Source organism: Dama dama, chromosome 5 (assembly GCF_033118175.1).
Source record: "Dama dama isolate Ldn47 chromosome 5, ASM3311817v1, whole genome shotgun sequence".
NCBI classification, from domain to species: Eukaryota; Metazoa; Chordata; class Mammalia; order Artiodactyla; family Cervidae; genus Dama; species Dama dama.
In genome coordinates, this window is record NC_083685.1 from 93,628,479 (window position 1) to 93,741,800 (window position 113,322).

The window sequence follows — 113,322 nt, forward strand, 5'->3', positions numbered from 1 at the left end:
GAAGTACTGCTTCTAAATATTTCTTCTATGTCCAGCTTGTGAGTTTCACCTCCTTTAATAGTCTGTAATTTGTTTCTGTGGCCTCCCAATGTTCATGACACATGAGGGTGTCATGATGCTGAGATGAAGAATGACTGGTTTAGTCGGACTTGCCCTCACTGACATGTTTATGCTTTGGGGAAATGCAGGTTACACAAATTATTTAGCCAAAATGAGTCTTGGCCAGTTGGGTCATGGTTTTCTTTCAAATGGGACACATATGCCTGACAGACACTGATACACGTAACCTGTATGCCTGAAAGCTACCCTCTCACAAATTGCTAATTGCTTTCTATCAAGTACACACATACAGCAATGTACGTTTGCCCATAAACAGAGGACAGTTTCATCCTCAACATAATGTTTTAACATTTGTGCCCATTGTAAACAGATTTATGTTCTGGAGCTACTTTTAGAAGACATTTTGTCCTCTCTCCAACAGTAATATTTTTAGAGTGCTTCTTCCAGTCCACTTCTTTGCAGAATTGTTTAAACTAACACTAATTTTACTGCAGCAACCGAAACAAATGTTTCCATTTTGAAAATGTCTGCTGGGAAAAGTAAAGATTTGCAATTCAAATGAATGGGGAGATTGTTAGATTATGGTAAGTAAAATGGATGTTTACACTTACTTTTTTTCAAGAAACATCATCCAAAATATTCATTATTAAATGTTTCCTGAATGGATGTAGTAGGTTCTGTAGAAGTCTTTCTTATGAATTATGATTAATAGCATAGATGGCCTAATTCTTCATTCTCAACAGACAAGTGTCTATTAAGATGAATCTATCACTTTAGAAACTGAAAAGAAAGTGCACAGAACCAGAACACATCACTCCATATTAAGTTAAGCACACAACACAGTTTTCTTTTCAGAAAAATTGTAATCCAGGGACAGTTTTTACGCATTCCTCCCAAGTGAGACTATTGTGTGTTGAAGGATTGCTATAGAACTAAAACATGATCTCAATTTAATTCATAATTATGTAATATACATTTTAAAGCATTCTGATTACTTGAGTCTATGAGCTCAAGGTATTGGGGTTAGTGCTACCTATTTGTATTAAATCAGTGTTTATAAATGTGATTCTGATTTCTGGGCAATTCTGTTGGCTCTTAGAACATTCATTTAAGAAATAAAGAGCTGATATACTCAGGTGATTAAATTTTAATACTGTGATGTCAGGCAATAATACACACTTTAAAAGGTAAAAAATGAACTAAAGATGGATTCTTAGAACAAAGGATGTTAATCTATTTCAAGTTTATTGACTGTTACTGGATGTGGCACAGACCAAACTCTTGTGCCTCATTTTGTTGTTCTTGCCCAACCAGAGAATCCCAGAACTGTAAACCCAGAAAAGACATTCCAGAGACCATTTGATTTCCTTCCCTGCCTTCAGGAAGGGGAGAACCCAAATCCTCCAGGCAATTCATTCATAGTCCTCTTGAACATCTGCAGAGTTAAAGACTTAAAACCTTCTTAAAAGGAAACTTATTTTGCTATCAACTAAAAGTAATTGTTACATGAGTTGCCTGTGACTCCCTACTAAAGCCATATACTATATACATGCAGCATTTCCTAATTCTCACAAAAGCCTTATAATTTATATGTCTATTTTACAGAGAAACTGGGGCTAGAGAGAATCATTTAACCAAGGCCACACTTCCTTTATATGGCTGATCCAGGATACACATTCAGGTTCTGTCATTAACCCAGTAGTTTCTCAAAGGTAATGTATTTACCTAAAAAGGAAAACAATAAAATCAATAAACACAAGCCTAAACCTATATTTCAGGAAAAGAATTTCCTTGGACAATATAAATTAGTGATGAGATGATCACACTAGGTAACTCTTAATAAAAGAATATTCCACATAGGATAATCTAGAACCTCAAAACTGGCCTCTTTTAAATCAAATGTCTGTGTGGAACACATTTGACTACAAATCTCCAAGATTTTATCTGCCATCTATTTCAACCACCCAAATAGCAAACACACACACACACACACACACACACACGTGAGCGCGCGCGCTCAAGCCTTGTAGGGATAAAGTTCCAGGTCTTTCTTTGGGTATCAGTTTCGAGACTTCCAGAGTCGCAGATGTGTGTATGCCTGCGTGTGACTAAGGAAAAGAATAGCTGAATCACATCTGAAAGCGAATTTTCTCAAATTAAAAAATCTCTAACAACCAGGCATTCATATCCAGCAGGCTTGTAAACCTCAACAGCTCTTCTCCCCAAACTAACCCAATCTACTCCCCCTCCCTCTCCCCGGTCCATGAGAAATAAACCCGAAGGCGGAAGGTAGAAGGGGCGACATTCTGGCCCGGGCTCTGCTTTCTGAAGCCCATCGGGGCCCGCAATCCACGGTGCCAGATGGTCCCTGCTGTTGGCCAGGGAAAACGGAGAGATCTCCGTTCGAGAGCAAGAGCAGGGCGTGGAGGTGAAGACAGACGGAGTTCGCCAGGGGCCGCAGCAGTCAGACGAGGGTCTAGGAAAAGGTTACTGGGAACCTTTGCCCAGGTTGCAAAGGCGTGCTGAGCGAAAATAAGCACCTCTCGTGCACACTTGCCCGCCCGCCTGCCTCTCCGACCTCTCTACACCGCCGAGCCGCATCGGCCCGCCAGCCTGCTAAGCGGACGGAAGGCAGCGCGGCTCAGGGCCGGGCCCTAGCCCGCGCATGCGCTGCAGCTCTCCTCCGCTCCCGGCCCCCCTCCCCTCCCTCTTCCCCGCGGGTCTGGGGCGGCGGCGGCGGCGGCGGCGGCGCGGTGACGTCAGGGCGTTGGGGCAGCTCCTGTGACAGACGGAGCTGGAGCGGCGGGGCGGCGGCGGAGTCCAGCGGCCGAGATAGCGAGTGAGCGAGCGAACGAGCAGCGACCCCGGGGTCCAGGGAGCGAGAAGAAGAAGGAGGGGAGCGCTCGGGCGCGAGCTTAGAGCCACCGCGAGCGCCGGGCTTGGGCTCGAGCCCCGGAACGGCTGAGGAGCCCGCCCGCTCCCCTCCCCTCCCCCTCCCCGGGACCGGGCCCAGCGCGCCATCCTCCCCCTCCCTCCTTCCCTCCCTCCCTCCTTCCTCCCTTCCCTCTCCCTCTCCCCCTCCCCCGCCGGTGGATGGGAGTGAAGGACGGAAGAGGCCCTGCGGAGGCGGCGGTGCAGCGCTCCGGTAAGACGGGCGAGGGTCTGCGCCCTCCCTTATGTCTTCTCCACCGCGCTCGGGCGGCTGCGGGCCGGGCCCGGCGGCCTGACGATGTGGCTGCGCCGGTCCCCTCCCTCCCATTCTCCCCTCCCCCTGCCGCCGCCGCCTCCTCCTTCTTCTTCTCTCCTCGCTCTCAAAATGGCGGCCGCGACGGCCGTTGAGTGAGAGACACGGGAGGAGGGGGGGACAGACCGGGTAGGGCGCTGCCCTCGCTCCCCTCCTCCCTGGCCCGCGTTCTGGGGGTGCCGGGGCCGCCGCGGCTCCACCCGCGGCCTTCCCCGGGAAGGGATCGCCTTCCTCCCTTGGTGACTTAGCAAGAAAAGTATTCTTGGGTAGGAAGGGCGTGGAGAGCAGGTCGCTCTCAGATCTTGGGGAAAGGGTTCGGCTCTCCTCTCCCTGTCCGCGGAAGACAAGCTCCGCAGTCCCCACCCCACTCCGCGGCAGACGCTCAGGGACCGGGCTCAAGCCGCCTCGGCACTGTCCACCGGCCTGCAGGCGTTCCGTCCCCCACCTGTCCTTAGGATGGAGTTGACCTGAGAAGGATGGTCCAGCCTTTCCCTGGCCCCCCTGTGCGGTGGTTCAGCCCCTGCACCCACTGAGGAGGAGCGGCCTGACCCCACCGAACCATCCGCAGCATCCACCCACCAAATCCGGCAGGGTTTTCTTTTCTGCCGTCGGCTCCTTCAACGGGAGCTGCCTCTTGACGTTGTAACACTGAGCCTTCGAGGCCCTCAGCCATTCTTCGAATCTCCCCACTCGTATAGGAAACGCAGTGCCTGCCTTAACCTCCCAGGTGAGAAAATGCCTTTGAGGTGGTGGGCAAATTTTAACAGTACGTCTCTAAACAGAAGAGTCGAGAGGAGGAGGAGGTTTTTCAGTATCTGAGACAAGAGAGAAAGGTGGCTTGGCTTTATTTGTTGTTCTGCCTTTCTTTCGTGACTTAGCAAGAAACTCCTTGGGAGGAAGACAGGAGATTTTCTTTTGGGGTTGCCGTTTGGGTCCAATCTATATCAGTCTTTTGGTTAAGAAATTGTGCTTTGGAAGCGAAGAACCAGATTTGTGGTCTCCGTTCTCAATGGGCGATGTCATGCCAAGGTCCCCCCCTCCCCCTTTCCTTAAGAGGCAATCGGGAGAGAAGAAAGATATTACTGTTATTCCGACCTCTACTTTAACACACAATCCTTGAGATTTATAAGGTTTTAAAGGCTAAACAAAACAATTGTGCCGTTTTTGGTAATTGTATTTTTGTTGGGGGGTGGGTTGTTTTGTGTGAATTTCATTTTGAGCCTAGGGCGGAGGAGACGGGGCTTGGGCCTTTCATACCAGTAATGTCATCTCTCCCCTTTTGCCACGGTAGTGTTTGCTTGAATTTTTTCTTTTTTTTAATTCCTTTTTTGCTGCAGCAGAGCTTGATTGCTGCGGGGTTCAGTCTTTTAATCAGGAAAATGTCCTGGTTGGGTAGGTCGATAGTGATATAATGTTGAATATATTAAAAGCTTTCACTTAAAGAATTCTGATTTGGATCTAAGGCATTAGCTACATTTTAATCTCTCCTGGGTATCTTTCAGGACACAGTTTTGCAAAATAATTGGCAGTTGCAAATTGCAGTTTTTATTAAAGCATAAGAGTGATCTCTGTTTAGGGTGATTTATTCTTTCATGTTCTATTATAAATGATCATTGTTTGGATTGTTCACAAGGGGAGGATCTATCTTCTAAAACAAAGCTGTTATTTTTATAAATCAGAATGAAACCTAATTTTTCACAAAATATTTCTGTTTATCTTGATTTTGATGGAGCTAGCCCTATTTCCGTGCCTCTCCCACCTCTTTTTTTTAAAATGGGCTAATATTTGTGGATGCTGTGAACAGCCATTGAGCTGAGGAGACTGGGTGGAGTAAGAGAGCAGAAGCTGTGAAATGCTAGATTGCCTTTTCATAGCATTTTTCTCTTGCTTATGTTTTGTAAGGTTATTTGATGCTAATTGGTGCTACAATAAAGGCATTTCTCAGTAGTAAATCTTAAAATTTCATGTTTTTAGTTTCTACCTTTTTTTGCAAGGTGGAGTAAAAAGCTGTGTCCCTGCTCTAAAGCAAATACTTATTGTCTGTATAGTACCTGTATACATACATACACATTCATATACATATATACACACTTCTGAATTTTTTTTATTGTTTTAGTTAAGTTAAATGTAAATTAATGAATGCCAGAAATATTTGGGAAAAAATAGTAGAAATATTGCGAAAATCTAATGAGAACATTACAGATGTTTTCTTTAACTTTAGTTTACATTGAAACAGTAAAATCTGTGATTTTTAAAGAATGAACATCAAAAGTGAGTAAGAGAGGATAAGGTAATTTGTGTTAAATGCTCTTTATATAGACCCTTTCTCTTGTGTTGTCCTTTGGAAGAGATCTTTTAGTAAGGTACTGCCCTAAGAGAGGGTAGGTCAGTATAATGTCTCGTATCAAGCATTAGTGTGAATAGATGTTCTCAGAAGGATGTCAAATTGATGTTGTAAATGTGGTTTTGATGGGCCTTATGACTATTTGTCAGTGTATGATACATTTTTATATTTTTGTTATTTTTAACGTAATTAAAAAGTAGAAGGATTCATGTGGCGAGGAATGAGGTTAGTGTTATGTGTCTAACATATCCTAACCCTTCGTGTTTGTAGCTATAAGAGTGTACTAAGAGCCGAGATTTTTCAGTAGATTACTAGTTGATTAGGAGTTTAAAATAATTTGACTTAAGTATGAGAGCTTTTACTTCTAAATGTGTATCTGGATATGTTTCTGATACATGTGGCAGAATCTTTGGCTTAATTTGGAGATCAATTTTTAAAATTCTTAATAATCCTATACTTATGAAACTTTTAATGAGATTGGGATGGATTAATTTTTTAGTAGAATTACTTGGTATCTTCCAGATACAGTTACCCTGGTATATAAAAAATTTAGAGATGTCTCTGGAAGGGAGAAATCAGTATAATAATTTTTGGTTTTCCAGCTAGAACAGCCATGTTTCATTGTTTATATTTTTTCAGTGTAAATGTTTCTCCCTCTTATGCAATAAATGATACCGTATATATGACTTTATCTTGCAGCTCATATTTTCAGTGTCCAAGAAAAAAGAGGATCTTTTTGTTTACCTGTGATTCATATTATTCACAATTTGTCTTATTAAGTAAGCCATAGAAACTATGGAAGTTATCATCATTAGGATGGAGATATCTTAAAAAACAAACCCAATCGGGATGGGGAATACGTGTAAATCCATGGCTGATTTATATCAATGTATGACAAAACCCACTGAAATGTTGTGAAGTAATTAGCCTCCAACTAATAAAAAAAAAAACAAAAACAAACCCAAAGTAAAATCTTAGGACAATTGGAATTAATTTTCCAATTCTCCCATTGAGTTCTAAAGCAGTGAGTCATACACTCTTCTGCCAAAGGGACTTGAGGCTCCGGTTAGTTTTAAACCACGCCTGTCATGTCTGCTGTGGTCCTAAAAGAGATTTCTTTATTTGCCTGTAACTTTCTGTTGTGAAAATATTTCTTTATGACTGGTAATCTGTTTTCCAACACTTTGGAAAGAGAGATAGTTTAATTTACAGTAGAAATTCTTTGCCACTTTCATTGTACAACTTTTTTTTTTATAACTTAAAAAGTTGCTTTATTAAACTATACAAAAACAAACAAAAAACTGATGGTATATGACTTCTGAAAAGAAAAAGCAAACCTGTTCTCCTGGTCCTTAGCTGTAGAGTGAATCTTAGTTGCTAAAGGCCAGATGTTTTGAGAAATGTGTGTTTCATGAAGAAAGATGCTGTATTATATAAGCCTACTACTAGGTCAGTTCAGTGAAGTCTTTTTGAGTTGTTTTAGCTTTGTTGCTGGTTTGACATGGCACTTTGACTAGTCATTTAAAGTGGAACCTTAGTTTAATTTTGCTATGTGCATAATTTTTAACCTTGTCATGGCAGTTTCAAATTTTAATTGTTATTTGTGAAATGCTTTATAGTCTTTGGATGCAGATACTATAAGGACTTGTTATTTTGATCTGTTGTTTTCTCTTTAAAAGATGGTGGCTTGTAGTTGAGACTTACCTAGTTAGATTGATCTGTGCATTTGTCAAAGATACTTCTGGAAAAGTATCCTCTGAAGTTATTGTCATCTAACGTAAACATTTTCCTAGAAGTTTGTAAACATATTGAACATGGCATTTCAGTTCTGTCAGGTACTTTTTGTGAAAGAATGGTATTTTTATGGATAAGAGAAACTAAAATTTAGAGAATTTCTTTTCCCAAGGTCACATGTTGGGTTAGTAGCTAGAATGAGGTAAATACTGTAGTCAGTGAACCACTTGGATAGTGCCTTGCATAATCATTCTTTTTTCTTTTGACAAAATGGACTCTTTTCATAACATTTTATGTTTGCTGATTTCTTTTCTAAAATGATGAGAACTGGTAGTATTTATTGCCTGCATCATTTAAATTGGCATTTATTCACATGATCTTACATTGCTATTCTGCTTGTATAAGGCATTTGAATAGGAACTTCCAGAAAATGTCTAATTCTGCTTTATCATAGTACATTTATAAGTAAATAAATGCTGCATACATACAAATAATATTAATAAGTTAATATTAAATCAATATTTAAGTACATATAAGTGGTATTAATAAGTAAATAAATACTTTTTAAATTTGATTGAGTATGAGGTTCTGTGAAAGGAAATGTGCTATCCTGTAGTTCTTTGTCTTGGCTAACTTCCAGGGATCTCTCTGGAATTAAGGTGAATAAAGGAAAAGTGTTCATATTTCCTTTAGAGAGATTTTATGTTGTCCCAGGAACAAGGTAGCACTTCCGACAGAGTTGTTTCAGGGCCACAGAACACTCACCTGTAAGAAGTGAACTTACCCAACTAGACAAATTGCATTTGCATTTCAGTTATCTGTTCCTTGAGCTCTTATGTGCTGACCAGAATTACTGACAGTTAACTGAGGCTGATAAGAATTTTCTGAGAGACTCTTTTGATAACTGTGAAATTAAGAATCTGGGGAATTTTTAAGAAATTTAGTTGAAAGCTTATATTTTTAAGGATTTGCATGTTGTAGATTTAATTCACTTTTAATCTATGACAAAGATACAAGGATATGTTTATGAAATTAGTATTTTGTGTGCGTAAGGCATCTATTTTATCTCTTCATCTTTCCTTCCATGTTTGTTTATCAAAAATGTGCTGACTGCAGAAGAAAGCAAGGTCAAGATTAAGAGTCAGTTGTATTGGGAACTCCCTGATGGTCCAGTGTTTAGGCCTCTGGGCTTTCACTACTGAGGGCCTGGGTTGGGGAGCATTGGGGAGCCCACAAGCTGTGCACTGTGGCCAAAGGAAAAGTTAATTATATTGATTATTATTTACTATTATTTTTGTTATTTTGTTTTTAAAGGGTGGGGAAAAGCTATACATTTATCATTAGCAGAAAAAATTAAACAAAGCTGTTGACTAAAACCGAAATGAGTATTTTAGATTCTAATACTAACTCCATCATTTTTTACCAGCTATGAAAGTGTGTGAGTTGCTTAGTCATTTCTGACTCTTCGTGACCGCCATGGACTGTAGCTTGCCAGGCTTCTCTGTTCGTTGGGATTTCCCAGGCAGGAATGCTGGAGTGGGTTGCCATTCCCTTCTCCAGGGGATCTTCCTGACCCAGGGATTGAACCCAGGTCTCCTGCAGTACAGGCTTTACTGTCTGAACCACTAGGGAAGTCTCTGTGAGCCTTGAGCAATAAGCCTGTTTTTTACCACTAAGTGGATAATGTTGACAGCATCTAACGCATAGGTTGGTTGCTATTATTGGATAAAAGGCCTGTAAACCCTTCAGTAGATATTTTTTATTGTTAGAGACTTTTTTTTAAGCAAGAGAATTAACATACTGTTTACTCATAAAAGTAAGCAATAATATAGCTCTTATAGTTTTAAGTATATTTCTTAAGAATTTTCAAAATTTCTTAGTAGGCAAGAAGTGCTGTGTAAATCAATGCCAAATGGACTGATTCCGTTTTTTAATATAAAATTATATTGCTTGCAAGCATTTTATTTTAACTGCAAAGTTTATTTATATCTTTATTTTAACAAAGCTTTTGTACTTTTTTTTTTTTTTAAGTAACGTGCTTATTTTATTATTTCGGGCTGTACTGGGTCTTTGTTGGCTTAGTTGCCCTGAGGTATGTGGAATGTTAACTCCCCAACCAGGGATTGAACTCCTGTCCCTTGCATTGGAAGGTGAATTCTTTAGCACTGGGCCACCAGGGAAGTCCCTTGTTTGTACTTTTAAATATTAAATAACCCCATATTTTTCCTGTTTTCTTTTTAGAATACCTTTTTGTTTTGGGATTATTTTAGATGCGTAGACAGGTTGTAACGATAGTGCAGAGTTTTTGTATATACCCTGCCCCTAATTTTCTCCATTGTTAACATCTTATATTTCTGTGGTACAGTTGTCAGTCTTGGTATTTCCTATTAGCTAAACTCCAGACGTGATTTGAATTTCGCTGGTTTTCCCTTAATGGCCTCTTTCTGTTTTAGATTTAATCCAGGGTACCACCTTGTATGTGGTTGTCTTGTATCCCCTGTCTCCTCTGGTCTGTGACAGTTTCTCAGTCTTCCCTTGTTTTTCATGACCTTTACTGTCTTGAGGTCCTGGTCAGGTGTTCTGTAAAATGTCTCCCAAACTGGGTTTGTCTGATGCTTTTTCATGATTAGATGGGTTGTGGATTTTCGGGAAAAAAATACAACAGAGGTGAAGTGCGCTTCTCATCACATCATGTCAGAGGCTGCGTGATGCCCACAAAACATCACTGGTGATGCTAACCTTCATCACTTGGTTAATGTAGTGTTTATCAATTCTTTTAAAGTTATTATTTTTCCTTTACCTTTTGGAAATGAGTCCAGTTACATTCCCTGGTGGGGGGAGTATCAGTTTACATATGTCATTTGGAATTCTGCAGTAAGGCAGATTTGCCTCCTCTTCCCCATTTATTAAAACAATTTACATCCATCAAAATTTTGTTTGGGATTTTAAATATTAATTTAAGTAATCCTCGTTTTATTCACATATTGTTTAAAACATTTTGACAGTGGTTTGAAGAATAAAGATCAGAGAAAGCCTTTGAAGGAGCTACATTTAAGTGAATTATATATCCCTGTAGAAATTACTCTGAGAGTAAAGTTCAGTGTTGGGATTTTAGAGAAGAGCTCCACATTTTGGGACTTGTTTGGAGGGACACTGCTGTGATCTGAGAAGCAAAGCAAATAGGGCATCTTATTCATCGGTGCTGTGCTAGAATTTGAATCCTCCTTGTTCTTCCCTTTCCCTCAGTAAACTTGTAAATATTTGAAGCAGAAAACAAAATATTTTTGACTGACTGGACTCTTTAAAAACAGAGCTGAGATCTATGTCCTGAAGGAGATTTATTTTATATTAAGGAGAATTTATAATCCCTGGGTCGGGAAGATCCCCTAGAGAAGGAAATGGCAACCCACTCCAGTATTCTTGCCTGGAGAATCCCATGGAGGGGGTTGCAAAGAGTTGGACACGACTGAGCTACTTCACTTTCACTATATTTGAGTGCAAGATAATTCTTGAGCGTTGCAGTTATTACAGTTCTTGGCAGTTTTTTTTTTTTTCTTTTCTTTTTATTTTATTTTTAAAATGTTTATTTATTTGGCTGTGCCAGGTCCCAGTTGTGGCATGTGAACTCTTGGTTGCAGCATGTGGGGTCTAGTTCCCTGCCCAGGGTTTGAACTCAGACCCCCTGCATTGGGAGCTCAGAATCTTAACCACTGGGCCACCAGGGAAGCCCCTAAAATTTATTTTTAATTGAAGGATATTTACAATATCGTGTTGGTTTCTGGCATGGGTCAGTCATAGGTATACATATGTCCCTTCCCTCTCTTGCCTCCCTCCCACCACATCCCACCTGGCAGTTGTTGTTATATCTTGCCCTTCCACTGTATTACTTGTACAAAGAATATCATTGGGTTTCTACTTTTAAAACCCTTATTCAATATCATTACTTATTTTTGTTTCTCTTCTAAATTTTCATCAATTTTTCTGTCCAGCAAGCATTTATTTAGATATATTCCAGGCATTGGTGATGCAAACATGATTGTCAGCCCTTGCCCTCAATGATCTTAGAACTTAGAAACATATATTTAATGTGCAAAGGTAGAATAATAATGCTAAAATCAAAATATATACTTGGTGAGATGTTTTCAAGGAGGTCTTCACAAAGATGCTGGTTAAACATTTTTGAAGAAGTCTTGTCACGTTGTTTGGGGGATTAATTTGTACCCAGTCTCATAAGCACCCCTTAGTGGTGAGGAAGTTCCACGTAGCTGTAGTTCAGTGTGGCTGGGGTGATGGCGGGTCTGGAGGAGTGAGAACGGTGCCCGGATCTCACCTGTGAAGCCGGCTGTGGACCCATTTCCATTTGTGGGCTCAGTCTCCTCTTAGGTCTCGTCTTGGACTCACGCAATACAAATTCCGTGGGTGCGGGGGAGCACCGGGGATACCTGCATTTTCAGTGAGCTTCCTAGTTGATTGTTTTTGAGAAGAACTGTTTTTGTCCTTGAGGTGGCAGAGGGTGATTTTAAGTTGTCATAAGTGACGTCATTTAGATTTCCCTTTTAAAAAGGCAGCTGTCAGCATTGTGGAAGATGCAGCTATGGAGTGGATGGAGGCAGATAGACCTGTGATAACTATTTAAGAGACAGTGAAGTTTTAAAGAATGGATTCGAGAGAGATTGAGTGTGTATAAATTAGTAACCGATTTGATATGGGAAGTGAGACAAACAAGGAATGAGGAAGGTGAAGAATTGAGATTTGTTTGTTTTGGTTTGCGCTGTTGAGCAAATATGGTGGTTTGGAAGGAATGAGAAAGAGTTGAAGGAGAACCAAGGTTGGGGGGAAGTTTTTTTGGTTGTTGTTGTTTTGTGTATGTTTTAACAGTGTAACCATTACATGTATTGGAGACTTGAGTTCTAAAATACTTGGTATTTTTTTGTTTTATATGTCTATCAGTATGATTAATAGTAGAATTTTTAAATTTATGCTTACTAACCTTATGAGGTATTAAAAATTCATTCTTTCATCAGAATGTATTCACTGCACTCTTATGAGAACTGTGCTGAAGTGCTGGAAAGTACTCCAGACAGGGGACAAGCAATAGTAAAATAATAAAGGTGTCAGAGTGAGGAGAGCGAAGGTGTGCGTTACAAGGTGCTCAGTGTTAAGAGTTTGCGCAAAGTGGGACTTGATTAGAAGTAAGACTTGAAATGTGGGAAGGGACCAGATACTGGTCAAAGACCTTATACACTGTGTTAAGCATGTGGACTTCGGGAAATAGGTGCAGCATAATGCAGTGATTAAAGGCCCTAACTGTGGAGACCAGATGCTTGTGTTCAGCTCTGCTGCTTACATAGCTCTGTTGCATTACACACACACATAGAGTATAAAAGCTCCTTATTTAAAATTTCATGGGTAGTTATGAGGAGTAAATGAACACTTCTAAAACACTTAAAGCAGTGACTAGCATACAGTAAGTGCTATTTAAATATTTGCTAAGTAAAAACTAGTGTGCCAATGAACAATTGTTTTTAAGTAAGTGATATGGTCAGATTGTATTTTAAATATATGATTCTAGGGCTGAGTATAAGATAAATGTTAATAGGCCAAGACTAGATTTAGAAAGACCTGTTGAAATTAAATTAGGCCAGTCCAAGGACTTCCCTGGTGATCCAGTGGCTAAAACTCTGCACTCCCAGTGCAGGGGTCCGGGTTTGATCCCTGGTTAGGGAACTAGATCCCACATCCCACAAGTAAGAGTTGTGCAGCTATTAATCAAAGATCCGGTATGCTGCAACTAAGATCCAGTGTAGCCAAACAAGCAACTATTTTAAAATAAATGAATAGTCCAGTCCAGATGAGAGCTGATGGTGTGAACTGTGGTGGTGCTATTAAGGACAGACAGAAAAATTGAACAAACATTGAAGTGTTAAACTTGGCATATACAGGTAATCGAATATAGAAAAGAGAAAATCAAGGCTGACCCCCCCCCCCCAACACACACACACAATATTCATTAAAGTACTTTGGGTCTTAGATGTCCTCTATGCTAGTGATATTTGAGGCTTTGGTGTATATTAGGGTGCTTCCATAAAAATGAGAATTAATGACCTGAGATAGTTTTTAATTTCTCTAGATGTATAGGCCTTTGCTGTTTTTCTCAGTAGATGGAGGGAAATATCTCTTTAAAGATCCACTACTATGTGTAAAACTCTCATTTAACCCAAGTCCAAAGAGCCAGAAAGCTTAAATAATGATTTTATTATGTTGTTTTTATGTTATAACTTTATATTAAAATTTGTGATTATAAAAAGATAGCACCATAGTAGTGCTGTAAAAATTTAAAGTGGCTGCTGAATCATTAAAGAAGTTAAAATTTGTTAATTCTATTATAGCTATAATTTTTCATTGTTTATTCATGTATGTGAAGTTGCTCAGTTGTGTCCGACTCTTTGCGACCTCATGGACTGTAGCCCACCAGGCTCCTCCATCCATGGGATTTTCCAGGCAAGAATACTGGAGTGGGTTGCCATTTCCTTCTCCAGGAGATCTTCCCAACCCAGGGATCGAACCTGGGTCTCCCGCATTGTAGACAGACGCTTTACCATCTGAGCCACCAGGGAAGTCTTGGATCGGTACAATATTTCATCACGTATTCATTCCTTTGATAAATCTTCCTCTTCCCTACTTTTAGATTTGTCAAATTCTAAGAATATTTTTTCATGCCATTCAGTTTTACAAAAATAGGAAAACTTGATTGAAATTAGATTGTTCTCTAGAGTCTTAATGAAATAATTAAATGGGTAGGAAATTCAGTATCCTTCTGTAGCCTTTTAAATCTGGGTCCTGGGTCATAGTGGTGAACATCATGTATGATATGTGTCACACTGTTTCAGGGCTCATCAAATCTCCCTACTAAAGATGGTTGAGAAGGATATTTAAACCAAATCTTGAATGAGTAAAATTGGAGTGGACATGGGAGAAGGTCATTTTAGGTAAAGGGAAGAGCAACATACACAGGTACAGAAGCGTGAAAAACTATTATGTGAATGCTGGGAAGTAATTTGCAGAGGGAATTGTAGAGTACATGTGAGTATGAGACTGAAAAGGTACATATGAGCCAGATAGGTAGAATTTATAAATTCTGGGTTGTTCCGAATTCTAGGCGATTCGGAAGGCATAGTTTCAAGCAAGGTGAACGTTATAATCAGACGTAGAGTTAGGTAGTTTAGGTGGCAGTGAGGAATATAGATTGGAGTTTGAAGGTCACTTAAGAGGCTTTTTCAGGAAAGAATGATTAGCGCTTCAAACAGTGACAGTGGAGGTTGTTGACTGGAGAAAGGTTTAGGAGGAGAATTGTGAATGGGTGGTGTATGATGTGCTGCAGTGGCAAAGAAATCACCTGCCAGTGCTGGAGACGCGGGCTCTTTAGAAAGATGGTGACGATGACCCTATGTGCAAAACAGAAAAAGAGACACAGATGTACAGAACGGACTTTTGGACTCTGTGGGAGAAGGTGAGGGTGGGATGTTTCGAGAGAACAGCATCGAAACATGAATATTATCTAGGGTGAAACAGATCACCAGCACAGGTTGGATGCATGAGACAAGTGCTCGGGCCTGGTGCACTGGGAAGACCCAGAGGGATCGGGCAGAGAGAGAGGTGGGAGGGGGGATCGGGATGGGGAATACATGTAAATCCATGTCTGATTCATGTCAATGTATGACAAAAACCACTACAATATTGTGAAGTAATTAGCCTCCAACTAGTAAAAATAAATGGGGGGGGGGGGGGTAAAGAGAGATGCGGGCTCAATCCCTGAGTAGGGAGGATCACCTGGAGGAGGAAATGGCAACCCACTCAGGTATTCTTGCTTGGAGAATTCCATGGATGGAGGAGCCTGGAGGGCTACAGTCCATGGGGTTCAAAGAGTTGGACATGACTGAGCAACTGAGAACACACACAGTGTGTGATGAGGAGAGGGAGGTATCAGAAGACATCTCAGATTTGTGGCTTGGGTGTCTGGGTGAAATTGAGAAGCTGAGTGTCATTAGCCATCCATAGCAGAGAATAAAAGGAGGAATTATGTGGAATATTACATAAAGCGCCAGATTAATTTTCCTGAACCATAGTTCTCAAGTTGCTTTCTTGCGAAAAACCCATTGCCAGCTTTTTACTCTATTTATTTAGTCAGCTTTGTATATGAAAATGCAAAGGGTACCTTGCTAAAAACATTTTTTAATCCTAAATGGACACTCAGGGACTTTTCTTTTGTGTCCTAGCTCACTTTTTCATGTGATGTCTTAGCTCACATTTCAGCAGCTTCACCTGTTCTTATTGCCTGCCTTGTATCTTGTGATTCAGCCTTAAGATACTTTGTTTTCCTTATGGTATTTTCACTCTATCACTCCATCCATTCTCTTTTTCTCTGTGTATCTTCTGACATACATATCCTTCAAATCTGCATACCAGGTTCTTCTTTTCCAGGTAACCTTCTCTAATTTTTTTTTCACCTGAAAGAAATTTTCTTTGAATTCATAATTTTAAGGTATCTACAAGTATTTTTTCTTGTTATTGTTGTTCAGTCGCTAAGTTGTGTCTGACTCTTTGTGACCCCATGAACTGCAGCATGTCAGGCTTCCCTGTCCCACTGTCTCCCAGAGTTTGCTCACTCATGTCCATTGAATCAGTGATGCCATCCAGCCATCTCATCCTTTGTCACCCCCTTCTGTTTTTACCTTCAGTTTTCCCCAGCATCAGGATCTTTTCCAGAGAGTCGGCTTTTTGTATCCAATGCCAAAGTATTGAAGCTTCAGCTTCAGTCCTTCCAATGAATATTCAGTGTTGATTTCCTTTAGGATTGACTGGTTTGATCTCTTGCTGTCCAAGGGACTCTCAAGAGTCTTCTCCAACATCATAATTCAAAAGCATGAATTCTTTGACACTCAGCCTTCTTTAGTGTCAACAGCAGTACATGACTACTGGAAAAACCATAGCTTTGACTATACAGACCTTTGTTGGCAAAGTGATATCTCTGCTTTTTAATATGCTGTCTAGGTTGGTCATAGCTTTTCTTCCAAGGAGCAAGTGTCTTTTAATTTCATGGCTGCAAGTCACCGTCCACAGTGGTTTTGGAGCTCAAGAAAATAAAAGTCTGACACTCTTTCCACTTTTCCCCCATTTATCTTGAAGTGATGGGACTGGATGCCATGATCTTATTTTTTGAATGCTGAGTTTTAAGGCAACTTTTTCACTCTCCTCTTTCACTTTCACCGAGAAGGTCTTTAGTTCCTCTTCGCTTTCTGCCATTAAAGTGGTATCATCTGCATATCTGAGGTTGTTGATATTTCTCCACAGTCTTGATTCCAGCTTTTGAGTCGTGTCCAGCCTGGCATTTCACATGGTGTACTCTGTGTATGAGTTAAATAAGTAGGGTGACAATATACAGCCTTGACATATTCCTTTCCTAGTTTTGTTGTAGCTTATATAAAATTTTACCTGACATACCAAGTGAATACTTATTAAAGAACCTAGAACAGTACCTTGCACATAGTTCTCAGTAAGTGGTGCTTGATATTTGGTGATGTGAAGATGATTAAAACAAGTTGACGTAATAGCAATAGGGCTGTCTACTTTCTGCCTTCTTGTGGTGGCAAAACTGATTTGTTTTCTGTCCTTGACTGTAGAAAAGCAGTATCTCTTTTTACATTGATGATGTATGTAAGAATGTAAAAGGTACTATGCCATGTCATCTTCAAAGTGAAATTATAACTTTCTCTTTGTATGTCTTCACTATTCTAGAACTCTGTGGAGGGAAGCAAAATGGTAGACAAGCCCTTAACACCGATTAACTCCTTAAGCTTCACCACAGTTGTTTGATTTATGTGGACAAGCTTAGGAATTTTGAAAATTTGCCCTCAGGTCAGTTTGTAGTTGATATTTGAACCTCCACTATTGACTTCAAAATTCTACACAGTAGGACCTCAAGAAGTATAGGATTGATTCCTTCAGGGCTTTCATACCATTTATATATTCAGTTTGTTTTAAGAGGGCCCATCAGGGGATCTAGACGTCATTTCTTTTAAATTTTATTTTACATATTTACAGCTTATTTTTATTATGGAATATGTCAAATATGCAGGAGAAATACCTGCGATGATATAACAAAATATCCACATAACTACTGCCTGAATTAACAGATGTTAACATTTTGCTTTAAAGTTTTTTTTTTTTTTTTTTTTTTAAGAAATATGGCTTTATTACAGTTAGGGTTGATACCCACTTTCCAGTCCTACTCACCTTCCCTCTTTCTAATGATAAAGTTCTTCCTAAAGTTTGTATATATTCTTTTATTCTGTTTTTATACTTTTTCTATACATAAATGTATCCATAAACAATGTATGATCATGTTTAGAGTTTACATGAATGTTATACTGTATATTCCGCAACTTGTTTTTTTCACCTAAAAATGTTTTCTAGATAAATTGATACACGTAGATCTAGTTTACTGTGCTAAATAATTTCTTATGTATAATTGTCTCTAGTTTGTTATACCTATAGTACAGAAATAGGCCTTTAAATTGTTTTCAGATTTTCACTGTTACATACAATGTTGCAGTGAACATGAAAAAGGTGTCTGCAGATGATAAATTTTGTTTTTGTTTCACAGAGTTTTATCTTAAGGTTGATTAAGTATTTGTTCTTTAGTAAATTTTATGCATTGAATTGAATAAATAGAATGAATAATATTGTTGACATTGATTTTAGACCATAAATTCCTAAATTTTGTTGCATTTTCCTCAGTCTGTTCAGAAAACCTATGTTTAATTCAGTATTGGGCCAGGGGTTGCACACTGGTGGCCTTTATGATGAACTAAGTGTAAATGCATTTCTCTTGTCCTTGCATAGTTAAAAAAATTTTTTTTGAGTCATTATCTTAGAATTAGTTTTTTTGGATTATCCTGAAAAATTGGAAGCTTTGGCAACAGCGGGGCCCACATTTTCCTGTGGCAGCAGTTGGCCTAAGCTGAGTCACAGCGGCCCTCCTTTAGATGGGCATAAACTTTCCAGTGAAACAAGTTCCTACCACTCCGTTATTGTTTATTATTGCCCTTGTACTGTTTATAGTGAAGAAATACTTTCCTATTGATGTCTTTATAAAAAATGGGGGAAAGGTATAGCTAGAGAACTGCAGTAGTCAAGAAAAAGTACCTTATTCAGAGGCTGCAAAATGGATAGTCCAGGATTCAGATTAAAAATATGTTTTGTCTGCTCAGTGTTTTTGTTTTTAATTAGATTTACTTAAAAGAAAAAAAAAGTTCTATCACTGTTGCCTTACTTCTAGCTGATTCACACTTTTATCTGCCTAGTTAGTCTCTGTATTTGATTTGTAATCTATTTAAAGCAGTTTATGAAGATGCATAAACTACAAAATACCACAAATTAAAAACAAGAGAACAAAGAAACAAAGGGTAAGGATAAAACGGAATCAGAATCTAGGCCAAAAAGGTCTATCACAGTGGTCTTCCTGCAGGCAGAGAGCACAGATTTGACTGAACTTTCTATGAGGTGGCAGGAGGAAAAAAATACCAGTTAGGTTATTTTTCACAGTGTCCTTAAGATAAAAGTGAACCAGTTAGCTCAAAAAGGTCAGTAACACTTGGCACTCTCAGACTGTAATTTCTCATAGGGGTCCTCATAAAGGAGATTGTGTATAATTATCATTTCCATCATCAACATCTCTAAGGTAGATACATGTCTAGTAATTTAACAACACTCAATATGGGAAGACCAACCACGTCATATGAGAGTCAAATCTGAATGAGTGAGTAGATTGTTTGACCAATGGATATAGTTTCCCTCAATCCAGTTTTGATACATATTGAGATTAAGCTTCTTGGCAAGTACCTGAAGTGCGGGTGTTCATACATCAGGCACAAACCATTTATATGTAGGATTTAAGTAGTTTTGTGAAAACTTAGTTTTACCCAGATAAACTTTGTGGGAGTGCTTGATTCCTATCTGCTACATTCCTGCCTTGTTTGAAGGTGTAAGGAGCAGCACTCTTCCATAATATCCCGAACTGGTAAAGTCATTAAGAAATAGAGTTAAAGAAAAAGGGCGGTCAGTACACAGCTCTGTTTAATGTTGCTGCAAACCACTTGCTTCAGCAGACCATTCCTATGACAGTGGACTCCTGGTAAATACAAGGAGGTGTTGTTTTCATTTATGTCCGGTAATAGATGTGGCCTCAGCCTTTTAGCAGTATTGTATTTTTCAACTGCTTAAAATAGTTTTACATTTGGTTTTTTTTTCATATTATATTCAGCATATTATTTTCCCTTCTTCTAAAACCTGCCTCAGAAAACTGCCAGTTATTTCCATCTTTAGCCTTTCAGTTCACAAAGCTGACTTGGTTAGTCCTTGGCTCACATTATACTCCATCACCTCCTTCCCTGTCCCCAGTCTCCCATCTTACTCTAATTAGATTATACATTCTCCTAGGGATGGATTGCATTTTATTCACCTTTATTTATAGTAAAACTTCATATCACAGAGTTCAGCAGAATCGTCAGTGAATGATTGAAAGGCTATGTATATGTAGCTCACATCTTCAGCTATATTGTAAGTTTCTTAAGACAGGGACTATCTAAGTCACATGCAGCTTTTCATAGATGAGACACAGGTTACATGGGACACAGATATGTTTGATTTGTATACTTGGTACTTGGTAGATCCTCAGTTAAAAAAAAAAAAACAAACCAAAACTGAATAATTGACACTAAGAATATAGTTACTTCTCAGTGTTGCAGTGGAGGAAAGCATTGAATGTGGATAGTAGTAAACTAGAAATCAGTTCAGTTGAGATATAATGAAAGTTTTCCTATTGGATTGTGGGCAGTTGTATTTGGTGATAAAGATCCTCTAAAGGGGATCCACCTTTAGGACCGATATCATATCTTTGAGAAATCCATCTTTAAAACCAGGAGCAAGTTAGTAGACAAGGTCAAAAAGAAAAATCACACTTTGCATAATTCCCTTTTGACTATAAAGCTGTTTTTTCCCCCAAGTCATTGTTAGCTGCTTCCATCCTAGTCCAGGCCTCTCTTACCTTCTACTTGTAGCCTGCCCTTTCTCTTTTATGTCCTGTACGTTATCTCCAAAACAATCATCATGGAACGTCAATTTTAGAACATTGCTCTGTTTTTAAGAATTGCAGTGATTCCTGCATTGTTATAATTTCTTTGGACTGTCTGCATCAGTATTCAGTGTAATTTGTACTTTTTTTTAAAAAAGGCAACAACAAAAAAAAGGCAACAGAACAATACGTTTTCTGTTATTGTTTGTATGCTTAGAAGTATTAGTAAACTTTTTCCTCTGAGTTTTAAGGTAATGTGTTTAAGATTTGCTTGTGTGACTTTGGTTAAGTTTATCTAATTGCCACTGTCCTTTGCATTTTTAAGCAAAAACCAGAAGAGTAATCAATATGCACATTAGAAGATTAAGTGGTCTTTAATTTTTGAAGTTTTATTATAAAGTTGAGACAGGCAATTGATTTTCTACAGGTTTTTTAAATTGGTTTACTTTTATGACATTAGTGTTAAATCTTTTAAAAGAAAAAAATTACATCAAATCCAGCTCTAAGCAGCTGGATTTAAATGTATTTTATTGCCCATATTTCAGAATTTGAAAAAGAATGATGAGAATAAAGTAATACAGTACATCTTTTATTTCTGAGGACATGGTAAATTTTTAATCTCAGTTTTACTGTGATTCCTTTAGCAGACATAGAAATGCTTATCCGATCCTTACCGTGTGTGGATTACCATAATATTTGGTAGAGACATAATGAGGAATATGTCAGGTTTGCAGCTTTGGAGGAGTGTTGTTGAGGAGACAACATCAAGGCAGATAATTACTGTGTGCTGTGAGAAATGTTAAATATGTGTATGTACAAAGAACTATGAAATCTCAAAGAGGAGGGAGTTACTCTGGTTTTTGTTTTTTTTTTTTTTTTGTCAAAACTAAGCCCCTCAGCTAGTTACTGAGATCTTTGCTGTTGCTGCTATTGCTAAGTCACTTCAGTCGTGTCCGACTCTGTGCGACCCCATAGACGGCAGCCCACCAGGCTCCCCCGTCCCTGGGATTCTCCAGGCAAGAACACTGGGGTGGGTTGCCATTTCCTTCTCTAATGCATGAAAGTGAAAAGTGAAAGTGAAGTCTCTCAGTCGTGTCCGACTCTTTGTGACCCCATGGATTGCAGCCTGCTGGGCTCCTCCGTCCATGGCATTTTCCAGGCAAGAGTATTGGAGTGGGGTGCCATTGCCTTCTCCGGAGAGCTTTGCTAGTGGTGTTTAAATACCATTGATAAGTGTTAGATTGAGTCTGTGAAATTGCCATTATCAACAGTTTTATATGGTTTAACTCTAATATGTATGGCAATTAAAAAAAATAGTTAATACCTTTTGCTAATACTTCTTGACAGTGGCTATATAATATTTTATTAAAATAAAGCTTTTAAAAAAAATAAAGCTTTTGAACGTTGAAGAATACTGAAATGTGCGGTTTTTGGAAAACATTTTAAAGCTCACTTGGTTTCTTTTTTTTTTTTATCATATATGAAAGAATTTTATTGACTAAATTGCTTTGGAGTTATAAGTTATTGTATAATTGCTTATAACTGTGGAAATATACTTACTTGATTTGGAAAATTTTGCTTTCAAGGCTTGACTCCGTTCAAACACTAGAGAGGCAGATTCGGTTCAGTGTTTGCCCCTGAGGAGATCAGTCTGGTACTAGAGACGGCATGTATACAGTTACAGAGAATGTGGGAGGCAGCCCAGGGTAAAATCAGTGATTTTTCAAATTTTTCTTAACAGTGGAAACTTCTCCAAAAAAACTTGTGTGCAGAAATACAATAAGTGAACAGATTAAAAAATAGAATCCTGCCCTCTTGGCCTCCCCTCTCTGTCCTCATTCCTACTGTTCGAAACCTTTTGTGTGGAAGTAAAAAGCAAACCGGATTTGAATCCTGGCTGGGCCGCTGTTTAACATTTTGACCTTGAGTAGGTGCTCTAACCTTGGTGAACTTGTTTCCTCATCTGTTAAATAAGTGCATTAGTGGTTTTTTGTTTTTGTTTTTTTGCTGAGAGTTGTAAGAATTAAATATTTCAGGGAAAGAGCCTAGCCTATAAAGCCATTCTGTACATGATAGCTGTTAGGATTCTATGTACATGGCACGTGAGATTAAAGACTAGGCAGCAGGCTGCTCCACTGAGAATAGTCTGAACAAAGAAGGAGTCACAGAGGTGGTGATGGGTTGCCTTTGGGGTGAATCTTGAAGGGAAATGGAAAATTGCAAGACATATGGGTGAGGGGGCAGATACCCAGAATGAAATATTTCTATAATGAAGACTTGGGCATGAGGAATGCTGCCTGTTTATACCTCTCTGGAGATAAATGGCCTCACTTGAATTCTGCTTGACTTTTCCTTGCATTTTTTGACTCACACTTTAGTTTTAGGCAGGCTTAAGCCAGGGTGAGAGTCGCTGACTTTTCCTGGTTAATTAAATTGGCTACTTAAGTAAAGGAAAAAGTATGCTAAACCTGAATTTGTAAGCCATGTCTTGGTTATAATGTAATCATGCATTTATAGACAAGTTCTTCCTAACTGCAATTGCATTGTGTGCTGTGCTTAGTTGATTAGTCATGTCTGACTCTTTGTGACCCCCTGGACTGTAGCACCAGGCTCCTCTGTCCACAGGGATTCTCCAGGCAAGAATACTGGAGTGGGTTGCCATGCCCTCCTCCTGGGGATTTTCCCAACCCAGGGATCGAACCCAGGTCTTACTGCATTACAGGCAGATTCTTTACTGTCTGGCCTACCAGGGAAACCCACCAGGGAAGCAGTTGCGTTAGTGTATTGGAAATTAGAATCCTGTGTCCTCCTTTGACGTCTTAGTGTAGATCTTTGTAAATATTTACCTCAGTAGGTAGGTGAGGGTTTTTGTTTTTTGCTTGAGATTCAGATTAATAAGATTACTGCTGTGAATAAATTCAGGTGGATGTATTTGGACTGTTGAGGGAAAAAAAACTTAGAAAATTAGTTTCTAGGAAAAGCTGATAAACTCATAATTGGATACTTTTTCTGCCTCAACAGTGATTTTTCTTTTTTATAACTGTCAAATTTTAGGTAAAACATTTCAGTGTGAAAACAAATGAAAGGGTATTAAAGTAGAGGAGATACGGAAATATTTATTTTAGTCTCTTTATCTCTTCCTGTGTGTGTGTGTGTGTGTAAAATCATTTGTCTAGATAAGGGGGCTTGCAAACTGTGTCTGACAAGCTGGATCCTCCCTGCAGTTTTTAGTGGTTGGAAAGAGCAAAGTAATCTCTTGTAAAAATTTGTTTTGTAAACAGTTTTATACAATTCCACTTCTGAAATAATTTCCGATTTTAATTTTATAAATTAATAATTTAAGTTACATGAAATTGAAATTTCAGTGTCTATAAAGTTTTATTGATATGGAGACACAGATATTCCACATATTGTTTATTGTTTGCTTTCTTGCTGCAGAAACCATGAGGTCAGCAAAACTTAAAATATTTATCAATACTGTCTATCCATTTATAAAAAGTTTGCCGACCCCTGGTCTAGATACAGAAGAGAAGAGATAGGATGAGATAAAAGCAACAAAGTAATATAGTTACAAAAGAATGTATCTTTATTAGAGCATTCCAGGAAGACTAGGACTAAATAGAGTTGTGTAAGGAGCAAGCCAGCAGTATTTTCTTCTTGAAGGATTAAAAAAAAAAATCTTTAATAACAGCTTCACTATAATGAAAAATGCCTAGTTACTTCAAAGTGTTGTATTGACCTTTTTTTCCTGTTAGTATAAGATGTCTCCTCAAGATATATCTGAAGGGCTTTGTAAATATTTATTTGAATTTGGGTGACAGTTGTTGCAGTTACCTTTGAAACCTGAGTACTTTGGCCTCCTGATTTGATTTTTGCCCTTGGAACTCATCTGAGTTCTGACATTGAAGATTTCTTGATTTCCCCTTCTTTTATAATTTTGCCTTTGGCCATTTAGGACTGGTTACAGTCTGTAATGTTGAGTATATGGTCTATGTGCATCATAATCATCTGGAGAAGATTTTAAAATCGCTGTGGCACCTCAGAGTTGCTAGGATAAGGCCTGGCATGATTATCTTCAGGAAGTTTCTCAGGTGAGTCAAGTGTCGACTCGTGGTAAAATCCATAGTTACCCCACTTCTCCTTCAGCTACTTTAGTAAATCTAATTGGAAAAAAAGACAAAAACGTGGCATTCATTGTTTTGTGTCGCAGAGGTGTTTCTCAGCCTAAAGATTCATTACCTGAATTTATGTAAACTCATAGTAGAGGTCATCAGCATCAGTTTGGTGAAGTCATTTTTTATTTTGATATCATTCAGTATAATAATAGAATGCAAGTTGGAATTTTTGTTAGATAGCAGGTAGTATAATTCATATTGTTTATTTTTATGAGAGACATATTTGGCATCATAGACTCCCAGTGAACCTAGAAGTAATGGATTCATTGAAGTAGAACACAATTTATAGGAGACAGTATTTTTAGGAGGAATAGTTTATATTCCAGGACTGTTTTGTTTTGTCAGTGGTTCTGTCAGTTTGTGTGTCTGTAAAACAACCTTTTAAATAGATCTTTTCCCTGTTTTCATTTAAGTATATTTCGACATCAGAGTGAATTTAAAAGGAAAAAAATGACCTGCAATTTCTAAAAGCATGTTAAAACAGCAGATAGTTGTTTTTTTTCACGTTCTGTTTCGCTGTGTATAGACACAAACAGTTGTATCACACAGAAAACTGATTTGAGATAAAAAGCAGTAGGAAGGGATATACATACAGTCAAATCTAAGCAGGTCAGAATTCCACTTGGAACCCTCAGGTTTTCAAAATGGCTTCATGCCTTAAGTCAAAGAAGAGAACGATTTTAATCAACAAAGAAGCAATCTTTGAGCATCTGTCAACAGGTGATCACTGTGGGGACAAAGATTATATCTTGCATGTGTTCGGTGGGTGTGTAAGGATGAGAAGGCTGATCAGTGTCCGTAAAGGGAAAGCCAAGAATGATGAGGTAGACAGGCCAAGAAAAAAGAAACAAGGATAGGAAAGAGAAGAGCTGAAAAGTCAGCAGTAATGAGATGGTGCTTACAAGTTGCAGTGGCAGTGGATATCAGACCCCACTTGCAGTGGGGAGAGGGATGGTGAAACAGGATAGGAGAGTTCTCAGTTATCCGTTTTGCACCTCAGTAGCCTTTTGTTTGATGCTGAAGCTCCAATACTCTGGCTACCTGATGCGAAGAGCCAACTCATTGGAAAAGACTGATGCTGCAAAAGATTGAGGGCAGGAGGAGAAGAGGGCAACAGAGGGTGAGATGGTTGGATGGATGGCATCATCGACTCAATGGACCTAAGTTTGAGCAAATTCCGAGAGATAGTGAAAGACAGGGAAGCCTGGTATGCTACAGTCCATGGGGTTGCAAAGATTCGGACATGCTGAGTGACTGAACAGGTCTTTTGTTCAGGACATTTCTCTTGTCTATTTTAAGTAGGACTCGGTTTGTTATATTTGATAATCCTTAAGGGCATTGATTTACCTGGTGAGTATCCAGGGAGTAGAGTTTAAGCAGTTTGAGGGGTGAAGAGTATTCATTCCAATAGAGTTTAGTGATAGGCTAAGGCTATGATACTAATGTCTGCTATATTATTATAACAGAACTGAGGGCTTGGGGGCATATTATTAGGGTTCTCCAGCCAGACACCCAGTAGGATTTATGTGTATATTGAAAAGAAAAAGTGACTACAGTCAATCTCTGGGAGAGGGAGAGAACTGAGGGAGAGATTTTAAGGAATTGCTTGTGTGGTTGTGAAGGTTGGCAAGGCCAAATTGTAACTGGCTGGTGACCCAGGGAAGAGTTGATGTTGCAACTCCCAAGTCCAGAGGCAGTCTGCTGGCCTTGCACATCTTTCTTTTCAGGCCTTCAACAGATTGGATGAGGCTCACCCACATTGTGGAGGGTAATCTGCTCTACTCAGAGTCTGCTGATTGAAATGTTGATTTCCCTGGTGGTCCACTGGCTAAGGGTCTGTGCTTCCAACGCAGGGGGCCCAGGTTTGATCCCTGGTCAGGGAACTGGATCCCACAGGCTGCAGCTAAGAGTTTTTAGAAGAGAGAGAAAAAATACTATTTCTACTTTCCTCAGATTTATAATCTAAAGCAGTGGAGCATCTATTTGCAACACTTGCCTTTAATACTAAGAGTTACTAGACTTGATATTGGTACGAGTAATTCTCAGTGGAAAAGGTGGCATCTTAATCATTGGCCCAAAGCTAATTGAAAAAATGTAAAATATTTTGAATGTAAATTTTGGATGAGTGACTTAAATCTTGCAAAATGAGATATAGGAGTTAGCTGTAACTAATAGGAAAGTGAAGAAATGGTGTAGCTATTGGAAGAAGTTTACTTTTACAGAAAGTGAACTGTGCCTTTGCTTAGTCCATCCCTCAATGATGACCCACCCTGGTCCTTTTTTGCTTTAGTTTTTTCTTTTTTTTTTTTTAGTTTTTGTTATTGCTTGCCAACAGCAGGTCCCAGTGAATCATGGGCCTCCAAGCTGAAGGAGAATAAGAACAGGTGGACACTAAAGCCTAGGTATTTGATGAAGAACTTTCAGTGATCTAGTGTTTTCAAATTGTGGGGGGTGGGGAAAATCTAACTTCTTCATATTAATCACACAGCACAGGATACTGCAGGGACCATTAGTGTTTTAATTATTTTTGACATCTTTGTTTTATTAGAAAACAACCTCAAAACTCTAGAAGCTTATCTCTGTAAGTGGAGAAGTGAGGAAATCACAAAAATTGATTTAAGGAAATGAAGTTGCTCTTGAGGGTACTTTGTTGTCTGATGTAGTCTTACAGAATTAAACTGTAAATTTAAAAATTTAAATTTGACTGGGGTGTTTTTCAGAATAGGCAATGCATTAATTTCATAGGTAAGTATACTTTTTTAAATTATTTGACTGCATTGCAGTATAACATTAATGATGTAGTTTAAAACTGTTTTTACATAGAATAATAGTCAAAGTCAAATACTGAGAACTTAGAGAAACCAGTAGTAACCTCATGTTTGGTGCCATGATACCGAGCATTACTTGGTGGAAGTGATGGAGAATTTGCTGGCACACCCTATATGTCCACCACTATTTAAATGAATGAGTGATGGTCCTCCTTTTTACTTCTGTTCAGTGAGGACTTTGCAAATCAGAACATATATGTATATGTTCTGTTGGGTTAATTATGCAGAAATCAGGATGATTTTGATGATGTACACAATTTGGGGATGGTGAGGGGAGAAGAAGACAGAGAAAGTGAAAAAAATTTTTGTCCAAGGAGCCAGGACCTTGTTTTGGGAGATGACAAGTTTCATTTCTCATGAAGCATAATTTATTGGCAAACAGGAGATTTTTATTTAACTCTAGAAAGCTAATATGAAAAGGCATTCAGTAATCCTTGACAATAGCTTCTGTCTTTCCTCATTGCTGTATCTGGACTGTATTATTTGTATTAGGGTTAGGAGCTGTAACCTGCTGTTCAAGGAAGGTAGGTAATCTGCATTGTTGAGTGACAGTTTCGTGAGACCAGGAACCATTGGTAATCCCTTAGTGTAAAAGTCTTAGGTGAATTTCTTAAACTCTTCTACATCTAATATTAATAATAAGTAAACCTGACAGCATTCTTTATGTCAGTACGCCTCTACTGTTAACATGTAATTGGCTGTTTGTGTTTTCCCTCATGTACATCCTTTATATTCTATATTGTTTTCCCCTGTTTCATAAACTCCTACTTAGCAAGAAACAGTGTACAGAATAGGTTATTGATGAAATAGTATTTTATAAAAGTTTTGATGAGTGTGAAACCTATGTTATTAACACACTGAAACAAAATGAGAGGAACTTAAATTAGTAATTCAGTCACTAAGATTATTTTTTAATACTCTATTTATTTCCTGTTTTCTTTTTTTACTTTATCCCTTTTTCTTTCTGTGGTGAGGTACTTACCTAAGCCATAATAAACAATGTTGTCTAGGAGAGTTGCTTTGGTATATCAGAAAACTGTATGTTGTGTTAGAGTATAGAGTGCTTAAGAATTCTGCATTCCAAAAAACATACTGAAGAAGCCTCTGTTTCTAGTGCTCAGGCAGCACAGATCTGATCTCTAAGAGTGTCTGGATATTGACATGCATGCTAATAGATAAACCAAACTCTTCTTTGAAATATGTTTGTGATATATACAAGTAGCTTAGAGGGGATTGTTGGAGTACTGCCAAAATATATTTCAAAAATAATAAGTAAAAAAAAATGATGTCTTTTCACTCATTATGTTGACTTTGGAAGGATTTGTGAACCCCCTTAAAATCCATGTATGTATTAATAATATTTTATCTTCATATGTGCTTTTTTGAGGGAAGAGGTTTTGCCTCTTCATCACACTGTCAAACAAATTTAGTGACTCCCCAAAAGATTTAGGACTCCTTCCCAGGTTGTGTGAAAATACTGCCTAGTTTATTTGTACTGTTGGTTACAAATATAGATTGATCATAAATTGTTGTGATGAAAACATTATTAACCTATAGTAGTAAATAATAGCATATATTTTAATTAGCAAATTGAGACGTTTCAAATTTAATCATCCCACTCCCTGACATATCCCCTTTCAAGTGGTCTCCTGGGAAGGAGCAAACTCTGCTTTCTAGGTCCCTCTGCTCTGTTTGCCTTTTCAGTTTTCACTTTCTGCACAGTGGCGCTTAGGCTCTTTGATCCGTTGTTTCCAGTCTCCTCATTATGCATTCATCACACGTACCCTGTAAACCTTTAACCCAATCCTAGATCTCTAAATGTGTGACTTTTCTGTGTCTGTAGCCAGACAACTGCTAAAGAAAAGTCACATGTTTGTAAGATTGTCACCACCAAAATTTCCTGGTCTCCAATCTTAAAAATGTCCATCCTGTACTTCCTGTTGTGTTTTTTTTGCCCTCTTTCTTCATAGCAGCTGTTTCAAGCCTCTTAATGCCTTCTTCTTCACTCCCTCTACCCAGCAAGTGACCTCATTTCCTATTTTCTTGAAATAAAAAGATTTCATGTTTTTCTCCTTCATAATACAGTAGAAGAGGTAAGTCATCTTTGTATCTAGATCTCTCATTCCGTTTTCTTCCTCCTCCTCCCATTGAGTATTTCTCTATTCTGATTTTTTTTTAATATGGAAAACTTCAGACACATAAACGAAAGTAGAGAAAATTACCATTCATGTACCTATTACCCAGCTTCAACAGTTATCAACTCAAAGATAGTATTTTTTTCATATATATTCCTCCATCCACTCTTCCAAAATTTTTTGAAACAAATTCCAGACATATCATTCTACTGATAAACTTTTCATTGTATATTTTTAAATGACTTAAAAATAATCACAATACTGTTATCCCATGAAACACTCACAGTTATTCTTTAGTATCATTAGACATTCAGTCAGTGTTCACATATCCCCAAATGTTTAATTGGTTTGTTTTACAAAAATTGTTTATTTTATAATTAGAAGAACATTTAGATCTGAGTAAGGTCAGTGTATTCCAGTGGTTATGTCAGTTACCTCCTTTCATCTGTAGCTTTCCCTTTCCAGCTTACTCTCTGTCTCTCTCAGTTTCCTTGGAATTTATTTGAAGAAACTGGGTCATTTATTTTATAGGGTTTTTCAAAGTCGATTTTACTGGTTATATCCCTGTGGTGTTTTTAACATATTCTTCTGCCCTTTATTCTTCTTGGTAATTGATAGTTGGAGCCGGAGACTTGAACAGATTCAGATTTGATTTTGTGACAAGAATACCTTATAGGTGTGTGGTGTTATTCTGTCAGGGGATACATCGTGTCTGGTTGTTTCTTTGTTTGCCTTTGGTTAATTAGGTGGTGAAAATGGTGATACTAAAATTATTCATTCCTTTATTTCTCCTGTGTCTTTTTTTCCTTCCACCATTAACATTTAAGCATCTTGCTAGGTTGAGAAAAACAACGGTCCATAAAAACTGCTTTTCAATATTTCCATCTGTTTCTAAGATATTTTTGGTAACCATCTTTACTTCATCTTTGTGTACTCATCAGCCCGTTTGATTATGGGTTTTGCAGTGCTGAACCATGCTCTTAGCCATTTTACTGAAATCATTCTCAGCAGGGTTATCCGTGAGCTCTATAACGAGTGAAACAGACTCATTTCATACCTTATTTTGCTTGACAGTTGGGTAACTTTGGGTACTGTTGATTGTCTCTTCTTGAAATATTCCCATATTGACTTGTGATATGTTCCCTCTCCTTTTTACTTTTACCTCTTTAATTGCTTCCTATCAGCCTCTGTTGTAGACTCTAAGTGTTGGTGTTGCTCTGCCTGGCTCTAGTCTAATTATACCATCTCTAAGCAGGTAAGTAACAAATCTTTTATTCCCCCTTAGGTTGGTTCTTTTTAGAGCTGACATATCTAAAGATGGAATGATTCACACTTCTTCATCCCTTCACGTATAGTTGTACTTATTTCAGCTTGTTTCTAACCTAGAAGTTTTTTGAGTTGACTCTTTGACTGACCTTTTACTCTCACCCTTCTAGTTCTCTTTACTGCTGCTATTCTAGTGTAGATCTCCATCTTCATTGCTGCAAACATCTTACCTGGTTTCTTCCTTTCCCTTCTTCACTATAAAAACAAGAGTGATTTTTCTTTTAAAAAAAGGAGGGGCTCCCCATTATTCCTAGGATATATTGTAAAGACCAGAGCTTGTTTTCTGACCTAGCCTCTGCTTATTATCTTCAGCTTTATGTTGAATCATCATCATCTGCTATTTGGAAATACTTGTCACACATTTCACACAGTTTTAACTGCTTGGCTGACTCTTCAGAAGACTGTAACTTCTTCAGTGTAAAGACCAAGAAGTCTTTTCTTTTCCCTCATTAAACATGATGCCTGGTTCATTGTGTTTAGTGTATGTTGAATGGATAAATTTGTGCAGTACACTATTATATTCAATGATTTCTTTTTATCTTGTTTTTATCCTGATTAGGTCATGCTAGTATTCTTTTACTGTTGTAATTCTTGTACGTTAATTTGCTTTTTTTGTCTAGAGGTAGTCTCTCCATAGTTAAACTGAACCTTGTAACGTACATAATATTGTGGAGTTTAAAAAAAAATATTGTGGAGTTTTTTTCATTTTTGCTGCTTCTTTTTTACTGTGATTTATGTGATTAATGCTCTTGTCAGTGGGTTACTGTTGTCCCAGATAATAGAAATCTGTAGACAGTTCACATTGTCACCAATGTAAGATAATCCTATTGAACCTTCTTGTTGGAATATATGAGTTCCTAGGTCGTTTGGCTTGGTGTGACAATTAAGACTTAGAAAAGTGAGGCTAAAATTTAAGTGTTCAAACCTGTGTTGACCCATGCAGTTCAAACCAGTCTTGTTCAAGTGTCAACTATATTTCCCAATTACAGTGGAAATTCTGTCTAGCTATTTTTTTTTTTTCCAGGATATCACATACTTTTGTTTTCATATGCTTGTTCTAATGTTTTATGTTAGTAAGATTGATAGTAAATAGTTGGTGTGATAATGAGATCCTTCCATGTTTTTTTCCAGATTTACGTATTTTTAATTGAAGGGACGTTGTTTTGTCTAGCTATATTTATACAGTGTGTTAAGACAGACTGTACTTAGACTTTTAAAAAATAGAGGAGATTTCAAGAATAATTCTTCAAGAAATAATTCTCGATTTTTCTTTTACCTACATTTATTCTCATTGAACTGATCATGTGTTGCAGGTATAAAGGGCTCTGAAATATTAACGAGATTAGGGAATTGGGTTGTTTGATTACAAAGAAGTATGTACTCCATTCAGTTTAAATACATACTTCTTAAGCATTGAGCAATGCTAAATTATTTCTTGATTAAATGTATTGGTTAAGAGGGCATTAGATTAGCTAAATAGTTTATTTACATTATAAATAATATGAGCTATTGTAAGATTACTAGTTGCTAACATTCAATCTTGAATTTACTTTATGGTCAGAACCTTTGACTTGTGGGCAGTTTGTGCAATACTTATATTTGTTACTTTTTTCAGGTAATACTTTTTGTAAATTAGAAAATTTGTTTTTGTTCTTAAGGAAAAAGTGTTTTCTTCTCTAAAAGTTATATGTTAATATTTGAAATTCAATAAAATTGAATAGTGTTGTTTTGGCTCAGTTAACTGTTAAAGATCATTTAAAATGCATAAAATGACTGTTTTGGCATTGATTTTCACAGTAGGTTAAAAAACATCACCTGGTATTCATATTACCATCATGGTAAACCTCACCTTTGATAGTGCATACAGCATGTAATAATTTAAAAATAATTTAAATTCTAAGTGAAAGAAATAATCTTTCTCTCTTCTCTCCTTAGGTGGAATGAACCTTACTTGTTGAATATCTCCTGGTTACACGTTGGATTCACTTGTGAAAGAATCATTTTCCCCTGCTTGGAAGCCACTTAGTGGCTTATTTAATTATAAATCCAGGGATTGCAAAGCTTTTTGATTTTCCAGAGGAGGGACATACCACTATATCAAATAAGCTTGATATTACAGCCAAAATGGTGCTGTCCCAGAGACAACGAGATGAACTGTAAGTTTCTCTGTTTTGTGTTTTTTTTTTTTTTTTACTTAAATCCTCTCATAAAAGACAAAGTAGTAGATTAAAATACAGCTTTGAGAGATGTATTCTAAATTAAAACTGTTATGAGAGTTCAAATACTGGTTTGGGCTATTTGGTCTATTAGAACTGGGTCTTATTCTAACATAGTGTTATTTACCCTTTTGACATTATCATGTGTACTTTTGAAGCAGAGAAAACAAGTAAGTTATTTGCGATAAGTTTTATTCTAACCTTGTCTTAACTATCTTATGTTCAATAGGAAGGTAGGTGCTTCAAAGCACTTCAAATTTTTTTTTTGTCTGGAATCTATGTATTAGAAAAATGAAATCTTTTATGTTATTGTCACTGCTGATGCCTTTCCTTTTTGTCTTACTATGTTTTTCATCTTTTATCATCCAGTGGCTGTTGTATATGAACTTTATGAAGTGGCTAATACAGTTAATGCAAGAACATTAATGAAAACAGCATGAAATTATGTGACTACTATTTTATAGTGTCTTAAAGCATCCCATATTTTATAGCATTTTGTTTTTATAGATGAGGAGTATTGGGGGAACATTTTAACTTCATATTCTAGGTTTTTTGAGGATTTTCCTGTGAGTTTTAAAAAACTTCATTTGGAAATAATTTCAGATTTATAGAAAAGTTGTAGCATTAGTACAAAGAATACTTACTATATGTTTTATCCAAATTCGCCTGTTATTTTTTTTTACCATTTGCTCTATCATTTTCACCCTAGCCATGTGTAGTTTTTTAAAAACCATTTGAGAGTAAATTGCATGCAAGAAGGACCTTTGCCCCCAGATACTTCATTGTGCAGTTTCTAAGAATAACTATACTCTTCTATAAAACAGTTAGCAACTTCAGTAAAATTTAACACTGTCACTTTTTATTTAATGTACTTGAGTTTTGTTGCTTGGACCAGTAATATCATTTGTAGCGTTTTTTCCCCCTCTCTAATATACCATGAAGTCCAGGATTGGGTTTATTTAGTTGTCATGTCTCTTTAATCTCATTTAATCTGGAACATTTCCTCATTCTTTCTTTGTCTTTTATGGGATTAATATTTTTGAGTAGTCTTTAAAATTTTCCTTGTTGAATGAGAGATTCTTTAAATTCTGTAGTGCTTTACAGTTTTCAGATGTTTCACACATACAATTTCATATACTTCCATGATAACCCCTTTTGCCTCTCCCCACTGATGACCAACCACTGGCATATTCTCTGTGTGAGTGTACTTCCTTTTTTTTGTTTGTTTGTTTCATTCACTAGTTTGTTGTATTTTTTCAGATTCCACATATAAGTGATATCACACAGTATTTGACTGCGTAGTGCCCTCCAAGTCTGTCCATGTTGCTGCAAATGGCAAGGTTTTCCTTTTTTGGGCTGAGTATTATTCCATTGTATATATACCACATCATCTTTACCCATTCATCTGTTGGTGGACAGGTTGCTTCCATACCTTGGCAGTTGTCAGTAATGCTACTGTGAACATTGGAGTGCATATATCTTTTTGAGTTAGTGTTTTTGGAGTGGAATTGCTGGGTCATGTGATAGTTCTATTTTTAGTTTTTTGAGAAACCTCCATGCTATTTTCCACATTGGCTGTACCAATTTATATTCCCACCAACAGTGTTTGAGGGTTCCCTTTTCTCCATAACCTTGCCAGCATTTGTTATTTGTGAGTCTTCTAGTTTCTTTTTTTGACTGCATCCTATGGCATGTGGCATCTTAGTCCCCTGACCAGGGATCGACCCATGCCCCCTGTGTAGGGAGCATGGAGTCTCAACCGCTGGACCAACAGGGAAGTCTTTTTTTTTTTTTTTTTCCAAAATAGAGTGTTTCTCATTTTATGTTTCTTTCCTCATAATTAGATCCAGTCTATGCATTCTTGGACAGAATACTACATAAATAACTTTGTCCTCCTGTCAGAATATCATATCTAGGCGCATATAGAGCCCTCTGCCCCTCAGTGATGGTGTTAACTCTGCTCCCTCAGTCTCAGTGCCTGTTGTCTCCGTTGTATAGTTACTGTTGTTTCCTCGTCAGCAAATAAGTGCCGAGACTGTTTAAGATGATGCAGATATTCTTCTTCCTATCGCTCTTTCTCCCCTAGATTTAACATCCATTGATGATTCTTGCCTGAATGATTCTTTACTACAGTGGTTGTAAAGTGATTATTTTCTAACACTGCTACCTATTCTGTATTTATTAGTCAGTGCTCAGCATTTTACTGTAATCAGTGCACCTTCTTTTTCCTTCTTTTATGTATGTGTCTTTTCATTATTGGCATTAATTCACGGGTTCTTAAATTTCCAGTTGTTTATCTTTCATTACTATTGCACTATTTTGGTGCTTGAATTGTCACAGGTTTCCCGTAGGAGCCTCTTCAGTTTGCTCTTTTATGTGCCCCTATCGTTTTTTGTAAGCACTGCCTTACTTTCTAGGATAATAGGATGTTCCAGGCTTATTGTTTACCTCAACAATTTGTTTACCTTAACAAGGGTTTGCCTTAACCCTTGAATCAGCCATTGCTCCAAGAAGCCCTGGTTCTTCTTAGTGAAAGTCGCTCAGTCGTGTCCAAGTCTTTGTGACCCCATGGACTATATACAGCCATGGAATTCTGCAGGCCAGAATACTGGAGTGGGTAGCCTTTCCCTTCTGCAGGGGATCTTCCCAATCCAGGGATCGAACCCAGGTCTCCTGCATTGCAGGTAGATTCTTTACCAGCTGAGTGGTATTTGAGATCAAGATAATGGGCATTAAGTGTACTCATTACTAGGGATGTCTTTGCTTCAGGGCCCTTTAAGTAGACAGAACTAGGAAATACATATATGTATTAACACATATACAGACTCCCTAGCTCATATTTGTGCTAAGGTTTCTCAGTCTTTGCACAGTTGACATTTTGGGCTGAGTAATTCTTTGCTGTGGGGGCTGTCCTGTACATGTTTGGTTGTTTAGCAACATCCCTAGCTTTTGCCCACTAGATGCCACAACCAAAAATATTTCCAGACATTGCTGCTGTCCTCTGAAAGGACTGTAATGCTTCTAAAATAGTTTCAGAATTATTATTATGCTCATACCAGTGAAAAATCTCCTGGAAAGGGTCCAGAGTTTGAATGTAGTTCTTCCCCTCTCCGTTCTACTGAAGACTGAGAGTATATAATGAAATAGTGTGTAAGTTACGTAGATTCATTTTGTTTTGTGTTTTCTCTCCTTCTTCATTCATTTGAAATACAATTGGGTACATCTGTTCTGTTAATAGTTTTTCCTGTTTCTGTGTTTTACATTGCACCTGCTTCCCATCTTTATTATATGTGTTTTCTTATTTCTCCCTTCTTTCATAGTTAAAAGGTAGCATACTGTATGTTCTCTTTTGCATTTTACTTTTATCCACTTAACAGTGTTTCCTGGAACTCACTCATGTCAGTTCATAGAAATCCTCCTCTTCCCCCACCCCTCCAATAGCTGGATAGTACTCCACTGTTTATACACCAGTTTTTCAACCATTCTTCCATGTTTGAACATATAGGTAGTTTCCACTGTTTTGTAATTGCAAAGAATATTGTAATGAGTGACCTTGCATACATACTTTTATCTTACAGAAGGTATATCTGGTTTTTAATCATTCTTGTTTCTGTCTTTTCTTTAGATAGATTTTTATTTCTTTAGGTAGAAGATTCTTTTCTTCTAAATAACTTGTGAGAGCTGACTGCAAGTCTTGCTTATCACCCTCATAATCAGGATGACTATTTAAATTATGGCCAAGAATAGAGCTTTTAATTTGTCTAAAAATCAGTTGAGAAAGAAAGAATCTAATTTCAGGTGGCTAAGTTTTTACAGAATTTGAGATAAGAACTGACTTAAAAGTATTCATCAAGCAAAGCAGATTTGTCCCACAGATCTAAATATAAATTTAGGATATGGATTTAGTGTCCTCCAATTTTTAGGAAGGAAGTAAAATGAAGGGTTTTGCTTTTTTTCCTATTTTTGAAAATGATCTGAACACATATTTACTATGATAGCAAGAAGTAAATGTTTATGTGCCTCTTACAAGTAAGATAAATTTTGGCATCTCAGTTGGCCTTTGTAACATTTTAGCATTTCTAAAGGTTGGCTAGCAGTTAGACTATAAAATTCTTTTAGGTTTTTTTGGAATAGAAATGAAATTAATTTTTTTTATAAACTTGAAACATAATTTGTGATTCAACCTAGCAAATGTGTATTGTGTGTTCTTACTACTCTGGGGCATATAAACATGAGTAATAACATGAAACTATTTATGTGGATATGACAAGCATCTTTTAGATAAATCAAGGGTGGGAGAAATGAAAATGATCCAATTTTACAGCGAGTAACAGAGGTAGTTTTCTGACTTTAAATTCACTATTCATTAGACAAAATTCCATTACCAAAAGTAACATAGGTCAAAATGTAAACCTAAACCCCCAATTTCTCGGTCCCACTTTGGAGAAGTGGCCACCATAACCCCTATATAATTTTTTTAAGATATTTTCATATTTTTACAAAAAATGCATGAACATCTTTGTTCTCCTTAAGATTTATAAGATAGAATTATACTTTACAGCCTGTTTTTAGTATTTTTTGTCACCCTTCCTATGAGTTTGGAAATGTTTACTATCTGTTGCTGGTTCATCTAATAGCAACTTTTATACATCTTATACCTCTATTTCTTTATCAAATGTTATGCATTGATTCTCCCCCATGGAAAATGAAAGGAGTCTGTTATTTTTATGTTGTCCTGGTTGATGATATTTGTACTGTTTGATCTGATGTTCACTCCCTAATTCTTTCGTGCAACAACTTTCCTATTGTATTTTTTAACACCTATATTGAAGTATAGTTGATATATAAATAACTATACATGTTTAATATGTACAGTTTGATGAGTTTGGACCATTCTTATATTCTTATTTTGATTACTCTGTTGAGTTCAGTTCAGTCGCTTAGTCGTGTCTGACTCTTTGCAACCCTATGAACTGCAGCACGCCAGGCTTTCCTGTCCATCACCAACTCCTGGGGTCCACCCAAACCCATGTCCATTGAGTTCAGTGATACCATCTAACCATTTCATCCTCTGTCGTCCCCTTCTCTTCCTGCCCTCAATCTTTCCCAGCATCAGGGTCTTTTCCAGTGAGTCAGCTCTTCGCATCAGGTGGCCAAAGTATTGGAGTTTCAGCTTCAACGTCAGTCCTTCCAATGAACACCCAGGACTGATATCCTTTAGGATGAACTGGTCGGATCTCCTTGCAGTCCAAGGGACTCTCAAGAGTCTTCTCCAACACCACAGTTCAAAAGTATCAATTCTTCAGCGCTCAGCCTTCTTTATAGCCCAACTCTCACATCCATACATGACCCCTGGAAAAACCATAGCCTTGACTAGACGGACCTTTGTTGGCAAAGTAATGTCTCTGCCTTTTAATATGCTGTCTAGGTTGGTCATAACTTTCCTTCCAAGGAGTAAGCGTCTTTTAATTTCATGGCTGCAGTCACCATCTGCAGTGATTTTGGAGCCCATAAAGTCAGCCACTGTTTCCACTGTTTCCCCATCTATTTGCCATGAAGTGATGGGGGGGATGCCATGATCTTACTTTTCTGAATGTTGAGCTTTAAGCCAACTTTTTCACTCTCTTCTTTGACTTTCATCAAGAGCTGTTGAGTAGATTTTGTCATTATGTACCTTTTCAAGATGGACTTAGAGATGAACCTCTGTGGATCTTTGCATGCCAGATAATACTTTTTTTGCTCCCAAAATGAATAAGTAAAAAGTGAAGAATTTTTAGATTATACGTTTTCCCCACTCAGTTGAAAGTATTAAGGGAGAAAATTGCCATGTTTTAGATTGCAAAGAAAATCTTAAATTCCAAAAAAGCAGAAATCACATAGGCCTCATTTGCTGATCATAACACTGTAAAAATGCAGTCTATCCATCTGAGCATTTAAAATATATACTTCTAGATAACTGGAGTAAAGAGAGCAAAATGAACCTTAGGAAGTGAAGAAATCAATAATAGGGTACTCACATCAAAAACCCGTAGGATATATAGCCCACATAGCATACAGAAAATTAGATAGTCTTTAATGAATCTTTATAAAAAAGAGAAATGAACTTTCAAGAAAAAGAAAAATAAGCCTAAAGGAAGCAGAGAGAAAGAATTAATAAAAAAGCAGACATTAATGAAATAGAAGATGTAGCTTGGTAATTTGACAGGTAAAATTAAAAACTAGCTTTAAAAATAGACTAAAATGAAAGAGAAAAGACACAAATGAACAATAATGAAAAAGGCAACATAAAATGAAGTCAGGTGATTTTCAAAATTATGAGAATGTTCTATTAAGTTTGAAGATCTGAATGACCTGAGTGATTCTCTAGGAAAATATATGTGATCAGATTTGTTTAGGAGAAGTTAGAAAACTTGAATAGAATCTTGATTATAGAGGAAATGATAAAAATAGGTACAGACTTCAAGTCCAGGTGATTTTCAAGGCTAGACTTCCTGTCAAGTCTTTAAGGACCAGTAACTTCCCAGATTATGCAGTCTCTTCCAGAACATAGGAAAAGGTGGAAAACTTAGAAATTCATTTTAGTAGGGTGGAATAACCCTGACAGCAACAGCAAGCAAGAGGAAAATAATAAAGAACACTACATGCTAATTCTTACATAAACTCAGATATAAAGAAATATAACAACTGAAGCCGATAGTATATGAATAAAATTAATTATGGCCAAGTATGATTTATTGCAAGAATGTAAAGGTTTTTCAGTGTTTAGAAACCTGTTAGTATAATTAATAATATATGTTAATAAACAGGAGAAAAAATTGTGGTCAGTCCAGAGAATATAGAAATTGTATTCTTAATACTCAATCCTTATTGTTAGAAATTGCTTAGAAAATAAGAAATTGAATATTTATTTAATTTGATTAAGGCTTGTTGCCAGAAATCTACAGCAGACATTAGAAATATCAAGTGCATTTCTATTAACGTCTAGAGCAAGTTCAGAGTTCTTATGTTCCTGCTGCCTTTTAAATTTGTATTTGAGATTCTAGCCAATGCAGGGAGACAACAAAAAGTATTAGAACTATAGGAAAGGAAGGAGACCAAGTGTGTTTGTAGGTGATAGCATCTGCATAGGAAATCGAACAGAGTCAACAGTAGCTTAAAAATATATTTATGTGTGTCTCTACACATAAAGATGTCTATAAGATCTCTTGATAAGTCATATAACCTGGTTGCTAAATAGATGGTATAATACATTTCTGCTAAATACCCCCACACACAACTGTGCATTTCTTTTGTGCCTGTATCTAAGCGTGATTACTTCTGAAGAGAAGAATGAAATTGGGTAAATGTAGACTGAAGATGTGTGCCAGTATTGTTTCAGTATTTTGAAGACAAAATATATTTATTTTTTGTGTAAATAAAAAGTAAAAATTTAATGGATTTTCTTCTAAACAAAGTAACTATAGATGATTACTATTCTCTGACATTATAGGTTGCAATGGAGAAGTGTTAGGTCAGCCTATTTTCTTTTGCTTTTCTGCCTAGGTACCCATAGTATCTGTACACTTGTTCATGTTCCCCAAGCTAGATTTGGTTTGGTTTGGTTGGTTTGGCTGTGTGGCATTGTAGGATCCTAGTTCCCCTGATCATGGATTGAATTCCTGTCCCCTTGCAGTGGAAGCATGGAAGTCCTAACCACTGGACTGCCAGGGAAGTCCCTGGATGTTCTTTTTTTTTCTCTTAGTATATTTGGTTATTTTGTATTGTGTCTTTTGGATTCCTTTTATTTTCAGTTTTATGTTACCTTAGGTTTTTTGTTTTTTGTTTTTTTTTGAAAGTATAGAGTGTTCATCTATAATTTTCTGCTGCTTCCAGGGGTTATTCTTTCTCTGTATAGCATGCTTTCCTCTATTTTACTGGCTTTGCTACTTTTCCTCTTCTCTTAAGAAAATTTGCATGGGTCCTGTGTGGCATTTTTGGGTATAGTTCTGTTTTGTGGAAGGAGTTATCAAGCTGGAATAGCTTGAAATTAGCCTGCTCTTGGGGCATTTTACCTCTTCGTTTTCCAGGTCCTTCTTAGGTGAGCTAAATCTTCCTCAAGTCATCTCAGGCCTTTTTTGGATAATTTATTGTTTGTCTTTGTTGGCTAATTCTGGCTGGCACATGTAAAGCTAATTCCCTTAACCCTTCTCTTAAATCCCCCTTTACCTGTAGACAGTGTCACTGCCCTAAAACTCCCCTGTGATTGCTTGTCCATTGCTCTCTCCAAAGCTCCTGGAAAACACCCATCTTTTTTTTTTTTTTTAACCACCCATCTTTTTACTCTAGTTTTGCCATTTCTGAAAAGTTGAAATCACATGGTATGAGGCTTTCCAGAATGACTTTTTTCAGCATGCATTTTGATGTTCCTTCATGTCTTTTTGTTACTATATTTTTAAGCTGTGTTTTGCTTTAGAAAAGACTTCCCTGGTGGCTCAGACAGTAAAGCGTCTGTCTACAATGAGGGAGACCAGGGTTCAATCCCTAGGTCGGGAAGATCTGCAGAAGGAAATGGCAACCCACTCCAGTATTCTTGCCTGGAAAATCCCTTGGACAGTGGGATCTTTTAAGCTACTGTCCATGTGGTCGCAAAGAGTCGGATAAGACTGAGCAACTTCACTTTCACGTTTGCTTCAGAAAACTAAACCTCTTCAGTTATTTGAGGGATTCAGGTTTTTTCTTTGCATGTATTTTAACATTGTATATATTTAGTGTCTGTTAGAAAGTGACTCTGTCCTGGCCCTTAAAAAAAGAGTAAACATCTGTACTTCACTACAAACTAAAATTATATCTATACATAGGAGTACACTGCTACCTCTGTGAATTAGAATCTCTTCATACTTGGCAACAAAGGCAAAGTGTATGAATTGAGTGCTGGGACCTAAATGAGACTATAACTGTAGTTCATACCCTTTCAATTTCAAATTTTTTTTTTATGTTAAACTATATTTTCATTGACTATAAATATAAGTATATATTTAGACATACACTTAATATGTTGCGTTCATCTAGCTTGTTTTGAGGTTCTGCTGCCTTTATATTTCCTTGGGGTGATAGAATATGATCCCTTCTGAGTCTTCAAAGGAAGATTAAAGTATTCTCAGTTTGTGTTATATTTAATCTTTTTATTCTTTGAAAGCTTTTAATTGAACTATTTCATTCAGTAGAATGCATCATATTTTGATCATTCCAAAATAAAAGATAATTACAGTGCATGGGGTTGCAAAGAGTCAGACATGACCTAGAGACTAAGCACACATACTGTAGGAGGTACTGGTATTTTCTGTTGTTAATGTTAGACTTGTCCAAACAGTAATAGTAAATAAAACGTATTTCATTTGTGAAATTAAACCGAGATTATAAAATTGCTTAATGTTTCAACATACACATTTCAGCATTTATTGAGATGTAGGCATCTCTAAAGGTAATAAAGATGTGGTCATCAGTGTCAAAATTGTTGATTTTCTATCGAACTCATACAGAGCTGCAGAACTTTTATTGTGTCATGACATTTCGTTTCACTGAACTATTTGATTGTATTTTAGAAGATTGTATTGAAAGAGAAGTCATACTGAAAAGAGAGGAGGGCAGTGCCACAAATAAAGTTAGGGAAGTTGAGAAAAGTTGTATGCTGAGTGGCTCCTGTTTTTTTTTTTTGTGAAGTTGATGGTCAGCTGAAAGGTGGGATACAATTAAATATTTGAGAATACAGAAAGGAGACTATGGACAAGTGAATGATTCATCAGGCAGCACTGGAATGACAACCGTATATTATGACTTGACCCATACCAGTTTTTTTAGCCAGGTAATTCTAGGGATGTCTGTTGTGAATATGATCTGATTTTAAGTGATCTTTACTTTTATACTTTAGGGCTTACTTATGATGCTTTCTGTTTATTTAGTTGGTATCCCATCTAATCTTCCTATATGCTTCTGATAAGTAAGTCTTTTAAAAATGTCACTTAAAGTGCTTTTTCTTGCCTTGCATGTCCTTCATAATGTCTGTCCTATCTTTCAGCCTTTTCTGTCATACCTTAATCTCATTTCCAGTGTTTATATCTATTACTTACGTGGATCACTTTTGGAACAATTTTAAATAATAGTTTTTATAGGCATTATTTTCTTGTTCTTGGCATTAATGCAAATATTTCTGGTGTTTTACCATTAACAATATTATTTATTGGTTGAAGGTTTGAAGGATTTCTTTTTAAAATATTAATAAGATATCTTTTTTAATATTAATGACGACCTTTCTGTTGTTAAGGAATGTTCTAAAATCAAGAATGTTGAAGCATTTGATCATATAGACATTGAGGTCTTCATCATATTCTCATTCCCAGTTCCCCTCAGTATACCAGGTACCTGTTCTTTTACTTAATGATGAAGATAAAAGTCCACTTACCCTGACTTACCTAAATTTTATTTTCCTTTACTTCATCACTGTCAGAATTAGGTCTCATTGTAACCTCTTGCTGTGCTTTACTTGTCCCAGGACTGGTAGTAGTTGAATCTTGGCCTACCCTTTTGAAATATATTCAAGTGTGATGATGAAGGATGATTGTTACAATCCTTTGTCAGGGCACAGGAGTTTGGAGAGGTATAAGACCTATGACCGAGAGCTTACCTTATCAATACTGCCCTTTCCCCAGAGTCTCAGTGGGGACTGTAGCATACTTAAGAAGCCATGTTACCTACCTGTCTGAGAGTTGGTTAATGTTGTATGCAGCAGTTTGTGAATGACCTGCATTAGTGTCTCTGCACTTGCAGTGAACTTTATTCACGTCTTCACCAGGACTATGTAATTCATCTTGGTGTTTGTCTAAAATGGCATTGCCTGGGTCATTGTGAGGGTTGTGTTCTGGAGCGGGGCACTAAAGACGATGATGTGCTCCTGGTGGCATGAACCTGCATGCTTGATCCCGCTGGGTCTTCTCATTGTCCTGGTAGTGTGTCCTCCTAACCCAGTAGGGATCCCACATTCAGAGGGCTACTGCAGCCTATTAGAGCGGTGTACATTAACCCCATTGCTTTCCTCATTCCTGAATAGGTGAGATCAGTGTCTTTTGTAATGGACCTGGTAAGAAGACATCTATTTGTCAGTTTCTGACTTAACCTTGTTTTTCCTCATATAAACAATAAAATTTAACTATAGAATTCCTAGAACATTTTTATTTAGCCTTAGAGTACCAGAGTACACAGTTTGAAGAAACACTGTTATTGTCATTTTGGTTTCAGAAGACCTGAATTTTGATTCTCAGCTTCACCGTTTATTAGCCAAAAAAAAAGTCAGTTAAGCTCTATGAGCCTTGGTGTCTTTACCTTTGAAAAACAGCTTCCACCTCAGTCCCCTGTAGTGCACGCTCTGTAATTCTCTCTGCTTCAGTTTTGTTGGTAAGAAATGCTGGGGACCCTGAAGTATTCTGCTTTTATTGTTGGTGTTATCCAATCTTTTTAGAGTCGTTTTTGTTTAACCAGCAGTTCATAGCATTTAGAATAACTTTTGATACTCTTATCTCTATACGAATGTGAGGTTATGTATGGGTTGGTAGTGGTGGGATGTTATGTATGACTGATCCTACAAATACTACTGATACTACAACTACAAAAAATTATCTTGGAGTTATAAGAATGAAGAGCATGTAGGAAGTCAACTAAAATGCTTAAAATACAACCCTTGCGTTTTTAATGAACTTAAGAATAGTTTAGAAAAACAGAATCTCGTTTGTTATCGTAGCAGTTTCAAAGGAGAGCAGTAGACTATGTCCAGTATGGTACTGTTCCACATGTTAGCGTAAATTCTAACCAGTTCTGTTTGTTCATAGATAAAGTCCTTCCATCTCAGTTTGTTCTTGATTTTAGCCACTTTCTGTGATTCTACATGGCTTTAATGGTTTTGGTTCTACTCAGAATGACCTGTTGCACTTCTGTCTGAATTTTTCTTTGATTCTAGTGATACTTGTTTTTCTTCATATCTGAAGGCTTAGTAGATTTACTTAACTTGTGTATTAAGTTTCTTTGAGAGATTATTATAAACTTGTGCTTTGGTGCCCTTCTGTTTTCAAGGGTATGCATCTTTCATGATTAATAAAGTGATGAAGATCAACTCTGAGTCTACAACTGAAATTAGTAGCAAACTCTAGAAGCACCCTTTAGGCTTTTGATAGAAGCAACAGATTCTTCAGTCTTATTTACTCTTTCTTTAAGTGATGGTGGTACACCTTGCCTGTTGGAGGTTCCTTCTTCTCAGTATCACTTCAGTTGGCGTAGATGTTGAGTGGCGAGGTAACAGGGGCAGCAGTGCTAGTTACTTGGCCCCGGGCACCTGGTATTTGATGTGGAAATAAAATTGACTAGACTGTTCTGGGACTAGGTTGTAGACTTTGTACATCATCAGTATGTTGTACTTCCCCTAATGATATCATACATATTTAAACTTCAGCTTTATTTGCTGTATTTTTGTTGATTTCCCTTGCTCTTTGATAATTCGGTATTATGATATTTTAGACCATCCCCAAGAAAAAGAAATGCAAAAAAGCAAAATGGCTGTCTGAGGAGGCCTTACAAATAGCTGTGAAAAGAAGAGAAGTGAAAGGCAAAGGAGAAAAGGAAAGATATACCCATTTGAATGCAGAGTTCCAAAGAATAGCAAGGAGAGATAAGAAAGTCTTCCTCAGTAATCAGGGCAAAGAAATAGAGGAAAACAATAGGATGGGAAAGACTAGAGATCTCTTCAAGAAAATTAGAGATACCAAGGGAACATTTCATGCAAAGATGGGCTTATAAAGGACAGAAATGGTATGGACCTAACAGAAGCAGAAGATATTAAGAAGAGATGGCAAGAGTACACAGAAGAACTGTACAAAAAAGATCTTCATGACCGAGATAATCACGATGGTGTGACCACTCACCTAGAGTCAGACATCCTGGAATGTGAAGTCAAGTGGGCCTTAGGAAGCATCACTACGAACAAAGCTAGTGGAGGTGATGAAATTCCAGTTGAGCTATTTCAAATCCTAAAAGATGATGCTGTGAAAGTGCTGCACTCAAAATGCCAGCAAATTTGGAAAACTCAGCAGTGGTCACAGGACTGGAAAAGGTCAGTTTTCATTCCAGTCCCTAAGAAAGGCAATGCCAAAGAATGCTCAGACTACCACACAGTTGCACTCATCTCACACACTAGTAAAGCAGTGCTCAAAATTCTCCAAGCCAGGCTTCAGCAATACATGAACCGTGAACTTCCAGTTGTTCAAGCTGGTTTTAGAAAAGGCAGAAGAACCAGAGATCAAATTGCCAACATCTGCTGGATCATTGAAAAAGCAAGAGAGTTCCAGGAAAACATCTATTTCTGCTTTATTGACTATGCCAAGGCCTTTGACTGTGTGGATCACCACAAACTGTGGAAAATTCTGAAAAAGATGGGAGTAACCAGACCACCTGCCCTGCCTCTTGAGAAATCTGTATGCAGGTCAGGAAGCAACAGTTAGAACTGGACATGGAACAACAGACTGGTTCCAAATAGGAAAAGGAGTACGTCAGGGCTGTATATTGTCACTGTGCTTATTTAACTGATATGCAGAGTACATCATGAGAAACGCTGGGCTGGATGAAGCACAAGCTGGAATCAAGATTGCTGGGAGAAATATCAATAACTTCAGATATGCAGATGACACCACCCTTATGGCAGAAAGTGAAGAGGAATTAAAGAGCCTCTTGATGAAAGTGAAAGAGGAGAGTGAAAAGGTTGGCTTAAAGCTCAACATTCAGAAAAGTAAGATCATGGCATCCCCCCCCATCACTTCATGGCAAATAGATGGGGAAACAGTGGCTGGAAATAGTGGCTGACTTTATTTTTCTGGGCTCCAAAATCACTGCAGACGGTGATTGCAGCCATGAAATTAAAAGACTCTTGCTCCTTGGAAGAAAAGTTATGACCAACCTAGACAGCATATTAAAAGGCAGAGACATTACTTTGCCAACAAAGGTCCATCTAGTCAAGGCTGTGGTTTTTCCAGTAGTCATGTATGGATGTGAAAGTTGGACTGTGAAGAAAGCTGAGTGCCGAAGAATTGATGCTTTTGAGCTGTGGTGTTGGAGAAGACTCTTGAGAGTCCCTTGGACTGCAAGGAGATCCAACCAGTCCATCCTAAAGGAAATCAATCCTGAATATTCATTGGAAGGACTGATGTTGAAGCTGAAACTCCAGTACTTTGGCCATGAAGAGCTGACTGATTGGAAAAGACCCTGATGCTGGGAAAGATTGAGGGCAGGAGGAGAAGGGGACGACAAAGGATGAGATTGTTGGGTGGCATCACCGACTCAATGGACATGGGTTTGGGTGGACTCCAGGAGTTGGTGATGGACAGGGAGGCCTGGGGTTGTAAAGAGTTGGACACGGCTGAACGACTGAACTGAACTGAACTGAATGCTGTGTAATACCTCTCTTTTTCTAAACTGTTAAATGTAAATATGGTTACTAACTAGATATTTAACTTTCATGGGATAGAGTACACATGCCTGATATTCTCAAGTCTCACTGCTCCTCCCCAACTCCAGTATTTTACAGTGTTCATTTTGAGCCTTCCTGTAGAGTAGAATACTGAGGCTACTTTAAGTTCTGAAGCTGTACTTGCTAAAGTCAGCAGGGACCTCTGAATAGCCTGATTGCTTGGTCACTCTTTAAACTATATTTTACCTCTCTCAGATCTTTGTCACTGGTAGTGATTTCCATTTCTTTGAAATGTCCGTCTCCATTGGCTTGCTGACATCTCTTAATTCTTGTACTATAACAGGATTCTTCACTTTCTGATGGCTTCTTAACAAGTTTGATATCTCTCAAGGTTCTGTCATTTACTTTCTACTTTCCTTTTATCTTCGCATTATGTACCTTCTTCCAAAGTGTCTTTTACCACTTATGGTTTGAAACACTAGTACTTATTTACTAATTTTCCCAGATTCTTTCCTTAAATCAAATCCATCTCTTAAGCTTTTGATCTGTATATTCAATTACCTTCTTTATCATATATCTACACTTAAATGTCTTATAGCCACTTCAGGTCAAAAGATTTAAAACTGAACTAATTATATTCCTGCCTCCCCTTTTTTTTCCCCCTTTTCTTCTCCTATGTTTTCTGTCCAAGTAAATGTTATTACCATGTACCAAAAACTTGTGAATCAACTATTTTCTCCCATGTCCCACATCTAGCCTGTTACCAAAACAAAAGCCTACTGGTTAAAAGCATGAGTCATTCTTGGTTTCAAAAATTTATGTGTAGGCTGGTCAGAATGCCCATCATTAAAAAGTCTACAAATAACAAATGCTGGAGAGAGTGTAGAGAAATTGAACCCTCCTACACTGTTGGTGGGAATGTAAGTTGGTGCAGCCACTATGGAGAACAGTATGGAGTTTCCTTTAAAAACTAAAAATAGAATTACTGTATAATCCAGCAATCTTACTTCTGGTCATATACCTGGACAAAACTCTAATTCAAAAAGAGGGTACCCCTGTGTTCATAGTGGCACTATTCACAAAAGCCAAAACATGGAAACATCCTATCCATTCATTGGTAGATGAATGAATAAAGAAGATGTGATACATGTATACAATGGAATACTACTCAGTGATAAAAGAGAACAAAATAATGCCATTTGCAGAAACATGAATACAACTAGAGATTATAATACTAAGTGAAATAAGTCAAAAAGAGAAAAACATGATATCACTTATATGTGGAATCTAAAATTATGGCACAGATGAACCTATATACAAAACAGAAACAGACTCACAGAGATTAGATTTGTGGTTGCCAAGAGGGAGAGGGGGAGGGAAAGAGATGAACTGTGACTTGGAGGTTGGTAAATGTAGACTATTTCATTTTGAATGGATATACGACAAGGTCTAGTTGTATAGCACTGGGAACTGTATCCAATCTCCTGGGATAAAACATAATGGAAAAGAATATTTTAAAAAAGAAGTGTCTGTGTGTATGTATAACTCAGTCACTATGCTATACAGCAGAGATTGGCACATTATAAATCAGCTGTATTTGGATTTTTAAAAGTTTGTGTGTTGGACCTTTCTAACACTTTAAAAACATTTATGGAAAAAAAATTTATGAAGAAATTTAGTATATGGAAGTATATGAAAAATGAACAACTCCAGTTAAAGAAGGGAGGTGTAGTGTTCCACCTACTTGGCCAGTTTCTTCCCCACCTGCTCAGTAAATATTGATGGAATTATTATCCTAAATTGCTTTACTACCTGTTTTATGACCTTGAATGTATCAGTCTCTCAATTATGTAATATAGGGGTTATACACTTTTCTGCCTAATTTAGCAGCATGGTTTTAGGATCAAAAGGACAGTGAATGCTATTTTTTAGATTTAAAACTTTATAGAAAGTTTTTATACAAGTTATACGTCCTCACATAGGCCTGTCTTCCAAACACCGTTACTTGGGGGGTTAGGTTTCAACATAAGAATTTGTGGGGTATACAAATATTCAGTCTGTAGCATCTTTTGACTTAAATGTAAAGATGTTTGAAAGACTTTGACTATATGAATAGTTATTTGTAACATTATTTTAAATGGTGAAACATTGGAAACAACCTGTAAGTCTAGCAATAGATGATTGCTTAAATAAAATCTGGTATGTCTGTTAATTGCTTGAATATTAACAACTATGATATCATAAATGAATATTTACTGACAGATTTTCAGTGTATTGAATGAAATGAACAGATATGTGACTTGATTAAAGCATACATGGTGATGTGAATGTATAGGCAGAGAAAATGGTATGAGTGACCTGTGCTGACCTATGTTAGTGTTAATCTCAAAATATTGGGATTTTTTTTGGTAAGGGAAAGGATATAGTTTCTTCTCCCTTTAATAATAATTCTTACCTATAAAAGTATCATCATTTATCTATCCTTTACCAAAACAAAGTCCATTAAGGTAATAATTGCTATAATTTGTACGTGTTACATGTACATACTGTCTGTTATGTGAGCTTCACAATTGTAAGCTGTGTGCAGTGTGTTCAGGCAAAGTTCCAGCACTCAGGCTTGACTCTGAGGAAGGGGTAGAGCTGCGTAGGAACAGTGAATATTTACAAATACTACATAAGATTTTTTAAACCCTTGATGTTTTCCCCTTTGTTGCCTGGAGAAGGAAATAAAGCTAACAGATAGATAGATGTCTTTTAGCATCTTTGTTTTCCTTACCATTTGGGATATTCTTACCAAAGGGTAATTTATTTGTTGAAAGTTAGTTTGTAATATAGGCTTTGACAGCACAGTATTTGATGAAATTATCTTGAGAGAGTCATTGCCTTTCTATTTGTATTATTTCAGAAGGCCCAAGTAGAACTGCTTGGAAATTACAAAGTAGTACTATTTACAGGTTCATGTAAAGAATTTATTTCTGAATGAATCAAATTATCCATTAATAAAACAGGCCAGAAGGTACAGCCTTATAAGAAGCACACACAGACTCACAATAATACTACTATACTTTCTTCAATCCCATGGCCCACAAATGTGATGTTCTAACCTTATAATTTTAAATTAATTTCTTATTCTATGATACTGTACTGTTTGTAGCTTGTGCCTTTTTTCCACCCACTCTCATGGTTTAAAGTTGTCTCTAATATTAAAATACTAATTATAATTTTAGCAGAACAATTCTCCTTAAAAAAGTGAATTTCACTTGCTAGTCCTTGAGTGTGTGTAAGAATAACAAGCATTAATAGTACGGGAGGGCAAAGTGTAAACATGAACAAAATTGATAATTACTATCACAAAATGATTACTAGTTATATAAGCCAGGTCTTGATCGTACAACTTGTAAGGTAAACAATGCATTAAGTTCAAGAATAGTGTTACAGTCTTACGGATGTGCTATGAAGGGTTAACTATTTTAGAGGCTTTTGTGGGGTTGGTGGTTCATTTTCTTATGATTGTATGATTTGAAGGGTAATCTTAAAATAAGAGTGTCTTAAGGTTTATGAGAGTTTTTTAAAAACACTTTCTTCAGCATGGAAATAAGAGTTTATGAAGAGTCATTTAAATTTGTTGTCTTTCAGAAATCGAGCTATAGCAGATTATCTTCGTTCAAATGGCTATGAAGAAGCATATTCAGTTTTTAAAAAGGAAGCTGAATTAGATATGGTATGTTTGACTTTTTACAGTTACTCATATAATTGATGAGTAGGTTTTATTGAAGTATCAGTAGTTAGCAGTCACCTCAGTTATTCAAAATCTTGTCATTTGTTATTATGGTTTTACTTGGCACTAAACTTGAAATTCACCCCCTGACACACACCTTCTTTGTATGATCAGATAATTTTAGTAATGTTTGGGCTTAGAGACTGAATGGTGTGTATGGCTTGAGCTTTTGTATTTGAGCCCTTTTTTCTTTCTTTCTTTTTTTTTTTTAAATCTACTTTTTTTTTTCTCTAGAATGAAGAATTAGATAAGAAATATGCTGGTCTTTTGGAAAAAAAATGGACATCTGTTATTAGATTACAAAAGAAGGTAACAAAATCTTTTTCTTTTAGTTGTATTCAGAGTATTATATTAAATATAAACTTTGAAAGTATCAACATAATAAATTTTTTTCTGCATTAGCAATTATGTTTAACCTTAAAAAAGATAAATAAAAATACATTTCTATGCATTATGCCATATACAGACCATTGCTGGTACATTGCTAACTTATGCAAACAGGAGTCCTGGCTGGGTTGAATGTAACACAGCCCTGACTTCAAGGAATTGGTACTGAAGAACCCATTTATACACTTAGATGGGAAGAACACATGGAACCAATATGATGCTAGGAAAAGAGCACTAAAATGTGCTCTTAGTTTCATTTTCTTCTCTGAGCTTTGATCTGCTAAGTGAGGGCAATAAGTAATATTCTGGTCCTAAAATTTGTACTTTAAGTAGGCAAAGTTAGAATGAATAATGTTGTTATAACATGATTTAATCCATAAAAAGCCCTTATTAGGAAAGTGCTTGGCACATAGATGTCAGTAATGTTAGCTTTTATTATGAATATTCTGGTTAACGGGTACAATATAAATGAAGTTTGGAAAGAATTTACTAAGGATGGGAGAATTAGAAGGGATAAAGGTAGGTTTCCTACTCTTCCTCAAGTTGTATCCAGCACCTTCCAAATTCTGCTTTGAGTTAAGGGGTTAAGACACAATTGTATTGAGTTTTTCTCGGTGTGCAGTTTTGTCACCCCACTAAGATTTTAATGATATGTACTACAGATAATTTTCAGTTAAATCTAACAAATGCTTTGTAAATTGCTAAAATTTTATTCTGCATATATGGATGCAAAATAAAGGCAGTTTTAAAAAATACCAGATATACAATTTTTATCATCTATCTGTATATAACTGCTGTGTGTTCCTTCTTAAGGTTATGGAATTAGAATCAAAGCTAAATGAAGCAAAAGAAGAATTTACGTCGGGTGGACCTCTTGGTCAAAAAAGAGACCCAAAAGAATGGATTCCCCGTCCACCAGAAAAATATGCATTGAGTGGTCATAGGAGTCCAGTCACTCGAGTCATTTTCCATCCTGTGTTCAGTGTTATGGTCTCTGCTTCAGAGGATGCTACAATTAAGGTAGTTTTTCTTTCAAAATTGAAAGATGTACAATAGGATAATTGTTAAAAGCAACTTTAAATGTTAATTTGAGAAAATTGGGTGTCATCAATTTAACATTGGACAATAATAGGTCACCTAGTGCTTGAATAACTTTTCTTCTTGAAGACTGGAAGTGTAAGTATTTGCCTTATTTATAAGCAGGAGGAGAGGGGGATGACTGAGGATGAGATGGTTGGATGGCATTACCGACTCAATGGACATGGGTTTGGGTGGACTCCAGGAGTTGGTGATGGACAGGGAGGCCTGGCGTGTTGCGGTTCATGGGGTCACAAAGAGTCGGACACAACTGAGCGACTGAACTGAACTGATAAAACTAGTAATTCAGGGGATGAATGTATTGTGCGAAAGAATTCAATAGAGGACTTTTTTAATAAGGAAAAAAGTTGTTTTTATAGTTTTCTTTGATTCAGACACAATACAGTGACAGTTGTATAAACCATGTACAGAAAGATGAGTAAAGCATGGTTTTAAAATTTTAAGTAGGTTTCTCTATCTAAAGATTATTTCAGATTTAGTTGTAGATTTTAACTTTCATTTGTAGAGGTATAGCTAAGAAAATGTGAGTAGATTGCCAAGATTGTATTTATCATATAGCAACAGTCAGCATATAATGCTGGCATGACTTAAATGTATGTAGTTAACCCATTCTTCAAATTAAACAGGTTGTATGTTTTCCTTTTGTGGTTGCTTTAGTTTCTAAATCAGTGGCCTCCTTTCTTTCTGTGGGCTGGTGATCGATGGGGCATGCTGCCAAGTGATTTGAAGAGAGTCTTATATACATATTTGCATTACATATTTCTGTAGGCTGAGATGACTACCTATCTAATACACTAATATATTATCTTTCAAATTATGTTGACATGTATTTAATTCATTAACTTTATGATAGTCTTGTCTACTTAAAACTGCACTCCTGTCATGAAGCATGGGGTTAAGATAGGCTTGTCAAATAGATGGAAAGCTCAGTCTTAACCTTTGATTTTGCAGCAGTGGTATAAAAACATAAACAAAACTGCTAAGGTGCCATCTATTGGGTCAACTTTAAAATATTACAAATGGAAGTTTTAGAAGCTTGATATATAACCATAACACATATCTCAACGACTACTAAAATTCTCTCTTCTATTTAGTCTTTATTTAATGTGTATACATGGCTGTTTTGTTAATGACAAGCATTTGTAGTTTTTATTTCCTTTTTTGATTAAACTTATTTTAGAAATACTTTTCTTTGTTTCTAATGAAATCATCATTTTTTTTGTCATTTTTAATTGCATCATTTAAATTTCTGAAACATTATTTCTGGTTGTCACTTAGAATTAGTTCTTAAATATTAAGAAAAATAAACAGCAAACAAAACTGAAAAAATATCTTCAATTAGTAAAGCAGAGGACGGATTGCCAACTTTATAGAATTCAAACAAGTATGATAAACAGTAACATCTCAATAGAAAAAGTGGACTATAGGACATGAACAGGTAATTCATAGAGGAAGGAAAAATAACCAACAATAGAGCTTTGGCCTCATTACTAATAGTAGACAATGTTGGTCACTCAGTCATGTCCAACTCTTTGCGACCTCGTGGATTGTAGCCCTCCAGGCTCCTCTGTCCATGGAATTCTCAGTAGAACCAAGAATAGAGCTTTGGCCTCATCACTTAGAGTAGAAGAAATGTAAATTAAAATACATGTCAAATCTAGCAAGCTATTTTCGTTTTACTTTTTTACTTATTTTTTTATTTTATTTCTATTTTTGTCTGTGCTGGGTGGTCATTGCTGTGCTGGCTTTTCTTTAGTTGTGGCAAACAGGAGGTACCCTCTAGTTGCGGGCATTGTGTGGGCTTCTCATTGTGATGGCTTTTCTTGCTGTGGAGTGCAGGTTGCAGTGGTTGTGGCGTGTGTGCTCAATAGTTGCACCTCCCAGGCTCTAGAGCACAGGCTAGTTGGCGCACGGACTTAGTTGGCTCCACACCCTGTGGAATCTTCCTGGATCAGGGATCAAACCTGTGTCTTTTGCATTGGCAGGTGTATTCTTGACAACTGAGCCACCAGGGAAGCCCCCAATATTTTACTTTTTAAATGAGAGTTCCCAGTTGTGGTAAGAATTTGATGAAGCAAAAAAAAAAAAAAAAAGAATTTGATGAAGCAGGCATTGTCATTACATTTGATACAGTCTTACAAGAGAACAATTTTAGCAGAATATATGAAGGGCTAAAAAACTTAGTTTTTGACTCAAAATTCTTTTTCAACCATCACTGTCTGACCTAAGTTTTGCAGAATGAGGATGGATATTTTTCAATATTCAAAAGTTTTCACTATAACGTTTTCTACAGTAATGAAAAAAATTTCCTTTTTGTTTAGAAAATAATAGGAATTAGTTCTAAAAGAACGTTTGCTAAAAGTTTTTAATGGCATGGAAAAATTCTTACGCTAAGACACAAAGGGAAAATTGGGTTAATGAAGTATACACAGTCACTGTACTTTTTTTAAAAAAAAAAGCATAGAAAAAACAGAAAAATCATACCATTGGTAGGATAGTGGATATTTTTATTGCCTTTATATCAGTACATTACAGATTTTTTTATCATGAGCATTTATTTTATAATCATACAAAAGGTAAATATTCAGTAGAGAAAAAGTTGATTATCTTTAATTCCTGACATTTATAAACACTACATTACCGTGTTTGCTTACCATTTATGAAGATACATGGTTCTGGGTATATTTATTAATATTTTAGAGGAAGATGCTTCAGTGTTCTTTAATGAATTCATGGAAACAAAGTTAACTGAAATGAAAGTGAACTTCAAGGTCACACCTTACCGTTCAGAATGTAAAGTATTCACCTGAACTCTTGGTGTTGAAACAATTAGATATCAAAATGGGTAAAGATAATACAAAAAAAAAAACCTGTAGACTGATACAGTAACATTCATGAACATAAATGCAAAATCCTTAACAAATTACAAGCAAATTGAATCCAGCAGTTCATAAACGGGGTAATTAGTATGTCATAACCAAGTAGGGTTCATCCCCAAATGCAAGATTGGTTCTATATTTAAAAATTAATTGGTGTGATATACCATATCAGTTAAAAAAACATAATAGGTTCAGGAAAAGCATGATAAAAACTCTCAACAAGCTAGGGAGGGAGCTTCCATAGCCTGATAAAAGGTAAAGGTATCTGGTAAACCCACAGTGGACTAAATATTAATACTTAATGGTGGAAAGCAGTTCTTCCCCCTCGAGTCCAGGGATCAATGACCACTTAAATCCACCTTTGTATTAGAGTGCCTAGCTGGTGCAGTAGAGAAGAAATAAAAGGCATACAGATTGGAAAGGAAGAAATATTACCTGCAAATGTTACTTGCAGATAACATGATTTTCTGTGTAGAAAATTCCAAGGATTCTTCAGAAATTTGCTAGAACTATGACTGAATTTAAGCAGAATGCCAAGATACAAGGTCAATATGTGAAAAGTGGTTATTTCTATAAACTGGAATAATTGAAAATTGAAATTCTAAAATGCCATGATAAAAACCCCTCCAGAATAGTTAAGAACACATTAAAAAAAAAAAAAAAAGAATACATTAACAAACTGTGAAAAAAGCTAAACATACAGTAATCACTCCCATGTGGAAGTAGTTGAACATTTAAATGGTAAAATTTTTTTATATGTTTATTTTGGGGAGGATACATAAATTTTCTATAAGAGAAATGTTTTTAGAGGATATTTTTGTGTGCTTTTTTTTTTTGCATTTTTGTAATTTTGTGTTTTTTTATGTAACATTGTATACATGCCATAGATTCCTTACAGTAGCAAATTTTATATCTCTGTGGCAATTTCCCTAATATTGGATGTTTAAATTGTTTCTAGATTTCAAAATGCATTTTCTAAGTTTCTTTAAATTGGTTGAAATACACCCTATCCCAGATACATTTTATTATGGTAAGAATGGAATTAGCCATTTGATTTTATGGTAAGAATGGAATCAGCCATTTGATTTTAGAGCACGTACGTAATTATTGTTAGTTACAGACTTAAGACTAGCCTTTGACCACCAGAATAGAAGTTCAGTGTGTTCTTGAGATGTGTTTATAATAATTATTATTCTTGATAGTTCATTATTTTCATCATCTTAGAAAAATTACCTTTAAAAATGTGACTGTGGCTCAGTGCTTTTACATCAAAATGACCATATGCTTCTGTTAATCTGCTATTTAAAGACAGTTAACATCTTGTAAAGTCTTTCTTTGGCTTCTTAGCTGTCTGAGCTCTGCTTGTCTAGTAGAATTGGGTATTCCTTTATCATTCCACTCATATTCTACATATAAATTCATGTCATAGGCTCATGAAATTTTTTTTTTTCTTCTTTTGGTACTTATATTACTTTTTAACCTGTCTGTCGCCTGCTGTCAGGCTGAGACGGGACTCTGTTCTGTGGCAGTCACTAGCATGATTAGATATATGGTGGATGCTTAATAAATGTGTTTTTAAAGGTTTATTTAATAATCGTTTTTCTCTGTAGAGAAAAGACCAGTTTATGCTTGAAGATGTGATGATTCTAAGACAGTTATCTTGTTACTTGCTCGGTTAGTCAGTAAAGTGCCAGACTGGCATGCCGAGTGCAAATGTGAACTGAGAAAGGAATGATGTGATGCTAACCGATTTTCTGTTCACTTGACAGGTGTGGGATTATGAGACTGGAGATTTTGAACGAACTCTTAAGGGGCATACAGACTCTGTACAGGATATTTCATTCGACCACAGTGGCAAGCTTCTGGCTTCATGTTCTGCAGACATGACCATTAAGCTATGGGATTTTCAGGGCTTTGAATGCATCAGAACCATGCATGGTAAGGCGTAGCATTTTGATACTGGTTTCTAACATAGTACTGCAGGGGGAAGAAGGATAATGGTTTCTAACATAGTACTGCAGCGGGGAGAAGGATAAGGTTTCTAACAATGTGCAGGTTCCCTTCATTCAGTCCTTACTGTGTCAGTGGGGGAGCATATGATATAGATAATCCATGGATCGTCATGGTCATTGAGAGTTGTCTGTTTTGAGGTTTTAAGTATCTCTTCGTGCTTGCGTGCTCAGTCACTGTAGTTGTGTCCGAGTCTCTTCGACCCTGTGGACTGGAGCCCACCAGGCTTCTCTGTCCATGGGATTCTCCAGGCAAAAATACTGGAATAGGTTGCCATTTCCTTCTCTAGGAGATCTTCCCAACCCAGGGATTGAATCTGAGTCTTCTGTGTCTGCTATATGGCAGGTGAATTCTTTACCACTGAGCCACTGGGGAAGTGTCTCTTATGGTTATAAAATAGTTACTTTCACAAATATTTTTGGATGAGAAAAACTGCTAGGGCATCTATCCGTTCTTGAGAAAAAGAGAAAATGAAGTTACTGAGGTTGTTAATTTCTTTTTGTTTTTTCATTTTTCTCAATTGGGAAACTGAATTTAGAGAGTAGATACAGTAAAAGCTGGAACCCAGGTTCCCTTGTTCACTTTTTAATATCCCACATAGACTGTAGTCTCATTGTTACCTTCTCCTTGTCCTGGAGACTATTTTCTGAAGCAGTTTGGCTTTCTGGAAAGAGCATGGGCTTTGAAATCAGATACCTGGATTCTGAGTCCTACTTGTTTACTTATGGCGTTAGGAAATTTTAACCTCTTTAATCTGTAAGATTAATAAAACTTAAGTATTGAATTAAGAATTGAAGCCATAAGACTTGTGAAGATAATGAGATTGTATGCTTGAATCATCTGGTTTAGTACCTGGTACATAGGAGGTGGTCACTAAATAAGGATTTTTGTTGTTTTTTAAAACATGATGAAATAAGGATGTTTGGATTTTATATAAGGAACACATACTGTGTTAATAATAAACTGTTTTTAAATAGATTATCCAGTGATGTTAGCACATGAGAAAGCTATGCAATTACATAGACGGTGTAATTTGAATAGTATGCCCCCCACTCCCCAGTTTAAGTGCATTAGAGAAGTTTACCAGTTAAAGGAGTTTTATTGAATCCCTTTGTAAAATCTGTGTTTGTTTTGTTAGGTAGCCTGTATCTTATTGCTCTGACTTAAAGAGTTCTTTCCAGTCATTGTATATTCCTTTACATGATGTGATACTTAAGAGAATATTCTGGGGCTTTTTTGCCATAGGATAGCTAACTAGCATTATGAATAATGTTTTTTTTTTTTGTTGTTGTTCCTGTGCACATCAATACAAAAAACAAAGCTTTCAACCACTAGTTTCTACATAGAACCAAATGCCCATTTTTCTTATTCATTCTGTTCGTCTCTGTAAATCTCATTTCTATTTTATATCTTAGAATAGCAACCGTGGAAATTTTTGTTTTGTTTGTTTTTTAGTGCTCAAAAACATCCGGTGTATTAATATATTCAAATGCTGATGGCACTGATTACTTGTGATTTTAACACATTATTGGCTGGGGGTGGGTTTTGCAGAAATGAACACCCTATGGTGTTAATACGTATCCAGGCAATAACGTGTTAAAACAGTTGTGCAGGTGGAAATGTAAATTGAGCTGGCTACTTATTTCATTGTGAATTGTTTTATTAAGTTACTAATTCCTTAACATTCCATTGCGTTTTTGTGTAAATCCAAGTTTCTTATCAAATTTATATGAACTCCATTGTATTTAAAGTAGCTGTGTGATACTTGAAATCCTGTGATGAAATCTCATGGTAAATTAAGGTTTAATTGCTCTTGGTGATATATTGCTCAATACATTAACTGTGTTTTGTGTTTTAGGCCATGACCACAATGTTTCTTCAGTAGCCATCATGCCCAATGGAGATCATATAGTATCTGCCTCAAGGGATAAAACTATAAAAATGTGGGAAGTGCAAACTGGGTAAGTAGATTTAGTTGAAAACGCATCAGCTTAAAGAAATAATATACAACAAAACTATGTTCTGATTGTTCTAGTAAATTTGGCTGTAACCTAGAATGATTACCATGACAGAACATTTTAAAACTTAAGTTTTAATCTCTAAATGTCTACCCAAAAGGAACAGAGAAATTATGGAAGAAACTCTATATCCTTGAGAGCCATTTTCTGTGTAATGGCTTATTTTCTCTGTGGTCTTCTTTTAGGTGATCTCTGTGAGTTGAATTAAAATGTAAATAACATTTGTGCAGGTATGCCCCATTAGGCTTAATTTGGTTGTGCTTAGAATTACATGACTGTTACAATAAAACCTTAACCTACTGGTTTTGTCCAGATTAGTAAGAGCATGCCTTTTCCCCAATATGGCTAGAAATACTTTTGTTAGGTTTACTGTGTGTGCTTAGTTAAAAGATTATATTTCTCTCTATTTTTTTTCCTTCTAGATTTTGATTTGGTTAGCTCTTTAATGATACTTCCATCAGCTTATTTTAATTGATGTTTGACTTTCCAGCCTGTCTCCCTCTTTTATTAACCAGGAATGTACGTGTATTCTGTTGACTTGCATATGATGCCAGTTCTCTTCGTTCCAGTGCATAGCTAGTTTTGTATCGCTTCTGGGAAGGGTCCCAGTGATTGCTGTTCACAGTGTAAATTATCATGTATTTTTTACAGCTACTGTGTGAAGACATTCACAGGACATAGAGAATGGGTACGTATGGTGCGGCCAAATCAAGACGGCACTCTGATAGCCAGCTGTTCCAATGACCAGACTGTGCGTGTGTGGGTCGTAGCAACAAAGGAATGCAAGGCTGAGCTTCGAGAACACGAGCATGTGGTAGAATGCATTTCCTGGGCTCCCGAAAGCTCATATTCTTCCATCTCTGAAGCAACAGGATCTGAGGTACTGTATGATTTGTGTTATTTCATGATTTTGTGGCTGTTATTACTTGAGAACCTTAAATGACCTTCCCCGAGTCTCTCTTTTATGCACTTAACGCATTATAAAATCTGCATCCAGAATTCTGAGTCTTGAGATTCTTTTCAACCTGCAGATAGATGTGTTTATATTTTTTAACCAGTGGTTATTGTTGCTGTCAGTTGACCCTTGATGTGTGCTAGGGTTAGGGTAAGTGAAGTGGTCATTTAAATTAATCATAAATTAATTATAATTGTCCCTGTTTTAAGAGTATACCAATACAAAATAAAACTTATGGGAGAAGTTAAAGCCACCTTCTAGGAGAATAGCTTTTCTCAGGACTTCAGTGGTGGTCCAATGGTTAAAAGACTCAGCTTCCTGATCAGGGAACTGAGATCCCACATGCCATGTGGCATGGCCAAAAAGTGAAAACAAGAATAGCATTTGTTTTAAATGAAGAATATTTCATATGGAGTCCTCTGACGTTCTTGATCATTTGTGCTCCTCATGATTTCATTCTTTGTAATTAATACTTTTAAAATTACAGAATAATTATTTCTGTAAATAAGTTGTATGAGCCAAAATTGACATTTATTTTTTATGGCGACATTCCTATTGTGGGTTTTTTTTTTTTTTTTTAAATAAATGAAGACTATCACCCTCACCTACCCCCACCAGTAATTTTTCAAAATGAAGCTTTTTGGGTAATCTCTTCCTAATTGGCTGGCTAGTTGTATTTTCAGGTTTTTGTTTTTTTTTTCTTTTTACTGCCACCTGGTGGTGGTTACTTAGGACGTCATAGATTCATTGCGGCTGGGACAGTAATAGTCTGTATCCACCTCTTTGTGACCTCGGATGAATAAGTCCTGGATATCTAATGTACAGCATGGTGACTGTAGTTAACAGTACTGTATTGTATACTTGAAATTTGCTGAGAGGGTACATCTTTAGTGTTCTTTTCACAGAACACACACAAATGTGGTAATTTGAGGTGATGATTGTGTTGATTAGCTTGATTGTAGTAATCATTTGTATACATAGCTCAGAACATAAGTGGTATGCCTAAAATACACATAGTTTTTTATCAAAATATGCTTTTTTACAAAATTAGAAATACAGATCATTGTTGGGTAGTTGTCATTTAAGTCACCTAACTTCTTGCCCAGGAAATTTGATTTTATATGTTTTCTATAGACTAAAAAAAGTGGCAAACCTGGACCATTCTTACTGTCCGGATCCAGGGACAAGACTATCAAGATGTGGGATGTCAGTACTGGCATGTGCCTTATGACCCTGGTGAGTTTGCATAATTTCACTGCTGCTTTCGCATTTTTACTCTGTGCATATCTTTTGGGGTCAGGTGCCTTGTGATTTCCTAGTAAATCTCAATTATTTGAAGTTCTAAAATAACTTCTTTATAAAGATACTTTTGGTTAAGAGCATCATTACAGTGATATGGAGGTTATTTCTATAGAATATTACATTATACAGTGGATCTGCAAAGCCAGTCAGTGCTAGGAGGGAGATTCTAGCCATTATATCTCTAAAATTATGTAATATCTCCTATGAAATATGTTGAAAACAAATATTACAGACTCGTTTATATTTTTTGAAACTGTGCTTCTTGATCTCATTATATTTACTTTTAAAATGAATCCTTTTAACTTACTATCTATTCTCATGTTCCAGTTTTATTTGGTTATTTTAAGCATTCAGACATGAACAGTATTAGCTGTGGGACTTGGAGATCTTTATTTCATGTAGGAGCCTATTTCATCTAGATTTTAGTATGAGGATATATAAATTACAAGAAGATATTATGGACTTTCTTGCTTGCCTTCAGGAGTTCTGAGGGCGTCCATGGACATTAAATCCAGTGGCAGCTTTTATAATTTGGCATGAATATTTGTTTAGAGGTTCTTTAGGTGTTAATTGTATCTTGAAGCGGCTGTCTGTCTATGGGATATGGTAGACACATATGGAAGTATCGTCAGGAACTGATTGGCATTCTTAGAATGCTAGATTTCTAATTAAAAAAAATAGATAGGCAGTATATTTTAAAAAGAAGAACTGATTAGAAAATTAAACTTTCCTCTTAGTATTCTGAGCTGAGTTCAAATATACTATGTTGCTGTTTGAAAACATGATCTACATTTAAAAATCAGAAAGCACGTGCTCTCTTCTTCTGGAACAACACAGGTCACCATTAATTTCCCTGGAGGTTTCTGCCTCCTGTTTTTCAACTGAAAGAGATTCTTTTTTCCTGCTTTATTTTGGTGTGGCTCCAAGAAACGTTTTTTGATTTTTATTGAATCTTCTGTAACTCTAGTGATTGGTGGGTGGCTTTCAGAGATCACTGTAATATAACAAAGTGTTTTAAATAAGAACAAAGAAGGAAAAGTAAACCGAAGACAAAGATGTATCGCCTTGGTCATTTTTTTCTTTTTTAACTGTTTGCTCTTTTTGGGTGTTCTTTTATAAAAGCAGTATAGTTTATTTACATTGTAGAAAATTTGAGAAATAAACAGATAAAGGAAAGAAAATAGAAGAAAATCACCCTCAGATCACTTTACCGTACCTACTAATAACTACCAAGTATATTTGATTAGAGCTGTCCATTAGAATTTTGTGTGTTGATGTGCTGCGTATGCACTGTCCAGCATGGTAGCAACTAGCTACAGACAACTATTGAGCATTTGAAATGTGGCTAGTGAGACTGAAAAACTGAATTGTTTAATGCTAGTTTATATTTAAATAGCCATACATGGCTAATGGCTATCCTGTTGGACTGGACTACTCTAAACTCTCTTCTTAAATTACTATGTTAAAAAAAAAAATTACTATGTAGATGAATATGGTGGCTTTTTAAAAACATGTGAACATGGTATACTATACATACTGCTTTGCAGTAGACTTTTAACTTAGAAGGTATGTGGCATTTGCTCATGTTGTTAGATATACTTAGTACATACAGTGCTTTGTTGAACATCTTTGTTAACTAATTAGTCACCTTACACATTTTTAATTATTTCTTAGGATAAATTGTAAGAAATGAAACTGCTGGACAGGGGATATAGGTAGATGAATGGATGAATAAAGATACGCAATAAATACCTACATATCCTTCATCTAGAGTTGCCAGTTGTCAGCATTCTCTTTTCTCCATATGTGTATTGTAGATTTTGCTGAACAGTTTGAAAGTTACCTGTAGACACCATGACACTTGACCTCAAATATTTTAACATGTATTTCCTAAAGTATATTTTATAAAACCTTAATAAAGTTGCTACACTGAAGAAATTTAATACATTATATATTTAAATTTTCTCTAGTTACCCTAGTAGTAACCCTAAAATACTTTATAAGTATTTTAGCCACTGTCCAGGAACTAGTTAAGTATTATATGTGTTGCATTTACTGGTCATATCTTGTTAGTTTCCAATTTCCTTTAATCTAGAAGGATTCCCTAGACTTTTTTCCCCCTTTTGCCTTTATGGCATTGACGTTTTTAGTGCATGTAGTTTCAATCTATTTTCATAGATGCTGTTTAAACTATTTATCCCTTTATTAAGTCATACAACTTTTTGTTTTTAAGGTGGGTCATGATAACTGGGTACGTGGAGTTCTGTTCCATTCTGGGGGGAAGTTTATTTTGAGTTGCGCTGATGACAAGACCCTGCGTGTGTGGGATTACAAGAACAAACGATGCATGAAGACCCTCAATGCGCATGAACACTTTGTTACCTCCTTGGGTATGTACGAGTTACGTGGTTTCTGAGCAGTTAGGTTTTGGAGTGCCAGACCTAACAGTTTAATCTGACCCTGTGGATGTTTCCAGGTAAGAAATGAAGATGGGCTTTCAGGGCAGAATAGAGAAGACAGGTTAAAGACCTTATGGATTCCTACTGTTTGTTTGAAATTCTCCTTTCCTTAACTCTCTCCATCATCAGCCTTATAATAAAACAATTACTTTCTCCATTGCACAACATTGGTTTTGGAAACTAGAATTATGAAGAGGATGCTTACTGACCACTCTGAAGGGTAATTTTTCTTCCCTTCTAGTTTGTAAGTTTCTCAAAGGAAATCTTAACCTTTTTCCTCTGGCATGTATATACTCCCATGTACTGGGAACTCAGAGAATTGTATTTACACTCAATAAACATCCTCAATATCATCTGGACCTGAACTTAGAATTTAAGATAGTAAATATAATACACTAGGGTATTATGGATCTAATAATGAAGATGGAGCAGTAGAATAGGGCTAATGCTTAAACCTTACAGAATTGTTGGGAGGATTAAACATGAATATAAAGCATTAATACTAAGCCTTGAGCATAGTAAGTGTTCAGTAAATAGCTGCATTGAGGCTGTCCCTGCTGTTAGAATTCAGTGGTTTATTCAACCTCAGTTGGAAAGAGGATAGTGGGGGAGGTATTTTTTTTCAGAGATTTAATATAGGATTTCATTGTTTCAGTTTCCCTTACCTAGTTGGTAAGCTTGCGATGTATCTGCTTGGGGTGGATGTGTGGCTGAATAGAAGAAAAAATGGGTATTCCTGGCATTTGAATGTGTTATTTTGTGCCTTATTAAACATTGTCTGTGGCTCAATCTGATTTTAAAGTAAGCCTTTTCTTTTTTTTTCAGATTTCCATAAGACGGCCCCATATGTGGTTACTGGCAGTGTAGATCAAACAGTAAAGGTGTGGGAGTGTCGTTGATTGAGTCTCATTTGGCCCCTCCTCCCTTTTTTCCTCTGGATGCACTCTGATGATACCATGGTTACCCCATCGAGCTCTGTTTAAATAAATATTGTCCTTTCATGTAAATTATTCTGGATGTAGATTGAGCTTATTAAATGTTACACACAAAGTATTCATGCATGGTGAATCCAAATTGTATACTGTAAATTTACATACGTTGTCTAGAAGTACCATAGGGTTTAAAACCTGGGCTGGCATTGGTCACACCAGGCCTAAGAAGGCAGAAGTTGAATAAATTGAACTAGGGCACTAAACTGAATAGTTGACAGTGTCATTTTATGTTGGATTATTAATTCCTGTTTTTCTTTCTGCTGTCTGTTGGTGCCTGACTTGATGGCCTCATTTGGGGGAAAGTGGTGGTTTATTAGGGCTTTTTCTGAAATGTGTATCTATGTAACATCACTTAAGTGTGCTTAATAAATCTTCTTTAAGGATGTTAGATAATAAGGCTACAATTCAAAATCTTCTGAACCATCTGTGTAATTAATGGGGATTACATATTGGAATTTTTGTCATGACACATTTGCCAAATCAATGGGATACATTTGTTTTGGCAGCCTATCAAGCAAAGGCTAGTGGTATATTTATGTAAGAAAATGACTGTAAATCTGAAATAAGAAAAATCTCAGCAACTAATAACAAATCATTTATTTCATTTGGGTCTTACTGCTTTGTAAACAGGTTAAAAAAAACACTGTAATACTCTAAGCTTCTCTTTTTCCACACTAGACACACTTCTAGTTGTATTCTCCATACTATTAGACTGTATAGTGATGTGATTCCCAAGTAGATTTTAATCTTCCCATTGAGTGTGTCATGGTACAAATCACTATTTGTTTTTGATGTTTTTTAGGGATGTGCAATGTGCATAACATAATGACAAAGAAATACTGAAAAGGTTATGTTTGCCCATTTTAAGGGAGTGGGAGAAATACAGCAGTTTGTTCTTCAACATGAATCTGATAGCGATTTGAACTGTGTTTTACAAGTTTATTAAAAAAGACAGGGTTTAATGGAGCGTGCATAAAAATGTACTGTGTTTTCACCTTTTGTTTATATATAAATGTTTATGAGTATATAGGCCTATCTATAAGTGGATAAGTCTGTATATGTATATATATATATCACACACACATACAACCTCCATGTCCTTGGGTCCTGGGTTTTTGAAGAAGTGCTAAAACATATAAATAGAATAAATCTTGCTGTGGAAATACCATGCTTTAGAACAAATCCTTTTTGATCTTAACGCTTCTGAAAACTAGGTCTGACTCTGTGGGAATTTTTCCCAGCTAAAGAAAATCACTTCCATTATCACCCCCACCCCCAATTTGGCTGTTGAGCATTTTACACATCCCTGATATGTTGTATATTGTGATCCAAAGTCACTACAAGTAGGTTTAAGAGAATTTTTATCTGTGACTTTGGAAACAATATTCCATTGCAGATTAATAAATAATCCCACTGCTTAGCTAACCAACATTTTTTAAAGAAGGTCATTTGAAAAGTTAACAGAACAATGAAATAACAAAGTTTAACAAAGAAATTTATCTTGGATTGCATTTATCCATTTACACATGATTTTTTTTTAATATTCTTTTTAGTATTCAGTGGAAATTTGGTTCCTGAAAAAGACAAAGGGTTAGAGTTAATGTCCTGTAGATACACACCCAGAGAATAGGCCATATATTTACTAGAAGCAGCTTTATGTCTAGCTTTTGTCTTTTTGTTTGTTGGCTTGTTTTTAATTCCTGAGAGATGTCTCTGGAAGGAAAAGTGTTTTAAAAACTAATGACTATTTTTGAGGACAAAAATGACAACTTAAGCTAATTTCTTAAATACAGTAGGATAACTTTCAGGACAATATTGCCTCACAACCCTGCTCACATTGAGAAGTCTGTTTTTCGTTTCCTCTTAGCTGTTCTGACTGGATTTTTCTACAGAAGCTATGGAAGATTATCTTTGTTCTCGTTTGCTGCTATTTCCTGTCCTACTTTAAGAAATATAAATACATAGAAATGGTGCATCTTTAACATTTGTTTGTACATGTATAAATGTCTTGTATTTTAATTCGTTTTTAGCATGTAGCAACACGAATTGTTCAAGGGTAAGCCACAACATCTAGAAATCACTCCTAGATACGAACAATAAAGGAAAAAAAAAATGGTACCGATTTAGGAGGAAACAAAGCCGCTGTCGCTGGGTTTTCTGTGCAGCCTGCAGTGACTTCCACTGACACATGAGGAGAAACTGTCACTGTAAACCAAGTCATCCTTGTTGGGAGAGTGCCACAGCCTGCTGCTTAGTTGAGTTACCAGACATCCTCCACTTCCGAAGCAGCGAACGTCGAATCTCAGGGATGGTCCTCAACTGGATCCAAGTGTAAAGAGCCCTGTCTGAATAATGAGGGAGGGGGAGAGTGATCCATCCACAATCCGGAAGCAGATTTGCAGAGGTTTCCTGCGCTGTTGTTTGACACTGCCCTGTTGATGCCCTTTCTTCCTGTTTCCTGTTTTCTCTGTCTGCTGTCTAACCCTGTGCCTTGCCTGGGATAAGTACAATGATGAGGTTACTGGTTTGGATTGTAAGGAGAGGAATTTATTAACTGGTTTAGAGGTTCACTGCTGCTTTGTCACTTTCTCAAATTGGCCACTTATTTAAGAAATAAAAAGCTGGTAGAACTGCATCCTCCAATGATGATTGACCTTTTGTGTGTGTGAAAAACAGACATTCCAGTGCCACCCTGACATAACGTGCCCAAGACGCGCTGGCCGCGCTCCTGACAGCGCGAGCCACGGAAGCTGGTTGTAGACATGGCTTGGAGAATAGTTGCTTCTTGACTTGGCATCTTGCACTTTAGTAGGAGACTGAGACTGTCCTGTTCTGTCCATTGTGGTGTGACCAGTTGTGTGCCCGGAGCACTGCTGCAGAACTCACTAGTGTTAGCACGCCGTCCGGGCTGTGGGCACTCGCTGTAGTCTCTGGAAGCTTTGGCTCTAGGTCACCAAGCCCGGTCTCCTTAGTGTCAGTGCCCTGCTCTCGTTTGCCTCTCTCTGTTTCTGTGTGAACTTCCAGATAATATCACTCATTAAATAGTTTTTTTTTTAATTTATTTAAAGAAAAACTATTTAGAAGAATATTTCGTTTTGTTGACAGTGGTGGCTTGATAATCCTTAAGCAACTGAAAGTAAAATTGTCGAAGGAAAGAGCACTGAAAAGATATTCTGTCCAGCTGTATATAAGTCCAGTGTGTTAACTAATCTAGATGATGCAAAGAAGAATCACCTGGTAGAGAAGCAACATGTACAAATCAGTGAAAAAGGTTTCAGTTTTTTTCAGTGGGGTGGGGGGAGGGCAAGCTGGATTTACAAGTCACGACTGGACTGAACTGGCCTTTTAATCTTTCCACTCTATCATGTAAGTAGCTGCTTTCTTGTCCTGCCTATCCTTCAGGCGTCCCTAAAGCTCACTCTGAAGATGGTAGAAACAAACACACAATCTTCGAGGTTAGAAGTTGATCCTGACACTGACATGAAGGCGAACGTTGATTTCATGCAAACGAACAGTTACAGAGGTGGTGATTGGAGAAAACCGTTCCCCAGATTGTAAGAGTTAACTGAAGATATTGACACAATTAAAAAAATCAGTAAAGGAATGTATATAATATTGCTCTTGTGTTTTACAGTAAGATTTGTTGCTCTCAGACTGTGTAAAACAAGATTTATTCATGTTTTCTGCATATTAAAAAAATCTTATTGTACCAATTGGTAAACTATTAAATGCCTATAAAACTAGATGTGATTTTTATTTTTCCGGTCTTTTTGTGCACAGATTCAAAACCTTTTAAATTGAGTCCTAATAGGAAGCAGGGTTGTGTTCAGCACCAGTCATAGAGTAAGAAGCAAGTTGCTGGCAGGGCAGCAGGGCCTTACCTCAGGACAGGGCCAGCGCTGCCTTTGCTGCCTCTGCTGTGGGAGGGAGCTAGGAGTACAGCTGCAGCGGCTCCCGCAACCCACTGGGTCGAGCAGTTTCAGACCGTTTTCTAAGGCTCTGCCCTTCCCTCCAGCAGCTATTTCTGACAGTGGCTACAGCTGAGGCCAGGAAGGACATTTTACAACCCGCTTGCAAGGATTTGGTCCTCAAGTGGCGGTCAGCACCCCCGGGGAGAAGTGACTCAACTGCTTTTTGTCTTGCTAATGAGTGAGCCTTTTTATTCTGCCCAGTGGTCTTGGATTCTTGGAGATAGTTAAGTCACTCAGTTGTGTCCACTCTTTGTGACCCTGTGAACTGAAGCACACCAGGCTTCCCTGTCCTTCACCATCTGGAGTTTGTTCAAACTCCTGTCCATTGGTCAAAATGTACCAAGAATCCCCACCCTTTTCCCCTGATGCCCCATGGCTTTCTATGTGCTGTCTTTTCATCTCTGTACTACTGCCCAGCTAGCATCCATAGTGTCTTTAGGGCACCTGTGAGGTCTCAGCAAAGGACAAGTTGATGATGTAGTGGCTTCTTAACAGCCCAGTTGTCATCCTGCCTTTTAGGAAAGTGGCCTCTCTACCCCGGTGCCCCTCCAAATGAGAGGCTGGGTCAAGAGCGCCAAGTACTTTGCTTGAAGAGAACAGTTTCCTGGGTCTCGCAGCTTTTCCATTTCGTCACAGGGCTCCTCTTTTCCCCTAGTCTGAGATTCAGATGATGAGCCTGACCACGTTCCCTCAGGGTGGAGTTCCAGCTTGAGTGTCACTATCCTGAGGTGCACTTAGCTGTTCAAAACCTACTGGTTTGTCACACACCCAGCTTCTTAACAAGACTGATGGTTGCATGTGTTCCTGATGCAGGATGAGGTCAGGAAGACTTGGTGGAGAACTGGTGCTGTATCCTGGGTGTGGCACCTCTGTCCCTGTTGGTCTGGTGAACCTTGTCTCGCGAGTAGACGGGCAGTTCTCCACTGCTGAGGAGACTGACTGTGTGCTCCCCATTCCAGCATCAGTGTCATCTGGGACCTCATCAAAAATGCAAGTTCTCAGGCTCCAGCTTAGACCTGCTATATCCAACACGGTGCACGGGTACATGCTTAGTTGCTTCAGTCATGTCTGACTCTATAGACAGGTGTGGTGGTGTGTGTGTGTATGTGCTCAGTTGTGTCCAACTCTGCAACCCCATGGACTATATAGCCCGCCAGGCTCCTCTGTCCATGGGATTTTCCAAGCAAGATTAATGGAGTGGGTTGCCTATCCCCTCCAGGGGATCTTCCCAATCCAGGGATTGAACTCGTGTCTCTTGCATCTCCTGCATTGGCAGGCAGGTTCTTTACCACTGTGCCACCTGGGAAGCCGATGGACAGGTGAGATCCAGCAAATCTGTTGTAACAGACCATCCAGATGATTCTGATTCTGATAAGTTTGAGAACCACTGATCTAAATGGCTGAACTACGTTTTCATTGAGAACATTTAGACAAAAGTCACTGGTCCATGGGCCCTCCAGCTGGGGTTTGAACTCAGACCTCTTTACTTTTTCACTGACAGTTTGACACATGGATTTGTCCCTTTGTATTTTTTTCTTCCCATTCCCATCTCCAGTTTATTATTTCTTATGTAAACACATGGGATAGTTACATTCCAGGAAAAAGGGCAAGGATTTTCTCTTACACCAAAGTAACTGCCTTTCCAAGATCTTGTATACATAAACCCAGAAAATGAAGGGGCTGAATGGAAACACTTCATTTTTTTCCTCACCATATCAGAAACATAACTAAAAGTGAATTTTTGAGTGAATAAGTTCAACACTTTACTTTGCCATACTCACATTTAAAGGCTGCATTTTCCTGAAACTATTTAGACACATCAGGCAGACATTCCTAGGAATGTTTTGAGATCACTCTTACTAAGAATAATAACCATCACTTTCTCAAAACACTTTGTCATCATCCCCACTTCGTCACCAGTCCTCTGAATAGAAGTGACGATACCCCAAATTTGAATGCTGGTCAGGTGTCAACACTTCTCAACACACCCTCTTCCTCATATAGATCCCCCTGCTGGTGGATATTAGCACATTTTTACCTACAAGAAAACAGGCTCACTTAGGGTGAGGCCATACACGTGCCAAGGGTATGGAGCTAATTAAAGAGTGAACTAGGACTTGACCCCAAATGCACTAGCTCTTTCCCTTAACTGGTTCTGCTTATATTAAGTGTAAGCATCTAATACGTGTAAGGAGGGCCTTCTGAAATCTTTCAAACAAACATTCTTTAGCTTACTGTAAGTAATACAGGAAAGACCCTCATCCCACCCACCCCTGAGGCCCTCTCTGTCACCACAGCCAACTCCACTGCGGGGTGACCATTAGGAATGGGGTAGGTAGAGGCTGGGAGTGGGTAAGAACTGTTGCCCACACTCGCAACACAGAAAGGCTCCTCAGTCATTCTATCCGAAATGACTGTTCTTAGGGTAGTTGTGCCCTGAATGGCTTGCATCTCAGTGAGTTCTTTAGTCGGTGGATTTGCCTGTTAGTTGTTTCTATTTGAGGAGGCCCCCTGGTCCTCTAGAAGGTGTCCTGATCATGCATGCCTTGTTTGATTGCTGGTGTTGACACTGGAAGTCGGGACCAGAAAATACTCAGGCCACATCAGGATACCTTATTCTCACCTTTAGGATGTGTAGGAATTACTCAACTAAGTCTACCAGTTCTCACAATATTCATGTTTAAAATGAAAATAATGCCACCGACAGGGGCTTAGTTTCCAAAATTTACAAACAGTTCATACAACTCAAATTACACAAAAACCAAACAACCCAATCAAAACAGGGGAATAAGAACTAAATAGACATTTTCCCACATACAGATGGCCAACAGGCACATGAAAAGATACTCAACAAAGCTAATAAGAAATGCAAATCAAAACTACAATGCAGTATCACTTCACACCGGTCAAAATGGCCATCATTAAAAGGATTACTGGGACTTCCCTGGTGGTACAGTGGTTAAGAATCCGCCTTGCAACAAAGGGGATGCTGGTTGGATCCCTAGAAGGGGAACTAATATCCCAGATGCCGTGGGGCTACTAAGCCACAACTAGAAGGTCTGTGCGCCACAATGAAAGATCCCATGTGACATAGTGAAGATCCTGTGCTCTGCAACTAAGCCTGATGCAGCCAAGTAAATAAATAAAAAAAGATTAAAATAATAAATGTTGGAGAGGGCATGGAGAAAAGGAAAACCCCCCATAGTATTGGTGAGCATGTAAATTGGTGCAGCTAGTATGGAAAACGGCAGAGTGGTTCCTTAAAAAGATAAAACAGTTGCCACATAATCCAGCAAATACCATATACCTCTTACTTGTGGAATCTAAAATACAACACAAATGAACTTATTTACAAAACAGAAACTGACTCAGACTTAGAAAACAAAGGTTACCAAAGGGAAAGGGGGGGTGGGGTGGTGGGAGAGGAATAAATTAGGAGTTTGGGATTAGCAGATACAAACTACCACAAATAAAATACATAAACAACATGGTCCTATTGGCATCTTCTCAACCCAGCGATGGAACCCAGGTATCCTGCATTACCAGCAGGTTCTTTACCATCAGAGCCACCAGGGAAGCCCCCATTGTGAGCACAGGGAACTATATATTCAATATCCTTAATAAACCATAAGGGAAAGAATATGAAAAATAATACATAGATCTATCTATGCATAAGTCACTTTGCTCTACACCAGATAGACATTGTATTAATAAATCAATTATACTTCAACTGAAAAAAAACAAACAGGACTTCCCTGGTGATCTAGTGGTTAAGACTCCACACCTCCTCTGTAGAAAGCACCGGTTTGATCCCTGGGGGAGTTCTCCATGTAGTCTGGTGCGGCCAAAGATACTTTGGAGGGCAGGAGTGAGTGGAGACATAATACAACTTAATAACAATTCTTTTAAAACTATTTTTGAAGTTGCAAAAGTTAACACCATGTTAACTAAGAAATGCAACCAGGCCAGAAAAGAAGAGCAGAAAGTGCAAGGCCAGCCTGGGGGCCACAAGGAGGGGCAGGTGGGCGTAGTTGACAACACCTTCAACCTCATCTCCATGAACAGACCTGCATGCCAGTTCTCACCCTAACCCTTCCTGGATGCCACTGTTCACCCTTTCTCAAAAAATCACTGTCAACCAGTAGGAGAAAGGGTGGATTCCACACCTCTCTCTCTTGTATAAAACAGCCCCTTGTCATTTGTGTTCTCAAAGGTACTGGCCATCGCTAATAAGCTTAAGGGATCAACCATGAAAAATGGGCCTCTCAGGTGACTGGACAACAGTAATTTAACCTGATCCCTTCTCAGCTTTTACAAGCTGATGCCCCCACGTTCACCTGCTGTGAGACACATGACTAGTGTTCACAGGATGAAGGCTACAAGAAGGGGCGCATGTTTAGAACACAACCAGGAGACTGTAAAGGGGTGGGAAGCAGGCGGGAGGGAGCATTGCTAAGCAGCGCTTAGGAGGAAATCTCATGGATGTCCTCCAGCTGGCCCAAGAAAACTAACAGACATCAGGACCGGAATTTTTGTTTCCATAATGTCACATACAAAGCAGTCTCCACGTATTCAAAGAGGCATTCGAGTTCCACATGAGGCTGCGCGCCTGTCTGCTCAGAACTACGGCTGTAGATACCTAGAGACAGGTCTCCCCACAACCCTTCCCTCCTCTTCACAGGTCCTGTCCCTCAAGCCCACCTAGGTCCGGCTCTGCTCCCCCCAGGACATTAGATCTAAAGGGCCTACATAGGATGGCAAACTTCAGACATCCCTCTACTCCAGTCCTCTGGGGTTGGCGCCCAGTCCTCCTGACAAGCGCAGGGACAAGGGTGATGCCCAGTTAGGTGTGCAACAGCCAATCAGGGCCTGGGGCCTCACCTGGAAACACCCCTCACCCCAGCCAGCACCACAGAGTTCTTTAGAGGAGACAGTCTCCTTGTTGCCTTTCTGATGTTCATCCGTGTGCCCTTGCCATAGGTCTAGTCACCAGCAGACTGGTAAGCCCCAGCTGGGCGCCTGTGGCTCTGTCCACCCCCTTCCTCCCACTTAAGTGACATTATAAGGAAAACCCTGAATTTGACCTAAAGAGCTTTCAACTCTTTTTACTAGATACCGCTTCTGGCAATAATCTTCACCATCGAACAAGACTGGTACAGAACACGCAGGAGAGGCTGGGACAGCAGGTTTCAAAAACTCACTTTATTCCAATGTGAAATGAAGACGTGATGGTTTAAAAACAAGAAAAAGTTCTTGATCAGCCGTGGGGATGCCTCGCTTGCTAGCTCTCACCCACTCCCTTTGAAACAAGGTGTTCGGACAGACCATTCCCATAAGCAGCTCCCCACCAAGCCACCAAGCAAAGGCCCCAGCGCGGGGACAGCTCCCTCCAGTTCAGAAGGACGGCCGTCTCCCCCAGCCCGCCGAGAAGCAGCACAGGCCAGCGGCAGAGGGGGAGCTGGGGCCCATGGGGGCCGCAGGCTTCAGCAGGGCCCTCCCTGCCACCCCCAGGGCTCCTCTCTGTCAAAGGTGCCAGTGTGGCCGAGGTCCAGGTAAGGAGCTAGGCTCCACCACCAGGTAATCACTCCTGTATTTGTGACTCTTCCCCCAGGATCCATGATTCAGCCCTAATTCCCCTAGCCCCCCCACCCCCACCCCCACTGTGCGTTAGGCAGCTGAGGTTCAACAGGGAGAATACATTCAGACTAGACCCCAAGGTTAGCCCCGGCTGGGGTGCAGGGAGCGGGAGGCAGCACCTCCTGCTGTGGCCGAGGGCCGAAAGCCAGGGCTGGGCACAGGGGTGTCTGGGGAACTGCCCCTGCCCACCCTTTCCCCACCCCCAGCACAGCCAGGCCAGGCCCCAACCACGGTCAGTAAAGCTGCTGCGGCCCTCACCCCGCCATGAAGCTAAAGTGCTCCCCAGGCCTCCAGCCCTGCCACAGAGCTCAGGCCGCCCCCTCAATCCCGGGACGCAAGGAAGCGCCCCTCTTTTTGGCTTCGGACCTGGACTTTGAGCCGCGTCGGCCCCAGGGGCAGTGGCAGAAGCAGCAGCCGTAATGTCACACGTACAAATGACCTGAGAAAGCCCATCCGCGCATCACGCACTGGGGACCGGCTCGGGGCTATGTACAAGTCAGGAAGGACGGGTCAGGGCACTCGCGGGCACGGACGTACTCGCACACACCTGCTCGAGGACGGGGACCCGCAGAGGCACCTGTCCCCCAGCTGGGAACTGATGCCCACACACTCCGCTCGCATGTCTTCCATGAAGCCTCTGCAGCGTGTATTCGTTGAACCAGTGCAAGAACATCTCGGGGTTCAGGCAGGCCTGGGTCCCAGGAGGATGCTGGGGGTGGGGATGGGGTTGGAAACGTGGAGGAAGAGGGACTTGACTCCTCTCCTGATGTGCAGGGCGTGCCACCTTCTCCTGGAGTCCGGATCACTGGGGGCAGCTGACTGACTGTCCGTCTGTCTCTCCCTTTCTACCCCTGCAAGCTCGGGGAGGAAGGGTCCTTGGCAGCTGGGGGCTGGGCGGCCGCATCCTCTGAGGCCCCCGCGGGCTCCGGCTCAGTGGCCATGGGCTCCTCGGCCTTATCCCTGTTCCTGCTGGCCTCCTGGAGCTGCTGCCGCCGCGCCACTTCAGCTTTCAGATTCTCCAAGTCTTTTTGGCTGAGTGAAAGGATGGGGCGGAGGGTGGGCATCAGGGTGGGCCTGGGCCCTCCCTCCATCACCTTCCTGGCTTTGCTTCAACTTAGGACAAGATTAGGCTCTGCACTTTCTGCAGTGAAAGTAAGAACTCCCACACACCTGCCAGCCTCCAGTGAAGGCCTGGCTCCCATCCAGCCTTCACACCCAGCCTAAACCCTGTGCACTCTGGCCGCTCCCATTGCCGATCACACCCAGAACACAGCTGCAATGCGGAGCAGGTCCGCTGTAAATGCCCTAAAGCTGATCAGACCAAACCCAGGCCCCATACAGGTGAGAGGGAGACGGTACAAGGGGCTTTCGAGGGCAGGGTTGTTGCTGCTTGTGTAAGAGCTGCACAGGGACCCCTCCAGGGCTCAGCGCTGAGGCACGTCCCTACTGACAGAGCAGGAGCTCAGAGAAAGAATGAAGTTGCTCTTTGCATGCCTGCTGAGTAGCTTCAGTGGTGGCCAACTCTGCAACCCTATGAACTGTAGCCCCCCAGGTTCCTCTGTCCATGGGATTCTCCAGGTAAGAACACTGGAGTGGGTTTCCATGCCCTTCTCCAGGAGATCTTCCCAACCCAGGGACTGAACCAGCATTTCTTTAAAGTCTCCTGCATTAGCAGGTGGGTTCTTTACCATTAGCTCTTTACATACTGACATGAGATGATCGCCAAGATTGATTAAGTGCAGGAGAAAAATACCTATGTGCCAGGTTTGCTACAATTTTGTGCCTTAAGCGGGGAAAAAAGATGACAGATCTGTGTTTGCGTCATAATGCAGAGTATTTCTGGAAGGAGTCACTGAGGGCTATACTTCTCAGTATGAGCCACCTCAATCCTGTAGTTAATAAACCAAGAAAGTAATGGCCAACGTCCAAGTGGGGCCTCACCTGAGAGGAATGAAGAGGATGCCGTTGATGACGTTCAGCTGCTCCAAGACGCTGGCCATGCTGGGGGCTGTGAACTGAGGGGCGCGGGGAGCATGAGCCACCGAGGCCGGGGAGTGGGGGAGCCCACCCAGCCCCACTCGGAGACCCACCTTGAGGGGCGGGATGTTGGCGCTGGAGCCGTTGCGGTAGATCTCGTTCATGGTGCGCTGCAGGGCCACGGCCTGCTGGGTCAGGCACTTGAGGTACTCGGAGCTCTCCTTGGTCTTCTCGTGGTCCTCGCCCAGCTGCGAGGGGCGGGCGGGAAGAGATGAGGGCCGCCCTCAGCCCCGCCCCCGACCCCGCCGCACGCCCGGCCCTGGCCCACCTGCGTCTTGTAGATGGTGTAGCCTTCCTTCTCGTGCTGCAGCGCGGAGCGGAACTCGGCTTTGCTCTCATAGACCCGGGCGACCAGGTGGTGGCTGCAGGGCGGCAGGGCGCAGGGTGGGGGCGAGGGAGGGACGTGAACGGGCCGGTGGGCACTGATGGGGGCATGTGCGGGCTGCTCGAGATCCCACTCCGGGGCCTCTCCAGGGGTAAGAGCCACGTCCAGGGCTCAGAGAAGAGATGGAAGGTGAGAGAAAGTTCCTCCGGAGTCAGATGGATGGCAGAGTGCTGGATCCCGCGCCCGCCCTCGATTCAAGTGCTTTCTGGGACCCTGTGGCCCGGGGTCTCCCTGCCCCCTGACCCAGCACAGCCTCACCTGAGGGCCACCTTGAGGGACTTGGGCCCGTGGTACTTGGTGCTGACGGCCAGCGCATTCTCCAGGAAGCGCAGCGATAGGTCATACTCCATCACTCCGTGCAGCACCAGCCCGATGTTGTTCTGGGGGCAGTCGGGAGGGCCCTGGTCAGCTCCCACTCCCCTGGGATGGAGGCTAGTCCCGCTGCCCCTCCCCAGCACTCACGTCCAGCAGCGCCATCTCAGGGTGGTCCTCCCCGAACACGAGCAGTGTGAGGTAGCGGGCGCGGTACAGCAGGCTCAAGGCGGTGGACAGCTGGCTACTGGCGAAACAATAGAGCGCCAGGTGCATCTGCCAGGGCAGAGCAGTCAGGTCAGGGCGGCCGCCGGCCCCGCCCCCGCCCCCGCCCCCGGCGGCGACTCACGTATTCCTGGATGGTGTTGGGGTGCTCGATGCCCATCACTCGCTCGCTCATTAGCACGGCCTTCTGCTGGTTACTGAGGGCCTGGGAGAGGTGGGGGGCTGTCATCCCCAGATGGCACCGCCCCACACCCCGTCTGTCTGTCTGTCTCGCCCATGAGCCTCCTCGGCAGCTCAGGCCTCTTCATCTCTGCCTGCAATTTCTATTTTTACTTTGCACCAAGGAGGCAAAGAAGTGCTCAAAATCCAGCTGCTGTGACCAGGGAAGTCTACACCCCACCCCGAGGCTGCTTCACATTTTAAAACACTTGTCTTAGTCTATGCAAACATATACATACAAATCTAAAGTTGTACTAAAAATAAAATATTCATACTAAGACAAAGAGGCATATACAGGTAAAAAAAAACAAGGAGTCCTATGGCTGGAGACGAGTGGAGCACCTGCAGTGTGCCCGCACCGGAGGCAGCCTCAAACCCCGGGGCTAACAAGGCAGGTGAACACCACCAGGCCCCAGGACAGTACAGCCAACAGCACAGTCCCTGAGCAGCCTCCAGGTCGCTTACAAGGTACTGAGTGAGAATGTGCCCCTTGCTTGTCCCTGTGAAGGGAAGGAAGGCCCTGGCATCACTCCCACTGTGTCCACGGGCACCGCAGCTCTCCGCAGGACACAGTTGTTGGGGCAGGCGGAACTGGGGGGTGGGGGAGGGGTGTACAGGCAGAGCAAGCAAATCCCAGGGTTTCCACCTGCTCCTGCTGGGGGGGCCCGGAGGTAAGCAGCATCTCTGGGATGACAGGGCTCCACTTCCACCTGCCTGGACCCCCTCATCCTGCTGGGCCAGGAGGATGAGAACACAACCCGGGGCCCAGCTGACCACCCCCCAGAAGGTGCACAAGCCCACCTCGGCGTAGTCGCCCATGATGTAGTGGAGGCGGGCAAGCAGGCGCAGGCAGGCACAGATTTCCACGTGCATGGCCCCGTACACGTTGTTAAACAGGTTCAGGGCCTCATTGATAAGCTCACAGCCCTCCTTTAGGAAGCCTGCAGGGCACCCGGGGGCGGAAGGTCAGGGCTGGCCTGGGTTTGGGCTGGGGGGGCCCTCTCCACCGCCCCCCCCCCGACCCCCACCCCCTGCCGGCCGCACCTGGCACGCACCCTGCTGTACTTTGGCCTGCCCGCTCTGAAAGAAGTGGAAGGCGTCCGAGGCCTTGGGGTTGACGTGCTTGACCACGGGGAAGATGTTGAGCACGTCCTCCTCCGTGAAGGCGGGTTTGTGGCGGCTGTCGAAGCTGTATTCCTTCAGCAGGATCTGGGGGCCCCGCCCGACACCCACAGGGAGCCTGAGCCCAGGCTCACGTGGCCAGCACTGCCCCACCAGCTTCACCCGAGGCCCCGGGGACCCTGCAGGATGCTCCAAACCCGGCCCACCTGGATGCCAGTTTTCAGGGAGATCTCCCGCAGCAGCGTGATCTTCTGCAGCCCATAGGTCTCCACAGCCTGGTCCACTGTCTCACTGGGGAGGAGCGGAGGGTGGGCCCGAGCAGCCCAGCACCCGTCTGCCAGCTTCCACCCGAGCCCCTAGGCACTGGGCCCCCTCTCCCAATTCCCCAAGCAAGTGGTCTCCCGCAGCTGCCCCTTTCTCTTCTCCCATTCCTCCACTGGAGACCTGCAGTGCCACACCCGCTCACGTACCACTCGAGGCTGAAGTCAAAGTAGTTCTTGGCCTCCTGGCAGATGTTCTTCCAAAGCTCCTGGGGGGTCATGACGGCCCAGGCTGTGTTATCTGCTGCCCCTGGAGGCCGGTTTCGCCTCCTCCTGTTCCTCTTCTTGGAGATGAGCTCGTCGGCGGGCAGGTGGGCCACGGGGTTGGGGTAGGAGCTCAGGAAGCAGTTCAGGAAGTGGCTGATGGCGGCTGAGAGCCCCGAGAGCTCGACCCCCTGCAAGGGAGGTGGGACCACTGTCATCACCCGGGCTCCCAGACGCCTCCCTGAGCCGGGCTGGGGGAGCAGCAGTACCTGTAGGTATGTCTTGAAGATGTGCTTGGCAGAGCGGGTGATGAGCTCTCCGATGCCAATTTTCTGCATGGGTTCAAAGAGAAAGGGGGGTGTCTGGGTTGGGCTCCAGGCCTCCAGCCCAGCCCCCTGCCCCCCTCCGTCTCTCAGCCGCCCCCGGGCAGCACTCACGTAGATGTGGTCCAGCTGGTCGCGGGCCGGGCTCCGCATCACCAGGTCCAGCACCTTGCCCAGGTAGCGCATGTTGATGCCACGCTGGCGCATCACCTCGGCCAGCGTGGCCCCGTCCATGGGCAGCACTGCGTGGTCTGTGAAGTCCTTCACCTGTGGGCTGCAGCAGGTCAGGACCCCCCAGCCCAGGCCCTCCACCTCCTCCTGCCCTGGGTCTTCCCATGGGGGCTCCTGCTATTCTGGGGCCCTGAGAAAGGAAGGGACTAAGACTCCCTGCTCCCAGTCAGGGAGAGGGAAGGAGAGAAAGGATGCAAGCAGTAAGGATGTGAGCTCTCATCCCCGGCCTTCTGCTCAGGCCACTGTCACCCCTGTGACTGCTGGGACCACCAGCGGGGAGCAGCAATGAGGGGGCAGCAAGGCTCCCCTGTGATGGCACGGGAAGGAGCAGGGCCACGAGCCTTGCCTCGTGAGCCCTGGAGCAGCGGGCATGGCAGGCTCAGCTCAAAGATCGGGGGACAAGCACAACACCTGAGTTCAGGGCTGCCTCGGCGGGGAGCAAGCCCTCTGGACACACACAGGGACTCCGAACCAAGCTTGTTGGGGAGTGGGGGCGGGTAAAGATGCTCCCACGCCCTGTCTGCCATCCCCTCACACGGGGACATTGGAGGACCAGACCCCCGCTGCCAGCCCCCAAGGGAGGGCACCCAGGGCACAACTGATGCCTGCCTTGGCCCCTTTGTGTCACTGGCCCTATGCTGGGAACGAGAACTGTCTGCCTTGCAGGTCAGGAGGCCTAGGTCACTCCTGCAAAGGCTCCATGAGCTCCCAGAGGCGAATGAGGCCCCAGAGCCTGTGACCCCCGCCGCCCCCGCCCCCGGTGCCCCCCTGCCCCACCCCACCCTCACCAAGCCAGGTATCTGGCAGGAGAGCAGGAAGGCAGCAGCGTCTTTCAGCAGCTGCTTCTGGTCCCGAACCTCCTCCTGGCAGGACTCGGGGAAGCGCACTCCTGCAGGCGGGGAGAGCAAGGAGGTGTGAGCCAGCAGAAGAGAGGCAGGCACCACACAGACAGACAGACAGCAGCACTCAGGGAGGCAAGTAGGCCCCCAGCACCAGGGTCCCCGAGGACCACTCACCCGGCGAGAAGATGTCAGGGTTGAAGCGGACGTCAAAAGCCGTGCTGCTGATGGAACCCACCGCCTTGCATGCGTTGCGGATCACCTCCCGACTCCGAGGGTCTGCTGTGAAGACAAAGCCTGTTAGGGGCTGCTCTGCCTCCCCCACGGATGGGGGCTGGGTAGCAGCCTGAGCCTCCCTTGGCCTGGGGCTCCCCCAGCAGCCCCACCTGTCCCGTCGTCCGAGGCAATGGTCTCCGCCAGCTCCTTGACCTTGGCCAGGCCACTAGCACTGCTGCCCTCCTCCTCGCCTCCCGCCTCGGGGGCTGGAGGGTCTTCAGGCTTGGACTCCGAGGATGGGGCGTCGCTGTTCTCCAGTGACGTGGGGCTCTCCATCTTGCTGGCCTTCTGCTGCATCAGCTGTAGGGCTGCCAGCTTCATGAAGAGCAGATACCTGGGGTACAGTGGGTGGGGTGGAGCAGGGGATGGGAGAGGAGCATCTAGGAGCTTCCTGCTGGCTGTGGGGGGACCTGAGCCAGGCCCCAGCTCCTGCCCTGCTGGGGTTAAGGATGTTGGTGCCAGGGACACGTCCTGTCCTGTCCAAGGAGCAAGTGTCCACGCATGCGTGCCAGCCCAGCCATTCTACCAGGTTTTGGCAGGTCACAGCAAAAATAGGGATCTTCCTAGATAGGAAGACAGTTGGGTGAGTATGTGGGGGTGGGGGGCTGGCTCACCACACAGGCCAGGGCTCCTGAGCACACCAGGGACCCCACTGGCATTTTGAGAGGGAGAGTTATTCCTGGCATGGGACATTTTTGACGGGCTGACCCCTAAGCACTGACCACCAACAGCAGGGACCCCACCTGTATTCCCCCACCCCAGGGCCATGGCACTGGGAGGTTCGAAAACGCCTAAGCAGATGTCCACATGCTTCTCGAGGAAACAGCACCACTTCAGTAGAAAGCCACCAGTCTCGCTAGTTTCTCATCTACATGAAGCTCTTGGATGTCTGTGTGGGGGAGCTGGATGCCACAGTGATGGGCCCAGAGATCATTCCTCTTCACTTCCCAAAGCCTCCCCCGGCTGGGGTCAGACGCCACCACCGCCCTCCCTGCCCGAGGCTGCAGCCGCCGGCCCGCGCCCCACCTGTGTTCCACGAAGGCGTCCACCAGCTCCTGGCGCAGACAGCACAGCTTGTGGCGGTGTGCGCGGGGGAAGCCGGCGCGGGTGCACTCCTCCGGCAGCGCCTCACCCGGCACGGGCAGGAAATTGAGGTCGGGGGGGAAGGTGCGCAGCAGGTCCAGGATGTAGTGGCGCCCGTCGTTGCCGATGATGCCCTTGCACTCCACGGAGGAGCAGAGCTCCACCTCCTCGTCCCGGTCGTTGAGCACCCGGTGCCTCAGGATCTTGAGGGGCCGGCTCGTGCGCTCCAGCAGCTCCAGGTACCGCGGGTGCGACACCACCGTCTTGCCGAAGTCAATGGAGCCGTAGATGACACTCTGCTCCTGGTCCCGCTCCAGGATGCCGGGGATGATGGACTGGGCTGTGACCCGGTAGCCGCGGTAATCCACCACCACCGTGCCCAGCGTGTACAGCCCCTCCACGTCCACCGCGTTGTACGTGCGCACGCCGTTCAGGTCGTTGGTGGGCGCCACGTAGGCCGCCACGTCCCCGCCGAAGTCCTTGTAGTGGTCGCGAACATCGAAGCCCAGGCTGAAGAAGATGTTGTTCCAGATGAACATCTGCATCTTGGTCTCCTCGCTGGGGTTGATGGCCATCACGTTGCCGTCGATGACCGCCATGGCGCCCCGCGTGGCTGCCGCCGTGAAGTCACTGTGCACCTGGGGGTCGGAGGTCAGAGGGTGAGGGAGCCGTTGTGCGTTCATCTCGCCTGGCCAAGCTCACCCGGGGCTGGCGGAGGTAAGTGGGACGAAGTTTTCTCAGGCTTGGAAAAGCGCCAGAAACCCCAGTTCAGAAAAAATGTAACATTTATGGACTTCCCTGATGGCTCAGCTGGTAAAGAATCCGCCTGCAATGCAGGAGACCTGGGTTCGATCCCAGGGTTGGGAAGATCCCCTGAAGAAGGAAACAGTTACCCACCCCAGTATTCCGGCCTGGAGAATTCCATGGGCTGTATAGAGTTGGGCATGACTGAGCGACTTTCACTTTGATCAAACACTCGGAGAGACAGCAGAGCTCAGTGATTACAGGGGGCAGGAGGACTTGGGTGGGTCTGGGACCCACCAATATGTGCCAGGTGATCTCTGCTGGATCACCTGTCACATCCTTCTTCATGTCTATAGATGACATAAAAGTATCAACCTTCAGGGGCCTTCCCTGGTGGTCCAGTGGTTAAGAGTCCACGCTTCCACTCCAGGGAGCATGGGTTCCATTCCTGGTCGGGGAACTCAGATCCCATACGCCTAGCAGTGCAGCCAAAAATAAAGCCATCGTCCTTTATAAGGTGTCCGGGAAATTACAAGCCTACATGGCACCTGGCCCAGCTTCTGGCAAAGTGAGCACCCAGAACATTTATATTTCTTTACCATTATCATCTCTAGTAAAATTATGGGAGACTTTAAAGCTTTTTCCCCACCCCCCCGAAAGTACTGCTTTTTCCTCATCTCTGTCAGCAAAAGCACTGAGAACATCACAGGAAGACACGTGTGCCCAGGTCCCCAAATGGCTGTGTTGGGAGTAAAATGGGCATCACTTAGCCCATCCTGGAGGTGGCTCCCTGCCCCCAAACCCCACCCCCAGACTCTAAATCTCAGAGAGGCCAGAAAAAGGAGCTGGGGTTGTCTGCTGGGAGGCAGAAAGTGGCAGAATGACCTGGAAGGTCTCTGAAGGCCCTTATCCACAGAAGCCCTGATCCAGCTTCCCTCTTAACCACAGAAAACCAGTGGGGAGGTGGCAGGCGGGCCTGAGGCTGCTGGTCAGGCCTGAGGGGCCACGGGCACCTTGAATATGGCTCTTTCTCGCAGCAGTCGCTCAGGCAGGTTTTTCCGAGGCAGCTCCCGTGTGGTCTGCAGCTCCTCGTTCCAGTCCCGGGTCTGCAGAGGGACCAGGAGGGACAGGCCAGCTCAGCCTGAGCCCCCACCACCTGCAGGGGGCAGTCCTGCCCCCTGCCACCCTGTGCAGCCCCACAGGCACCGAGAACCCAGCCTGGGCCCCACAGGGGAAGGGACAGAGGAGTCGGGGACCGCAGGCACCTGTCCGGGAATGTGCTCCTCGTAGCCCAGCCGGGAGGTGTAGGCATCCTCCGCCCGCACGCAGTCCATGGCGTGCTCCGCCTGGGGCGCTGTCCAGCTATACACCTGGAATGGGGTGGCAATCCTCTCGAAGGGGTGGCGCTGGACCCTGCAGCAAGCAGAGGAGACATGGGGTGGCGCAATGAGCCCAGAGCTCTGCCCTGGGCCCCTCCTTCGAGGCCGCACCATCTCCCCACTAAGGCTCTGTCCCTGGAGAGTCCAGCAGGGGCGCACGGCCACCTGTCCCAGGACTGCTGCCTCGGGTGGGAGGCTCTGAAATGCTGGGGGCCCAGCTTCTTAGGGCAGAAGTGCTAGATTCCAGGCCGTCCAGGTCACCCACCCTGGGAGATGAGGGACCGACAGGCCGAGGCACTACCTTTTCTTCTGCAGGGCAGCAAAGTTTTTTTTGAAGGTTGGGCTGATCTGGTTGAGCAGCTCCACCAGGGAATGGCTGAGGAAGCGGGGGCTGGCAGGCTTGGGGTTGAAGTGGTACGCCGTGGACCTGCAGAGAGAGGGTGATCACTGTGCCACGTGCCCCCCAGGCGGCTGCCCACAGACTCCCCATGGGCTTGCACAGGTACTCACTGGTTCAGGTAAAATCCCCGGGTGGAAGCCGTGATGCTGACTTGCCGGTCCTCAGCTGTGATCACGAACAGGTACATGAGGTCCCCGTGCATCCTGCGGTTCCCAGGGGGCGGGTTCCAGCCGCTCATGGTGAGCACCTTCAGGCACTGCAGGGGCTGCGGCAACGGCTGAGCGTGAGCAGGCCACGCTTCCTGGTGGGTGGTCCCCTGCCCCCATCCCCAGAGACCAGCTCCCACCTTCCAGTCCCGGTTCTGGGGCTGCAGAGGACACAACGGCCGCTCCCGGCTCCCAGGAAGGATGTATTCGGGCGGTGTGCAGTCGATGGGGTCCATCTCCAAGCCCTTCTTCCGCTTCCCGCTGTCTGAGGGACCCGAGGCTGGTGGTCAGCACACAACGGCCCAGGGGGGCCAACACCCTCTCCAGCTCAAGTGGCCCGGGCCTGGGTGCCTCCGGCCCCACTTCCCTCCGGTGGGAAGGCTGAGGCCCCCAGCCCCCTTCACCCGCCCTAATTCAACTTGCTCCCAGCCCCTCTGCCCAACCGCCATCCCCAATGCCTCCCGCACCTCCCAGGTCGCCATCGGTAAAGACGCTCAGGAAGGACAAGGAGTTGCAGTCAACCCCATTGAAGGCATCGGAGGGGTCTAGGCTCTTGAGCAGGTCTCGAACGTGGCGCACATGGATGCGGGCTTCTCGCACTGTGTACGGCTCTGTCGGGAGGCGGATGGGCAGGGCGTTACCAGGGCAACAGCCTCCCCAGCAGAGAGCAGTCGGCCTGAGCACGAGCAGGGGTAGCATTGATTTTCAATTTTAGGCTTTCACTTGCAGATTCTCTTTTGAACACCTAGGCTGGAAATCTGCTTTCCACACACATATCTGTCTATCAGCAGGGATCCTTGTTTGCAAAGAACCTTCTGCCAAAGGGCACAAGAAGTACCTCTGGAAGTGCACACAGGCCACGGTAGCCCACAGAAGCCCCAATTCTCTGTCCACGAGTGTCACCGTGGCTAGGTTGTCCCCACAGGCTCAGTCCAGTTCTCCCGGGGCAGCCCTCCCCCAGGGCAGCCAGAGGATTTACAGGACTCAACCTTGCTCCCCAACTCACGTTTCAGGAAATCATAATGAAGGCTCTTCAGAGACAGGTGGGAGGACCCATAATTGGATAAGTCTGGGCACAGCCGAGTTACTTTTCCCCCACATTCGAACTTTGGGTGACATGCCTGGAACCTCTGTGCCACTCTCCCCAGGTAACCCAAGTTTACGGGATCTTTTCTTTTTTATTTTAACAAATAGACCAGCCTCATCATGCCAGCTGATTGCTCCACACGGGGCCTGACTTTCCTACTCACGAACCATGAAACTTCAGTTTCCTTAAGAGACTGAACTTTTATCGCTATAAAATTTGTATGGGCAGATTTCAAGCACTTGCTTGCTACTGTTTTTTTTTAAATCATGACTCTGATATTTAACCCCTGAAGCTGGAGGGTGTGCCGGAGAGGACCAGAGAAGCAGACCTCTGCTCCTGTCCTGTCGCCACAAGTCCAACATTGCCCCAAGCCTCTACATGCTCATCCATGACACAGAGATACCAAGATGCCAGCGGGAGGGGCGGGATGGGGAGAGTGCCACCTGGCCCCGCCTCCTCATGTCCCGTCCCCTCCTTGGGGAGCTGCTCGACTTCCAGACAAACCTTCCACCACGCGTAGCACCGAGCCCTCCTGCAGCCCCTCCACACTGCGCAGCTCTGAGAAGTGGTCCAGCATGTTGCCGTCCAGGTGCAATGAGAAGCAGGTGCGGTGACATGTGTCTTCACGGTCCATGAGCACCTGGTGGATCTCCTGCACCATCTCCTGGGGGGATACCTGCCAGGGAGAAGGCCCCCACCACCCTGGTGAAAACATACCGGTTTTCCCAGCCCAAAGTACCTGGGTCCCTAAAATCAATGCTTCAAATACCATTTTCCCCTTTGTGGCTTTTATTTTAAAGTCCAGGCCCTGCCCCTAAGTACTGTGCCCACCTGCACCTGTGTGCGTGTGTGTGTGTGTGTGTGTGTGCGCAGGGTGTACATACATGTGCAGGACAGAGCCTGGACTCATTACCCACAGGCTTCAACTATTCCTGCAGACTCTGAACAGAGCAGAGGTGTAAGAACAAGGAAAGGAAAACAGCCATCTTGCCTCCTCCCTATGACTTCCCCTTTCAGGAAGGTATGGCCTGGGGCTCAAGCCTGTGGGTCTAGAAGATGCAAGAGGCCTCACCTGGTTCCCCAATGAGTCAGTTTGCAAGACTTCTGGGGAGGCTCTGCTCTTGGAGACGCCCAATACCTCTCTCCTCCCAAAGTAAAAGTGTTCGTTGCTCAACTGTGTCTGACTCTTTGCAACTGCATGGACTGTAGCCCTCCAGGGTCCTCTGTCCATGGAATTCTCCAGGCAAAAATACTTGGAGTGGACAACCATTCCCTTCTCCAGGGGATCAAACCAGGGTCTCTTGCATTGCAGGCAGATTTAACCCTGAACCACCAGGGAAACCCCTCTTCTCTCAAGCAGATAGTCAAACTCCAGCCAGAGAGTTGACGTACCCAAGGCTGGGGAGCCCTGGAACCCCAGCACTACCCAGCCACTGTATCCCTCCCTAGACAGGGCTGGCAGTTCCAGCTGGGATCTGGCCCCTAGCAGTGGGGTGACAGTTTGAACCTGGACTCCCATGTCTACCACGTGAGTGACCTTGGAAGGCAGAGGACCCTCAGTTTCCTGCCTGTGACCCCATCCTCATCCCCCCTCACAGGCCCCGGCCCCCAGCACCCCTCCGCTATCTTACCTGGAGGGAGAAGGGCTCGATCCCAGGAGCTAGGATCTTCACTGAAAAGCCTGTGTCCTGAATGACGATGACTTCCTGTCCGGTGGTCTCCTCTCCTGGCTCGTTCTCATCGAGCCCGTTTTCCCGGGGCGGTTCCGCAGCCCCTTCTTCCTTCTTCAGGCTCTCTGGGCAGTCCCCATTCAACAGCATGACTGAAGGCAGCTCTGCAGGGGACAAGGGGTCTGAGTCAGATGGGCCTTGCTGGTGAGGTCGGCGTCCAGCCAGAGTGGGCACTGCCCTACAGAATGGTGTCTGCCTGTCCGCCCCAGACCTGGCCCTGTGCCAGGCCCACCATACCCCAGGCACACCACTCCTCCCGGCAACCCCTCTCTGGCCACCTGCAGGCTCCTGCCTGTGCCCTCCACAGCCCGGGCACTCACTTCCCATCTCTCCTCAGGACCCCCGTCTGGCATCCACGTGATTAGGCCCCCCAGTCGACTCTCCCAGAGTTACCAATGCAAGTGGCTTCAACAACCCTCCCCACATTCACTCCCCCCTCTTCCCTGATGGACATTCTGGTCCCTTCCTGTCCAGCTCGACTTCTCCCGCAGTCCCGCTGTGGGTGTCCCGGGCCCCAGCTACTCCTCATCTCCATCTCACCCTTATCTGTGGTTCCAATTGCCCTCCCACCTCACGGCTCATGTGACCCATCCAGGCTTCCATCCAGGTTTTCAATGTGTGGCCATCCCCAAGGCCTCGCCAGACTCATCTCGTCAGCGTGGAACTTACCATCTTCCACAAACCAGCCCCTGCTCTGCAAATGCCCCCCACCACACCCCAACCTAATTGCAGGGACTTCCCTGGTCATGCAGTGGATAAGAATCCGCCTGCCAATGCAGGCAACACGGGTTCGATCCCTGGTCTGGGAAGATTCCACACGCTGCGGAACAGCTAAGCCCGTGTTCCACAACACTGAGCCCGTGAGCTGCAACTACTGAAGTTTGTGCGTCTAGAGCCTGTGCTCCACTAACAAGAGAAGCTAACACAGTGAGAAGACCGTGCAACACAATGAAGAGTAGACCCCGCCCGTAAGATAAAGCCTGCTACATATTATGTCAGATAAAGCCTGCGAGCAGCAATGAAGACCCAGTGCAATAAAAAAAAATTTTTTTTTAAACCCTTAACACCGAAAGTCAACTGTACTTAAAAAACAAAAACAAAAACACCTCGTATATGTACTAGTCCTAACTATGTGTGTATATGCACATTTACATCTTTGCCAGTGGAAAGACTAAAAGACCCAGGATTCAGTGGCTTTCCTTGAGCAGGATTAAGCGATTTAACCTTTTCCTTATAAGTCTGTACTTTCCTTACTGTATGACACAACTGCTTAACTAGTGTTTATTTTAGGGTATGATTTAGAAAAAAAAACGTATGAGGAGCTTTTTGAGAAAACTAGGACCCTGAGACTGTAGGGAGCAAATTCTCCAAGCAACTTTGTAAACTGTTCATATTTTATATTCGAAATCGACTAGTAATCTTCATTTTCATGGTATGACTATATCCTTAGATGAGTAGCTTAAATGTGATCCAAAGACAACACTTGTGCTTCCACGAATGAAATTCTGGTCACTAGAGATAATCGCTTTTTGAAATAAAGTGCTTTTTAAGTTGATGTTACATGTGACCATAGTAAAAACATAAAATGTTTCAATTAATGGTAAACCTGCATAATTAATGGTTAATATGAGTAAATGAAAACCCACAGAATCAAATAAACACAGCCATTTTGATGCTTTCAAAACCAATAAAAAGGTACCACTTAGAATGTCCTAACACTCTCCACTGTTTACAGGATCCAAACGTCTTGGGTCTAAAGTCCCTCTCAGCTCCTGCGTTCTCTCCATCAAGGTACAGCTACCCCAAACTACTCAGGAATCTCAGAACAGGCCACACATCTCGCCTGTGCTTTGGTGTGCTGCCCCATACACACCACTCCGTCTGGCAGGCTCCTACTCATCCGTCAAGGACCAGGTGAAATAAACCTCCTTCCTGGAAGTCCGACCAATGACTCCTGACAACAGTGTCCCACGGCACTTGGGGTGGCTGTTCACACTAGCAGCTCTGTCTCCCTCCTCCTTTCCTGCCCTCTCAACAGAAAGGCACTGAACTAATGAATTAATTACTGTAAAAGCCTAACATCTGTGATTAGCAATGGACTCACATGTGGGGAGAGGAGGAGCAGGTGACCACACCTTCCATTTCTCCCCCAGGAACTAGGGGGAACAGAGAAGACCCCCCACCTGGACCCTGGGGAGCAGAGAAGGAACTCACAGAAGCCCTCCAGCACAACAGAGGCCTGCCTGGGTGCCCTGTCAGCCCGCGGGGCCTTCCCTGCCGGGTCCACCTTGCAGCCACACTGGCCCCGCGCTTATCTCTGAGCTCCAGATAGATCTGTTCCCCTGGGTCTGCTCCGGACCCCAGCGATCCCCTCTGGACTCCACCTCCTCATCCCTACCCTGCCGTGAGGAGCAGGGACGGGGCACATCTCCACAGAGCTGTGTGGGCTCTACCCAGACCCACCAGCGCCTCGGGAAAGGGTAGAAAGTCCAGATAAGCCTGGCACACAAGGGCACATGAGGCGGGGGTGGGGGGGGGGGTGCTGACGTGGAGAAAAGCCACTCCCTCTTACCGCGTCCCCTCAACTTAGTGATAAACAGAACTGCCAGGCACTCAGATACAGTCCCATCCTCCTCCCCCAAAGAACCACAAGAACCTCTCCTTTGAGTGAACCCACAGCCCCAGGCATGGTGACTCCCAGCACCCGGAAAGTGAGCAGCCAGCCCGGAAGGGAGAACCTGGCCACCTCTGTGACAATGCAGACAGAACAGGGGGGTGGGAGATGGGTGGTAGTTGGTCAGTTTTCAAAACGCAGCAAGAGACGTGACAGGCTTGAGGCGGCCTTCCCCCCACTGAGTCCCTGAGAAAGGCTGTGCTGGCTGACGAGCCTTCAGGATGAGGGGGCCCCCGGCCCAGCATGGCACAGCCGCTTCGAGGTCTGAGACCCCAAAAGTGGGAAGGCAGAGACCTGGGCCCAGACAGGCATCCTGTGCTCTCTGAGTCCGGGTCGGGAGGACAGAGGAGGGCCAGGGCGGTCATAGCTCCCGCTCCCCTTCCCTGGCCCAGGGACCCTGCCCAGGAGGCAGGCGCCATACACCAGGTTGCCCCCCAGGGGGCACGCAATGCCCTACCAGATTTCAAAGGCATGTGGCTGGTTTCCAGGGGCCTCCACTCCCCTAAGGACAGCCCGTCCTGCCCTTCCTCTTTCCTCCAAAGGACCCTGAGGGTCTCCCTACAGCTGGATCAAGGCCCAGTGACCTCCCCACAAGAGGCTGGCTCACTGCCCCCACAGCCCACCTGGTGTGGTCGGCCGCTGCCCCCTCCTGGGTTCTGGACTCACGAGACCTCCATGGCAGCGAGGCCCCCCGCTCTGCGGCTCAGGCCCGGCACTGCCCGTGTCCCTCGTTCCGGGCTGTGCCTCCAGCCTGGCCCCCATGCAGCTGGTCGGCCCTGGGCTGGAGCTCTGGTTGGCTTCGGGTTTCAGCGGGGCCAGGCCTGCCGGGGCGGCCCTGGGAAGGGCACACTCCCCCTGCCTTGCATCCTGCTCAAGGTCGGCCAGAAGGACGGCTGTGGGCCAAGAGGCCCTGGAGGCTCCAGGACCCCGGGTAAAGCTGCCACCAGGGCTCAGGCCCGCTTCCCTGGATTCCCCCCAAAGGGGGTCACTGCTGGTGAAGCAGTTCGTGGGGCGGGAGAACCCAGCGTCTGGGCTACCTGGGACCCTCCAGATCGAGGGCCCTGGTGACTGGCTGGCAGGAGTAGGGCCCAGCAAGGGGGTCCTCTCCTCTGCCCCAACCCCAGTGGGGGTGGGCAGGACTGCTTCTGCCAGCTGCCGGCAACAGCTGGTGCAGACCCGGGCCCAGGCCATGAGGTGGCCGCCCCCAGTCCACTGGCAGCCGCTGAGTGCCCTGCCTGCCTCCTCCCGGGTCAAGTGACCGGCGGGGGCCTCTGGCTCACGCTGCCCCCTGCAGGTGACCTGGCAGCTCTCCCCTTCCTGAGAGACACCCGTTCTGGGGGGAGGGCCGAGGGGTCCCCAGACTCCCAGAGGACAACTGCACCGGGGCCCGGCCTCCAGCTCCACCAAGGAGCTGGCAGGCTCCGAATTCCCTTCCCAGCAGCCCCTGCGCTGCCGGGAGAAAACCAAGTCTCTCCCCTGGGGAAAACAGAGCTGGCAGCAAGAGACCCAAGGCCGTGCGGCGGTGGAGAAGGAACATGCCCAGCCTCGCCAGGGCGCCTTCCCAGGGCCTCTGACTTGTTGCCAGGGCCCAGGCAGGGCTGCTCCGGCATCCATACTAACCAGGGTGGGGGCGGGGAGCCAGGCCTCTTCGGGCCCCTTCCCTCCCCTCCAGTCCTGTCCAGACAGCCCTGAAGGGCTGGCACGCAGCAGGCCCCCAGATCGCTGCAGCCCCCACCAAGGGTTTCTGGCTCGCACACCCTGAGCGGAAGGTACAGAGCGCCAGGCAGGGCCCCTCTGCTCCCACTACCCTCCCCAAACACGCCCTAACCCTCTGGAGAGGAGGGCGGGGTGGGGCAGCCTGGCAATGACCCCTGAGGAGCTGCTTCCACCACCCCCATCCTGGTTACCACAAAGCCAAGGCTCACTCTAGGCCCGGTTCACGGCAGGTCCCTCCATCAGCTCGACCAGCCCATCTCACCTGAGGATAAACTGAGACTCCAGAATGTTGAGTGAGAGCAGGCTGCCCAAGGCTGCAGAGGCAACAGGCAGCCAGGCCAGGTCAAGAGAAGACCAGGTCTGTCAGCTGTCCAAGCCCAGCCCTGAGCGCCACCCCCTGGGCTGTAGCACCCACCAGGTTAACAGGACCCCCTTCCTCCATCCATAGCCAAGCCTCCACACCCATGTCCTCTTACCCCAGGAGGACACCCCTGAGGATGTGGGCTGTAGGGAAGGAGAAGAGTGATCCTCTGCAGAAGGGGAAGCGGTTGCACGGCACACCCCCCACCCCAAGTCTTCACTGGCCAGACCAGAATGAAGACATAAAGCACAGCCCTGCCCCAGCCTGGAAGAAAACGGATCCAATGGGCAGCAGAGAGGAGTTAGAAAAGAAATGTAAGCCATCCCAAGTGGCCCCTGTGTGCATTCTCCAGCCTGGCATGGCCTCACTCGGTAGACTGTGCCAGGGCCAGGCCCCGCCCCAGTCAAAACCTCCGCAGGTGAGGCTCTGGGCAGGAAGTAAGGCCTCATAAGGGATCATTCCATCCCAGGAACCTGGGGCTTCAAGAGAAAGGGGTGGGGGCAGGCAGCCTAAGGAGGGTCCCAAGGAAGTAGGCATCTGCTTGCCTCCTTCCCATCCCCACCCAGGTCAGAATCAGGTCTGCAGGGCCTGGGAAGGATCTAGTGTTCCCTGAGCTACTCTGCTCAGGCCCACCCAAAAGAAGAGCTCTGGCGGGGGGGGTACCATCCAGTAGCTCCTGTAAGCTCCCAAGCTCCTCTCCAGTCTGCCAGCCCCCTGCCTCTCCACTCCTGGCCTTGACTCCAAGCAATCCTCCCCTAGGAAGAAGGAACTGGACACACCACCGTGAACCTGAAAAACCTGCCTGTTCTCTTAACCCCTAAAAGCAGCTTTATTCCCAAGAAGGCAACTGACCCTTGGTCCCCCCTGCTCCCTCCACAAAAGGCCTCAATCACTTCCTCACGGAGGCTAAAGAGTCTTCCAGAGCTGGGTTCTGAGGTCAGAAACCTGGATGAGGGTCTGTTGGGAAGAGTCTCCATAAAAGCCCCATCCTCCTTTGAATAAATTCAGGCTGGCTGGAATTCAAGTTCTGGCTCTATACAAGCTTCCCAGAGGGTTCGAGAGCCCATGTTCCACCTGATAAGTAGGCTTCCAGTTTCCCCCAAATGAACAGCTAGCTGGATGTGCCCCTGACCCAGGTTGCCCCAAACAGAGTCCCTCAGAGACATTCTCCAACTCTCCTCTCTCCCGAACCCTGAGTTCTCAGCATCCCAGCCCAGCCCACATGCCTCTCCCAGCCTCCTCTGGGACAGGCTAAGGCAGCCTTGGCAATCTGGCCAGGAGATGGAAATCCAAATGCTAAATGGCTGTGTGACCTTGGGCAAGTCGCTTCATCTCTTCGGGTCTCTCTGCTGGAGAGGAAATAAGCTTGCTCTTATCTAGCCTGCTCCACTGATGCAGACAGAGCCTCACTGGGGTGAAGCCTGGCAGGTTGGAGTCATCAGCATTTGTCACTGTGCCCAAACCTTGGCCTTCTTCAGGCAATCAGCAAGGCTGCCACAGTACCTATGCTCCACCACCAACGAACCTGGCTGTGGCCCGTTACAGGGCCAGAGAGCCCATCTAGCCCTGCTCTGATCCTGACTCACTGAAGCTGGGGAGGGAGTTGAAGATGACAAGTGTCTTTTGAGGAGAGTTGTGGGAGCGGAAGGCAAGGTTAGTTCCGTACTCCCACGGCCACCCAGGGCAGAGAGGAACATATCCCAGCCCTGAGGCTCTAAGAAAGATTTGAAGAAGACAGCCCAGGGGCTGGGAAGGGGCTCCCGGACCTCAGGGCTGCAGTCAAAGATGTGATGGAAGGAACAGAGGAAGCCCGGGAGAGAGGCAGTCCCCACCAGAAAAAACTGCAGCCACTCCCAAAGTCAATGCCACACAGTCCCCACAGGGAAGAGCTGGGAGATCAACTCCATGCTGACGACCTTTGCCTTAAAAACAGCAACTCTGGGCTGACCCACTTTTCGCAATAAGACGGGTTAATGATCAAGTTCTGGCACAAACACTACCTCCTGCCAAGGAGTTTGGCTTTGCCCCCATACATAGGTAGACATCCCCCGCTCCAAGTCTGCCCACCAGGCTGACATCTAACAGGGCGGAGATCAGAGTCTGCATAACAGGGGTTAAAGCCTTGCCTCTGGGAATGAACCACAGAAAGCTCCTCTCAAAACACACACCCTCAACTTGAGATCTTCCCACAGACCAAGCGTGAGAAGTCCCAAGCTATGCCGAACTCGCAAGGCTGCAGCCGGGTGCACAGGGAACGCTAGGGATCCTGACGGCAAGGGGGTGCTAGACGGAGCAAGTGTCAAGTGACCCCAGTCGGGGGAGTTCCCCAAGCCCAGGCGCGTAGGGGGTGGGGCCGCCGAGTCCACCGATCTGCGGAGCCGGCGCACCCCGAAACCGCGTGTGCGCGCACGTGTCCCCGCGATCTGGCACGCGTGTGTTCGCCGCCGCTGCCCTCCCCGGGATCCCACGTGTGTGAAGTCCGGGCCGCAGCCGGGGGCGACAGTGAAGGTGACCTTCAGGGCGGGGGCGCCCGGTGGAGGGCTCGGCGAGATGCGCCCGGTCAGGCGCGGAGAAAAGGCGGCGGTCCCCGCGCCACCCCAAACCCACCCGCGCACTCGGCCCGGTCCAGCCTCCCGCCCGGCTGCCCCTTGGCCCCGGCCCCACTCACCCGCCGCTCCTGGCCGCCCCTTGCCACCGGCCTGCGAGCTGGGCTCCCGAGCGCTGTCCGCCGGGGCTGCCGCCGGCAACTCGTCCGTTTTGATGACCATGGCGGCGGGAGCCGGCGTTCGCCTCGGCTTTCCGCGCCGCCCGCCGCGCCACTAACCCAAGTGCCCTGCGCGCCGCTGCCGCTGCGGGAAGGACGGAGTCACCGGCCCACGTGGTGCGCGCTGTAGCCTTTGACCCCACCGCCGCTTCTCTGCCCCGCCCTCGCGCCCGGCCCGGCCCACGAAGGCCCGCGAGGGACAAAATATGCCACGCCTCGTTCTCTGTGTACGAACGCCGTGACTTTCTGGAACGCCTTAAAGGGAACGCGCCCTGGCTTTGGCGAGAAATAGGCTTCGGGAGCCCTCGAGGGGCGGGGCTACGGAGAGGCGTCCTTGCGGTTCGCCGCCCGTCGGGCGGGCGCCTTGACCTTGGGTGGAGACTAGTCTAGGACTGCTATTGCATACTGTCTCCTCCCCCAATGGTTTCCTGTTGCAAGTCTGCCAAATGACCACGCGGTCTGTAATCTGCAGTGGTAACCTGACCCTCAGCGACCCCTCACCGAGCCTCCCGTTGTCCCTTGAAGGGGTGGGATTGGGGTACCCGAGGTTTCTGGAGGAGGGCGTGGAAGGTAGCCTAAGGCATGGTGACAGAAGGCAAGGTGTTAGGTGGCTAACTGAAGTGTCAGGGCCCACGGAACTTTGTGCTGAGCCACAACGGCTCAGGAGCCTGGACGCCCCCCCTCCCTCCACCAGACGAGTCCTCACATCTGGGCTGGTACTCATCCCCAGTTTTGAGTGGAGGAAGCTAAGATCAAGGTCACACGGAGAGAAAGACTTTAGCTGGGCTAGGCTAAATCCACAGCCTGGACATCTTACAGTCGTTCATGTTTTCAGATGTTTGCAGCCTCGTGGGGACTGAGAAGTTAGGTCAAAGAATGCTGCCCAGTGACATTTTACCAGGTCTTGCCAGTGAGTTGAAGTTCTTCAAGTAGAAAGTGGAAGGGTCTTCCTTGCACAGGGCCAGGAAGCCATGGGGGAAGCCTTTAAGACATATTCCAGAACTAATGGGAATTGGGAAACTGCAGCTGCAGAGGTGGGCTGGGGCAGGCCTAGGGCCTCATAAAAATTGCAAAGGAAAGTGGACTTTGTCCTGGAGTACCGGTGATGGGAAGGGGAACCAGTGAGAGGCATTAAGCATTTAAGCAAGAGAAAGGAAGATGAGAAATGCTTTGGTTGCTGTGTGAGAGATAAGGGGCACTGAGCTAGAAAGAGGGAGATGAGTTTCGACTATTACACAAGAAGGCTGGAAATAAAAGCAAGACCTGACTACAGCCCACCACACGGAAGGTGCACAGTCAGGTGGTACATGAACCTGACACAGAGTTGGATTGGCGATCTGCATCCTGCAACCTCTGCCCTGTCTCTTCTAGAAAACTTGAGCAAGTCACTTGACTTTCACGCCTCTGAATTGCAGGAGCTTCCTCTGTCAAATAAGAACATCCATTTGTTTAGACTCTCACCTAGTTGTTGGGAGGAGATAATGGTCATCAAAGCACTTTAGATAGTGTAAAATACTTGGTGATTCACTCTATCTTTTAAGTGAAGCTTTCGAGAGCTCAGTGCTGCAGGAAGATCAGAGATGGACCAGACCAGGGGACTTCTTGAAGTCAAGGACTGTACTTTATTTATCTGGGTATCCCCAGCATCTCCCCAGAGCTTGCTACATAGTAAGTGTTTAATCCACAGTAGTTAGTTAAATGGAGGACCTGGGTATAGGCAGAGTCAAGCTATCCTTTAGAGGCCTCCATGGGGTTTCACCTTCGACCCCATCATTATTTATAATATCTGGGCTTTCCGTGCAGATATTCCTTTTATATGCTATATGCTTTGACCTTTGTATCCAGAGCTTCAAACTGTTTCTATGGTGCCTAGCTGAGACCCACCAGGCAGAGCACCAGCCTCTACCTTGCCCTAGCCTTACTCCTGTGTCCTCCTTATGATCAAGGTCTGTGAGTGCCTGCTGTCAGTGAGAGCGCTAATGACCAGTCAGTCCAGGGGCCTAGTGACTAAGCAGTCCCGGCAGCCTGAGAACCTGCAACTTGGCTCTAATGAATTCTCTTCCTGTTTCCCTGGCAGGCTCCTGTTAACTCCCTCTCCATCCTCAAGGCTGCCTGCCTGGGTGGCACTCCCTGTCTCTGTCTTTATGGCCCCTGGGTAAAGATGCTAAGTAAATACAAAGGGAGGTTTATCAAGGTTGAGATCTAGCCTGTATAATTAATCTGTTTGAAGCTTCCCACCTCGCTAATTATTGTAAAATGGATGGGCCCTTTCAGCTGGGCATAGCTACTTCCCCCCCTCATTTTCAGAGTTCCCAAGGAGGTGGAGAGGTGAGCTGGAACCCAACCCCACTGGATTGCAGGAAGGAGTCCCCTAGCTCAATGGCCTGATTCTAGGAACCCATAAGAGAGGAAATGCTCCACCTCCCTTAACCCCAGCCTGTGCAGGCAGAGCTGCCTGGAGGAAAGGGGTGACAGTCAGTCTCCAGACCTATGAAATGAAAGGATTGAAAAAATGATCTGGGACTTATCTGGTGCTGACACTGCACATCTCTGCTCTGCGGTTTGACTCTGAACTCAGCCCAGCAGCCCCAGAGGAGTCTAGGAGGCCCCTAAGTCCAATCCCTCTCCACCTTCCTCTTCCTCTCTCCCTTTTCTCTACTTGAACATGGGGATCCCTGAGTCCTGGGTAGATGTTTACACAGTGGGGGGCCGTCCCTTCCCCAGCTGCCTGGGGAGATAAAAGGCCAGGGACAAACAGAGGCTTGGGCCATACTTCCTGGACTTATTACAGGTCTGATCTTAGCTCATCCTGGGCTCAAATCAGATCCCCAGAGGCTGGAGCTAGGAACTGAGATGGGGTGGCCAGGGCTGCCTGTCTCCCCAACCGGGATGCACTGGGTAGGAATCAATATGCAGGTAGGCCCTCCACACAGGCAGGTTCAACCAACTGTGGATCAAAAATAAATAAATAAATACATGTTTTGGGGGGGTACCACGAGGTTTGAGGGAATTCCCAGAGCAGGGATTGAACCACAGCTATGAAGCTACAAACACTAACCACTAGACCACCAGCGAAAGTCTCTCAGTCGTGTCATGGACAGTAGCCTGCCAGGTTCCTCTGTTCATGGGATTTCCCAGGCAAGATTACTAGAGTGGGTAGCCATTTCCTTCTCCAGGGGATCTTCCTGACCCAGGGATCAAACGCTGGTCTCCTGTATTGCAGGCAGATTCTTCACCGTCTGAGCCACCAGGGAGGTCCAGACCACCAGGGAACTCCAGAGAACTCTTCAAAATATATATATTTTAAAAATATTCCAGAAACTTCCAAAAGGCATAGCTTGAATTTGCTGCACTGGCAACTACTTACATAGTATTTACATTGTATTTATAACTATTTACACAATATTTACTTTGTATTTGCAATTATTTTCACAACATTTACTTTGTATTTAGAACTCTTTAGGTAGCATTCACATTGTATTAGGAATTAGTAATCTAGAGATGGTTTAAAGTATTGGGCAGGACTGAGTATTCCCGGCAGTCCAGTGGTTAGGACTCTGAGCTCTCACAGCCAGGGGCCTGAGTTGGATCCCACTTCAGGGAACTAAGTTCCCCCAAGCTGAATGGTGCGGATCTTGGTGAGGCACCAGTGAGCTGTGGTGTGAAGTGAGATCTAATTCCCTACCCAGGTATTGAATCTGGGTAGCCCGGATGAAAACCAGGAATCTTAGCCACCAGACCAGGCTAGGAGCTAGAAGCTAATTTTCCCTGGATCCTTGCCCCCAGTGAAAAACGCGTTTATCATGGAGGCGGAAACTGTAAATGCAGGTACAGTTTATTATGAGAAACAGCACAACTAGTGGGTGAGCACACGGAGAAACGGTTTGTTCAGTTGAGATAGGAGCAAGGCAGAGATGCACAGAGGGAGAGAAAGTGTGTGGGTATTCCCCCTCGTCAGGAGGAACAGCAAAGTAAAGAGGCAGTGAGGTCACATTTATAGAAGTCAGTTCTTCTGAGTCTATGTCTTCCTTCAGGCCAATTATCTGGCTTTTTTCCCCACACCTGACCTACCCTGGGACCCTCCGCTGGGGTGCACATGCACCCCTCAGCCAAGTTGGGTCTTGAAGTGAAGGCTTCTGGGAGGAGCAAGACTCAAGATGGCCTGGCGTTATCCCTTGACTTTTGACCCACAAGGAGGCTTTTTGTGCATCTGTAGTGTCTCCCTTGTCCCAAAAGACGAGGGACTGGACATCCCTTAATCCTTTACTCAAATAGGGTTTTGCCCCTCTTTGTCCTTGCCATGACTATTACCTTAAGGTGTTTTACTAGAGACAAACACTGGCTATTTACCCTGTTTCTGTTGTTACTTCCATTTTGGAGGACAAACAGGAGGCAGATTGTAAATGCCTTAACTGGAGCCCAGCCATCTCTTGTCTCAGGAAATGCTAACAAGAGGCTAGTTGTAAATATCTAACCTGGAGCCCATCTATCTCCTACATCAGTGTGGCCAAGAATAAATAGAAATAGATAAATCCAGCATAAGGGAAAGTGAAAAAGCAAAAGTTGCCCAGTCGTGTCTGACTCTTTGTGACCCCAGGACTCTTAGCCCACCAGGCTTCTCTCCATGGGATTCTCCAGGCAAGAATACTGGAGTGAGTGGCCATTCGCTTCTCCATGGGATCTTCCCAACCTAGGGCACAAACCTGAGTCTCCTGTACTGCAGGCAGATTCTTTACTATCTGAGCCACCAGGAAAGCCCACAGTGTAAGCTCACAATGTGCAAATACTGTGGTTTTGCTTTGTTTTTTTTTTTCAGCCTCACCACAGGGCTTGAGGGATTAGTTCCTCAATCAGGGATCAAACCTGGGCCCCCAGCAGTGGAATTGCAGAGTCCTAACCACTGGACCACCAGGAAATTCCCAATACTATGTCATTTTTTTATCAGGGACTTGAGTAACCTCAGATTTGGTATCTGCAGGGGGGGAGTGGATGGAGTTTGGGGGAGTGTCCTGGAACCAATCCCCTGTGTATGACTATATGTGACCTGGTCTATCTCCATCCCTGACTCTTTCACTATGTGATCTTGAATAAGTTACTTACCTTTTCTCAGTGCCAACTTCTGTGGGAGAAGCATCCTGGGAAAAGAGGCAAAAGTCCCAGGTTTGTGAAATCAAGCTCAGATACCACTGAGTCTGTTAAACTACTTTTCGGTCCTGATAGCTGGAAGCAGTCACTCCCCACCCCCTCCCCAGAGTTCTGCAAATATTTCATTCAGTGTACTTTATTAGTTGGGGTCCACTTGTTTCCCCCCCAGTGATTGCTCTTGGATATTGTCAGGATGCATGGGATTCGTTGTTGTTGGTTTATTTGCTAAGTCACATCCAACTCTTTTGTGACTCTATGGACTGTAGCCCGCCAGGCTCCTGTGTCAATGGGATTCTCCAGGCAAGAATACTGGAGTGGGTTGCCATTCTCTTCTCCAGGGGATCTTCTCGACCTGGGGATCAAACCCATGTCTCTTGCATTAGCAGGTGAATTCTTTACCACTGAGGCACCTGGGAAGCCCACTCATGGAGTTCACAAAGCACTAAAATCCAACTCAAAATGGCTTTTAAAAGTGTGCTCCGAATTGGAGGAGGCTAAGAAAAAAATAACTAAATGCAGTGAGACCCCAGATGGGATTCTGGAACAGAAAAAAAAACCCTGGGGGAAAACCTAATGAAATTCAAATAAAGTTTATGGTTTAGTTAATAGCCATGTCAGTTCAGTTCAGTCGCTCAGTCGTGTCTGACTCTTTGCGACCCCATGAACTGCAGCACACCAGGCCTCCCTGTCCATCACCAACTCCTGGAGCTTACCCAAACTCATATCCATTGAGTCGGTGATACCATCCAACCATCTCATCCTCTGTCGTCCCCTTCTCCTCCTGCCCTCAGTCTTTCCCAGCATCAGGGTCTTTTCAAATGAGTCCGCTCATCACATCAGGTGGGCAAAGTATTGGAGTTTCAGCTTCAACATCAGTCCTTCCAATGAACACTCAGGACTGATCTCCTTTAGGATGGACTGGTTGGATCTCCTTGCAGTCCAAGGAACTCTCAAGAGTCTTCTCCAACAGCACAGTTCAAAAGCATCAATTTTTCGGTGCTCAGCTTTCTTTATAGTCCTACTCTCACATCCATACATGACTACTGGAAAAAACATAGCCTTGATTAGACAGACCTTTGTTGGCAAAGTAATGTCTCTGCTTTTTAATATGCTATCTAGGTTGGTCATAACTTTTCTTCCAAGGAGTAAATCATCTTTTAATTTCGTGGCTTGCAGTCACCATCTGCAGGGATTTTGAAGCCCAGAAAAATAAAGTCAGCCACTGTTTCCCCATCTATTTGCCATGAAATGATGGGACCAGATGCCATGATCTTACTTTTCCGAATGTTGAGCTTTAAGCCAACTTTTTCACTCTCCTCTTTCACTTTCATCAAGAGGCTCTTTAGTTCCTCTTTGCTTTCTGCCATAAGGGTGGTATCATCTGCATATCTAAAGTTACTGATATTTCTCCCAGCAATCTTGATTCCAGTTTGTGCTTCATACAGCCCAGCATTTCTCATGATGAACTCTGCATATAAGTTAAATAAGCAGGGTGACAACACACAGCCTTGATGTACTCCTTTCCCTATTTGGAACCAGGCTGTTGTTCCATGTCCAGTTCTAACTGTTGCTTCCTGCCCTTCATACAGATTTCTCAAGAGGCAGGTCAGGTGGTCTGGTATTCCCATATCTTTCCGAATTTTCCACAGTTTATTGTGATCCACACAGTCAAAGGCTTTGGCATAGTCAATAAAGCAGAAATAGATGTTTTTCTGGAATTCTCTTGCTTTTTCGATGATCTAGCGGATGTTGGCAATTTGATCTCTGGTTCCCCTGCCTTTTCCAAAAGCAGCTTGAACATCTGGAATTTCATGATTCACATAATGCCATGTACTAATGTTAATTTCTTGGTTTGGATAATTGCACTATGATAAAATAAGATGTTAACTTTAGGAGAAGCTTGGTGAGAGACATACAGGAAATCTGTATCATTATTGCAACTTTTCTCTATGTCTAAAATTAAGTTAAAATAAAAAGTATAAAAACCCCACAAATTAATGCTGATCACTTAAAAACAAAAGTGGAAGAGGAGCTTATTGGTCTATATAGTTGAAAAGGGCACTAGTATATGGGTTGCAGGCACAGCTGGGTCCAGGCAACTTAATTGTCAGGAATTGTCCAACAACAAGGTTCCTACTGAACAGTAGAGGGAACTACATTCAATATTATGTGATAAACCATAATGGAAAAGAATAGGCAAGGTTATATATACACACATATATATTTGAATCACTTTGCTGAATAGCAGAAATTAATACAACGTTGTAAATCAAATGTATTTCAATAAAATTTTTTTAAAAGGTAGAATTAAACACTCATGACAAAAAAAAATGGAGTTCTCTCTCTCTTTTTAATTTTTGGCTGCATGGCATGTGGAATGGCATGCAGATCTTAATTCCTTCTACCAGGGATCAGACCCACATCCCCCTGCATTGTAAGTGCAGAGTCTTAAACACTGGACTGCAGAAGAAGTCCGTGTCTCCATCTCTCTTGGTTTTACTTTTTTGTGGAGCCTCATACTCGGGTAGCTCCATCCCTGGGGCAAATGGTCAGTCTTCCAGGATGATGTTCTGCCATTTTAGCCACCTAAGAATTGGTCCTGCAGTAGTCCTGTTTGTTTCCCTGCTGTATCCCTACACCTAACTTGTGTGTTAAATGAAAGGTTACAGCGTGGATTCTCATCGGCTTAGAGTTGCATGCCCACCTCTAACCCAGTTAGTGTGACCTGGGTCACATGGGTGGGGATAGTCCCCGCCCCCAACACATGCATTAACATGCCTTCATGCTAAGTTGCTACAGACGTCTGACTCTGCAACTCCATGGACTGTAGCCCCCCTAGGTTCCTCTGTCCTAGAGAGTCTCCAGGCAAGAATACTGGAGTAGGTTGTCATCTTCTTCTCCACGGGAACTTCTCAACCCAGGGATCCAACACTCTCTCTATCTCCTGTATTGGCAGGCAAGTTCTTTACCACTAGAACCACCTGGGAAGCCCATGGACTAACATGGGAGAAGGTACTGTTATCAGAAGAAAGGTTGCAGGCAAAACCCATATGTCCTCGGCATCCTTAGACTGCAGAGCCGTGCTTTTTCTCCAGGCCTACACTGAAGATGTGCGAGCCTGAAGGTGCTGAGTGTGCTGAGCTCCCAAACGGCAGTCCCAGGACAGTGCTCAGGAGTGGAGGATAAGATTAGGGCTCTTCTCTGGGACGCTGGGCTTCTCGTAGCTGCATCAGATGGAGATGGGTGTCAGGGAAGGAGAACCAACATTGCCAAAGATGTCCAGAAGCCCAGGGTTGCTTCTGGGCCAGAACAATGGGCAATTCCAGGCATAAAACCCTTCCCATCTATCCCTGCCAACCCTAGCCAGGAGCCTCTGATCTAAGGTCTTGCTTGTTCCCTTGGGTTGGGGTGGTATGGAGACAAGGCTAGCTTGAGCCTCAGGACATCTCAGATGAGAGCCTTGTGCCTTATGTGAGGGTTATCCATAGAAGGGACTCAGGAGTCTCAGCTCCCAGTCTCATCACCTCCTCCCCCCAACGGGCTAACTCCCAAACCATCCTGTCTCCTCCACGTCCTTTCCACAGACCAGCCCCATCAGGTGGTGGGGGGTGGGGTGGAGTGCTCATAGAAAAAAGTTTGACTTCTGTGTTTTTCAGGTATTTTATTAAGAATAAGGCATATGACAGTCACCCCTAAAGCACAGGGCTCTATTTCTGTAGATGAGTGAATACACTCTGAAAAGCATTGGATTAAAAAGCGCAGCCAACAGAGAACTTGGAGCCGGATCCATCTGCCGTGCCTGTGGGGCTCCTGCCTGGTGTTTCTGAAGACTCGCAGGTCCCCTGCTCAAGGCTGGCCGCTCAGCGAGAGTGTTTAGAGGATGCTGGCTCCCCACCAAGAGGCGGTGCTGCTCCACACCCTCTTGGCCTCCTTCTGCTCCATCAGGGGGACCTCTAGTCTGCTGCTTGTTTTGGGGGAGGGCTACCCCATTTCAGCCCCGGACTGGTCCCCCAAATTGCAGGCCACTGTGAGCTGGGGGCAGGGGCACAAAGCCTCACGCTGTATTGCCCACAGGTCCCTGGCTGGCTTCCAGAATGGGGAGGGGTCCCCACCTGCAGCTCCTGGCTGCAACTAGGGCCCCTGAGTGTCCATGTCAACACACCCCTCCCCCAGTGGGATTCGTGCAGCAAAGAGGGAAGAGTGGAGAGGCGGGGGGCGGGGGGGACAGGGAGAGGGAAGGCAATGTCCTTTCTAGTCACCCAAACTTTTCAGGGGCTCGAGGAGGGGGGTCTCTCCTTTGGTAGGGTGGGTCCCCCAGGCTAGGAGAGGGGGAGGGCCAGAAGCTGAGGGCAAGGCTGGGGAGTTCCCTGCCACTGAGGCCAAGGGCAGACCACTGACTCCCAGTCTTATTCATTTGATTTAGCGCCCTGAGGGTTCTGGAGGAGGAAAGCTTCTCATCTATTATTTCCAGGAGAGGGATTGGGTGGGGGGGGGCATTTCTGTTAAAATTGGAACCCTGTATTTGCTTTGGACCTTCCCCCAGCCTGCTGAGTGGAGGGGGGAGGGATGGTTGTGTTTCCTTTCCCAGGCACCCCCACACCTCAGCTGAGAGTCAGTGAGTCAGCCGCCCCAGCACTCCGGACCTTTCATGGGGGGCGGGGAGCCGGGATCTCCAAGTAGCTCAGGAACAAGAGTCATCTCTGATTGCTGGAAGGGGGACAACACGGGACGTGCTGATGCGTCACTTGGGGAGAGGCAGGCAGGCCACCAGCGAGGATGGTGGGGCAGGGGTGTTGTGGCGGCCCCCAGCCGGGCTCCTCGGTACAGAGGAAGGAGGGAGGAAGAGGGCTATTGCTATAGAGCCGGGGGAGGCCAGCTGGGTGGAGCTATGGCTTTTAGTGGGTGGGTGGGTGGATAGAGTACTTCACCATCTCTGTAGAAGAACTGACCTCACAAAGTCACCCAGTTCACCCCGAAAGTATGGTTGTGGAAGATGAGAGTTTGGGTGGGCGCCTCCAGAAAGACCCCCTTTCCCTCCTCCTTCCCAGGGTCATAGGCCCCTTCAAGTGAGCACAGCCCCGAGCAGAGAGAGAGGCCTCCTGGGACATGTTCTGAAAAGGCAGGCAGCGGGTCAAGGGTCAAGGGGTCATGAGTCACCCACACCTGAGGGGAGACAGAGGGCAGAGGTACAACCACAGAGACTGGGGAGCGGAGAGGTGGGAGCAGGCAGAGCAAGGACCCTAGGCCACTCCCGCGGCCCTTTAGGCCGGACAGCACTGTCTGTCCCCAGGGCGCCCCAGTGGCGGACACAGACCGGGCCTGCTTATTGCTCAGTGGTCTCAGCAGCCCTGAGCGGGGAGGGGGCTGCACGTTTGTGTGCTCACCTGTGTCCTGCTCCCTCTAACGTATACAGTGGAAGGGGGTGTAATTGGGGATCTGTCCCCCTTTTCTTCATGGGACCGTGATGGGAAAAGGGTTCATCACCCCCTGGAGACCTCCCAGACCTCTGGGCGTCAAGCAGAAGTCTCAGCCCCAGGCAGAGGGTCAGGACCTGCTGGGGTGGGGCATCGTGAGTGAGGTCAAGGCCTCTTCCTGCCCCATGTCCTCCCTTGGTGGCCCCTGGAAGACCTCACAGGCACTTCGGACTTGATGCACGACCAATAAAAGAGGGATGGCACGAGAAGACAGGGTTCTAGGGATTTGTCTTTCCAGGCTGGACTCAGGTGGGCGCCATGAATCGGGCTGGAGCTGGACTTCCCGCCTTTGGTTGTGAGGGGGAGCTGGGGAGAAACGCGCTAGGACGTGGGGCAGTAGTCTTCCCGTCTGCCACTCCCCAACCTAGACAAAGGGCACTGAACACCGGCTGCTGTCGGGTCTGATAGGATGGGGGCAGTCCTGGCGAGGGCGAGGCTGGGCCTAACCTGCGTTCCCACCATCCCCCCACCCACAGCCCCCAGCACACTCAAACTTCTGTCAACAGCTGCCACTTCCAAGAAGCAGGGCCCCTCTTCCTGCCTCTGGGTGCAACCAGCTAATTAGGAAGCTGGGCAAAATTAGCACCAATAAACAGGACTAGGGAAACTCCCAGTGCAGCCTTCAGGTTCCCAGCTACCTCCTGAAAACAGTTTCTAACCCTTCCATCAGCCCGACTCTGGCGTGTCCTTGGAATCTACATACCCGGGAAGAACTGAGAATTGGAGACAGTTATCTGCCACCAAACCCATTCTGTAATCTTCTCTAAGGGTCTATGGGTGCTAATTTCTAGAAGTTCAAACTTCCATAAGTCCATACTCCCCCCACCAGAGGCTGTGGGGGAGGCGTCTTCTAAAGTGTTCCGTGCTCACCTGTAAGGATCTATTAGCAGGTTGGGGGAGAGGGGGAATGTGGGGGAGAAGGTCCAGCCTCTAGCCCCCAGCCCGAACCGCCCCTCGAGGCAGGCTGGGAAGGAAGGGCGGCCGTGCAGGTCTGGGGGAGGCCGCAGCGGGGAGCTGGAAGGCCTAAGGATGCTAAGGGCCACTCTGGTTCCTTTCCGTAGGCCAGCCCGGCCTCCCCGCTATGGCCAAACGATTGTCACTTTCCTGGGTCAGGGCGTGACTCCCGCCCCGTCCCCTCCCAGTGGCAGGGTGGGGACCAGATAAGGGTCGGTACTGTGAGTGCTCTCCAAGGAAAAAAAAGGTGTCTTCGCTGGGCCCGGCGTAGGAGCTCCCCGGCGGGAGAGGAGAGCTCAAAGCTGCGGCGACAGCTCAAAGCCTCGGGAAATACAAAAGGCCGGGGCGGCTGGAACGCGCGGGGGAGCAGGGGCCGCCTCCGCCCGCTCCCTGCGGGAGGGACTGGCTCCCTCGGCCCCAGGGACCCGCCCCAACCCTATCCGCCCTGGCCCGAGCTGAGTCGAAACCCGGGCCAGCCTTTCCTGGCTCGCCGCCCGCTCGCCCGCCCCGCGCCTACTCCGGGTCCGCGGGCGCACTGGGTGGGCGGGGCGCGGCCGGAGAGCCGGCTTGGTCCGGGGGTTCCTGGGGAGGCGGCTGACGTGGGCTGCGGCCACCGGGCCGCTGGGGCCTCCGGGCGTAGAGGAAGAGCGCGGGGTCGGGCATGGCATCGAGGTCGTCCGGGACGCCGGCCGCACGCTCCCAGGCCGCCCAGTCCCGGCCCGGGCCCTTGGTGGCGGCCTCGGCTGCGGGCTGGCGGCGGGCCCGCTGTGCGCGCCGGCGGATCCGGGGCTCGGCGGTGGCGGTGGCGGCGGCGGCGCCGGGCCCCGGGCGCGGAGTCTGCAGTTTCTGGCGCGCCGCATGCAGCTGGCAGGAGAGGTAGGCGGCCGCCTCGGTGTGCTTCTGCAGCTCCGTGCTCAGCACGGTGGCTCGGTGGCTGCGGCGACGCAGCTCCTCCAGGAAGCGGCGCTCCTCCGCGCGCAGGCTGCAGCGCAGCGCCGACACCAGCGCCTCGCGCTGCGCCACCTCCCGCCGCAGCTCCGCGTTGGCCGCTGCTCGCTCGGCCAGCTGCGACTCCAACGCGCGGCACTTGCTCTCCAGCTCCCGGGACGCCAACTCTGGGCAGGGGAGAGGGAGGGGAGAGTGAGGGTCCCCGCCTGGCCGCACCTGCGCAACTCACCAATCTTCAGAGCGAAGCCCCGCACCTCCCCGATTGCAGGTCCCTGAAGCTCGGGCTCACTCCTGCTCGCCTACCTTTTTCCCCCTCCCAGCTCTTGCCTCCTGCTTGGCCGAGCCTCTAAACTCTTCCGTCCAGCCCTTAAGAGCAAACCCTTCCCAGACCAATTATTCACTCCACGACAATTTGTTGAGCCCTGACTCTGTGCGTCGTGTTGGGGATTGCGGATAGGGTGGATAATTCCTCACGAAGCTCTCAGTAAGCACAGTGGGAGATGTACGGTACATAATCACAAAAGAATGTGTAGGTGCATGTGTGACACCTGCCAACACCACGACTGTCACAGGAGACTGTGACCTAATCGGAGAAGGCTTCTCAGCAGAGAAATGACGAGGCTAGGATCTGACAGATGAATGGGAATTAAGTAGTGAACAGAGAAGAGAAGGATGCTTCCCACGGAAGGAAGAGCTTGTGTAAAAGCCCTGTGGCAGGAGAGACACACAGGAACAAGGGACTGAAAGAACTGGGAGTGTGAGCGGAAAAGGTGAGTCTGTGCTGTGAACCTTGCTTCCTTCCTAAAGAGAGCATTTATTACACGTTTTACTTGTTCATTGTTTGTCTTTGCCCACTGCACTGGGTTTCAAACCTGGATGTACACTGGAAACATCCAGAAAGCGTTATTTAATTTATTTTGACCTTTGAAACTGTAGCTTGTGAGATTTTAGTTCCCTGACCAGGGATCCAGCCTGGGCCCTTGGCAGTGCGAGTGCAGAGTCCTAACCACTGGACCACCCCAGGGAATTCCCTAGAGAGTTTAAAAAAATAGTTTCCTGGGCCCTAACAAATTCAGACTGAATCAGACTCTCCCCGGGTTGGACCAGCACACTGGTGCTTCTTAAATCTTCCCTGGTGATTCTAATACACCCCTACGGTTGAGGACTCCTGCCCCCTGAATCATAAGCTCCATCTCAGCCAGGACTGTATCCCAAGACTGGCACATGTGAGTGAGTATGGGGATATCAGTAGCCGAAAGGTGACTAAGGGAAGGTAAAAAGTGACTCTAGAGGGGATAGGAGAATCCCCAAGTGATTTTCCTAGAAAATGAGAACACAGAAAAATAGCTCTTAGGCCCAGTGAGAGAGAGGATAAAAACCAGGGCACTGGGAACTCTTCCCTGGTGGTCCAGTGGGTAAGACTCTTTTGCTCCTAATGCAGGGGGCCAGGGTTTGATCCCTGGTCACGGAACTAGATCCTGCATGCTGCAACTTAAAAAAAAAAAGTCTTGCATGCAACTAACATCCGGTGCTGCCAGATAATAATATTTATAAAAAAAAAAAAAAGCAACAACCCAAGGCACGGGGGTCCAGATGATCCCCAAAGCCGTTTCAGAGGAAGGACAGTAGGTACAGTAAAAGTTACTACTATGAGTGCATACTCAGTCGTGTCTGACTCCTTGCGATCCCACGGACTGTAGTCTGCCCGGCTCCTCTGTCCATGGGATTTTCCAGGCAGGAATACTGGAGTGGGTTGTCATTTCCTTCTCCAGGGGATCTTCCCAACACAAGGATCAAACCTGTGTCTCTTGCGTCTCCTGAATTGGCAGGCAGATTCTTTACCCCGAGCCACCTGGGAGGCCCCCAAAGCTACTGTTTTCAGGCAACTGTTCTTTCCTGATATCCGGGAATGCACCTCCCCTTCCTCCAAGCACTAGGCACCAAGAGGTTGCCCACAACTGCCACTTATAGTGGGCAGAATTAGTTCAAGTTCATAAGTATTTAGATCTTTATGCATGAACATGCAGGTAATTTGTAGGGCTTCTAACATTTTACCTTAACCTTCCAGCCTTTCCTGTGCCTAACTCTTGGTCATGTAGCTTTTGATCTATAAGCAGCACATCCGCATGGCAAAAAGTCCATTCTTAAAACCCTTCTGGTCAAACAAATGCTACTTTTGTGGTTCATTTTAAATCAAGCACTTACCGAGTCCCTCTCTAACGTGTTTGTACTGGAAGGCAATGGGTAACACCCAGTCCTAGTTCTCAGAGGTCATATTACCTGGGGATTAAGATCTGAACAATGCAATCCCTCCCATTTAAAAAAATTAATTGTGGCAAAAAACTAAATAGCTAATTTTACCATCTTAAGGATGTGTGTGCTTGGTCGGTCAGTCATGTCTGAATTCTTTGGGACCCCATGGACTGTAGCCCATCAGGTTTCTCTGTCCATGGGATTTTTCAGGCAAGAATACTGGGGTGGGTTGCCATTTCCTTTTCCATTTTTAGCTCTAAAGTACTAAGAATATACTCACATTGTTGTGCAACAGATCTCTAGAATTTTTTCTTCTTGCAAAACTGAAACTCTACACTCACTGAATGATATCTCCCCACACCTCTCCCATTTTATGGATGAAGTGATAATCTATAAACAAACACTTTAGTGGAACCGCTACACTCGCAAGAAGTCCTGTTTCTGTAAAATGAAGAATTTGCTAATGTGCACTTGTCTCTTTTCTCCTCCTCTAGACTAAGTTCCTTGAAGTCAAAGACCTCCTAGTGCCATCATGTTGAATCTTGACGAGTGTGCACACTGACCGTGAGAATCACTTGCACAAGGATGGGAAGACTGGGGAGGTGGGTCACAAAGGAATGAAGTCAGGCACTTGGACTTCCTGGAAACCATATCCTTCCTGCTTTCATTTTCCCAATTTGGATGGAGACAGGGATACCAGGCATGTGTGTATGTACAGTGGTGCTGGCTGTTCACTGCACAAGGCCACCCAGCTGAGTGGGCATGTGAGGCTATCCCCAAGTCTCGGCTGGGCATGGAGAAGGCATGGGTCCTAAGTCGGGGGGAAATGGTGACCAGTTGTTCTCTTACCTTGCTGGTGCGACTGGGCCTCTCTCATCTCCAGGTCATGGGTCAGTTCTGGGGGCAGAGATAAGAAAAGGCCGTTGTGTGTTAGAAACAGAGAGAGAGAGTATGTGTGTGAGATTAAAAATCACAACCCAGTAAAAGTGGCAATAAGGATGCTCAGAAACCATTGAAACCACCCCCATACCTATTTTAATGCAGCCCAGAGGGAAAGAAATGAAAGAGAGGTGTCAGAGGCACAACCTGAACCTGACCTGCCTGATTCTAAGTCCAGATATCTTTCCAATAGATCTTTCCAACTCTGTGTCCTGAATTTGGGGATTAGTTCAACCCTTGTGGGACGAAGGCTTGCTTTTGGGGCTGGTGGTGGTGGGAGTATTTGCCCCTTTCCAGAGGTGATGTACAAATATTTAACATGCCAACCAATCAGAGCCAGTCTGGGGGACACCTGTTGTCCAGGGCACAGACCTTTCAGTGTCTATTGGTGGGTCTGGGTAGGGTCCGACTTGGCATAGTCGGTAAAGAATCCTCCTGCAATGCAGGAGCCTTTAGTTCGATCCCTGAGTCTGGATGATCCCCTGGAGAAGGAAATGGCAACCTACTCCAGTATTCTTGCCTGGGAAATCCCATGGACAGAGCAGCCTGGTGGGCTACAGTCCACGGGGTTGCAAAGAGTCAGACCCACCAATTCAAACAAAACAAACAGACATTTCTCACCTCCCACTGTGGTGATGGTTTGGTTAGTCTGGGAAGGTTGGAGTGTCCTGGGTGGGCTGCCTGGGGACACTAAGAGGGGATTCAGGGTATTTACCAATAGGACACACGTGTTCCACTGGTTTCACAGCCAGTACTGCTGTGCCCTTGCTAAGTCCTGGTTTTGCCACATTCCATGGGGGAGGGAGAAGAGCTTCAAGGAGGACGGAGCCACCTAGTGAAGCAAAGCCTGCGTGGCTGTCAGCCTGGTGCTGAGGGCAGCCAAGGGGCCCCCCAAGGGCACTAGTGCAGGAGCAGTCTCCTCCCCTGCCTGTCCCCAGTCTCCACCCCTTCGAGCCCAGCATGCCCCGCCCCTCAGCCTGCTGAGTCTGATTGTTTTTCCAGCCCACTCCCCATTCCACTCCATCCCAACTCCATCAGGGCTCAAGGGCTGGGAGAGGGGCAGGAGGGAGCCCAGGAGGGGCAGCTGCCTGTGACGGAGGGCACCTCTCAGGCGCACCTGCGTGTACCTGCAGGGACGCTGTCTGTGCCCAAAGGGAGAAGGTGTGAAGGTGGGGGTGGGGGAAGGAAGCGGATCCCCGGGTCCACTGTCCGGCAGTACCAACAGAGGGAGACTCACCTTGTGGGCCCTCCGCCCGCCCCTCCTCGCTGCCCTCACCAGGCTCTTCTAGATAGCAGGGGCATTACCGGAGGTGCCTTCCCTGGGGAGGCCAGCTGTTTCCAGGAGAGAGAAAGCCTGGAGGGCCTGGGCCCTTTGCTGTGACCAGAGCCTGACCCTCCCCCAGGGCTTCCCGGGGCCAACCTGGCCCCTCCTCCGAGGCCCTGGGATGTAAACCCCGGGGGGTGGGGGAGGGGCGACCCTGGACTAGGTCTGGGGAGTAGCCTAAGGGACTCTGGCTCTGTTACTAACTGCCTGTGGGCTTGTTTCTCCGTAGCCTTTAACCACCAGAGTTGGGGGAAGGGAGACAGAATCCCAGCTGGGCTCCACTCCCTCATCCATCAAACCTCCCTGCTCCTCTTCCAGCCAGAGTCCTGGTGGTTTAGATGAATATGCAGGAGGGCACCGGCTTCCCAGGCGGCTAGTGGTAAAGAACCCACCTGCCGATGCAGGGGATGCAAGAGACGTGGGTTCGATCCCTGGGTCTGGAAGATCACCTGGAGGAGGGCACAGCAACCCACTCTAGTATTCTTG

General features: G+C 43.9%; 3 protein-coding genes across 6 annotated transcripts in view; 1 reads left to right on the forward strand and 2 right to left on the reverse strand.

Moving 5' to 3' along the window:
• Positions 1-2,828: 2,828 nt before the first annotated feature.
• On the forward strand, positions 2,829-69,297 carry PAFAH1B1 (platelet activating factor acetylhydrolase 1b regulatory subunit 1). Of its 2 annotated transcripts, XM_061143102.1 has the most exons (12): positions 2,829-3,205; positions 3,760-4,031; positions 32,914-33,134; positions 51,313-51,397; positions 51,689-51,763; positions 52,655-52,861; positions 57,588-57,756; positions 59,687-59,789; positions 60,498-60,726; positions 61,936-62,037; positions 64,337-64,493; positions 65,388-69,297. In XM_061143102.1, the coding sequence occupies exons 3-12, from the start codon at positions 33,103-33,105 to the stop codon at positions 65,459-65,461; spliced, it is 1,233 nt and encodes a 410-aa protein (XP_060999085.1). In that variant the 5' UTR covers positions 2,829-3,205; positions 3,760-4,031; positions 32,914-33,102; the 3' UTR covers positions 65,462-69,297. The 2 variants fall into 2 exon arrangements, with proteins under 2 accessions (XP_060999085.1, XP_060999084.1); XM_061143101.1 differs by lacking the exon at positions 3,760-4,031.
• Positions 69,298-74,705: 5,408 nt separating this feature from the next.
• CLUH (clustered mitochondria homolog) lies at positions 74,706-95,919 on the reverse strand. Of its 3 annotated transcripts, none has more exons than XM_061143104.1 (26): positions 95,704-95,919; positions 88,186-88,388; positions 87,059-87,230; positions 85,935-86,078; positions 85,608-85,732; positions 85,372-85,526; positions 85,163-85,288; positions 84,748-84,895; positions 84,496-84,588; positions 82,682-83,376; positions 81,766-81,989; positions 81,557-81,658; positions 81,329-81,429; positions 80,424-80,576; positions 80,256-80,318; positions 79,933-80,177; positions 79,669-79,753; positions 79,396-79,549; positions 79,142-79,281; positions 78,246-78,326; positions 78,047-78,172; positions 77,843-77,964; positions 77,468-77,561; positions 77,253-77,387; positions 77,104-77,177; positions 74,706-76,194 (listed from the first exon to the last, which is right to left on the reverse strand). In XM_061143104.1, the coding sequence occupies exons 1-26, from the start codon at positions 95,801-95,803 to the stop codon at positions 76,008-76,010; spliced, it is 4,047 nt and encodes a 1,348-aa protein (XP_060999087.1). In that variant the 5' UTR covers positions 95,804-95,919; the 3' UTR covers positions 74,706-76,007. The 3 variants fall into 3 exon arrangements, with proteins under 3 accessions (XP_060999087.1, XP_060999086.1, XP_060999089.1); XM_061143103.1 differs by having other exon boundaries at positions 81,557-81,661; XM_061143106.1 differs by lacking the exons at positions 87,059-87,230; positions 88,186-88,388; positions 95,704-95,919 and having other exon boundaries at positions 81,557-81,661; positions 85,608-85,728; positions 85,935-86,073.
• An 11,966-nt stretch (positions 95,920-107,885) lies between these two features.
• CCDC92B (coiled-coil domain containing 92B) overlaps positions 107,886-113,322 on the reverse strand; it is an 8,314-nt gene continuing 2,877 nt past the window's right edge. The window contains exons 2-3 of the mRNA XM_061143121.1: positions 111,423-111,470; positions 107,886-108,487 (exon numbers count right to left, since the gene is read on the reverse strand). Of these exons, the coding sequence (XP_060999104.1) occupies positions 107,886-108,487; positions 111,423-111,470 (650 nt within the window). The remainder of the gene's footprint in view (positions 108,488-111,422; positions 111,471-113,322) is intronic.

Excerpts from the sequence above, each read along its gene's own strand:
- PAFAH1B1 (XM_061143102.1), top strand. The coding sequence starts at position 33,103 with ATGGTGCTGTCCCAGAGACAACGAGATGAACT. Across the intron at positions 57,757-59,686 it reads ATGCATCAGAACCATGCATG|GCCATGACCACAATGTTTCT; the intron begins GTAAGGCGTAGC and ends TTTGTGTTTTAG. Across the intron at positions 59,790-60,497 it reads ATGTGGGAAGTGCAAACTGG|CTACTGTGTGAAGACATTCA; the intron begins GTAAGTAGATTT and ends TATTTTTTACAG.
- CLUH (XM_061143103.1), bottom strand. The coding sequence starts at position 95,803 with ATGGTCATCAAAACGGACGAGTTGCCGGCGGCAGCCCCGGCGGACAGC. Across the intron at positions 85,527-85,607 it reads CCCAGAACCGGGACTGGAAG|CCCCTGCAGTGCCTGAAGGT; the intron begins GTGGGAGCTGGT and ends CCGTTGCCGCAG. Across the intron at positions 80,577-81,328 it reads CCTGCCAGATACCTGGCTTG|GTGAAGGACTTCACAGACCA; the intron begins GTGAGGGTGGGG and ends TGCAGCCCACAG.